The sequence below is a fragment of the Erinaceus europaeus genome, chromosome 13 (genome assembly GCF_950295315.1).
Source record: "Erinaceus europaeus chromosome 13, mEriEur2.1, whole genome shotgun sequence".
Lineage (NCBI taxonomy): Eukaryota > Metazoa > Chordata > Mammalia > Eulipotyphla > Erinaceidae > Erinaceus > Erinaceus europaeus.
In genome coordinates, this window is record NC_080174.1 from 12005526 (window position 1) to 12147789 (window position 142264).

General features: G+C 47.1%; 3 protein-coding genes and 2 long non-coding RNA genes across 12 annotated transcripts in view; 3 read left to right on the forward strand and 2 right to left on the reverse strand.

The window, feature by feature from the left end:
- Nucleotides 1–41213, forward strand: part of RMND1 (required for meiotic nuclear division 1 homolog) — a 630052-nt gene extending 588839 nt beyond the window's left edge. Inside the window, exons 3-13 of one of the 2 annotated variants that reach the window (XM_007516629.3) lie at nt 4686–5160; nt 12742–12850; nt 18007–18082; nt 19483–19522; nt 24317–24417; nt 25667–25773; nt 27663–27727; nt 30249–30325; nt 31928–32048; nt 40094–40210; nt 41029–41213. In XM_007516629.3, the coding sequence (XP_007516691.1) occupies nt 4696–5160; nt 12742–12850; nt 18007–18082; nt 19483–19522; nt 24317–24417; nt 25667–25773; nt 27663–27727; nt 30249–30325; nt 31928–32048; nt 40094–40210; nt 41029–41070 (1320 nt within the window). In that variant the 5' untranslated portion in view covers nt 4686–4695 and the 3' untranslated portion in view covers nt 41071–41213. The remainder of the gene's footprint in view (nt 1–4685; nt 5161–12741; nt 12851–18006; nt 18083–19482; nt 19523–24316; nt 24418–25666; nt 25774–27662; nt 27728–30248; nt 30326–31927; nt 32049–40093; nt 40211–41028) is intronic. The other variant, XM_016185374.2, reaches the window with a different exon arrangement.
- LOC132542662 (uncharacterized) lies at nt 37055–39406 on the forward strand. The gene is made up of 2 exons (XR_009553630.1): nt 37055–38755; nt 39074–39406. It is a non-coding gene; the product is annotated as an uncharacterized LOC132542662 (long non-coding RNA).
- Nucleotides 41214–46497: 5284 nt separating the features above from the next.
- Nucleotides 46498–49031, reverse strand: LOC132542663 (uncharacterized). Its single transcript, XR_009553631.1, has 2 exons — nt 48556–49031; nt 46498–48154 (listed from the first exon to the last, which is right to left on the reverse strand). It is a non-coding gene; the product is annotated as an uncharacterized LOC132542663 (long non-coding RNA).
- Nucleotides 49032–55206: 6175 nt separating this feature from the next.
- Nucleotides 55207–108719, forward strand: ZBTB2 (zinc finger and BTB domain containing 2). Of its 5 annotated transcripts, none has more exons than XM_060205325.1 (4): nt 55217–55315; nt 74610–74690; nt 90305–90491; nt 105717–108719. In XM_060205325.1, exons 3-4 carry the CDS (start codon nt 90319–90321, stop codon nt 107167–107169), a joined length of 1626 nt encoding a protein of 541 aa, XP_060061308.1. In that variant the 5' UTR covers nt 55217–55315; nt 74610–74690; nt 90305–90318; the 3' UTR covers nt 107170–108719. The 5 variants fall into 5 exon arrangements, with proteins under 5 accessions (XP_060061307.1, XP_060061308.1, XP_060061309.1 ...); XM_060205323.1 differs by lacking the exon at nt 55217–55315 and adding an exon at nt 55399–55904; XM_060205324.1 differs by lacking the exon at nt 74610–74690 and having other exon boundaries at nt 55207–55315.
- An 11719-nt stretch (nt 108720–120438) lies between these two features.
- The window catches only part of AKAP12 (A-kinase anchoring protein 12), a 100639-nt gene continuing 78813 nt past the window's right edge, over nt 120439–142264 (reverse strand). Inside the window, exons 1-3 of one of the 3 annotated variants that reach the window (XM_060205319.1) lie at nt 137498–137655; nt 123253–127933; nt 120439–121451 (exon numbers count right to left, since the gene is read on the reverse strand). In XM_060205319.1, the coding sequence (XP_060061302.1) occupies nt 123273–127933; nt 137498–137522 (4686 nt within the window). In that variant the 5' untranslated portion in view covers nt 137523–137655 and the 3' untranslated portion in view covers nt 120439–121451; nt 123253–123272. Of the gene's footprint in view, nt 121452–123252; nt 127934–129359; nt 129425–137497; nt 137656–142264 lie in introns of those variants that run through there. The other 2 variants (XM_060205320.1, XM_007516618.3) reach the window with 2 other exon arrangements.

Consider the following 142264-nt stretch of genomic DNA (forward strand, 5'->3'; position numbering starts at 1 on the left):
CGGGGCTGAGCAGTGTTCTGTTATTTCTGTCTGTCTGTCTGTCATTTGAGAGGAGACTATGGGAACGGACACAGAGGTGGGCAGCAGGGTGATGGACGTTCTCTCCTGATTGTTTATGTTGTCAGGGAGAAAGGAATGGACGTTGCTACTACTGAGAGTGAAACTGGAGAAGAGTGTAGCAGGGAAATACAGTTGCATGAAATGGCCAGGGTCCTGAAGTGAGACCAGAGAGCTTGATTGGTTGATTGGTAGGTTGGTTACTCAGTCTTCTTCTTCTTCTTCTTCTTCTTCTTCTTCTTCTTCTTCTTCTTCTTCTTCTTCTTCTTCTTCTTCTAGCGTTTGCCCTTCTTCCGTAGCCAGTCAACAGCGTCAGGTTGAAAGCTGTCAGCAGCTGCTTGTTGCTGGCTTTGAAAGTGACTGGGATCTATGTGGATTCAGTCTGCTAGGAAGGATCGTCAGTTTCCCCAAGGACTGGGGACTCACGGGATGCACCACGGGAAGTTACTCGGTTATTTGCTGCCACATTCAGCTGCAGGGGTTCAGGCACAAATTGGTTGGATTACATTTAACCCTCAGCGGGTTTGCAGGAGACAGCGGAGGTACAAGGGACTTGAGGCATCGGGAGCAGAGAGATTAGAATGATGGTCTATGGAATGTAAACTAAGTTTTTCAGGGGAGAAAAAAATCTGCCACCCCAAAGCATGTCTTTGTTTCCTTTCTTCTTTTTTAACCAGAGCACTACTCAGCTCTGACTTATGGTGGTACCAGAGACCGAACCTGAGACTTTGGAGCCTCGGGCACGAGGGTCTCTTTGCATTAACCATTACGCTATCTACCCTGACTCCCCAAAGTATGTCTTTAGCAGAAGGTTAATTTCATGGGGAGAGGCTTGAAGGCAGAAGGAAGGTTCATTGGAAGGAGGGACTTATCAGGCCTCCCTGGGAAGATGTAAACCTTGGGAAAGACAGAACTTAAATCTACATGTCTTGTCTTAGCCAAACTTCCCATCCCCCAACACACACACTTTTAGTAGTAAGTGAGTAACCTTATGAACTGACCTGCCCTTTTCAGCTTCCCAAAGTCCTTTGCATGAGAAAAGCTATTTAAAGATGACTGCTAGGACCATTTGGGGGAGTTTCCCAGGTTTTCTGTGTCTCTCTCTGGTCGAACAGGAGGTGTGCAGTGCCACTAGTAAATATTCCCTTCATTTTCCTCCTCCCAAGCCTGCCTTATGCTGACTTGTTGATCTGTCTGGCCTCTGACTAATCATTGGGATCCAAAATGGTTTCTTTTGAGACCCAGCGGCTGCAGAGAAAGTGCAGTGGGGAGCCAAAAAGTATGCTGGGTGCATGAATGCAAGGGTGGAGAATTGGTGGAATTGGGTAATAGAAGTGACCTTGAGAGACTAGAGGCGGTGTTTGGGGAGTAGAGTCCTTGAAATTGAGGGTGAGGGTACAGTTCCAAAGAGGTTGTGTAAGGAGTCTAAGCCAGCACTGTCCAATAGGAGTGCGACACAAGTGTTAATAGCACCCAAGTCTGGTTTAAAAAGTGAAAAATAGACACTGGAACTTACTTTAGCTTGTTACAACTAAAAATAGGATTTCGGCAAGTAACCAGTATAAAAGTTACCAATACTTTCCTCCTCTTTTTTTTTTTTTAAATTACTGATATTTTCCACTTTTTTTTCCTTTGGTAAGCATGAACACTAAGTGCCCAAGCAGGTTTGTTTATGAGTAGTTTAGTATAGATTTACAAAGTTATAAGCCAACAGGTATGGTTTCCACCACTAGAGTCCTGGTGCCCTCTTCCCTCCCATTGGAAACTGCCGTGTTTCCCCAAGGTCGCTGATACTGGCTAACTTTATAACTATCTATTTGTATCTAGATCTCTGTGGTTCTGCCTTCACTTCCTTTCTCAACCACACCTCCACCTATTATTACTTCCAAGTGACCTTCCTTTTTGCCTCTTCTCTCTCAGATAAGAGAAACAGCGCCTGGCTTCCTCTGGTGTTTTCCAGATTCACTTCCCTTTCAGTGATGGTATAAAAACAAAATTCCTGGTGATCAACACTTCAGATCCTGGCCAAACAGGGTTTTCTTTTTGTTTGTTTGTTCTTTGGTTTAAAGTTTATTGAACACTTGCCCCTTTGTGCCCCAGCAGTTGTCCTCCAAGACCACAGGAACAGCTGAGTAGGAAAGAAGAGCTCTTTTCCAACTTAACAACAGCCTAAGTGGGGGAGCACGTTTAAACTGCAGAGGCTACAGAGAAAGCTTAAGAAAGGAGATGAGGGTGTCTGGCTCTATGCTGAGTCAGTTAGGATGACTCAGCAGTCGACACATTTAAGAATTCTGCAGGGGGACAATGTGTGTTTATGTGGATGGGTGTGCACAGTGGAGGGACATACAGTAATGACACGGCGCATGGACAGATAATGGCAGTGGAGCATCCTGGGAGCGAGTATGGTGACAGGAAGGGCTCCTTGCACAGACTTAACTAACCCTTTCTGTCTGCCTGCCTGTGTTCGGGGGCCCATTGTTAACACAAAGCTGTTGGTGTCTAAAGGCACTGCCTGGCTGAGTCCCAGCCAAAAGAAGTTAACAACGCAGCTTCCTCCAGGGGGGGCTTACCACAACCTCCAAAACAACACGTCCAGTTTGTGTGGGATTTGTTTGCCTTGCTTTGCTTTACTTCCCTAATCCTAGAGAGTTGTCTCTGTTTTGTGAAGGGAAAGGAGGTGGCTGCAGAGATAGCTAGCGTTATTTTTATTATTATTTTCATAGAGATAGATTTGCAGTTTTGACTGTGTGATCACACTTTTTTTTAAAGGTTGATTTGTTAATGAAAGAGAATTAGAGCTTCACTCTGATTGCAATGCCAGGGATCAAACTTGGGACCTCATGCTCGAAAGTCCAACACCTTATCCTTTTGTTCTATCTCCCTAACCAGTTTGGTCGTACATTTAAAAGCTAAGCTTCTGCAGTTCTATAAAAGCTCTAAAAGGTCATTTTATGTTCTGGCCACTGTTTGTTTAGTTTTTTTTTTTTTTTTTCTATTCCCCATCTACTGTGCTTGCTTTGGTTGGCCTCCCCTGAAGTTAAATCCTACCCAGCAGCAAAACAGTTTTGTGTACTTGTGCTTATGGTGTTTGATTTGCTGAGCCCTCTGCCCATTGGAACCCAAGTTAACATGTCACCACTGTGACTGAGCCCCACCCACTCCTCCCCCTTCATGCTGCCATCTGCCCATCTCCAGCCCCTGGCTCTGGTTTAACGCCACCTTATTCTGTCTGCCCCCCCTAGACTGTGAATTCTGAGGCCTTAGAATCATACCTGTAGCTCTCTCTACCACCTAATGTATGTGTGCTTTCCCCTCCTTTTTCTAGAATTGGTATTGTTGCTTGTTTAATGTAGGTATACTTTTTAAACTTTTTTGCTTTTTAAAATATTTATTTCCTTTTGTTGCCCTTGTTTTATTGTTGTTGATATTGATGTCCCACTGCACTACCGCCCAAGAAATTTTTTTAATATTTATTTATTTATTCTCTTTTGTTGCCCTTGTTGTTTTATTGTTGTAGTTATTATTGTTGTTGTTATTGATGTTGTCGTTGTTGGACAGGACAGAGAGAAATGGAGAGAGGACGGGAAGATAGAGAGGGGGAAAGAAAGACAGACACCTGCAGACCTGCTTCACCGCTTATAAAAGCGACTCCCCTGCAGGTGGGGAGCCGGGGGCTCGAACCAGGATCCTTACGCTGGTCCTTGCACTTTGCACCACCTGTGCTTAACCTGCTGTGTTACCACCCGACTCCCTAAAGAGAAATCTTTTATTTTAATTTAATTTAATTTATTTATTTATTATTGGATAGAGACAGAGAGAAATTGAGAGGGGTAGGGGTGATAGAGAGGGAGAAAAACAGAGAGACCCCTGCAGCCCTGCATCACCACTTGTGAAGCTTTCCCTCTGCAGGTGGGGACTAGGGGCTTGAACCTGGGTCCTTGCACACTGTAATGTGTGCGCTTAACCAGGTGCAACACCATCTGTCCCCTCTATCTTTCTCATTAATAAGTAAAATCTAAAAAAAAAAAAAGGAGGGGGAGTCGGGCTGTAGTGCAGCGGGCTAAGCGCAGGTGGCGCAAAGCACAAGGACCAGCATAAGGATCCCGGTTCGAACCCCGGCTCCCCACCTGCAGGGGAGTCGCTACACAGGCAGTGAAGCAGGTCTGCAGGTGTCTATCTTTCTCTCCTCCTCTCTGTCTTCCCCTCCCTCTCTCCATTTCTCTCTGTCCTATCCAACAACGACGACAACAATAATAACTACAACAATAAAACAACAAGGGCAACAAAAGGAAATAAATAAAATAAATTTTTTTTAAATTTTATTTAAAAAAAAGGAACAAAGTCTTGCATAACCATTATGCTATCTTCCTAGGTCATACATTTTTCAATTTAATTAATTAATTTTGGATGGACAGAGAAATTAAGAGGGAAGGGGGACATAGAGGGACAACCTGCAGCACTGTCTCACCACTCAGGAAGCCCCCCCCCCCTGAAACACCACTGCAGGCAGGGAGCAGGGGCGTGAACCTGGGTCCTTGTGCACTGTAACAGGTGCATCCCACCAGGTTCTCCGCCCCTGGAAATGTATATTTTTATAAACAACCCAGAATTCTGTTTGCCTTCTCCAGGAATGTGGCCATGCCCCCCAGACTTCTCCGAGCCCTGGCAGCCTCCCACTACATGTTATCAAAAGCTTGTCACCACCAAAGACTTGTTCACCGTGCAGCAAAGCCACTGCAGGAAGTTAAGGCCACCACATGCAGCTCCTGGAGGAGAAGTCGGAGCCTGGACCCGCTCGTCCCTGCTCCAGCCACCAACTGGAATAAGTGGCCCATCCTACAGACCAGCCGGATGAAACCAAGCCAGGAGGAGAGGGTACCTTTTCCCACCAGCATCTCTGTGGGTACTCACGGGGCACTGCCGCAGGGACCAAGTCTGCCCAGTTCCCGGTGGCTTCTGAAAGCTCTGAGGCGGCACTACACATCCCCATCCACAGAGATAGTGGCTCCGAAACAAGACTTACCACACACCAAGAGACCACTGAAAGCCTCCCGGACCAGGCAGCCTTCCAGGACCAACCTCCCTGTTCTGTCTGTGAGCGAGGTAAGAGCCAGAGCTGGTGGGGGGTTCGGGTCTCAAGTAACCGACAGGCTCGAAGCCCGAGTGACTCGAGCCTGTCTGCTCCACATTTTCCTTACCAAGATCGTTGCATCCCAAAGGCAGTCACAACCTGAGTCAAGAACTTGTAAGAGCCAGGGATATGGCGTAGTCACAACCTGAGTCAAGAACTTGTAAGAGCCAGGGATATGGCGTAGTGGGTATGGAAAGACTCTTGTCTGAGACTTTGAGGTCTCAGATACACACACACACACACACACACACACACACACACACACACACACACACACACACACACACACACGGGGCCAGGCAGTGCTACACCTGATTGAGCACACAGGTTACCATGCAGAAGGTCCAGGGTTCAAGCCCCCATCCCCACCTGCAAGGGGGAAGCTTTATGATCAGTGAAGTAGTCCTGCAGGTGTCTCTGTCTCTTGATTTCTCTCTTGTTTCTACCAAATAAATAAATAAATAGAGATTTTAAAACTAGTGCAGACTAGAGAAATAGCATAGTGTTATGCAAAAGATGTTCATGCCTGAGGCTCAGAAGTCCCAAGTTCAATCCCCAACTCTACCATAAGCCAGAGCTGAGCATTGTTAGTTAAAAATTACTAGTATGTAGGGCAGGAGAAGAGCTTACTTCGTAGAATGAACACTTCATATGCCTAAGGTCCTGGATTCAAGTGCCTACACCAGATCAGAGTACCGGGGAGACTCTATAGATGATGGAGGGGTACTTCAGCCCCTCTCTCTTTTTCCTTCTTTTCTCTCTCCCCCCACCACCAAATAAAGAATGAACAGATCAATCTGGGGAGGCTGCTCAGCCATGGTGTCACACCTGAACAATACCCGCTATGTTCACTCAGTACCTAAGGAAAAGCATGTTTCCCCCAGTAATACAGAAAGCAACATAGTGTTATCCACTCACTCTCTTCAGGAATAAAATCAGAATTAAAATGGACTGGTTTTGTTTGCTTACAATAAGCATCTGGGGGAGTTGAGAAGTAGTGCAGTGGGTTAAGCGCAGGTGGCACAAAGCTCAAGGACTGGCGTTAAGGATCCCGGTTCAAGCCCCCGGCTCCCCACCTGCAAGGGAGTCGCTTCACAAGCAGTGAAGCACGTCTGCAGGTGTCTGTCTTTCCCCCTCTCTGTCTTCCCCTCCTCTCTCCATTCCTCTCCATCCTAATAACAGTGACAACATCAATAAGAACAACAATAATAACTATAACAACAATAATAACTATAACAACAATAAAAAACAGCAAGGGCAACAAAAGGGAAAATAAATATAAAAAATTAAAAATAAATAAATAAGCAGCCAACCAGTATTTACTGAACTTAAATGGGATCATGGTAGCCAGGTGGTGGTACACCTGGTTGAGCACACATGTGGTACACCTGGTTGAGCACACATGTTACCATGTGTAAGGACCTGGGTTCAAGCCCTCTGTCCCTATCTGCAGGGGGTAGCTTCACAAGCAGTGAAACAGCACTACAAGAGTGTCTCTCTCTCTCTCTCTCCCTCTTCCCTCCCAATTTCTCTTTGTCTCTATCCAATAAACAAATAAATAAAATACTAAAAGAAAAGGAAAAACTAGATCATGTATAAAGTTAAATAAAACTAAATAATAAAATAAATAAAACAGATTTCTCTCTTTATTTGATAGAATAGAGAAATTGAGAGGGGAGGCAAAGACAGAGAGGGAGAGCTCCAAGAGGCACCTGCAGACCTGCTTCACCACTGGTGAAGCTTCCCCCATGCAGGTGGGGACTGGGGGCTGGGACCTGGGTAATGCGTGCACTCAGCCAGGTGCACCACCACCTGGTCCCAATAAAAATAGGTCTCTGTCCTCATCTGCTGGGACGCATTTTCTATAGCCATAAAAATAAAATACATACTGAAATGTGGTAATTTTGCTGGCCTTGTTGTGAATGTTTTAAAGTGTAAAAGTCTAAATTTAGATGAACCCAGTCATTATTTTAAGTTATCTTTGCATATTTAAGAACAAATTGTCGACACCCTGAAAATTGCATCATAGATCAAAATGACTAACGATGAGCAAGTAATGATTCACTATAAAGATCCAGAAAGGGGCCAAGGAGAGAGCATAATGCTTCTACAAAGACTCTCATAGGGGGCTGGGCGGTAGCGCAGCGGGTTAAGCACACATGGCGCAAAGCACAAGGATCAGCATAAGTTTCCCGGTTCGAGCCCCTGGCTCCCCACCTGTAGGGGGGTCGCTTCACAAGCATTGAAGCAGGTCTGCAGGTGTCTATCTTTCTGTCTTCCCCTCCTTTCTCAATTTCTTTCTATCCTATCTAACAGCAATAACAATAACAACTACAACAAGGGCAACAAAATGGGAAAAATAGCCTCTAAGAGCAGTGGATTCGTAGTGCTGGCATCAGTGATAACCCTGGATGCAAAAAAAAATTTTTTTTTTAAAAAGGCTCTTATATGAGGTCAAGGCTCCAGGGTCTCAGGTTCAATCCCGAGCAAAACCATAAGTCAGAGCTGAGCAGTGCTCTGGTAAAAGAAGAAAAGAAAGATAGAAAGAAAAAAAGGAAGAAAGGAAAGAAATAGAGCTTAAAAAAAAATCCAAAAAAGGTGGGGGGTAGTTTAGCTGGCAGAGTGCTAGACTTGCATGCCTAAGACTTTAGGTCTGACTAAGGGTACCACATGTACCAGAATACTGCTCTGCTTGCCTGTGTGTCTCTGTCTCTCTGTCTCTCTCTCTCTGTCTCGTAAAACTACCTCATAGGAAATAAATAGCAAGGAAGCTTTTTTTCCCCCCAGTCATCCAGAAAAAGACATTTATGAAAATAAAAGCTTCTCACAGAGTAGCATTTTTAATTAATTAGGGGAAACAGTGCAGAGAAGGGACATTCTCCATGGTTCTCTTCCCTTTCCCAACTGGATTTCAAAACAGTCTTGAAATTGAACAGCCAAGGAGGGAAAAGCAAAACAACAGAGATCTAAAATGTTGAGTTGACTTTGTGAGTTATTATATTAACAGAAGCCAAGGGCTGGTGAGATAGTTCAAGCCTGGGAAGGTACCGCTTAGCCATGCACAAGACCCAGGTTCTAACCCAGCCACCACCGCAGGAAGCTTCATGCTATTGAGTCTTCCTCTCTTTCCTTCTGTCTCTGCCCCTCTATCGGGTAGGAGGGGGGATCCACTAGGAGCAGTGAAACCCCAGGAGTGACACCTCCCCCCCCCAAAAAAATAAATAAATAAATACAGTACAGTCATAACTTAAATACGCACCCCCACGATCTTCAGGGAGGATTATACATGAGTGAGCCAGACATGCAAAGTGACTGGCTCGAGCTTGGAGCCAAACTTAATAGGACACCACGAAAGAAGAAACAGCGGCAGTCCAGAAACTCTGCAGAGAGGGTCTCTGGAATGGTGGAGTAAAAACAGATGGTGTGTAAAAATGGGCTTCTCATCCAACAGTGTGGAAGGCAGGATCTGTTTTCTCATAGAAATCGTGATTGAGCGCTCTGCAGTGGCCTATCTTCAAGAGTAACAGAAAATGGTAAAACTGGCAGGAGACTAGGGGGTGTGGGGATGTAGAAAGGACTGTAAGGGCGAGAGAACCAGCACACAGCACTCTCCCCACCACCCCCAACAGAGGAAAACCCCTGGGGCGCAGCGAGTTAAGCGCACATGGCGCAAAACTCAAGGACTGGAGTAAGGATCCTGGTTCGAGTTCCTGGCTCCCCACCTGCAGGGGAGTCGCTTCACAGGCAGTGAAGCAGGTCTGCAGGGGTCTGTCTTTCTCTCCCCCTGTCTATCTTCCCGTCCTCTATCCATTTCTCTCTGTCCTATCCAATAACAACAATAATAACTACAACAATAAAACAACAAGGGCAACAAAAGGCAATAAATAAATAAATATTTTTTAAAAATCTTTCCCTCAGCAGGTGGGGACCAGGAGCTCAAACCTAGGTCCTTGTGCATTGTAACATGTGTGCTCAACCAGGTGTACTGCCACCTGGCCCCAGTATTAGCTGTTTTGGTTCAGATTTTTTTTAACTTTGTTTATTTGATAAAACAGAGACAAATTGAGGGAAAGGGGAGTAGGGAGAGAAAGAGACCTGAAGCACTGTTTCACCAACTGGGAAGCTTCCCCCTACAGGTGAGGACTGGGGGACTGAACTTGGGTCCTTGCACATGACAATACATGCCCTTAACCAGGTACACCATCAGCTGCTCCCCCCCCGAGTATTTTTTTATTTCTTTCTTTTAAAGTTGAATACACATTCTTTTCTTTTTTTAAAAGTATTTGTTTATTTTATTTTGTGAGAGAGATGCAGAGAGAAACACCAGAGCACTGCTCAGCTCCGGCTCATGGTGGTGCAGGGGATTGAACCTGGGACTTTGGAGCCTCATGTATGAGAGTCTCTTTGCATAACCATTACGCTATCTACCCTCGTCCTATTTATTTCTTTTTTAGAGAAGGAAAGATATAGAGACCATGGCACTGAAGCTTCATTTCCTCAACCCTTAGCTAATGTAATTCAGTAAGATTGGTTCTTAGAACGGCTAGCTTGCGGCTCTGACCCTGACAGCAAGCCTCAGCCCTTGCCAGCCCCGCGATGGGACGCTCCCCCACTGAACTTGCTCCTGACCCCCTCCTCATCTCTCTGGCCTCCTTTCTCCAGTCCAGGTCGTCCCACTGTAGCCCACACTGAGCACGTCAGCTGGAATGGTTCCCAGAGCAGTTAGACATCCAGCCCAGCACGCTGAGGTGTTGCCTAGCAATTCAGTGACTCGCCAGGTCTGTAGAGTAGAATCTGCCTGCCACACCCTCCCCTGAAGCCCCTGAACAGGTTTCCCTTCTTCCAGCCAGTGTAATCGCCAATCCTGTCAACTCATTTTAGTTCCTGGAGCCTGAGAAGATCAGCTAGTGCTAGCAGCTCTGGGCCTGAAGTCCGTACACCACAACAGCCATCTGCTTGCTTCTGTCTGTCTGCCAGCCAGTGTATTCTCTTCATGCTTTCACCTGCCAACTGTGGGAACTGGATCTTCAGGAACCTGCAGAGCCCACCTATTCATTCTCACAGTTACTGACACTTGGTCTGGCCTTTGCCTCCAGGGTTATTGCTGGGTTATCGCTGCACCATGAATCCAAATCCGAATCCACTGCTCTTGGTGGCCGTTTTTTCTGCCTTTTGTTTTGTTTTTGGATAGGACAGCGAGAAATTGAGAGGGGAGGGGAGGGGGAAGGAGAAGATAGGGAGAAAGACACCTGCAGACCCGCCTCACCACTTGTGAAGCGACTCCCCTGCAGGTGGGGAGCCGGGGGCTCGACCCGGCATCCTTGTGCGGCTCCTTGTGCTTCGTACTATGTGCCTTAACCCGGTGTGCTACCGTCCAGCCCCTGACTTTGTCTGACTTTTAACTTTTTCCTACTTGGATTAAAATCACTTTGCTGCACATGGTTGAGGAGATGGTAGAGTACTGGGCTGACATGCCTCAGGTTCCTGGTTCGATCCCCAGGACCACATCTGTCGGAGTGAGGGCACAGGCTTCCTGCTCTCTTTGCTCTTCCTGCCCCGTCCCTCACCCACCCCCCTTTTTGTTTTCTTTTTCATTTTCTTTTAGTTAGAGATGCAGAGGAGGCAGAGAGCCAAAGAGAAGGTTAAAGAGACACAGTACATAACTGCCTTCAGTGTAGCAGGAGGCTGGACTTGAACCTGGGTCACGGACTTACCAAAGCAGCTCACTATCCAAGTGAGCTGTCTGTTTGGTTCAACTTCCCAGTCTCTTTTTTTTGGCCTCCAGGGTTATTGCTGGGCTTGGTGCCTGCACCACGAATCCACTGCTCCTGGAGGCTATTTTTTTCCCCTTTTTTAGTTGCCCTTGTTGTTATTTTTTTTATCATTTTTGTGTGTTTATTTTTATTATTATTGTTATTGATTTCATTGTTGTTGGATAGGACAGAGAGAAATGGAGAGAGGAGGAGAAGACAGAGAGGACGAGAGAAAGATCGACACCTGCAGACCTGCTTCACCACCTGTGAAGCAACTCCCTGCAGGTGGGGAGCCGGAGGTTTGAACCGGGATCCTTACACTGGTCCTTGCACTTAGCACCATGTGTGCTTAACCTGCTTCACTACTGCCCGACCCCCAACTTCCCAGTCTCTTATCTAAGGTGAAACTCCCTTCCTTGCAAACATAATAGGGAGAATAAATCTTTAAAAAAGGTCTTTTTAAGGATATTATTTTGCTGAATATTGGGCATTTTACGGTCTTCATTTTTAATCATTTTTCTTAGTGGTTTAATAACGGATCCTAAGATTTCAGGGGTACAGTTCCACATCACACCTGTCACCTAAGTGCTGTGCCCCCCCCCCCCCATGACCACCAGCATTGTCATCAAGTGTGAGAAACAGTTTGGCTACTTTTATTATTGTTGTTGCTTTCATTTTATGTGCTGCTTTTTTTTCTCTTCTAGTCTGTGTTTAACCTGGGACTTGCTACCCCTTCTCTGCTCTTTCATCTCTACGCCTGTTTATTGTGAGACCCCATGCATGCTCTCATGGACTAAGTTAAAATGTACCTCTCTAGGGGTTGGGCGGTGTGCAGCAGGTTAAGCAACATGGTGCAAAGTACAAGGGCCGGCAAAGGATCCTAGTTTGAGTCCCCTAGCCCCAGCTCCCCACCTGCAAGGGAGTCACTTCACAGGTGGTGAAGCAGGTCTGCAGGTGTCTATTTTCTCTCCCCCCCCCTCTGTCTTCCCCTCCTCTCTCCATTTCTCTCTGTCCTATCCAACAACAACAGCAGCAATGACAACAATAATAATGACAACAAGGGTAACAACAAAATGAGGAAAATGGTCTCCAGGAGCAATGGATTCGTGGTGCAGGCACTGAGCCTTATCGATAACCCTGGAGGCAAAAAAAAAAAAATACCTCTCTAGTGACCTGGGAGGTGGCACAGTAGATAAAGAATTGGACACTCATGCATGAGGTTCTGAATTTGATCCACGCCATTGGGTGCCAGAGTGCCCACTCCCTGATTCTCCTCTCTCCTTCTCTCTTAGAAATCTGTAAGTCTTTAAAAACAAAACAAAACTGGGAGTCCAGCAGTAGCGCAGCAGGTTAAGTGCATGTAGCGTGAAGTGCAAGGACCGATATAAGGATGCTGGTTCAAGCCCCAGCTCCCCACCTGCAGGGGTGTGGTTTCACAGGCGGTGAAGCAGGTCTGCAGGTGTCTGTCTTTCTCTCCCCCTTTCTGTCTTCCTCTCCTCTTCCCACTTCTCTCTGTCCTGTCCAACAACAATGACATTAATAAAAACAAGAATAAAACAACAAGGGCAACAAAAGGGAATAAATAAATTTTTTTTTAAAAAAAAACTTAGGGAAGAATGTATCTCCCTGTCACTTCTTTGTCTCCATCCTTACCGAGTGCCTTGTGGGAACCTCCTCAGTGGTCAGGGAGCTTTTGTGTGCTGGCTTTGCACTCGCCCCTCGCACGTGACAGCAGTCGTCACAGACTCTCCCTGCAGCCTCTTGGTCACTCAACATGGCCTGTGGTTTCTCTCTGAACAGGACTTGATGCACTGCACAGCCTTTGCAACAGCAGATGAATATCACCTGGGGACCCTCTCGCACGATCTGACCTCCCATGGCTATGTTGAAGTCACAAGCTTACCTAGAGGTACTTCTTGAACCTGGGGCCAAGTATGTCGCATTGTATTAGAAATTAAGCCTCCGACAATACTGTCTTAAGTAGGCCTTGTTAAAATTCAGTTTCTATGCAGAGGATTTTTATTATAAAAGGGACATTGACACCCCCCCCATACAAAGAAACACAAAGAAGTCTGCAGAGAATGGAGTTTTCAGGTGATCTAAGAATAATTCTTTTCCTTTACTCTTTCTTCCCCTCTTTGTCTCTGTCTCTGTCTCTCTCCCTCTCTCTCTCTCTCTCTCTTGGTTTCTTTGTAGAGTCCAGGCCTTGTACATGCACATCTTCACTGCTCCTCCCTGACTTTTTCTTTTAATTCTTTTTTATTATCTTTGTTTATTGGATAGAGACAGTGAGAAATCAAGAGGGAGGGGTGATAGAGAGAGAGAGAGACAGAGAGACACCTGCAGCCCTGCTTCACCACTCATAAAGCTTTCCCCCTGCAGGTGGGGACCGGGGGCTTGAACCCAGGTCCTTGCACATTGTAATACATGCGCTCAACCAGGTACACTACCACCTGGCCTCTCGGCTGACTTCCCCCAGTGCTGTGGCACTCCCGTGTGGTGTCAGGGCTCAAACCTGGGATGGCAAAGCACATAGCCTCCCTGGTGAGCCACTTTGCTGGCAGCACCGTTTTGAAAGAGCTATTTCAGCATTACAGAAGAAGAAAAGAAAAAAAAAATTGATGGAAATGTCAAGGGGATGCCCACAAAGAAACATCTACTCACGTGACCCAGTACTTTAATAAAACAACCAAAATTATTTTTTAATGATTAGGATGAACACTTTTTAATACTTCTTTTAAAATATTTTTATTGATTTTTTTTTTTTTTTTATTTTAAGGAGAGAAAGAGACCAGAACACTGCTTAGCTTTGGCTTATGGTGGTGCTTGGGGTTGAACCTGGGACCCTGGAGGCCTCAGGTATGAAAATATCTTTGCATAACCATTATGCTGTCTCTCCATCCCCTTTTATTTATTTCAGAGAAAGAGACAGAGACACCAGAGCACTGCTCATCTCTGGCTTATGGTGGTGCTGGGGATTAAACCTTGAGATTGCAGGGCCTCAGGCAGGAGAATCTGTTGCATAATCAGTGTCCTCTGTCTCCCCAGCCCCAGAATGAATATTTTCGAGAAAAAAAATTAAAATAACACATTAACACTTGTACTATAAACCACTGGCGCTCCTCCCATAAAGTGATATTAAAAAAGATAATTAAAATAAATTTAATGAGAATTTTAAAGTAGTACCAAGAAAGATTCTTTACATTGAAAGAAAAACAAAAAAGTAACTTAGAATACTTCTATGGAAAGTCTTGAATTTATCACAAAGTGATCAAAATAGCAGGTTGAAAAGCTCAGTGCCACGGAGAAGTTTCTTATGAGTCTCTGAGGAACAACCAAAACGGTGTCCTGAGAAGTGCCACAGTGGATAAAGCACTGGCCTCTCAAGCACAAAGTCCCAAGTTTGATCCTTAGCATGGCATCCGCCAGATTAATGCTATCTCCTCTCTCAGGTTAATAAAAAGTAAATGTTAAATAATACAACAGAGTGTCACAGCGCTTTCTCAGACTGTGATCTGAACAGACTGTGTGTACTATTTTATGGCAAAAGCAAACATCATGACATATGAAAACAGAGGTGTGCTCAGGGCCTCCAAGACAAAGAATTTCCCAGAGTTGACTAACCAAAAATTCTCGACAGGGTGACTTGACCTGCACACTTGGGGTCTTGTACCACTCTCAGTCTTCACCGTTTCATCCTGCTGGGGATTTTTGCCCTCTATAGGATATAGCATAGAGGTCACCAGAGCAATGTAGCCTAGGATTAGGTCTCTGTCTGAATTCTTCATTCTTTATCTCTGAACCTCTACTAGGAATTCTGAAGCTCTGAGGAGCCTAAATTAAGATTAAAAGATGGGAGTTGGGCAGTAGCACAGCAGGTTAAACACACGTGACACAAAGTGCAAGGACCAGCGTGAGGATCCCAGTTCGAGTCCCGGCTTCCCACCTGCAGGGGAGTCACTTCACAGGTGGTGAAGCAGGTCTGCAGGTGTCTGTCTTTCTCTCCCCCTCTCTGTCTTCCCTTCTCTCTTCATTTCTCTCTGTCCTATCTAACAACGATGACATCAACAACAACAATAATAACTACAACAGCAATAAGAAAAACAACAAGGGCAACAAAAGGGAATAAATAAATATTTTTAAAAAAGAACTGCAAGGAAAAAAAGATTAAAAGATTATCTCTTAGGTGTGGAGGGTTTGCACACCTGTTTAAGTGTATTGTTACTATGCACAAGGACCAGGGTTCAAGACTCCACTCCCCACCTGGAAAGGGGAAGCTTCACGAGTGGTTAAGCAGTGCTGCAGGTATCTCTGTCTCTGTGTCTCCTCTATCCTCTTCTCAGTTTTTCTCTGTCCTATCAAAGGAAAATCAATAGTTAAAAATACTAAAAAAAATAGTGTCTGAGAAATGAGATGTTGTGTGGTAAGGGGACATTTTAAAAAAATTGTCTCGGGAGTCGGGCTGTAGCTCAGCGGGTTAAGCACAGGTGGCACAAAAGCACAAGAACCGGCATAAGGATCTCGGTTCGAACCCCGGCTCCCCACCTGCAGGGGAGTCGCTTCACAGGTGGTGAAGCAGGTCTGCAGGTGTCTATCTTTCTCTCCTCCTCTCTGTCTTCCCCTCCTCTCTCCATTTCTCTCTGTCCTATCCAGCAACGACAACAACAATAATAACTACAACAATAAAACAACAAGGGCAACAAAAGGGAATAAATAAATAAAATAAATATATTTTTTAAAAATTTTTTAAAAAAAGAAAAAAAATGTCTCTAGGAGCCAAGAGGTAGCTCAGCCCATAGAGCGTGGGCCTACTTACCGCGCATGGAGCCCTAAGTTCCATCCCGACATTGCACGGAAACATGGTGAACAGTGCCAGTGGAGCTCCATGGATGGTTGAGCTGTGCTGTCGTGTCTCTCCTCTCTTGGTCTCTTGCTCATTCTCTCTGATTGAAAAATACGAGGCAGACGACCCAGAAGGCTTCTCAGCGCTACCCACACCTGTGCACAATCTTCAGCCAGAAATTCTTGGCGCCGGGGGTGGCTCACTCAGCAGAGCACACACATTGCTATCCATGAGGACTTGGTCTGAGCTCTTGACCGCATCACAGGGGAGTGACCACAGCGAGAAGTTTCGCAAATGCTGGTGGAGTGTTGCCACGGTGTCTTTCCTTTCTCTGTCTCTCCTCCCCTTTACCACCAAGAATGATCGAGGCATATAGGCATTGAGCCCCAACAATAACTTGGATGGCCAAAAAAAAAAAAGAAACAGAAAAAAAAGATGGGTGCTGGGCGGTAGCACAGCGGGTTAAGCACACACGGCACGAAGGGACCGGCGTAAGGATCCTGGTTCGAACCCCCAGCTCCCCACCTACAGGGGGGTCACTTCACAGGCAGTGAAGCAGGTCTGCAGGTGTCTATCTTTCTCTCCCCCTCTCTGTCTTCCCCTCCTCTCCATTTCTCTCTGTCTTATCTGGCAACAACAACATCAATAACAACAATAATAATAACCACAACAATGATAAAAACAACAAGGGCAACAAAAAGAGGAAAATAAATAAGTAAAATATTTAAAGAAAAGCATACACACACACACACACACACATATATATATATTTTGGTGTATTTACTGATTAGAAATATGCTGCTTATACTTTACGTTATAGGATACTTATACTCAGTGAATATTGCCATGCTGATATGTAAGACAACTATTTGTTGACAAGTATTTGTATAATAGCCTAGATTTCATTAAGACTTTCAAAGTTAAAATATATAGTTAAGGTGAAAGTGCTAGTTCTCATGATGAACACTTGAGGTCAGAGATAGTTTGAAAGGGTCGTTACTTCTGTTTACTTTCTGTTGTCTCACTTTATGCCACAGAAACGTCAGCAGAATGAGGCGTGCTAAGACTATTGAAGGAAGATTACGTTTATGGGTCTCTGGGTCTTACTTCCGGCTTAATTCTCAAGTCTTGAGCAAACTGAAACCAAATGAATTGAAGCTGAGTTGGTTAATGATTAGCCACTGGGGTAATGATTACTGAATAGAAACAGGTGTGGACGGACAGTTTTCAGCAGCACTAATCATAGCACCAGGGGCTCCATTTTGTGAAAGTAATTTTTGTAGGGGCTTTGTATCATATATAAAGCATCATATATCAGATGCTTTCAGAAGCTTTATCTAAAAGTGGATGTGGAGCGTCAGGCGGTGGTGTACCAGGTCAAGCGCATATAGCAAGAAGTGCAAGGACCTGCCTGGTTCGAGCCCCCAGCTTCCCACCTGCAGGGGGGATGCTTCACAGGTGGTGAAGCAGGTCTGCAGGTGTCTGCCTTTCTCTCTCCCTTCCTGTCTTTCCCTCTTCTTTCAGCTTCTCTCTGTCCTATCCAAACCATCAAAAAAAAAAAAAAAAAAAAGGCCACAGGAGCAGTGGATTCGTAGTGCAGGCACTGAGCCCCAGCAATAACTCTGGAGGCAAAAGGAAGAAAGAGAAATGTATGTGGGGCCAGGCAGAGGTGCTCCTAGTCCAGTGCACACGTTGCAGTGCGCAAGGACCCAGGTTCAAGGCCCTGGTCACCATCTACAGGTGGAAAACTTCACAAATGATGAAGGAGGGTTGCAGGTGTCTCTTGTCTCTCTCTCTCTTCCTATCTCCCCCTTCCCTCAGAGTTTCTCTCGGTCTCTATCCAATAATAAGTAAAGAAGAAGAGAGAAAGGAAGGAAGGGAGGAAGGGAGGAAGGAGAAGTGTGTGCTGGGAGCTAAGGAGATGCCATACTGGTTATGCAAATGACTTTCATGATGGAGGCTCTGAGACCCTAGGTTCAAATCCCAGCACCACCATAAGCCAGAGCTGAGCATTGTTCTAATAATCTCTCCATCTCAATCTCTCTCCTTAAAAAAAAAAAAGCAAATAAAATATTTTTTTAAAATAAAGGTAAAAGTGTATGCTATGCTGTAGACAATGATATGTCTGAAAGAATGATTATAATCACATTTTTTAGTGAAAATACTCAGGCAGCTTTTCAACCTTGCAGGATAACTTTCTGCTCATTCACCTTAAATCACAGATGCAGCCAATATTTTGGTGATGGGGGTGGATAATTCTGCGAAAGAAGGCGATCCAGCCACAATGTTCTTCTTCAGGTAGGACTAGAAGGAATCCCTCTTTCTTAAAAGAATCTGTCAGGGGGGCTGGGCGGTAATGCAGCGGGTTAAGTGCAGGTGGCACAAAGCACAAGGACCAGCATAAGGATCCCGGTTCGAGCCCCAGCCTCCCCACCTGCAAGGGGGTTGCTTCACAAGCAGTAAAGCAGGTCTGTAGGTGTCTGTCTTTCTCTCTCCCTCTTTCTCTTTCCCTCCCCTCTTCATTTCTCTGTCCTATCCAGCAACAGTAATGACGACAACGATAAACAACAAGGGCAACAAAAAGGGAAAAAATAGCCTCCACTGTGGAGACAAAAAAAAAAAAAAATCTGTCAGGAACATAGGAATAATGCAGTGCAAGGCCCCAGCAAGAAACCTGGTGATAAGAAAGAAAGAAAGACAGACAGACAGAAAGGGAGAAAGAGAGGAAGGAAGGAAGGAAGGAAGGAAGGAAGGAAGGAAGGAAGGAAGGAAGGAAGGGCTTGTGGATTTGGAGGGTGCAGCTATACCTCCTTCCGTAACAGCGGAGTTATTCAAATTGTGTTGTTGCAGGGCTGGTGAAATAGCTCACTTGGATAGGTTCAAGCCCAGCCTTCACCACACTGAAGGTTTGGTGCTGTGGTATCTTTCATTCCCTCTTTGTCTCTTTCAGAAACAGAATGCTGCAGGTATCTCTCTGTTTCTTTCCTCTATCTCCCCTCCCCCTCTCAATTTCTTTCTCTTCTATCAAATAAGTAAATAAGGGGTAGGGGGCACCAGGAGTGGTGGATTCATCCTGCAGCCACTGAGCCCCAGCAATAACTCTGGTGGCAGTAAAAAGCGAGGGGGGGGGGGGAGTCTCCCATCTTAAGACATGCCTCTCCTAACACTTTGTAGTCTGCTTTCATTTTAATGTTTCTTGCTTTGCAAAATCAATAAATAATAATAATTCAAACTTGGGTCTTTATGCCTTCTTGTTTAATGCTTTATCCACTGCACTACCTCCCTAACTGCCCAAGTTACATTTTTTAAACAGCACTCTGTTGGGGGCCAGGAGGTGAGGACACACTTTACCTTGTGTGAGGACCTGGGTATGAGCTCCCAGCCACATGGGCAAGCTTTACAGGTGGTAGGGTAGTGGTAGGTGACTCTACCTTCTCTCTCTCTCTCTCTCTCTGTGTCTCTCTCTCTCACTCTCTCACGCACACGCACACACACTTCCCCTCTCACCCTCTCTTAAAAGAATCTGCCAGGAATATAGGAATAAATCAGAGCAAGGCCCCAGCAACAAAATCCTGGTGACCAAAAACTAAATCAGTAGCACTCTGCATACATTCTAGAAGTTTCCTCAGCATGGCTTCATGTATGGTTATACAGAATGTCCTGCCTTTCCCTTAGTTGACTCTTTTCTTTTCAACCAGGGAAGGAGCTGCTGTGTTTTGGAACGTGAAAGACAGAACTGTAAGTATACAGGGTGGACATCCGGTTTCCTAAGACTCGTCAACTAGCGCTCAGAGACAGTGAGAAACTAGTCAAACAGGTCACCCACAGTTGATTTTTCTCTGTGTCATGTGACACTTGCTCCAGTAATTTTGGTCTTACAAAGCGCGTCTCCGATGTCTTGACTTCTCTGGGCACACGCTGATAGGTGGAGTCCGTACAAGCCGGCTACACTGCAGACAGGAGGAGGTCATGTTGTCCGTGGAAATCTACACAGGGAATAATACGCTCATTGTCCACTGGGAAGGTGGTTGACTGAGTCTGAATTGTGGTCCAATTTTCTTTTTCTTTTTTCTTTTTTATTATCTTTATTTATTGGATAGAGACAGCCAGAAATCAAGAGGGAAGGGGTGATAGAAAGGGAGAGAGACAGACAACTGCAACACTGCTTCACAACTCGCAAAGCTTTCCCCCTGCAGGAGGGACCGGGGGCTTGAACCTGTGCGCTCAACCAGGTGCACCACCGCCCGGCCCCCTGTGGTCCAATTTTCTAAAACTTGATCACTCACAGGAGATGATGTGTTCAGTCTCCCTCGCAGGGTGTGTTTGTGTCTGTTTCCACCATCACTGGGTTTCACTGCTCCGGGAGACATTTTCAGATGGGCAGACAGAGAGAAGCACAGAAAGACACCACAGCACCAAAACTTCCTTCAGTGGGGGGGGGGGGGGGGTTTGAGCCTGGATCGTGCCCATGGCAGCACGACTCAGGTGAGCTATCTTGCCAACCCAGGGTTTTGTTTGTTTGTTTTTTACGATAACCTCCTTCAGGGCAGTTTCTAATCTGCATCAAACTTTTTTATTTAGCTCAGTTGTTTTTCTTTGTTTCTTCTTAATTTGTTTATTATTGGATAGAGACAGAGAGAAATTGAGAGGGAAAGGAGGTATCGAGAGAGGGGAAAAGACAGACACTTATAGCCCTGATTCACCACTCATGAAGCTTTCCCCCTGCGGTGGAGACCAGGGACTTGAACCTGGGTCCTTGTACACTGTAGTGTATGCGCTTAACCACATGCCCCACTGCCTGGCCCCTAACTCAGTAGTCTGTTTAAAAAATTTTTTTAATCTTTATTTATTTGATAGAGACAGCCAGAAAGTGAGAGGGAGGGGAAGACAGAGAGAGAAGGAGACAGAGAGACACCTGCAGCACTGCTTCACCACTTGTGAAGCTTTCCCCCTGCAGGTGGGGACCAGGGGCTCGAACCTGGGTCCTTGTGCACTGTAACATGTGCACTCAACCAAGTGTGCACCACCCGGCCCCACTAACCAAGTAGTTTTTAATCTAGTGCTTTCTCCAAAGGAAATCATTGAACTTCTGTGTGATTCATGGTCTACAGGAACATTGATCTATACATTATTTACAGAAGCAAAAGGAAGTCTGTTAAGTATCTTTAGAGATAGAATGTATCACAAGTTTTTAAAACTCATGTGGGACAGTTCAGTTGTAATAGTAGGTTGTTAGATGTAGCTATGATAATGTCAGAGCTGGTTAGAAAGCAGGCCGTAACCGGAGTGGGAACTCACCCAGTAGAGTGTGTAACTCACCATGCCTGAGACTACTGGCTTGAGCCCCAGTACCTACCACATGTAAACAGCATGAACAGGGCGGAGGCAGACAGCATCATAGTTTTACAAAGAGAGTCTCAAGCCTAAGGCTCCAAAAGTCCCAGGTTCAGTCCCCATACTTACAAACATCTACGTGCATGCAGGGAAGGGGATTCCCGGAGAAAAAGAAATTCAAATATGGCAACAAATGTAAGTAAAATGTAACACAAACTGGCTATTGAGGTTGGGAAAATTTAACAGCTTGATGATACCTACTGGTTTTCAGGGATGCCGTCCTAAACACTCAGGCAGCTTTAGAATTGGAGTTTAAATTTAGAAAAAGCATTTTTGGAAAGCAGTTAATCCAAGTTGTAAGCCTGCAAGTCTTTGATCTAGCAACTGTTTAAAAAAATCATTCCCAGGCCAGCGGTGGCATAGTGGGTTAAGTGCACATGGCGCGAAGCGCAAGGACTGGCGTAAGAATTGCCATTCGAGCCCCTGGCTCCCCACCTGCAGGGAGGGCACTTCACAAGTGGTGAAGCACATCTGCAGCTGTCTTTCTTTCCCTCTCTCTGTCTTTCCCTCCTCTCTCCATTTCTCTCTGTCCTATCCAGTAAAGAAAAAATGGCCGCCAAGAGAAGTGGATTTGTAGTGCCTGCACCAAGCCCCAGTGATAACACTAGAGGTGAAATAAAATAAAATAATCATTCCCCTGAGGGCTAGAGAATAGATCAGCATGAGAGAGTGCCTGAGGTCACAGGTTGTCCCCAACACCATCTTATGCAGGAGCTGAGCAGTGCTCTGGTCTCTTCTTCTTTATCTTTCATAATAGAGAGATATTTTTTGAAGAATAATCCCAGCTTAAACAGAGTCTAAAAGAAGTCCTTGAAGACCCCTCAGTTACAGAAAAATCATCAAAACCACTAGATAACAAAAACAATTGACTAGCAGAAAGTCAGTGAGCAAGCAGTCTTGAGACTCTTTTTTTTTTTTTTTTAATTTTTTATTTAAGAAAGGGTTAGTGAACAAAAGCATAAGGTAGGAGGGGTACAACTCCACACAATTCCCAACACCCAATCCCCATAACCCACCCCCTCCCATGGTAGCTTTCCCATTCTCTAGCCCTCTGGGAGCATGGACCCAGGGTCGTTGAGGGTTGCAGAAGGTAGAAGGTCTGGCTTCTGTAATTGCTTCCCCGCTGAACATGGGCGTTGACTGGTCGGTCCATACCCCCAGTCTGCCTCTCTCTTTCCCTAGTAGGGTGTGACTCTGGGGAAGCTGAGCTCCAGGACACATTGGTGGGGTCTTCAATCCAGGGAAGCCTAGCCAGCATCCTGGTGGCATCTGGAACCTGGTGATTGAAAAGAGAGTTAACAGTCTTGAGACTCTTGAAGGAGTGAACCCCCGAGCCGAGGTCGTGCAACTTGGCAGGACAGACAGTGGGCCTTTATCACACTCTGCCTGCCTGAAGTCTGCAGGTTCTCCAGAAATGATTTTTTTGTTTTCCCACACAAGCTGGTGGTGCTTCATCCTTCCCATTCAGGAATTCTGCTTCAAATTGAACACTGAAGTGGAAGTAACCACAAGAAGCTTGCTAACTTGACTGGTTTTACAATCCAGAGACAAGGTTCAAGGCCCCTCCACTCCGCTCTTGGCTAAGGCAGATCCTCCTGGAAAGCGAACTCAGAAGAGTCTGACTGTGAGACAAGTAGCCACTTTGCCCAGACTTGGTCAGTGAGAGCTATGCCTTCTCCTTCCAGATGCCAAAGCATGTGTGTAACGTAGCTGGGCAGCCAGGCCTGGTTACGCTGTCAGAACGAATATGTGACTCTTCCTCTTAACGTGGTATGGTTTTGCATATGCAGTGAAATGAGTAAATACATAAATATTTTTTTTTATAAAAGACAAGATTCTGTAACCTGCGGGGTAGCACAGTAGATAAAGGACTGAACTCTCAAGCATGAGGTTCTGAGTTCAATCTCAGCTCTGTATGTGCTAAAGTGGTCTACTTCTCTCTCTCTCTCTTTCTCTCTCATAGATAAATACATCTTAGAGGGGCCAGGTGGTGGCACACTTGGTTGACTGAACGTGTTACAATGTTCATGGACTTAGGTTCAAGCCCTGTTCCCCTCCTTTAGGGAGAAAGCTTCATAAGTGGTGAAGAAGTGTTGCAGGGGTCTCTCTGTCACCCCCCTCCCTCTCAATTTCTGGCTGTCTCTAATAAATCAGTAAAGATAATTAAAAAATTAAAAATACCTTTTTAGAAAAATGCTTTAAAATAAAATGTAGGGTTTGTGTATGAATTCCTAAAGACTTAAACTAATTATGTTTTAAAATAAGCAGCAACATTGCCATGAGGTGTGTTGTGATATTCTGCTAGTGGACGGTAGACATAACCCCCACCCACCCCCACCCCCAGGGTAGGACAGTTAAATAAAAGTATCTTTGTGAAGGATAATAGCACTGGCGGGGCTGGGCGGTGGCACCTGGTTGAGCGCACATGGTACAATGTGCCAGGACTCTGGTTTGAGCCCCCAGTCCCCACCTGCAGGTGAAGCAGGGCTACAGGTGTCTCTCTGTCTCTCTCTTCTATTTCTCCCTTCCTCTCAATTTCTTTCTGTCTCTATTAATAAAGATAATTTAAAAAATTTTAAAAGAGAATAGCACTGAATGCGTTCATGTGCATAGCATGACCCCTACCTCATGTCAAAATCAAAACGTTGGTGTAGACATAGGGGAAAAAAAATCCATAGTACTACATACAGAATTTAACAATAGTTCTCTCTGGAGATTAGGAATTCAGGGGATCAGAGAGGGGCTGGTACTTCCTTAGCCCTCTGTGATGTTTAAATATTTGCAAGCACATCACGCGGACAGTTTTGAAAAGGTTTAACGATACAAAGCATGACATTACACGTACATGTACTTTTCTATGGGCTATGGGATTAGATCCTTTTTACTTTCTTCCTTCAGCTCACCGGTGCTTTCAGTTACAAAAACAAGTGAATCTATGGTTTTGATGACTTGAAGATGGGAGTGAATTTGCCTTTTTCTTAAAAGCTAAGCAGCAGAAGTGCCATCAAATGTAGTAAGGCCTGTTGTGGCCATTAGTGTTTCAACTCACTTTTTGTGTGCCAAGAATCAGATAGAGTCTCAGGTAATTCTTCTCTTTTCTTTTCTTTCTTTTTTTTTCTTTTATTTCCCTCCCCCTAGATGAAGCATGTGATGCAAGTTCTAGAAAAGCATGAGATTCAGCCCTACGAAATTGCACTAGTCCACTGGGAAAACGAAGAGCTGAACTACACAAAGACAGAGTAAGCAGCACGGGGAGATAGCATAGTGGCGATACAGACTGCGCGCCTGAGGCACCAAAGGTCTCGGGTTCAATCCTCTCCACCGCCAGAAGCCAGAGCTTCTGCTAGAAAGGAAGGAAGAGGGAAAGAGAGCAGAGTAAGCCGCTGCCTTACCCCGTCTATAAAAGGGAGACCTAAGTAAAGGAGGAAACAAGATGTGTGTGTGTGATATGGACCTGGAGCCTCAGGCATGCACTGTTTCCCCACTCTGAGGCCAGCTTTGTTTCATCCTGACAGACAGAGATGGAGAGTCCTCACAGCACATGCTTCCCGTCATGCTGTGATGCTCCCACGTGCCTCAACTTGAACCTGGGTCTTGCACACAACAAGGCAAATGCCCAACCCAGTTAGCCATCTCTCTGGTCCCTAGTGTTGGCAACTCTGGGGACTAATTGAAAGAAAAAGTTTTGGCGCAGATACGCAGCTAAAACAATATAATGGATGTTGGGAAATGTGACTTTGTTTTTAGCTTCTCAGATCATCCATAATTTAAATCTAGAAGACTGGGGCCAGGGAGACAACATGACAGTCATGCAAAAGACTCTCCTGCCTGAGGCTCAGAGGTCCCAGATTCAATTCTGAATACCACCATAAGCCAAGGCTGAGCAGTGCTCTGATCTGTCTGTCTCTCTATATATATCTTTCTCTCTTTCTCTCTCTTTCATTTAAAAAATAATGTATTAAGAAATAAAATCAAATAGATTGGAGCTGGTGAGATAGCATAATGGTCATACAAAAAGACTTTCACACCTGAGGCACCAAAAGTCTCAGGTTCAATCCCCAGCACCACCATAAACCAAAACAGAGCAGTACTCTCATAATAAATAACTAGTTTTAGCCCAATATGATCAGTTCCCTGGGGAGCTGGATCAGCAAAATCATGAAGCCGGGTGAAGGCCTGGTGTTACAGAAAGGCAGACACAGTCACTGCAGCTTGCCGCAAAGCGGAAGACACCTCTCTGTGGCCTTTCAGATTCGTGACTGAAGATGGGGACCTGGCTCAGCAGGACTTGGGGGTGGGAGGGCCTGGGTTCAATCCCTGTCACTGTCTGTGCCAGAGCTATTCTCCAGTATCCGTCTGTCTGTCTCTCTCTCATAAAATCTTGTTTAAAGAAACTAAAGGTTTAAAGAAATCAGGAGGGTGCTTCGCTGCTATAGTGTCTTTCCCTTTACTTTAAAAAAAAAAATTTATTATTATTCTTTTTCACAGGGGACAGTCCAAACTCCATAGAGGAGAAATCAGGTTAAACTCAGAGCTAGATTTAGACGATGCCATCCTAGAGAAATTTGCTTTCTCAAATGCTCTCTGCCTTTCAGGTAAGTTACTTCTCACCAGAGAATATATTACACCATTTTTATTTCATAGAGAGAAGTCTAAGTAGTGAAAATCTATTTCCAATTATGTCACAGAAGATTTAACAAAGAAAGCCTTAGCATTCTTTTCCAGTGTTGTTTGTTCACTTGTTTCTCCAAAAGAAAAAAAAAATTGACAGTATACAATGTATTATTTGCACAAAAATCACTTGTTTCTTTTTTCTTTGATCTTTATCAGATAGACAGCCAGAAATTGAGAGGGGAGAGGTAAATAGAGAGAGACACCTGCAGCCCTGCTTCACCACTTGCAAAGCTTTCCCCCTGCAGGAAGGGACCAGGGGCTTGAACCCAGGTCCTTGTGCATTGTAACACGCGTGCTTAACCAGGAGCGCCACCACCTGGCCCCAAGTCACTCATTTATTTGTTAAGAAATCTTATGCTCTCAAAACAAAAAATTTTTTCATAGCTTTATTCCTTTTGCTTCCTCTATGTGGTTGTTATGCTTGGCGTCTCTCTAATCCAAGCTGAGGAAACAGCTTTCTGTGGCTGGGCACATGCCTCTGGATATAAGATGTGCTCAGGGGGCCCACAAGTCAGTTCAGTGGATAGAGCACGTGCCTCACCGTGTGTAAGGCCCTGGGTTCGATCCCCAGCACCACACGGGAACACCAGGGCAGCACTCAAGGAACTCCAGGAATGGAGGATCAGAGCTTTGGTGTCTCTGCTCTCTCTCTCTTTTCCCCCTTCTGCTAGCCCCCCTCTAACAATAAAGACCAAAAATGGGCCTGGGAAGCAATTCAGAGGCATCACACACGTGCCAGGCCCCGGCTTCATCCACCAAAGTATCAGGGAGTCGGGCGGTAGCACAGCAGGTTAAGCGCCGGTGGCACAAAGCACAAGGACTCATGTAAGAATCCCAGTTCGAGCCCCCGGCTCCCCACCTGCAGGGGAGTCGCTTCACAGGCAGTGCAGCAGGTCTGCAGGTGTCTGTCTTTCTCTCCCCCTCTCGTCTTCCCCTCCTCCATTTCCCTGTCCTAGCCAACAACGACGACATCAGTAACAACAACAATAATAACAAGGGCCACAAAAGGGAATAAATACTTTAAAAAATTTTTTTCTGAAGTATAGGCTGGGCAGTAGCACACCTAGCTGAGTACACACGTCACCAGGTGCGAGGATCCAGGTTTGAGTCGTGGCTTGTAGGGGGAAAGCTTCAGGAGCAGTGGAGTAGTGCTGCCAGCGTCTCTCTCTGTCTCTTCTTTCTCACTTTTTTCTGTCATATCAGATAACAGAAGAAGGGAACAAAAAAACGTAAAAATGGCCACCAGGAGCAAAGGATTTATCTTGCAGGTGTCAAGCCCCAGCAGTAACCTTGATGACAGTAACAATAATAATAAGTGCTCCGGCAGGTGGATAAATCATTTGGACTCTCAGTTATGAGGTCCTGAGTTCAATCCTCGGCAGCAGATGTTACAGGAGTGATGTGTTTCTTTATCTCTCTCCTCTTACCTTTCTCATTAATAAATAAATAAACTATTAAAAAAACAATAACAGTAATAATTTAAAAAGAAATACAGGGGGCCAGTTGGAGATGCACCTGGTATAATGTGTGAGGACCCGGGTTCAATCCCCTGGTTCCCACCACCTGCAGGGGCAAAGCTTTGCGAATGCTGAAGCAGGGCTGCAGGTGTCTCTCTGTCTCTCTCCCTCGCTATCACCTCTTTCTCTTGATTTCTGATTACCTCTAGCCAATAAATAAAATAAAGGTAATACCAAAATTAAAAAAAAAAAAGAAATGTTTGTAGGAATGACTGGGGGTACTGTGCAGCGTGGCATCTAGTGTAGACATGAAAGCGGAGATTAATTTTCCATTGTTACTTTTCCCTCCCCAGTGAAACTGGCCATTTGGGAAGCATCGTTGGATAAGTTCATTGAGTCTATTCAGTCAATTCCAGAGGTAATTATACCTAATTTTATGATTGTTCCCCAGGATTGAGGTCTGTTGAGAGGGAAAGTACAGATTTTTCTGATGGTTACATATTTAGAATTTTAACAAAGTGATAATAAACACCAGGAAAGTTATATAACAGAGAGAGAAAGAAAGAGATAAAATGAAGACACAGGAATACATTGTTTTATTTTAAAAAAATATAAAACCCATGTTACTTTCCTATAAGAACACAATATTTTAATGTCAATGAACTCTCAACCCAAAAGCACTTTTTTTCTTTAAATCAAAGCACTACTACTGCCCAGGATTGGACCTGGTTCCTTTTGCACACAGACCGTGTGTGCTACTGCCCTGTATTCACAGCTCCTGATAACTTTTATTTATTTCTGTTCATCCGAACCCTGGTCAGCTCAGGCTTATGGTGGTGCAAGGGATCGAACCTGGAACCTTTGTTGTCTCATGCATGAAAGTCTTTTTGCATAACCACTATGCTATCTCCCCCAAATCAAACCTGATTTTTAAAAAATATTTATTTATTTATTCCCTTTTGTTACCCTTGTTTTATTGTTGTAGTTATTATTCGTTATTATTGATGCCGTCATTGTTAGGACAAAGAGAAATGGAAAGAGGAGGGGAAGGCAGAGGGGGGAGAGAAAGATAGACACCTGCAGACCTGCTTCACCACCTGTGATGCGACTCCTTTGCAGGTGGGGAGGTGGGGGCTTGAACCAGGATACTTACGCTGGTCCTTGTGCTTTGCGCCACCTGCGCTTATCCCGCTGCACTACCACCCAACTCCCCCCACACCTAAATTTTTAAATTTATTTTTATACACACACATATATATATACATATATATATATATATACACACACACATATATATATATATATACACACATATATATGTATATATATAAATATAGGGAGGGGGAGAGAGAGAAATGCAGAGGGAAGGGGGAAATTGAGAGACAGACAGACAGACATCTGTGGCACCACTTCACCATCCATGAAGCTTGCACTTGGGAACATGTGCAGTCGGCCTGGTGCTCCATCCCTGGCCCACACCTGAATCTTAAAGACTTTTTTTTTGCTAGAGAATGGAGGTAAGGAGGGAAGAAGCCGTAGCACCAACACTTTCCTCAGTGTGGTGGGGGCCAGACTTGAGCCTGCGCCATGCTCATGATAAGGCACTATCCAGGGGAACTATTTTGCCAGCTCTTTTTGCCTGATTTTTTTTTTAAGTATGTTACTTATTTTATTTTTGAGAGAGATGTAGAGAGAGAAAGACACAGAGTAGCACGAGAGCACTGCACAGCTCTGGCTTACTGCGATGCAGGGGGGGGGGGGGGATTGAACCTGGGACTTCAGAGCCTCAGGCAAGAGTCTCTGTTTTTTTCCTTTTTTTTTTTTTTTTTTTTAAATATTTTACTTATTTTCCCTTTTGCTGCCCTTGTTGTGATTATTGATGTCGTTGTTGTTAGATAGGACAGAAAGAAGTGGAGAGAGTAGGAGAAGACAGAGAAGGGGAGAGAAAGACAGACACCTGCAGACCTGCTTCACTGCCTGTGAAGCGACTCCCCTGCAGGTGGGGAGCCGGGGGCTCGAACCAGGATCCTTACTCCAGTCCTTGTGCTTTGCACCACCTGCGCTTAACCCGCTGCGCTACCACCCGACTCCCCTTTGCCTGAATTTTTAAATGGAAGTGTTTCCTCTCAAAAGGAGATTTTCACCACTTCATTTCATTAAAAAAAGAAAGAGAGAGAGGAAGAAAGAAAAGCACTAAATAATGCAGAAAATAGTGGTAGGAGAAATAGTTATTTCAGTACTTTAAACAGCATTGAAATTCTGTTTACTGATTATTTTTCTATTTCCAGTTATTCTTGGGAAAAGAGGCCCTGACTTTCCAGTAAGAGCACAGGAGTAGGTGTCCCCAAAAAATATTAGTCAGGAGGAAAAAAAAAAAGAACACAAATCTCTACCCAATGAGAAGTCTGAAGTCTCACTGTAGCTGTGTGTGTGTATGTGTCTGTGTGTGTGTGTCTGTGTGGGTGTGTCTGTGTGTGTGTCTGTGTGGGTGTGTGTGGGTGAGTGTGTGTGGGTGTCTGTGTGGGTGTGTGTGTGTCTGTGTGTGTGTCTGTCTGTCTGTGTGGGTCTGTGGGTGTGTGTGTGTCTGTGTGAGTGTGTGTGTGTGTCTGTGTGTGTGTGTGTGTGTTAGTGTGTTCAGCTCTGACTTGCATGGGGTAGGGATGGGGGTTTGAACCTGGGAGTTGAGAGCCTTGGGTATGAAAGTCTGTTGCATAGCTATTATGCTGCCTCTCCCCCACTCTGTAGTTCTATTTGGAAATCTTAGAGTGATAGACTGGGAGACACCAGTGACCTAAGAGAGGCCATTCACATAAGATTAGAGGGATATACTTCAGACTTTTCTTTCTGGTCCTAGTGGAAGAGTGTGTGTGTGTGTGTGTGTGTTTATACATTTTTATATAATATTTTATATTTATATGTGTCTTTTGTTTCCCACATAGTCTTTAAAAGCTGGAAAGAAAGTGAAACTATCTCATGAAGAAATAATGCAGAAAATGGGTGAGCTCTTTGCCCTAAGGTAAAATTCTTTTTTAAGAGCTTCAGGGTTTTTTAAAAAAAATACTTCTTATTTATTTATTATTGGATAGAGACAGAGAGAAATTGAGAGGGGAGGGAGAGATAGAGAGGGAGAGACAGACAGAGAGACACCTGCAGCCCTGCTTTACCACTCGTGAAGCTTTCCCCCTGCAGGTGGGGACCGGAGGCTTGGACCTGCATCCTTGCACACTGTAATGTCTGCACTTAAGCAGGTGCAACATCGCCTGGCCCCCTAAGGTAAAATTCTTAGATTTCCTGTACTCGATAATCGGAACATCCGCAGTATGTGTGCCTTGGGGGGGGTCTCAGCTGTTCCCATTTTCTTTTTGTGAGCAGCCTGGCCTGCTAGAAGCTGCTGGCAGGGCTATTGCAGGAGGCTATTGGGAATTAAAGAAAAAACTCTGTACAAAATCCTCATTACTAAGCTACATTAAACCTCCAGTAGATGTTCTTCAAAGGTAGAAAGATCTGTGGTAGAGCTTAGGTAGTGGTAATTCTCAGGAAGACTTCATCCCTGCATCGTAATGCTAACTAGACTCAATCACTACAGAAAAGCTGTGCAGGGCTGGGTGGTGGTGCAAGGAACCACCAGTTGAGTGCAAGGAACCAGGTTCGAACCCCCAATCCCCACCTGCAGGGGGAGAGCTTTGCAAGTGTTGAAGCAGGGCTGCAGGTGTCTGTCTCCTCCTTGTTCTCAATTTCTGACTATCTTTATCCTGTAAATAAAGATTTAAAAAACTGAAAGAAGGAAGGAAAAGAAAGAAAACCTCTGCACCCTAAGTAGGTGTATATTTGCTTGTCTGGGACTTGTCCTGCACAGGATACAGAAAGACCTGATAGTCACTACCCATGGAGGACAGGAAAGGTGAAGATAGAAAATGGAGCAGTGGTAAAGTTTTGGACTCTCAAGCATGAGGTCCCAAGTTCGATCCCCGGCAGCACATGTGCCAGAGTGATGTCTGGTTCTTTCTCTCTCCTATCTTTCTCATAAATTAATAAAATCTTTTAAAGAAAAGAAAAAGAAAGAAAATGGGGCAGCTTTTATTTACCCTTTTCTTTCTTTACTGTTTGGACCATGTGATCACCTGTTTACCAAAGAAAATGTGCATGTATACTATAAATATTTTAAAGGGGAAAAAGACTAGAACTAGAAAACAAAGCTTTTTTTCTCTATTCTGCATTTAGTTGGAGGTGTTTTAGTTCTTTGATAAGATTTTATTTTTGTTTCTCAGAAGTCAAGGATCATCAAGTTCAAATATTTTTAAATTTATTTTATTATCCTTACTTATCGGATAGAGACAGCCAGAAATTAAGAGAGAAAGGGGAGATAGAGAGTGGGAGAGAAAGAGAGACACTTGCAGCCCTGCTTCACCACTCACAAAGCTTTCTCCCTGCAGGTGGGGACTGGGGGATTGAACCCAGGTCCTTGTGCATTGTAGCATGTGCGTTCAACCAGGTGCACAGCCTTACCCTGCCCTGTTCAAATGATTTTGTAAAGTACGACTAAGTAAGACTTATAACATGATTTTAAATCAAGTTTAAAAAGTAATGCTGTTTCTTTTTTTTTTTTTTTCCTTTTAAGACATAGGATAAATTTGAGTTCAGATTTTTTGATCACTCCTGATTTCTATTGGGACAGAGAAAATCTGGAAGGACTATATGATAAAACCTGTCAGTTCCTGAGCATTAATCGTAGAGTTAAGGTATGTATCTTGCACTTTCATTTAAAAGACTACGTTGCCTATAATGTATATGACTTATATGAAGAGAAATATTTTATTTGTGAAATTTTAAGTCAATATGCAAAGATAACCTTTGCAAAGATAACCTGTCAAAAATCAGTTAAGACTATAGATTTCCTCTTTCCCTTTTTGTCAGTTTTCCACTTAATGAACTAAATAGATATTTCTAATACTTGCTTTTACAGATAAGAGAAAATTGTGAGAGTTTGGAGGCCTTGAGTTCTATTACAGAGTTTCTGTCATGGGGGCCTGGGCAGTACTGCACCAGGTTAAGTGTACATAGTATGAAGTGTAAGGATCCTGGTTTGAGCCCCGTCTCCCCACCTTTAGGGGGGGTCGCTTCACGAAAAGTAAAGCAGGTCTGCTGGTGTCTCTCTTTCTCTCTTCCTTTCCCTTCTGTCCTATCCAAAAAAATAGAAAGTATGGCAAGGGGGCCGGATGGTAGTACAACAGGTTAAGCGCACATGGCATGAAGCGCAAGGACCAGTGTAAGGATCCCTGTTTCAGACCCCGCTCCCCATCTGCAGGGGGGTTGCAGGTCTGCAGGTGTCTTTTTCTTTCCTCCTCTCTGCCTTCCCGTCCTCTCTCAACTTCTCTCTGTCCTAGCCAATAAATAAATAAATTAATAAATAATAAATAATAAATAGCCACAGGAACAGTGGATTCGTAGTGCAGGCACTGAGCCCCAACAATAACCCTGAAGGCAAAAAAAGTTTCACTGATCTGCTCTGGCTTGTGGTACTGGGGTTTGAACCTGGAAGCCTCAGGCATGAAGGTCTCTTTGCATGACCATTATGCTATCTCCCCCGCCCACCAGTATGGGATTCAAACTGTGACAACAAGCAAGAATAGAAGTAACTATCTCAAGGCATCCTGGGAGGGTCTAGGAGGTGCTCAGTGGGCAGAGCACCTGCCTCCCATGAATGAGAACCTGCTCGAGACCATACAGCTGAGCCCAGGCGCTGCCAGGCCAGTTGCTCAATGCCAGTGGGAAACTCAGTGGTGTGACCACTTTGGAGTCTTAACCTGAGCTATGAAAACAGTGCCCCAGCACAGCAGGCTCTCGGTCCTCTACTGCGCACGCCAGGAGGACGCTTGCTGTGTACTGACCCAGTCATGCAGACAAGTGGAAGTCTCAGAACAAAGGCCTGCTGGGACCTGGAGATAACAAACACAACAAGTATCCGACCGCGCGCCAAGGCCTGAGTTCAGATCTCAGCACCGTCACCAGTGGTAGATGCAGATGTAGCGGCAGCATCAGCGGTCAGTGGTAGCGCACTGCGTTAGTATCCCTCCTCTCTTGTTTCTTAAGTAGAGAAATGAAGGGACCAGGCGGTGCACTGGATTAAGCACACATTGTACAAATGGCAAGGACCTGCACGAGGATCCCAGTTCAAGCCCCCAGCTCCCCACTGTAGCTTAGAGAGCAGTAAAGCAGATCTGCAGGTGTCTCTCTTTCTTATTCCCCCTCTATCTTCTCCTCCCCTCTCAGTTTCTCTGCCCTATCAAAAAAAAAAAAAAAAAGGCCTCTAGGAACAGTGGATTCATAGTGCAGGCACCAAGCCCAGCAATAACCCTGCAGGTGACAGAGAGAGAGAGAGAGAGAGAGAGAGAGAGAGAGAGAGATGAACAAGTTGAGCCAGAGAAGCAACTCCAGCCCTGAGATAATTTCCCCTGGTACCACATTAATAAAACCAAGCTATTTTAAGAGCTGGAATTCAAGATTCCTTTAAATTATTGTTATCAGTTGCATATTCCTGCCACATTTTATTGGATTCTATGTTAGGAACTGGGATATGGTCTAGATAAGAGGAGACATAGCAGTGTCTTAGGACAAAATGGGAGTCACAGGAAATTAGAGCTTTCCCCTGTCCTTCCTTTAAAACACAGCAGTGAGAGTGGAGAGAAGATACTTTCCCCTTCCGCGGGTGCTGAACAAACCAGAGGCAGGAGGATGGGGCTCGTGGGCCCCAAGGTCAGGGAAGATGTTCTAGCCCTGTAGGAAGTAAGTACCTTCCAGGCCTGATGGCCACATGGGTTTGAACTCCATTTTCAGGTGGTGGATTTGGACATTTTATTTTATGAAACAACAGAAACCAAATTCCCTTGACAACCAGCAAACTTGCAGGAACCCTGCTCCCAGGCCAATGTGTCAGTCTCGCCAATGCCTGGATCTTATTATAATCACCATCTCCTCGGCTTGATCCCATGTCAACAGCCAGTTGTCCTTAAGTTCATTCTTACCTCACTCGGAGGCATATCTGCTGTCTCATCTGCCCCAGGAGCTAGAAAGCAAACCTCAGAGTTCTCCAGGTGCCTAACTCAAAGTATCTTCTCAGCATCCCAAATGCAGTGAAGATTAGCTGGGTAGCCAGGGGGTAGTGCAGTGGGTAAAGCTCTGAACTTGACAGCATGAGGTCCCAAGCCCAGTCCCTGGCATCATGTGTGCCAAAGTGGTTCTCTCTCTCTGTCTCCTCTCTTATTTTCTTTCTGTCATTGATAAATCCACAAATCTTAAAAATAAAGCGGTCCCAGTTTTTCTGATTCTCAGCTAGGGTCTATTCAGTTTATTGACCTTAGTCTTTAGCTCCCCCCCCCCCTTTTCTTTATTTGGCCATTAGCATTTTCTTTCTTTTTTAAAGATTTTATTTATTAATGAGAAAGAACCAGACATCACTCTGATACATGTGCTGTCAGGGTTTGAACTCAGGACCTCACGCTTGAGAGTCCAGTACCTTATGCTTTACCCGCTGTGCCAGCTTAAGGAGCTTGGTAGTGGTGCACTTGATGAGTGCATGTGTCACCATCCATGAGGACCAGGTTCAAAGCCCCTGGTCCCCACCTGCAGGGAACAAGCTTCCCAAGTAGTAGTGCTACAGGCATCTCTCTCACCCTCTCTGTCTCTATCGTGAAAGAAAAAGAGAAACCGGCCACCAAGAGTGCAGTCTTAGAATCTAAAAAAGGCAGTGGGCAATTATTATTATTATTATTATAACCAAGCTACTTGGGAATTTGGTTTTCTTTGGAAATTCCCAACGTCCACTCTTCAGGGTGCTTGTGACTGTGCTAGAGTGGTCATGTGAGTCCAGGATAACCCCCCAGTTTCGCTTATGTGGTGCCAGGAAAGGAGCCTAGGACCTCAGCCATGCTTGATACCAGAGTGGTCTCCCTAGCCCAGCTTTTTCACTGTGTATCAAGAGAAAGTGAGAACCGAACGCTGCTCCACCCTCCATGGTGCTCCCTGGTTGCTGTGCATGGTGCTGAGAGAGGAGAGACCCCCACAGCCCTGCCCACCCTCCATGAGCTCCCTGGGTGCTGTGCAAGGTGCTGAGAGAGGAGAGACCCCATAGCCCTGCCCACCCTCCATGAGCTCCCTGAGTGCTGTGCATGGTGCTGAGAGAGGAGACACCCCCACAGCCCTGCCTCACCCTCCATGGGGCTCCCTGGGTGCTGTGCATGGTGCTGAGAGAGGAGAGACCCTCACAGCCCTGCCCACCCTCCATGAGCTCCCTGGGTGCTGTGCATGGTGCTGAGAGAGGAGACACCTCACAGCCCTGCCTCACCCTCCATGGGGCTCCCTGGGTGCTGTGCATGGTGCTGAGAGAGAAGACACCTCACAGCCCTGCCTCACCCTCCATGGGGCTCCCTGGGTGCTGTGCATGGTGCTGAGAGAGGAGAGACCCCCACAGCCCTGCCCACCCTCCATGAGCACCCTGGGTGCTGTGCATGGTGCTGAGAGAGGAGACACTCCACACCCCTGCCTCACCCTCCATGGGGCTCCCTGGGTGCTGTGCATGGTGCTGAGAGAGAGACCCCCACAGCTCTGCCCACCCTCCATGAGCTCCCTGGGTGCTGTCCATGGTGCTGAGAGAGGAGACCCCCCCCCCCCCAGCCCTGTCCCATCTATTCCTCTTTGTTTCATAATGAATAAATGAGTCTTGGGGCTAGGCAGTCAGTACAATAGGAAAGGCCAAGGTTCAAGCCCAGCCTTCACCTGCCAAAGGGAAGCTTCCTGAGCAGTGCTGCAGGTGTCTCTCTGCTTCCCTCAACTTCTTTGTATATATACTTTGATTGATTCTAACAGGACAGAAATCAGGAGGGTAGGACATAGGGAGAGACCCAGAGAGACACCTGCAGACCTGCTTTCCCACTCATGAAGCTTCCCCCCTCCAGGTGGGGAGTGGGGGCTTGAACCTTGTGCATGGTAACAGGTGCACTCCACCAGGTGCACCACTGCCCAGCCCCTCTCTGCTTTTCTCTCTCTTCCCTCTTAATTTCTCTGTCTCTATCCAATAAAAAAAAAATCATAAAAAAAATAACAGGGAGTCAGATGGTAGTGCAGCAGGTTAAGTGAAGGTGGTGCGAAGCGCAAGGACCGGTATTAAGGATCCTGGTTCAAGCCCCTGGCAGGGGAGTCGCTTCATAGGTGGTGAAGGACCGGCATTAAGGATCCTGGTTCAAGCCCCTGGCAGGGGAGTCGCTTCATAGGTGGTGAAGGACCGGCATTAAGGATCCTGGTTCAAGCCCCTGGCAGGGGAGTCGCTTCATTGGTGGTGAAGGACCGGCATTAAGGATCCTGGTTCAAGCCCCTGACAGGGGAGTCGCTTCATAGGTGGTAAAGCAGGTCTGCAGGTATCTGGCTTTTTCTCCTTCTCTCAGTCTTCCCCTCCTCTCTCTCTGTCCTAGCCAACAACGATGACAACAATCAACAACAATAACTTAAACAATAAAACAACAAGGGCAACAAAATGGAATATTTTCAAAAATTAAATAATAGTTAAATAAATCTTATATTTATTCCCTTTTTTGTTGTCCTTGTTTTATTGTTGTAGTTATTGTTGTTGTTATTGATGTCGTTGTTGGATAGGACAGAAATGGAGAGAGGGAGTCGGGCGGTGGCGCAGTGGGTTAAGCGCACGTGGCGCAAAGCGCAGGGACCGGCGTAAGAATCCCTGTTCGAACCCCGGCTCCCCACCTGCAGGGGAGTCGCTTCACGGGCGGTGAAGCAGGTCTGCAGGTGTCTATCTTTCTCTCCCCCTCTCTGTCTTCCCCTCCTCTCTCCATTTCTCTCTGTCCTATCCAACAACAAAGCAACGTCAACAATGGCAATAATAACCGCAACGAGGCTGCAACAACTAGGGCAACAAAAAGGGGAAAAATGGCCTCCAGGAGCGGTGGATTCATGGTGCAGGCACCGAGCCCAGCAATAACCCTGGAGGAACAAAAAAAAAAAAAAAGAAATGGAGAGAGATGGGGAAGACAGACACCTGCTTCACTGCCTGTGAAGTGACTCCCCTGCAGATGGGGAGCTGGAGGCTCAAACTGAGTTCTGTACGCCGATCCTTGCGCTTTGTGCCACCTGCGCTTAACCCACTGCACTACCACCCGACTCCCTAAATAAATATTTAATAAGAATAATAAACTTCTCTAAATAATCTCGGAGATGAAAATAATAGTAATATCATTGAGACTGTGAGGTGTGCACACGTGACTGTGATCTAAGAAGCATCTCTTCACAAGGACAAGGTCAGGGTTTGGGAGATGTCCTCCAAAAGTGAGAATGGCCTGGAGACAGTGCCGTGGGCAAAGCACTGGACTTGCAATCTGAGACGCTAGGTGTTTCCTGCCACTGAGCTGCAGTGCTCTGGGCTTTTTTCTCAAAAAATTTATTCAGTTTTTGTTTAGAAGAAGCATCAGATTGTCTAGTTAAGACAATTGGCAAGTTTTGGCAATCTATAAATCTTTGGAAGTGTTGAATAAGCTTACGATGAGGAAGTGGAGAAAGAAAAGGTTCTTGAGTCATGAGTTCAAACCGAAGCAGGGTCAGTATTTAGAAGGGAGAAGCGAGCCTAAGGAGGGGTGTGTTTATGTAAGATCAAGCCACCAGTAAAAATAGGAGCAAGAGGCACGCATGGCTTAGAGGCCACAGAATATCTGACCCACGGTCGGTGAGACCAGTTCCTGAATGTGTATCTGTGACTTGTCTGCAGTCTCTTCTGGGCAAACCTCCCTGCACCTCAGCACACCCCAGGCGACACCCTCTGGGGGAAACCTGACTGACTGTTCTTCAGAATTTGCTTTCGGTGCCCCCAAATTTCCAAAGGAACACAGGGAGACTACGACTGGGTCACTTCCAGAGGTCCCAAGTTGAGGCTCAGAGACTCCATTTTCTTTTGAGCCACTCTCCCCGCTTGTAAGGGAGGTGTCAGAAACAGGACCTCTGCGTTTGTCTTAAGAGCAGTGCCATTATTGGAGTGTGGGAGATACATAATGGTTACGCAAACTGATTCTCGGGCCTGAGACTCCCAGGTGCCAGGTTCAATCAGCCAAAGCTGAGCAGTGCTCTGGGTTTAAAAAAACAGTGCCACCTAGTGGCAGGTGTGTCACACATCTGTTAGTGTCCTGGGACTTGACAGTGGATGGGGCTTCAGTTTTAGATGGTAAAATTTTTCCCCTATAGGTGGGGACTGGGGGCTTGAACCTTGGGTCCTTACACATTGTAATATGTGTGTTCAACCAGGTACGCCACCACCCAGCCCCAGAGTAGGTCATTAGATTATGTCCCAGGATGCTTCACTGCTTGTGAAGTGACTCCCCTGCAAGTGCAGAGCTGGAGGCTCCAAAATGCTTTCTACCAAAATAAAAACTTATTTCTCAAAGTACATAAGGTCCCTGGGGGTCGGGCTGTAGCGCAGCGGGTTAAGCGCAGGTGGCGCAAAGCACAAGGACCGGCATAAGGATCCCGGTTCGAACCCCGGCTCCCCACCTGCAGGGGAGTCACTTCACAGGCGGTGAAGCAGGTCTGCAGGTGTCTGTCTTTCTCTCCCCCTCTCTGTCTTCCCCTCCTCTCTCCATTTCTCTGTCCTATCCAACAACGAAATGACAACAACAATAATAACTACAACAATAAAACAACAAGGGCAACAAAAGGGAATAAATATTTAAAAAATAAAAAACAAAAAAAATTTTAAAAAAAAGTACATAAGGTCCCAAAACTCTCTAATCACAAAAAAAAGTATAGGAGTTATATACAAAAGGATTGTTTGTCATTATCTGTAATTAATCCATGCTAAGAATTCTTGCAAGCATGCCTTCTAAAATCCTTCAGTTTTGGTTGTACTGCATCAATACACTGGATTAAAATTTTTATTTGCGGGGGGGGGGGGCAGAGGACCACTCCATTTTATATTCTGTTTGTGTGTATCTCTGTCTTTATGCTGTGCTGGGGATAGAACTCAGAACCACAGGAATGAGAGATACGCTCCACCACTCAACCACCTCCCTAGGTGCCCGAATTTGCCCTTCTTAACTGATAAAAACCCAACGGCAATGCCAGAAAGATGCCCAGAGTTTGCAATTACATGGCCCAGCCCAGCCCCTGGAACACTGAGGGAAGCCCAGCCCCTTTCTATCCAAAAGCCAGCCTAGGCTTTATCAAAGTCAGCCACCAGGGAGACAGCCAAGGCAGACGCCAGAGACTTAGGGCCTTAAAACGTGTGTGTGTGTGTGTGTGTGTGTGTGTGTGTGTGTGTGTGTGTGTGTGTGTAGACAGCATAATGGTTATGCAAACAGATTCTCATTCCTGAGGCTCTAAAGTCCCAGGTTCAATCCCCTGTGACCAAAGCTGAGCAGTGCTCTGGTGTTTTAATCTCCCTCTGCATCTCTCTCAAAAATAAAATTTTTTTTTAAAAAGTTTGTGTACCTTCTCAACTTTCTAAAGAAATCAGATGTATCCAGATAGATTTGTGAGCCAGGCACACGGGTTGGTTGCCTTTGGGGAAGAGGACTGAAAAGCAAGAAGAGCTCACTGCTCAGAGGTCAGACCTTGAGCAGGCCCCTCCGTGCCTGTTACTTCCAGCTCTGGCAGAAGGTGGTGCTGGGGTTTGGACATGTGACCTCTCGGCTTTCAGGCATGCAGGTCCTGTGCTCCGCTGGGCTGGGCTAGCTCCCCGGCCCATCCTTGCACTGCTGTTTATGTGGAGGACGCTGTGATGTTTCTGGTGCAGGTCATGAACGAGAAACTGCAGCACTGCATGGAGCTCACAGACCTGATGCGGAACCACCTGGCAGAGAAGCGGGCACTGCGCCTGGAGTGGATGATCGTTATCCTCATCACCATAGAGGTGAGGCGCTTTTCCTTGGGAAGCTGACCAAACTCCAGCCCCAGAAACAGAAATGATGGGGTGGGGGCTTGGAGTGAGTGGGTGGCTGGCTGTGTTCTCGTGGTGAAGTCTGCTTCAAACGACTATTTTGTGAATGACTGTTTTGCAAATACAGGGTGTGTGTGTATACATACACACACATATATACAAACATACATATATATTATTTATATATATATATGTATTTTTTTAATGGGACACATACCAGCTTTGGCTTATGGTGGTGCTGAGGATTGAACCTGTAATCTTTGGTGCCTCAGGCGTGGTCCCTAGCCCTCACAGTAATCTTTTTTTAAGCTCCATTTCAGAAGATAGTATACAGAATATGCTTTTTTTCCCACCAGGGTTATTGCTGGGACTTGGTGCCTACGCAGTGTATTCACTCTTCCCAGCCACCCCTCTTTTTAAAAATTTGATAGAGCAGAAGTTGAGGGGGGGGGGAGAAATATCAAAAGGGAGAGAAAAAGGTACCTGCAGCACTGCTTCACCACTTCTGAAGCTTCACTGCAGGTGGGGACCAGGGCCTTCAACCTGGACCCTTGAGTATTGGACTGTGTATACTAATTAGCCAGATGCACCACCAGGCAGGCCCCTCTAGTTGCACCTTTATGATACATTACTGGGTCTGCCCACAACACTCCCCAGGCCTCAGAGAGACAAATGGGAGAGACAAATTTACTCTCCTGTCAGGAATGTCTCTGAATTCCTCACTGCCCTGCAAGTCACTTTTGCTGGTACCAATGGTCTGTTACGGAACTGATAATTCTGTCATCCCCAAGGTAATGTTTGAGCTGGGACGAGTATTTTTCCATATCAAATGAAGGCCAAAGGAGGTGTCACTGCAAGAGATACCGAAGTTCTACAATCAAAACTAAGTGTTCACTTTTTAATTATACTTAGTAGGTATTTCGTAAAACCAAGAACTTGTGATCCTCCACTGCTTGAATAAAGATGAATCACCTAGTATGTGTCTGCAACTCTTTTGACAGTTTAAAAGGAAAATGGTTCAAACTTTTTTTTTTAAAAAAAAGATTTTATTAATTAATGAGAAAGATAGGAGAGAAAAAGACCCAGACATCACTCTGGTACATGTGCTGCCAGGAATCAAACTCAGGACCTCATGCTTAAGAGTCCAAAGCTTTATCACTGCACCACCTCCCGGACCACATGGCTCAAACTTTTAAGCAACCTTGGGTAAGTTTCACCGAGGAGATCTTAGCAGTCTTTGGGCACTGCAGAACCTATGGCCAGGGCATCTCGATCCTGCCTCTGGTCGAAAACCACACAGCAACTGGGGGTGTTGAAATTAACAAAAGGCTTTGGATGGCAAAGATGAGCTTTCTCTACCAGTCACTGGAGCCTGGCTGCTCCATAGCACTTTGGCCTTTTTCCTAAAGTATTTCCCATCTAATAGTGTCAGGTGAGACAGAGAGAGAGAGATGGATGATAGCATAGACAGGAAGAAAGAAGCCCGAGCATTCCTCTGGGGTGTGTCAAAGCTGGAACTTCTTGCATTCAAACCCTCGCACAGCCGCTGCGCTCTTTTCCGAGGTCACTGTGCCTTCTGGTCACCGGTCCTCCCCGCCTAGTCTGTGTTCTTAGTGTATGGCCAGGAAGTGGCTCAGCTGGGAGAGCACAGGACTTGCGGCCAGAGGCTCCTGGCTCCTTCTCTGGTACTGCATGTAGCAGTGACCCCCGACTCCTTCCCCATGAGAAACAGGTCTAGCCTGCACATATTTTGAAGAGATTTTAAGAAGGCTAGGGAATAGTTCACCTGGAAAAGCAAGCATGTATGGTCACCACGGCATCCTGGATTTGAGCCCTGGCACCACACTTGCATCTGGACAGCACAGGGGAAGCTCCTTGGATGGTGGCATGGTGCTTTTATTTCTGAACCAGAGCACTACGCAGCTCTGGCTTACAGTGGTGTAGGGCACTGAACCTTGGATTTGAGCCTCTCCCATGAAAGTCTTTGTACAACAAGTATGCTGTCGCCTCAAGTATGCTGTCGCCTCAGACCTATAGTATCACTTTAAATTTTTTTTTTTTTTTTTTACTTTTTTAACCAGAGCACTGTTCAGCTCTGGCTTATGGTGGTACGGGGGATTGAACCTGAGACTTTAGAGCCTCAGGCACGAGAGTTTGTTTTGTATAACCATTATGCTATCTACCCTCTGCCAATAATTTTTTTTTTAAAGATTTTATTTATGAGAAAGATAGGACAAAGAACCAGACATCACTCTGGCACATGTGCTGCTGGAGATCGAACTCAGGACCTCATGCTTGAGAGTCCAAAGCTTTACCACTGCACCACCTCCTGGACCACACTTTGAAATATTTTATTAAAATAAATCTTGTCACTGACACTATGAACCACCACTCCCAGTGGCTTTTGTTTTTCAATTTTATTTGATGGGACAGAAATTTGGGGGTGGGAAGGATGGAGAAACACCGGTAGACCTGCTTCATCACTTGTGAAGCCGCTTCCCTCCCTCTGCAGGTAGGGAGTAGGAGTCTCAAACCCAGGTCCCTGTACATTGTAACATGCACTCAACCAGGTGCAGCACCACTGAGCCCTGTGTTAACATTTCTTAGAAAGCAAAGTTCCTCCCTTTACCTTAATGTGCACTGCCTCTGGCCCTTCTCCACAAGGCACTACTTGCTAAAAAACACTATATGCTACACATCATAGACAGTTATTTTACACCAAATAGAACCATTACATAGTATTCCACCAAGATACTTAGCTGTTGATACTATGTTTCTGCCCTTACTGGTGACATGGCAGGGGAGCATCCTGGTCTTTCAGGCACACTTGAAGAGGACCTGTGCAGGGGACCTAGACATCTGTTGCCAGGAAGCATGGGCCATGAGCCCAAGCTCAAAACTGTGTGCCAAGTCAAACGGCTTTCATCAAACTGCTGTGCCCTTGTCCATCTGTGATCCCCATGCCAAGCCTGTCCTCTCCCATCTTCTTTCCTAGGTTCTATGGTAGGACCCCCTCACTCATCCTGGATCTTGGTTTGGCTCACTGTATTTTAAAATGTTTAAGTAGGGGGTCTGGCGGTAGCACAGCGGGTTAAGCGCAGGTGGTGCAAAGCGCAAGGACGGACGTGAAGATCCCAGTTCCAGCCCCCTGCTCCCCACCTGCAGGGGAGTTGCTTCACAGGTGGTGAAGCAGGTCTGCAGGTGTCTGTCTTTTTCTCCCTGTCTTCCCTTCCTCTCTCCATTTCTCTGTCCCATCCAACAACAACGACATCAACAACAATAATAACTACAACAATAGAACAACAAGGGCAACCAAAGGGAAAATTTAAAAAGTAAATCTAAAAAAAGTATATGGAACCTTTTTTTCTTTCTAAGCTGGGGAGCCAAACAAAAAGGACACTGATATTAGTCAACAAAGCCTCTTTACTAGCATCACCTTCATGCTTGCCACACCAAAGGTCCCAGTTCGGTCTCCGGCATCAACATTAAGCCAGCCAGTGCTGAGCACGGCACTGCTCTGGTGGGAACAACAAAAAGCCCCTTAAGAAGACACACACACACACACACACACACACACACACACACACACCCACACCATTTCTGCAGCCTGGAAGGTGCCACAGTGGATAAGGTGTTGGACTGTAGAGCATGAGGTTCCCAAGCTTGATCCCCAGCAAAGTGACACTCTGGTTCTAAGAAAAAAATACCTGAGCGGCATTCTCCAGGCCTAGGAGACAGCCCAGAGCAGGGCCCGGGTTTGATCCCCAGACCACACAGGACAGGAGTGGGATGGGAGGCGGCACGCGCATTACACTGGGCAAGGGTTGGGCCTCCGCCTGCTGGGGGAAGTTTCTGAAGTGGTGAAACAGTGTTGCAGGAGTCTCCCCCCCCTTTCAATTTCTCTCTCCAAAATAAAAGTGTTTTGTGTTTTTTTTAAAGTGGGCTGGAAACAGTTTGGTAGCATCCTACATGTGCAAGACCTTGGTTTCTTCTCCCACACCACATAAAAATAAAAATCTTAAAAGGGCAGCATATACAATAAAAATTTTCTAAGTATCAGTGTGTACAATTTGCTGCATGTAATCACACCACTTTTAATTACTAACTAAAATGAATATTTAGCACATCATGACAAACTAAAATTTAATTCCACTTATATAAAAGGTTTCAAAAAGAACAACAACCAAAAAAAAGATAAGCAAGTCCTTTCAGGCATACAAATTTATTACATCAAGATGACATGGAAGTATAACAAATACAATTTTTCCAAGGAGAAAACGCCATATGTATTAACTTTTATTAAATATATCACGGAGAACAACCTCATGGCATAACAGACACAATTTTTAAAAAGTATGAGTGGCACATCAAGATTACACTTTTCCAACTACTTTATAATCTTCAAGTTTTTTTTTTTTTAATCTTTATTTATTTTTTGGATAGAGACAGCCAGAAATTTAGAGGAAGGGGGATAGAGGGAGACAGAGAGACACCTGCAGCCCTGCTTCATCCCTTGTGAAGCTTTCCCCCAGCAGGTGGGGACTGGGGGCTTGAACTTGGGTCCTTGCACACTATAACATGTGCACTCAACCACTTGCGCCACCACCCGGCCCCAGAAGTTGGTTTTTTAAAACAAACTAATTTTTAAAGCTATTTTAGCTGTTACATAGTTTTTCAAAATTAATTCTTTTAGATCAAAAATGACCAAGATTATACCAGAAAGCAGAGCCTAATAAAAAGCACACTGGCCAGTGGCTGAGGTCTCCCCACAGGGGCGTCGTGCACATCAGCCCTGCTGCGCCTCCGGAGAGAGGGTCAGAGCAGCCTTCCTTTGCATTCTTTTTCCACCATCACTTGCTCACTGCTTTGGGTAAATCACTGAACCACTCGGGGCCTCAGCTTCCTCACTGTAAACCGGGTAAACAGTAATACTAGCTCACAAGGTGAAAAGTAAGGAAATTCAGGAATTGCTGCACCAAGAATCAACAGTTCAGTCCAATCCAGCTGGCTACAAGTCTGAATCAAGTCCCCCGGCGGCCCCAGCCCACCCCGCCCTCCCCCCATCAATCTAAAGCTCAGAAGCATCCATCACACAGGAGGTAGATGCTGGGGACTCTGAAGAAGGTGGTTCCTGTAAACACAACACACCATTTCACCTATTTTGCATACAGGCAGCTGGCAACAAGCCCGTTGGATAACCACAGCAGTTAAGCAGTTAGCACACATCCTCACCTGTTTCTGGTTCTCCCTCTTTTTGACAAATCGAAATTACCTTCAACTGTTTGTAGTTGTTGCTCTGCCTATCACTGAGTATGGTCCACAAACCAAACACATTAGCAAAACCCCCATGCCATGATTCTGATCTGCTTCGGGTCTTCCACACATTAATTAAACCAAAACCCCCGAGCTGCAGCTAGGAATCTCTTACAACTCCTCTGCTCACTACCTGGGAGTGCACCCACTGGTTTCTATTTAGCTTTGTCCTGCTCCATTTAATGCACAAGGACTAACCCTCTAGAGCCCGGCTTCCCTCAGCTACATCTCTCCCACCCCACCCCCCAGCTTGTTCCCTGCCTTCACAGACCGACCCTGAGTGAGCTCACTCCAGTGAGGAGTGATGAGGATGAAAAGCAAAGGAACTAATTTCCAAATACAACTCATCCAAAGCTATTTGCCTTTGAGTCTCTCCGCTCTTTCTGAATCACAGTTTTCTTAAAGAAATGGTTCTGGTTACTATTCCAAATTCCTTTTTCTCTAGGGAGTTTTCCCTCACAGAAACGTAACAGAAGTTTTCTAATGGACACATTTTCATCCCTTCTGCACAATCTGAAACACAACAAGGATTGAAATGTTTAAAAACAAACTCACTCACCACCACCTAGACTGTTATAATAAAACCGACTGGGAAACGCACAAGATTGTGAAACCCAGAAAGCAGGCATTCTTTCAGGGATCTGATGTTTTAGAGGTTACGGGGTGTTTGTCTGGATATCATGGTGAAGGAGACAGAAACTGTGCCTTCTGGGAAGCTGCTATTCTAAGGCAGAGGGAAGCAGTTCGTGGGTGGAGTCTATTAGCTTACAGACAGATGGCTGCTAAGGGCGGCTACAGAAAAGCTGCAGCAGTGGCCAGGAGGTGGCGCAGTGGATGAAACAGATTCCCAAGCTTGAGGTCCTGAGCTCAATCCCTGGCAGCACATATACCAGAGTGATGTCTGGTTCTTTCTCCTATCTTTCTCGTTAATAAATAAAATCTAAAAAAAGAAAGGAAATATGCAACAGTGGGGTGGGGGACACACAACTTAGTAAAGAACAGAAAATTCACAAGAGCTCCAGACATCACTGCACTGAAAAGTCAAAAGAAATCCTGTAAAGATAAATTCTGTCTTCAGAGCTGGGGTGCTGCCCGCACGTATTTCACTGGCCAGGGCTCCTCAGACACCACCCATGTGAGCTCCTCCCACATGCCGCCCGGGCTCAGACCTGGGGCAGTGCGCAGGGCAAGGTGCCCACACAATTCCGCTTTCAGGTGCCTGTGAGAGAAATTACTTCTCAGAATACGGTCTTTAAGGACCTCAAGTGCCAGAGAGTAACAAACATGTAATTCTGATCAAATTGAAACCACTAGACTAGTTAAGGACTAAACCACTAGGTTACCATGTTCAAGGTGTTGGTCTTAACTTAAAAAGTCGGGTATGTTTTTGGTTTTTTTTTTTTTTTTAAACTAGGCCACAGCTCAGCTCTGGCTTATACAAGTTTATTTAGGCGTGGGGGACTAGACCTGGGAGCCTCAGGCATGGGACCCTTTTGTATAACCATTACGCTGTCCTCCCCACCCTAATTTGGGTCCAGTTACCTGAGAATTCTTCTTACTCATAAACACCAGCTGCAAGTCAGTTTAAAAATGCCTGTGGATGTCAGAGGCTGCTTCCTACGGGAGCGGGAGTGGGGGGAGTACTGGAGAAACAGCACTTGAGCTTCCTCTAACACCAAAGCACCTCCCCTGTGGTGCCAGGGCTCAGACCTAAGAACATCTCAAAACCATAAAATCTTTTCTAAGGCCCTTTTCAGATTCCAGGCTCTTAGTGCTAAATCAGGGAAGGGCAGGGAAAAGCAACAAGCTCACTCTCCTACCTGCAGACCACACCTATTTAAAAAAAAAATTATTTCCTTTTTGTTGCCCTTGTTTTTATTGTTGTAGTCGTCGTTGTTGGATAGGACAGAGAGAAATGGGGAGGAGGGGAATACAGGGAGGAGAGAAAGATAAGACACCTGCAGATCTGCTTCACCACCTGTGAAGTGAATCCGCTGCAGGTGGGGAGCTGGGGGCTTGAACCGGGATCCCTAGGCCGGTCCGAGGGCTTAACCCGCTGCACTACAGCCCAACTCCCCACATCTATTTTTAATCATAGCACTTTTCAGTTCAGATTTAAAGTGGCCTGGGGGACTGAACCAGAGAGCCCCAGGCAGAAGTCTTTTACATATCCATTGTACTGTCTCCATAGCCCTGCAGACATTTTAAATATTCACCTTTACAACTCAAGATTGGTGGCAACTCTGGTTAACATAAGAATCAGCTACTAAAAACAGGAAGCCCCAACCCCCTCTTCCCAACCAAAGATTAATCATCTTCAAAAAGAAAGGCAGGCGGGTTTTATACTGTCAGAAGTCGCTTTTTTTTTTTTCAGCTGCAGGTGTAAGAACCAAGTCAAACACAACTCTGTTAAGTAGAATTTCAGATTCCTGTCCTTTTTTGTCTGGTTTTGGTTTTTTTGTTTCTGTTCTGAGAAAGTTTAGAGGCTGAGGATGTGTAAAGTGGTAGGGAACCAGACTTCCATGCCCGAGCTCCCAAACCCAATTCCTGGCACCCTACGCACCAGAACTAAGCAGTGCTCCTGTCTGTCTCTAAGGAGTGAAACTACATCTTCAAATATCTTTAGGCCAGGGATATAGCTCAGTGATAGAGGGAATGCTTCTCATGTATGAAGTTCTGAATTGAATCCTGTCTGAGGTCCTAAGCTCAATCTCTAATATATTAAAGAAAGTGGTAAGAGGGGGCAGTTCCTCAGGGGACAGCAGGAGGCGTTAAGTGCTAGAACTAGCCTGTATCTTGTATCTTGTGGGGGGGGGGTTAAATTTATATTGTAAGGACCAGGGAGATAACAGTAGTTATACAAAAAGCTTTCATGCCTGAGGCAGACCCCAGATTCAATCTCCTGACGCCACCTTATGCCAGAGTTGATCAGTGCTCTCAGATACAGGCTAGTTCTAGCACTTTTAACTTTCCTATTTAAATTGAAAAATTTCTTCAAAAATCACTGAAATATCCAAAAATATATAAATGATCTCTCATTTCCTGAGGTGTTCTATCAAGTCCCCTTACATCTATGAGGTTAAGCCAACAAAATAACTCCCTTGGACAGTGGTTTCAGCTCAGCCCCACAGCACTAAAAGAAATAAAAGTGTGAGACAATCACTGATTTCAGTAAAACAAAAGACATGCAAGGGTCGCATAACATGCCCAAAGTTAGAATACAGGATGATTCCAACCCAGACCTGACTCCAAAGCCCAGAGCCTTAACTGCTGGAATATAGTTTGCCCCTCCTCCATTCCATTAATACCAGTTGTTGTTTTGGGTCAGTGAAGTAGCTTATTTAGGTAAGTGCGCTGCTTTGACATGTCTGTGACCCAGGTTCAAGCCTGGCCCCCACTGCACTGAGGGAAGCTCTTCATTCTCATTGTCTCTCTGTATTAAAAAAGAAAAGTTGCTGTCTTCCCTAATGTTAAGTTTCTTCATTCTAAGTCAGCTCCCCACAGATGGGATGAATACATGCAGATAATCAAAACAGGAGTTCTCAGCATGAACGGCACTTTCTGTGCCAAGGAAAGTGCCCAGCAGCAGTGCCTGTGCGGCTAGGGCTCTCTGTGGCTGCAGAAAGCTCATGTGTCTAGTGAGACCACTGTCAACACCGCATATGGCCAGCAGGTACACAGCTGGACAACAAAGCTTGAGAGAAGGAATGCAGGAACCTACATGCCAAGAAAGCAACTTAAGATCACATATACCAAGGAACAGCTTAGTAAGTTTGACAGCAACCCTCCAACAATAAACAACTGAAGACAGATATATATATATATATATATATACTGAAGGTGTGATGCTGACAGTTATCTAACCCCTGCAACACATCACAAAACCAAAGCCCACCTTCTCAGACACTTCACCCTGTCAGGCTAAGCTGAAGCAGTGTGCTCACTTCTGGTACCACCGCAATCTGCACACGTGCAGTGTAGAACACAGTGTAGTAAGTTCATGGCTGCACCCCACACACACTGGACTGAGCACCAAGAACAGATAGTCATTGCCATCTACACCCAAGAGCCTTCTAGAGTATTTCACTTGGGTCTATTAAGGAAAAGCAGTCATCCTCCATCTACAAAGTCAATTCTGCAAGCCTTTGAGCACGTACCAGCCCAACAAGCTTACAGTTGGGATGAGAGGACAAGACACAGGCAGACAGATTAACAGGTGAAAAACTCAGGAGTGAAGCATCACTTCACCATACTGACCACAGCTTTAGGTCAGAAGAGAAACAAGTCTTGGGGATAAAGAGAAACTGGAAAGTAGCTACTACTCAACTCTGAAATAGCAAAAGTGTGAGTCAACTGACTGTACCCCCCAACTGTTACGGGAGGGCTAATGGATTTAAAAATAAAAATTCATGGGAAGTCTTTAAGAAGCACTTAACTTAGCTGCCCCCCCCCCCCCATTTAGCCTGGCATCACTCACTACCAATGTCTGGGTCCTCGTCTAAGGCTGGTCTCAGATCAGTTTCCCTGGACTTCACAGCAGCAAGAAGCGGGGTAGTCTTCTTCACATTCAAATCCTGATTATAACACACTCTTTCAGAACTGAGAAATGTGCTCAGTGGAACAATACAATCTCCTGGTCTGTCTATAGGCAGCATCTGGAAAGTCATCTGAATTCATTTTCTGTGTCTCTGGAACTCCTCTGGGGGAAGGGTTGTGTCTGCAGAAGGAGCCTGCTAGTTTAGAGCCATCCACAGTATCTATAAGCCAAAAAACTGAAGTTACAAGCAAAATTACTATCATGTAGCAACTAGTAAACTGGAAGACTAGAGAACAATAGTTCTACACCATATGTCTAATAAGTAGACATTCTTTCCAACTGCCAACCTTTACTTTCAGCAGACTATTCCTGATGAAAGTCACAGAACCAGTTCAGTTTTCCTACACTGAACAACCTTGGGTCACCTAGACCTTTTCTGAGCCTGCTTTTTCTTACTCAAGATTGAGGAAGGACAGTCCCGGGCAGCATACAGCTCACCGGGTAGGGTGTCTGGTTGGCTGCAGTGCTGCCCGACTCCCCCAATATGTCTATCTGAAACACACTGGCCTAGAGCTGCAAAGTCCCAGAGCACCCCCCACCCACCCAGGCACAAAAACAAACAACAAAAAAGTGACTACTGACAAATGGAGTGAGTGAGCTTTCAGAATAGCTTCTCAGTCAATCCAACTCAACCCTGAGGAGCAGCAATAAAGCTGTGGTGACACACACAGACACACACACACACTGATAAGCATTTGGGAACTCCTCCCACGGAGACTCAGATCTAAGCTCCTCTCCCCACAGTGGAGGCCAGACTTGGTGGAGGCAGTGACAGACAGCACAGCTCCTTATCCTTGTCATCAAGGGTCACCCACCCACTCCGGGTCATCAATCACCACCAACTTGTGAGTACTCTCAAGCCTCTTCTCAATGGAGAGGAGCTGCCAAGTGTAGACAGCGAGCCACCTTGGACACACATCTTCTCGGCCAGCCGGCAAGCCCCTCAACTGCGACCTCAGGGCCCTGCATGACCACACTTAGCCACAGAAACTGTGGGAGACACACCGTCTTTCAAACTGGCCAATGATTCATTTATTCAGTTTGTGACTGGAGAAGTCAATTTAAGACACCACAACCTCCTTAAAAAAATATACAGAACTTAAACTAAAAAGCTTCTGCCCAGGTACAGAAACCATCAGCAACACTAAATATTCACACCTCCTACATCAAAAAAGGGCTGACAACCAAGCTTTCTGAAAAAAATAACAACAGTAAGTAAACAGGGGCAGTAACACACTGGTTAAGTGCACCTGTTCTCATGCGCTAGAGCGCTGTCCCCACCTGCAGGGGGGAAGCGTCACAGGTGGTGAAGCAGGGCTGCAGGTGTCTCCCTCCCTCCCTCCCTCCCCTAACCATTTCTCTGTCTATCCAATGTAGATAATGTATTTTTTAATATAAAAATAAATAACGAGATAATTTTTAAAAATTGGCAAAAAGAGAAAATCTGAACACACTCACCAAAGACAGGGGAATGGTCAACAGGCACAAGCAAAGCGCTGCCACTTATGACCAGAGAAATGCGAGCCGAGACAGCCCCACGAGATGGGGCACCTCACACACCTCACACCGAACCCGTGGAAATGTCACAGCCGGACTACGCCGGTTGGGAGGGGCACGGCACAAAGATGGCAGGCTCCAGGTCCCAGAATACTATCTCTGGCATTGCACGTGCCAGAGGAGCGCTCGGGTTGTCTTCTCAATAAAGTTCTTAAAATGAAATGAAATGAAAGTGCTGGTGAGATGAGGACATGGTCACAGTCAACTGGCCCAGCACCTGTGGAAGAGTGTGGAGACTCCTGAAGGCAGTAAAACCCAGCCAACACTAGGATCCAGCAGCTCCTCGCCTGGTAGCTACACAGACTCATGCACAACCATGTTAGGCGCAGCACTACGTCTAATAGTCAAGACCCAAGGACAGAGAGTTAGTACGGAAGCCAGAGGTCTATACACAGAAGGTCTATATTCAGCTGTAAAAGATGAGGGTTTTGTCTTTTGCTACAACACGGATGGATCCAGAGGGGACTATGCTAAGTGGCATAAGCCCGAAAAAGAACAATACCAGATGATCTCACCCAAAAGTGAGACTTGGAGACAAAGTGCAGGGAACTACAGGGCAAAGCCTTAATATGCCTATGGTCAGTTCCAGCAGATCCCAGAATACTACAAGGGAGGTGGGGAGGTCCAGGGGGCCAGTGCCCTTTTCTCCAAGGAGATGGCACTTTGGTGGCAGCTAAGGTATACTGACAATATTTTGAGGAAATGTGAAATTGTACCCATGACAACAGTAGTCTTGTAGAACATTCTCTCAATAATAAGTATTTAAAATATGCAATTCAGAAAAATTAAAATACACGCTCACGATTCATAAGTACTATTTCCTGAAAACTGTTACAACTTTACATATGTGTCCAATAGGGTCAGAACCTAAAAATACTTTTCTGAGAATCACAGTCTGAGCACTCTGAAGCCACACAGCCATACTAACAAGCTTCAACACCAAGCTCCCTAGAGCACAGGGAATCCTTGAGGGAATAGGATCTCAGTTACAAGCAACTCTCAAATAAATGTTTCTATAAACTTTATAGCCAAACCAATGAAACAAATGGAAGCCGCTCCCAGTGACATCTTTTCTGATTTACATGCTAAGTTTGATGTAAAACACAAAGCTTGGTATCCGCCTAGACTTAGAAGTCTAGCATGTGAAAGCATGTTGTTTCCAAAAATTTAAGATGTTACCCAACAGGATAACTTTTCTTCATAAAATTACGTAGTGAAAAGCTACTTTGGGATCCACCCACATTTATATATTTTTTCCTCTACTGTTCCTGCTTACCAGTGCTGAAGGAAATTCCATTCTCAACCTAACCACGTGTACGTATGTGTACACACACACACACACACGTGTACACACACACAGAGGACACCATTAAATTGCCTTCTGACCACTGTCCAAGTCTCAATGGAACTATCCTCTTCAGAACATAAGTGAATTTGTTTCCATGGCTGTGCCTAACACATCAGAACCTCTAGATACCAGGCCCTTCTTCTGGAGTCCACTCAGATTATATGCTTGCACCCTGATGGTCTCTGAAGCAAAATGTGTGAAATCAGTTCTGAACTCTCAATGGGCCAAATCTATTTCCAAAAGACAAAATATAGAACATAGATGTGAACCAGGTGATTTGACTTGACTGTCCTCTCCTTTGGCTCTGGGCGTCTAGAGCTCTCTCCTCCACAAGCCTTGGCCCATGCTGAGTCCAAGCATGCAGGCTCATGAGAGCAACGCAGGGCAGCCCAGTTCTACATTTAAGGGCAGCAGCTTTTGAACGAGCAGGATGCTCTTGAAAACCTTTTCTCTAGGAATGACAGTCGAGTTTTAGGAAGAGCCCCTGGTTTATGTCCACACAGCTGCAGAAAGTGCTCACTGAACTGCAGAAGAGTTACACTGACTCAGGGTAGATCCCTCTCCAGACAGAGGCCTTCCTGCCCACTGGCTTTCATGGAAACCCCAGCACCTTGTGCCTTTTCCTCTCGTTGCCCCTGACCACCACATCAGACCCTACATGTGAATGCGAAGTCAAGTCCGAAGGAATCAAGAACTCCAGAGCCTCTCCCCAAGATTCTCTCCCCATCGAAAGCACGCTGGTTTGCCCACTGCAGTGGCAGGTCGATGCCAGAGCCGTGCAGGGACTGGAAGGGCAGCTCCGAGGCTGGAGCCCAGTGCCCAGCAGCGCTTGGAGCAAGGTCAGAAGCTGCTTTTGCAGACAAAGTCATTTATGCCGCCCACCAAAGCGTCAGAAAGTTAAGCCAGGTATACACGAAGTCGGCTACTGTTCACTTTTGAGCCCCTGTAAGAGACAAAGCTCCTTACTTTATCCTCCAAGGAGTAGCCCTTCGTCTAACTGGATAAGCAAAAAACCAAAAACGGATCAACAACTAAACTCAGATGTTTTTGGAGGGTCACGTCCTGCACGTTGAATTGTCTGGCTGTGTCAATCAGAGCAAACCAGGCCTCAAAGACAGAACCAGCGGAGCATGTTCTAAAGCCAAAACATGCCTGCAAAACTGTTGCCACATCTCCTGAAGAATCAAGCCATATTCCTTTGTACTTCTTCAAAATTCAAGATTTTGGAGCTGGGGGAGCAAGAAAAACCCACTTCTCAAAGGACTCATACTTTCAAAGACAAAACCATCTCAGAAAAAAATGATCCAAAGCAAAAAAAGAAAAAAAAAAAAAAAAAGGGAGTAAACTTCCTCATTTTAAGCGGCTCCTCTGGGAGTCCAAGCGCCCCGCATGCCGCGCCACCCAGCTGGAAGTGACTCCCCGGGTCCTCGGACCCACCGCACGGCCCGGCCCGCGCTCGCCGCACCTCGTCCACCAGAAACCTCACAGCTGAGGAGACAGACGGCTTTCAAGCTCACGAACATACTTGCTCCGGACTTGGGATCTTTCCCCCCCCCCCTTTTTCTGTTTTGTCTTTGGGAGCACACAGCTCCCTTCGCCCGAGTCCGGTGACTTCGAGAGCGGCGGCCTCGGATCCCCGCTCTCCCGCAAGAGGCGCTTCCCCTCCGTCCACACCGAGCAGAGCACCGGGGCCCGACGGGTGACATCGCCTCCCGGAGGCTCTGCAGCCCCACTTCCCGGGTCTCCGGGTTCCACAAAACCCCGAGGCTGGGCCGGCGGGGAGGAGGCGGCGGGCTGCCGGAGGCCCCGGCCGGCCGCACATGCTTTGCAGAAGTTTGGCTGCAGGCGCGGCGCCGAGCGCGGGTGGGAGCGGCGGCGGCGGCGGCGGCGGCGGAGTCAGGGCTGCAGGCGGCGGCGGCGGCGGAGCAGCAGGAGGCGGAGGCGGGGTGGGGGAGGGGGCGGCAGGGCGGGGGGGGGGCGGAGGGGGCTCTTGCCGCCACTGCTCTCGCCGCCTCTCCCCCCCGGCGGGAGCCGCTCCTCGCCGCCTCTTTGCACTAGTCGCTCCGCTCTCTCGGTCATGTGACCTTAACGTAACCGGACAGGAAAAGCCCCGCCGCCGCCGCCGCCGCCGCGCCGGAGACACCGACCGCGGCGGCAGCAGCAGCAGCAGCGGCAGCAGCACAGGCCGCCGGCCCGCCCGGCGCGAGCGGCCGAGACGCGGCGCCCCTCACGTCCCCCGCCGCCGCGGCGGCCCCGCCGACAGGTAAGCGCGCACCGCCCCCGCCGCCCGGGCCCGCTGCCCACGTGCCGCCCCGCCCCGGCCCGGCGCCCCGGGAAGACCGAGGGGGGCGGGGGGCCACCGGAGCCCGCAAACGGTTCCGGCCGCGACGGTGGCAACAAAGGCGGCGGCGGGCGGACGACCCCCCTCCCCGCTCCCGGGGCTCCGGGCGAAGGCAGGCGGAGGGGCCCCGATCCCCCCTCCCGGGAAGCCGCGGCTCTGGGGCAGCGGCGAGCAGGGACGGCCCGCGGGGCGGGGACGGCCGCGCCTGGCGCCGGGGCTCTGGCCGCCTGACAAAACCATCCCCCGGAGCCAGGCGGCGGCGCGGCGGCGGCGGCGGCTCCATCCGGGGCCTTGCGGGCGGGGGAGGGGACGGAAGCCGAGAGGGCGGGCGGCGGGTCGGAGGAGGAGGGAGGGAGGGAGGGAGGGAAGGAGGAAGGGGAGGGGGGCGACTCGCGTTCCGTTCCCCGCCGCCGGTCCCTCCCTTCCCGCCGCCACCGCGGAGCGCGGAGCCCGGCGGCGGCGGCGGCCTCTGAGCGTCCCGCGCCGGAGCCCCGAGAGGCGGGCCCGTCAGGTGCGTAATCCTCCCGCCGCTGCTTCGGCGGCCAGGCCGCGGGCTGCGGAAGTGGGCTGGGGGGAGGGGAGCGGGGGTGGGTGGGGGAGGGGAGGGATCCGGTCCGACCGGAGCAGGCCCGGCCTCTCTGGCGCGTCTCCCAGCTGCAGCGGCTCCTACAGCTGCTGCCGCTCCCGCTGCGGCTCCGCCTCCCCGCTCGCGGGCGGGGGCGCGCACGCGCGCTTCCGGCCACCCCGGGTCTCGCGCTGTCTCCGGCTCTCGCGCGCGCTCGCCCCCCTCCCCGCCCCCTCCGGCCCCCGCCCCTGGCGCCCGGGGCCGCGGCGCACGGCGTAGGCGTCGGCATTGTGTGGGGCTCCGCGGGACTCGGGGGCGGGCGAGGGAGCGCGCGCGCGCACGCGGGGCCCAGGGCGGCGGAGAGCGTGAGGCGGCGCGGCCCGAGTGCGTCGCCCCTCCCAGGCCCGCGGGGGGGGGGGGGGTGCAGGGGGCGGGGCCGACGGATCGCGACCACGGGGCTCCCCGGCTCCGCCTCCCCGCGCGCGCGGCCCCGCCCTCTGGGGCCTGGGGCCTCGGGCCTCCCGGGTGCCCGCAGCGGGGCCGGTCTGCGGGTGCGGGCGTTCGGAACTTGCGGCCGCCGCAGGACGCCGAGCCCCGGGCGCGGCGCTTGGTGGCTGCCGGGGGACGCGGGTGGGTCCGGCGGCTGAGCCCCGGAGCTGGAGGCGCGGGGGTCGTCCCCGCGGTGCAGCCCCAGCCCCCGAAGCGCCCATTTTCTTTCTTTTTCTTTTAATTTTTTTATATTTATTTATTTTCCCTTTTGTTGCCCTTGTTTTTTTATGGTTGTTGTTGTGGTTCTTATTGATGTTGTTGGATAGGACAGAGAGAAATGGAGAGAGGAGGGGAAGACAGAGAGGGGGAGAGAAAGAGACACCTGCAGACCTGCTTCACCGCCTGTGAAGCGACCCCCCTGCAGGTGGGGAGCCGCGGGCTCGAACCGGGATCCTTATGCCGGTCCTTGCGCTTCGCGCCACGTGCGCTTAACCCGCTGCACTGTCGCCCGACTCCCTTTTGTCTTAACCCCATAACCCCACCGATGGTGCAGAAGGGGCCCGGGGAGCGGGGAGCGGGTGTCGGGTGGCTTTCAGCCGGCGGCGGGGAGGACCTGGAGGACCAGCAGGAACCAGCGACTGCGGCCCGGGGACCCCGCCTGCCCGGCCTGCGCGTGTATGTGGCCTCGCTGACTTAAGCATTTATAAATAAATATATTTAACCAGAGCGCTGCTCGGCTCTGGTTTATGGTGATGCGGAGGGGTTGAACCTTGGGACACTGGAGCCTCATTTATGCGAACCATTATGCTATCTACTCCCGTCCGAGATAATATATATATATACACATATACATATATACATATATATATATATATATATATATATATATATATATATATATATATATATATATGCCAGGTGGTGGCGCACACATTACAATACTCAAGGACCCAGGTTTGAGTCTCCGGTCCCCACCTGCGGGGGGTGAGCTTCACAAGTGGTGAAGCAGTGCTGCAGGGGTCTTTCTGTGTCTCTCCCTATCTCCCCCTTCCGTCTCGATTTCTGACAGTCTCTACCCAATAAATAAAGATAATAAAATAGAATATATATATATATATATATTTTTTTTTTTTAACCGAAGGGAGCACTGCTCAACTCTGGTTTATGGAGGTGCGGGGGGATTGAACCAAGAACCTCAGAGCCTCTGGCATGAAAGTCTTTTTGCATAACCATTACCCCCTCTTTTAAAATATATTTATAGTAGTTATTTTTTAATCTCTATTGGATAGACAGCCAGAAATTGAGAGGAAATGTAGAAACACCTGCAGCCCTGCTGCTTCATCACTCGGGAAGCTTCCCTCCGGCAGGTGGGGACCGAAGGGCTTGAACCCGGGTCCTTGCGCATTGTGACATGTGCGCTTAACCAGGTGCCCCACCACCCTGTCCCCTAATTTTTTTTTCTAAATCTTTATTTATTCCTTTTTGTTGCCCTAGTTGTTTTATTGTACTTACTCTTGTTGTCGTCGTTGTTGGATAGGACAGAGAGAAATGGAGAGAGGAGGGGAAGACAGAGAGGAGGAGAGAAAGACAGACACCTGCAGACCTGCTTCACCGCCTGTGAAGCGACTCCCCTGCAGGTGGGGAGCTGGGGGCTCCAACCGGGATCCTTCTGCGGGTCCTTGTGCTTTGGACCACTTGAGCTTAACCCGCTGCGCTACCACACAACTCCCCCCCTAAAATATTTTTTATGTATTTTATTTTGATGAGATACAGACAGCTCAGTTCTGGCATATGGTGGCGCTGGGAACTGAATCTGAGACCTCAGAGCCTCAGGCAAGAGAGTCTTTTGCAAAACCCCTTGTGCTGTCACCCCAGTTTTTAGGTGTTTTTTTTTTTTTACTGTGACCTCAGGAGTGGGGTTGTCCCGCTGCCCACATGCTGCAGCCAACTCAGCCAACTGCAAGGCTAGCCTTGCAGGGGAAATGAAAGCCTGGAGTTTGTTTTTTTTGTTGGTGTTACTTGGTTTGGGTTTTTTTTTTTTTTTTTTTTTTTTAGAGAAAGCAAGAAATCAAGACCAAGGGGGGGAGGGAAAGAGACACCTACAACATTGCTTCACCACTCCACTCTGGGCTTTCTTCCTGTAGGTGGGGTGGGAAGGTGGGGCCTTGAACCTGGATCCCTGCACACTGTAATGTGTGTGGTTTACCAGGTGTGCTGCCACCTGGTCCCACGGCCTGAAGTTTTATGTGGCCTGAAGATGTCACATCTAGAATCCCTATTTCAAAACTTGTCCCAGAATTACTTGTTAAAGTGGATTTTTTTTTTGTATTTTGTTTGTTTTTTTTTTTTTTTTAGATTTTATTTTTTTATGAGAAAGACAGGAGGAGAGAGAAAGAACCAGACATCACTCTGGTACATGTGCTGCCAGGGATCGAACTCGGGACCTCATGCTTGAGAGTCCAAAGCTTTATCACTGCGCCACCTCCCAGACCACTGTTTTTTGTTTTGTTTTTATTTTTGAGAGTCCACAGCACCAAAGCTTCCTCCAGTGCAGTGGGGGTCAGACTAAAACCTCGATGGTGCAGCAGGGCAATACAACAACGCACTGTCCTAGTGAGCGATTTTACTAACCCTTATTTCCCACCCTAGATATACCTGCTGCACATCCAGAGTGTTTGCAAAGTCTGCTCAAAAGCTTTTTTTTTTTTTAAGTGACAGTTTACCACTGCATTCCTTTAGCCTGGGTGTTACTAATGTTAAGTTGGGGTTTTTTTTTTTTTTTTTTTTGTGTGTGTGTGTGTGTGTGTGTGTGTGTGTGTGTGTGTGTGTTGTCTCCAGGACTGACTTTTCCAGAGAGCTTCCTTCAGTGTGCTGGGGGCCAGGCAGGAACCTGGGTGGTGCACACAGCAAAGCAGCACACTACCGGATGAGCTCTTTTGCCGGCTCCTATGCTTTTATTTTCTAGTCAAAAAACTGGCCTGCTGTTAACAGCTGCCGGCACAGAGCACAAGAAGTGAAACTAACTACTGTCACCTAGTCAAGTGCCCTGGTGCTAAATGTCACCAGTAGTCAGCTGTAGCAGAGCCCCTTCGAGACTTTGTCCAACCCAGCAACAAATTTTAATGCATCCTGGGTGGGTGTGAACAGATGAAAAACTCATCCCAAGCCCTAAAGATTACTTCGGCTTGAGTGGCTCCCCCCCCCCTAAAATTTTGATACAGTTTTACTTGTGATTTAATAGTGGCTTACAAGATTATAAAGATAAGAGGTTCCACAGGGTGCTCAGCACCACACTTGTGTTTCATCCTCACCCCCAAGAAACCCCAACCTTAGTTCCTGTCAAGTCTCAGGGTCAGTCTGGGCGCTCCTTTCGTTTTTCCTTTTCCCCTGGTTCATTTATTTCAGTTGTCTGCATTCCACATATGAGGGAAATTATCCTGTAGTCATCTTTCACCTCCTTGCTTTCTTCACTGACATTACACATGTCTTAAGTCATGGGATAAAAGCTGCCCACTGACTTACTTGATTTTTAATCTCAGAAATTTCCTATTTCCTCTCCCCCCCCCCCCCACCATCACCGAGCTGACTTTTTCAAATAGAAAGACAGACTGAGACACAAGAAAAGAAACCAAAGTACTCAAGCTCCCTAGCACTTCAGGGTCCAGGCTGGAACCCAGGTGGTGGGCTTGATGAGGCAAGACACTTGTCAAGCTTTCTTGCCAGCCTACTCTCAAAGCTTTACATCAACTTCACACTACCATTCAAAGTGTGCACTGTTTTATTTTATTTACTTATTGCCAGAGCACTGCTCGTCTCTGGTTTATGGTGGTGCAGGGAATTGAACCTGGGACTTGAAGCATGAGACTTCTCTTTGCATAACCATTTTGATACCTACCCCTGCCTTTCTTCTTCTTTTTTATTTATTTTAAATTTTATTTTAATGAGAAAAAGATAAAGAAACCAGAGCACCGCTCAGATCTGGTTTATGGTGGTGCTGGGGATTGAACCTAGGAGTTGGGCATGAAAGTTTTAGCATAACGTAATACAAAATATTTTCATGCCCGTGGCTCTGAAATTCCAAATTCAGTCCCTGCAATACCATAAGCTAGACCTGAGAAGTGCTCAGATTAGAGAGAGAGAGAGGGGCAGACCAAGAGACACCAAGACCTGCAGCGCCATTGCTCACGCAGCTTGCTGCCTGTGGCCAAGAGGGACTCAGGCCGGGTGCTTGCACATTATAACGGCCCTCAACCAGGTGCTCCACTGCCAAGGTGTACTTTGTTTTTTTTGTTTGTTTGTTTTTGTTTTCTGCTTCTAGGGTTATTGCTAGGGCTCAGCCCCATGGATCCACTGTCCCTGGAGGCTACTTTTTACCCTTTTGTTGCCCTTGTTTTTTCACTTTTGTGGTTATTATTGTTATTGATGTCATGTTGTTGGATAGGATAGAGAGAAATGGAGAGGAGAGGGGGACAGGAAGAGAGACACCTGCAGACCTGCTTCACCGCCTGTGAAGCGACCAAGTTGCAGATGGGGAGCTGGGGGCTCGAACCGGGAACCGGGATCCTTAAGCAAGCTAGTCCTTGCACTTTGCGCTATGTGCGCTTAACCCTCTGTGCTACCACCCGACCCTTCCCACCCAAAAGATGTTTACTTTTTTTTTAAATTAATTTATTTATTCCTTTTGTTGCCCTTGTTGTTTTGTTGTTGTAGTTATTATTGATGTCATTGTTGTTGGATAGGACAGAGAGAAATGGAGAGAGGAGGGGAAGACAGAGGGGGAGAGAAAGACAGACACCTGCAGACCTGCTTCACCGCCTGTGAAGTGACTCCCCTGCAGGTGGGGAGCCGGGGGCTCGAACCGGGATCCTTCCACTGGTCCTTGTGCTTAGCGCCACCTGTGCTTAACCCGCTGCACTACCGCCCGACTCCCAGATGTTTACTTTTTAAATACAAAGTGAAAAGAAGAAGAAATGTCTTATCCTGCTGGGCTAGCATGAGGGGTGCCTCTTTCTGGGCACGTACTCCCTCCCTGGGTTGGAGAGAACTCAACCAGAGTCAGCCTGGGTTGCTACTCACTTAGCGACTCAGGAACCAAGCATGTGGTAGCGGTGAGGCAATGCAATGTATTTATTGATCACAGAGCCAAGGTTTTTAAAAGGCAGACCCGGAAGTGGCAACTGCTGTGAGGGTTTTAACTGGTGGGATTAATACTACCCTGCAGGCAGGGAGGTTCTTGAGGGTAGAAAGAGGATAGAGCAAAGGAATGGAATGGGTGGGGATCTTTCAGGCAAAACAATGATTATGTAGATAGGCCATAGTATCAGGAGAATGCAGGGTGCTTTGTGAGCCCTGCCAGCTCAACCATATCCTCACAATTTCCGGCCATCTCCCCCTTTCTTTTTATTTAATGGCCATAGTATCAGGAATGCAGGGTGCTTTGTGAGGCTCCTCACAATTTCCCGACATTATCCCCAGCCCTCTCAGAAGATGCATCTGTGAGCACTGCAGGTCCCTGAGCTAGGGTCTGATGTGTGGCAGTGTCTTGGGTCTCTTTTAACCTGTTACTTGGTGCTTCACCCTTAGAGCCACTTTTCTCACCTTTTCTTTCCTCTGGGCAAGCAGTGTGTCCTCTTCAGCTGTCACAGGAGGAACAGGCTGAAGTTTTTAAGAGGCACCTGTTAAACTTGGCCCTGCTTCCTGTGGCCGGCCTCTGAGTCTCCAGACATGACCCAGGGAAGCTCAAAGGGGACTGAGACTTTTTCTCCCTTCCTCCCTTCCTTTCTATTTACTTATTTTACTTTATTGCCACCTGGGTTATCCCTGGGGCTTGGTACCTATAGGATGGATCCACTGTTCCCAGTGGCTTTTTTTTTTTTTTTTTTACTTTGATTTTATAGGACAAAAGGGAATTAAGAGGATTGAGGAGAGAGACAGAGAGACACCTTCAGGACTTCATTCACTCGTGAAGCTTCCCCCCTGCCAGTAAGGAGCAGGGCCTTAAACCCAGGTCCTTGTGCATGGTAACGTGTGCATTTAACCAGGTCCTCCTCTACTTGGCCCCCAGACTTTCCCTTTTTCAATTTTTTTTTTTCCTATTATTCATTACATATTGAGAGAGAGTGGCACGTGTAGAAGATGAGAGGAGAATACAAGGGAAACCAGAATAACACTCTAGCACGTGCGGGGCCAGAGAGAACTGGGACCCTCTGGCATGGAAATCCAGTACTCCGCCAGTGGAGCTGCTTCCCAGCTGCTTTCTCCTCCCTCACCCACTCCTCCTCCTCTTTTTTAATTTAATTCTTAATGATAGACTATGGGGATGGGGTTGGGGGGTCAAGTAGTAGAGTGCACATGTTAGCATGTGAGAGGACTCAGGTTCAAGCCCCCAGTTTTCTCCCTTTCTTTCTTTCTTTCTTTCTTTCTTTCTTTCTTTCTTCTTTAAACCAGAACATGGCTCAGCTCTGGCTTTTGGTGGTGTGGGGGATTGAACCTGGGACTTTGGAGCTTCAGGCAGGAGAGTCTCTTTGCAGAACCATTATGCTGTCTACCCTGTCCCCAATTTTCTTTTTAATTATTATTGTTTTTTATTTAATAATGGTCCACAAATATATTGTATAAGAGAGGTACAATTCCACACAATTCCCACCACCCAGGGTTCCATATCCCATCCCCTCCATTGGAAACTTCCCTATTCTTTATCCTGCTTTGAGAGTATAGACCAAAATTCTTTTTGTTTGTTTGTTTCTTTCTTTATTGGGGAATTAATGTTTTACCAGACCAAAATTCTTTATGGGGTGCAGAAGGTAGAAGGTCTGGCTTCTGCAATTGCTTCTCCGCTGGACAAAGGTATTGGCAAGTTGATCCATACCCCTGGACTTATTAGTGAGGAGTGAGATTGTTTGCCCAGGAAAGTCAGGTTGACATCATGGCAACATCTGCAACTTGGTGGCTGAAAAGCATTAAGATATAAAACAGAGTAAATTGTTTAATAATCAGGAACCTAAAGGTAAGAATAGAGCAAATGAGATTTGAGGTCTCCATTTTGGAAGAAGCTAGGAAGTCTATTTTAGGTATATTCCAAGGGGCCCATGACTTTTCTAATTTTTGCCTGAGCCTGACAGCTAACATGCAGGTGAAAGCCCCCAATTTTCACCTGGGGGACGGAAGTCATGGTACAAATGCCTCTCCTTGCTACCACTCACTCTCTATCAAAGGGAAATAAAAAAAAAAGTCACCAGGAACAATGGAGTAGGTGGCACCAAGCCCCAAGGGTAACCTTAGTGGTAAAAAAGGGGGGGGGGAGGGGCAGGGAACTGATTTTCATACTCAGCACAGAACCCCCACTCCCCAGGTCACAGGCACTTGTGACTTTCTCACCTCAAGAAAACTGGGTGTGCAAAGATTGGAATCCTGAAAACACCTTTTGTTTTTAAAGCATTTATTTATTTATTTATGAAAAGGCAGAGAGTGTTACTTTTTCACTTGAAAGAGGTTTTAGTTCATCTACATTCTGCACCAAGTAGAAGTGGCCCTCAAAATCTACAGGACTGGGGTGGGGGTAGATAGGATAATAGTTATGCCAACAGACTCTCATGCCTGAGGCTCTGAAGTCTCAGGTTCAGTCTCCTGCACCACCATAAGCCAGAGCTGCTCAGTGCAGTGGTTAAAACAACAACAACAACAAAAATCTACAGGATTTCAAAATGTGTATATAGACCTCTCCCTACCCCCACCCCTTGTCACCTCTGATCATCCCCACCCTAATCCCTGAAGTGAGTCTGAACTGTCTGTATGAGGCCCACAGACCCTTGCTGGGTTCTACAAGATCAAGACTGTCTCTAAAAATGCTGATCTGTTACTGGTCATTTTCCCCAAATGGTTAACATTGAAAAGATCTGCATAAACCCAGGCTTACCCAGTGAACTGATGTTTCATAAATGACCAGTGACTAACCTTTAAATTCATGCATGGAGCAGATAGGGAGGTGGTACAGAGGGAAGAGCAAGGGACTTGCAAGGAGCAGATGGATCTCTGGCAGTGCATATGCCAGCATCATGCTCTGGTTCTCTCTCTGTCTCTTCTTTCTCCTCTCTAATAAGTAAGTCTTTTAAAAAATTGTTTTTTTTGGTAGAACAGATGCTTTTTACAATTTCTCAGTTTAGATTATGGTAAATTTCAATAGTTATATTACATGTGTAAGTTCTTTGTTCTCAGTTTTATTTTGTAAGTCAAGAAAACCCTTTTTATAAAAATTAATTTATTGGGGGTCGGACAGTATTGCAGCGGGTTGAGCGCACGTGGTGCAAAGCGCAAGGATTGGCATAAGAATCTAGGTTCAAGCCCCCGGCTCCCCAACTGCAGAGGAGTCACTTCACAGGTGGTGGGGCAGTTCTGCAGGTGTCTATCTTTCTCTCACCCCCCCCCCCATTTTCCCCTCCTCTCTTGATTTCTCTCTATCCTATCCAACAATGAAAAACATCAACAACAACAATAATGACCACAACAAGGCTACAACAACAAGGGCAACGAAAGGGGGAAAAAAAGGCCTCCAGGAGCAGTGGATCCATGGTGCAGGCACTGAGCCCCAGCAATAACCCTGGAGGCAAAAAAAAATTAATTAATTGGGAGTCGGCCAGTAGTGCAGCTGGTTAAGCACAAGTGGCGCAAAGCGCGCAAGGACCAGTGTAAGGATCCCAGTTCCCCACCTGCAGGGGAGTCACTTCACAGGTGGTGAAGCAAGTCTGCAGGTGTCTATCTTTCTCTCCCCCTCTCTGTCTCCCCTCCTTTCTTGATTTCTCTCTGTCCTATCCAACAAGGACAACATCAATAACAACAACAATAATAACTATAACAATAAAAAAACAAGGGCAACAAAAGGAAATAATTTTTTTTAATATTTATTTTATTTATTTATTCCCTTTTGTTGCCCTTGTTGTCTTATTGTTGTAGTTATTATTGTTGTTGTCGTTGTTGGATAGGACAGAGAGAAAGGGAGAGAGGAGGGGAAGACAGAGAGGGGGAGAGAAAGATAGACACCTGCAGACCTGCTTCACCGCCTGTGAAGCGACTCCCCTGCAGGTGGGGAGCCGGGGTTCGAACCGGGATCCTTATGCCGGTCCTTGTGCTTTGCGCCACCTGCGCTTAACCCTCTGCGCTACAGCCCGACTCCCGGAAATAAATATTTTTAAAAATTAATTTATTATTTGCTAGGACAGAGAGGCATTGAGAGGGGAAGGGGGAAATAGAGAAGGACTCCTGTAGCCTCCCCCTTACAAATGGGGACTGGGGGCTTGAACTTGGATCTTTTTTTATTGTTTCTTTTTGTTTTAATTTTTTTTTTTAGTACCTCTATTTACTGGGTAGAGACTATCAGAAATCTAGAGGGAATGGTGAAATAGAGAAACAGAGCATCCCTTCTTTACCGCTCTCAAAGCTTTCCCCCTGCAGGTGGGGGCCTGGTCCTTGTGCATTGTAACCTTGTGCTCAACCAGGTGGGCCACCGCCTGCCATGGTTCTCTTTCTTTCTCCCCCCTCCTACTTATTTTAATTATCATTTATTTATTGGATACAGACAGCCAGAAAAACCGAGGGAAAGGGGCTTGAACACAGGTCTTTGTGCAGTTACAACGTTGTAACTTGCGCTCAACCAGGTGCACCTCCACCAGGCCCCCTGCCCCAGTTCCCTATAGTTTTAAAGTGTTTGTTTAGGAATCCAGACACCACATCTGAGAACCCCTTTCCAAAATGTTACAATGAATTACTCCATTGAGACTGTGAGTTGAAACATATTTTGAGGGTAAGAAAAGGAAAGAGGTAAAAGCAAATACATCTGGAGATTCTTTGTGACATGCAGACCTGTACTTCCAGATGATCATGCTTTCTTCAGAGGCGTTTCATTTATCATATAAGATTGTCTTAGGAGGCAGGTAGGTACTTTGTAGGTGAGTTGATGCAAATTAGGTGGTTTTTTTTTTTTACACCCTGCTGTGCAGTCTTACCTGTTTCCTTAAAGTCAATTATAGTATGATGCATGGAGAATGACCACTTTATTATCAACTCACTACCCAACAAATCTCTGTCCTGCTTTTCCTTGAACACCCAAACTGTCCCCAGACCGCCTCCTTCTGACCTCAACCTCAAACACAAAATCTAATTATAACTAAAATAAATTTTAAAAGACAAATTGTTTGCAAAGGCAAAATAGGTGTCAATAGCTGTGTAAGTCCCTTTCTTTCTCTAATTTCTAAAAGCAACGACTGTAGTACTGGTAAGAAAACTATGCCAAGCTGTCACACAACTGAATAAGACCCATCTAGCTTTGCAGTGCAGCTTAAACATGCACTGAAATCCCAGAGACCACTCTAGTCACATGTACTTTATGGGCCCTTGAATATTAATTATTCATAGTGCTAATTGAAGAAAAACTGTTACTCCTTCCGGGCGAGTGGTCTGAGCTGCTTGAAAGAATCAATCCTACTTGTTGGGAATGCTCTCTCTCTGTTACCAGTGTGTTATCCTGTGCATTACAGCGCTCACTTATGCTTCACTTCAATAAAAGCAAGGACTTGGGAGGACCCTTTTAGTGCCCTTGGAGTGGGAAGTCTAAGTGCAATTTAGTATCTTAGAAGAGCAATTATCTTTTAAAACCCAGTCATCTATTCCCAAAAGCTGGCTTTATAAAGTCTCCCACTCCTACACTCAAAGCAAAGAAGGAACTTGAGTTGTCGAAACAAAATGTGATTTTATTCCATCCCATTTGGCTGCACCCAAAAAGATCAGCCCCAGGGAGTCGGGCAATAGCGCACCAGGTTAAGCACAAGGACTGGTGTATGGATCCCGGTTCAAGCCCCCAGCTCCCCACCTGCAGGGTAGTCGCTTCACAGGCGGTGAAGCAGATCTGCAGGTGTCTATCTTTCTCTCTCCTTCTCTGTCTTCCCGTCCTCTCTCCATTTCTCTCTGTCCTATCCAACAACGACAACATCAGTAACAACAACAATAATAACTACAACAATAAAAAAGGTCAACAAAAGGGAAATAAATATGAAAAAAAAATTTTAAAAAGATCAGCCCCACCTGCTAATGCAATGGCGGCTGGAAGGACTTGTCATCAAGCCGACATTTCGTGGCAGCATGGGAAACCATGGGGGAGAGCACAGCTGAGGCCTTGGATGATATCAACAGCCAGGTTTCTGTTTGGCTTTGGGAACTGGCTTTTGTTGTTTTGTTTGTTTACTTATTTCAGCCTGATATCTTCCAGTCTCTGGATTTTCTTAAGAAGTCGTTGACAAGACTGGGAAGACAGCATGATGGTTCTGCAAAAGACTGTCATACCTGTGGGCCCTGAGTTCGAGTCCCCAGTCCCCACCTGCAGGGAGGAAGCTTCACAGGTGGTGAAGCAGTGCTACAAGTGACTCTGTCTCCTTCTCTATCTTCCCCTTCCTCTCAATTTTTGGCTGTCTCTATCAAATAAAGATTTTTTTAAAAATTAATGTAGTTTAAAAAAATCACAGCAAGTTGAGCACACCCCAGAGGACCTGATCAGTATCCCTGCTCCCCACCTGTGGGGACGGATTCTTGAGCAGTGAAGCAGGTCTACAGGTATCTCTCTCCCTGTCTCTTCTTCCTCCTCTCAGTTTCTCTCTGAGGAAGGGATGGAAGGAGGGATAGAAAGAGAATGGATAGTGGACTCTGAGGCAGGCAGACAGGGCTTCAAGTTCAAAGCCTGTCCTCCCTGGAAGCCGGTGGTTCACCGCTGGGGGGGGGGGAAGACTTTTGAGTCCCCAGCTCCCCACCTGCAGGGGAGTCACTTCACAAGCAGTGAAGCAGGTCTGCAGGTGTCTGTCTTTCTCGCCCCCCTCTGTCTTCCCCTCCTCTCACCATTTCTCTCTGTCCTATCTAACAACAACAACATCAGTAACAACAACAATAAAACAACAAGGGCAACAAAAGGGAATAAACAAATTTTTTTTTTTAAAGAAGAGATTGGATAAATAGCCTCTGGGAAAGAGTGGATTTGTCAGTAGGCACCGAGCCCCAGTGATAACCTTGGTGGTGAAAAGAGAGAAGGAAAGGGAGAGAGCGCTTTAAAAAAAAAAAAAAGAAAGAAAAAGAAAAAAACTTTGGGGTTTGGGCAGTAGGGCAGCAGGTTACACACACATGGCACAAAGCGCAAGGACCGATGTAGGGATCCCAGTTCGAGCCCCCGGCCCCCACCTGCAGGGGAGTCGCTTCACAGGCAGTGAAGCAGGTCTGCAGGTGTCTGTCCTTCTCTCCCCCCTCTCCATTTCTCTCTGTCCTATACAACAACGATGACATCAATAACTACAACAATAAAACAACAAGGACAACAAAAGGGAATAAATAAATATATATGTATTTTTTTTTTTTCCTCCAGGGTTATTGTTGGGCTCTGTGCCTGCACCATGAATCCACCGCTCCTGGAGGCCATTTTTCCCCCTTTTTGTTGCCCTAGTTGTTGCAGCCTCGTTGCGGTTATTATTGCCATTGTTGACGTTGCTTTGTTGTTGGATAGGACAGAGAGAAATGGAGAGAGGAGGGGAAGACAGAGAGAGAGGGGAGAGAAAGACACCTGCAGACCTGCTTCACCGCCCGTGAAGCGACTCCCCTGCAGGTGGGGAGCCGGGGGCTCGAACCGGGATCCTTACGCCGGTCCCTGCGCTTTGCGCCACGTGCGCTTCACCCGCTGCGCCACCGCCTGACTCCCATAAATATTTTTTAAAAGGGGGGGTTGGGTGGTAGCGCAGTGGGTGAAGCGCACGAGGCGCAAAGCACAAGGACCAGCTCTCCACCTGCAGGGGAGTCACTTCACAGGTGGTAAAGCAGGTCTGCAGGTGTCTGTCTATCTGTCTGTCCCCTCTCTGTCTCCCCCTCCTCTCTCCATTTCTCTCTGTCCTATCCAACAACAACAATAAAAATAAGGGCAACAAAAGAGAATAAATAAAAATAAAAAAAAAAACAACTTTGTCATGGGCCTGGCAGTGGCGCATCCTGCTAAGCACACAGGTTACCATGTTCAAGGACTCAGGTTTAAGCTAACCCTGGTCCCCACCTTTGAGGGGAAATATATATCTTTGTCCTCCATATGCATGCATTAAGAAGGCATTCTGTGAAAACCCGTCTTGAAGAATTACCTCACTCCTACCTCTGCTTTTCTTTCTTTTTTTAAAAAAATATTTATATATTTTGCCCTTGTTTTATTGTTGTAGTTATTATTGTTGTTATTATCAATGTCGTCATTGTTGGGTAGGACAGAGAGAAACGGAGAGAGGAGGGGAAGGCAGAGGGGGAGAGAAAAATAAACACCTGCAGACCTGCTTCACAGCTTGTGAAGCGACTCCCCTGCAGGTGGGGAGCTGGGGCCTCGAACCAGGATCATTTAGGTCCTTGAGTTTCTCGCCACATGCGCTTAACTCACTGCACTACCGCCCGACTCCCTCCACTTCTGCTTTTCTTTACTTCATCTGCCCATTCTGATTTAGGAAAGACATGTGTTCCTTTTTTCTTTCTTTCCTCTTCCTCTTCCGCTTCTTCCTCCTCCTCCTTTCTTCTTTCCCCTTAAGTTCCATTTGCAGTGCTCCATGACAAGGCAGGGACTTGGAACTAAGCCTTGGATTTCATGTCTGCTGGTCAGCCTTTGATGACTGCGGTCGAGGAGGATTTTTAGGAATGATCTTTTAAGGCCAGCTGGTTAGTGGAAAGGGCATGAAATTCACACCAGTGCTCAGTTGGCTCCTGTTCCTTTACTGATATATATATATATATATATATATATATATATATATATATATATATATTTTTTTTTTTTTTTTCTTTCACCAAAGCACTGCTCAGCTCTAGATTATGGTTGATGACGGTGCAGGGGTTTGAACCTGAGACTGTGGAGCTTCAGGCATGACTGTCTTTGCATAAGCATTACGCTACCTACCAGCCCCCACTCTGCACCTCTGCTAACAACCAGGGTTTTGCCTGTGCTCCATTCCCCACCCTCACAGTCTATTCAGTCAACACAAGTTAGATGTGGGAGTTACCCGAGAGAGCGCCTTGATTTTTCCCGGCCATCTTCCATGCACCAACAACTGTTACTCTTTTTTTTTTTTTTTTTAAACCAAGCATTGTTCAGCTCTGGCTTATAGTGGTGTGAGGTACTGAACCTGGGACTTCAGAGCCTCAGCCATGAAAGTCTTTTGTATAACCATTATGCTACCACCCCCACCCCCCACTGTTACTCATTTTGTCTTCTGTCTTTTTATTCATTTATTTCTTAACCAGGGCACTGTTCAGTGCTGGTTTATAGCGATGCTGGGGATTGAACCTAGGACCTCAAAGCCTCAGGCATAGAAATCCCCATCAGTGGCATCAAACAGCTGTCCCTTGCCCACCTCCTTACCCCCACTCCCCAGCTTGGTAAGATCTACAGTTCTGGACATCTGATCAGGGAACCCAGCTTCAAGCATCATCTGGGAACTTCCCGTTGATGTCCAGATAAGAGACCAGAATCCTTAACCAGACCCCCCTGGCCTCTTCACCTTCCAGCCACATTGGCCTCTTTCATTTCCTCACTTGTACCGGCTTGCTTCTACCTCAGGGTCCTGTGAAGGCGGAGGGACCAGCCTGCCTGAAACCCCTCATCTTTAAACCCCTCAGCTTCTCACTCATCAAATGACCACATAGCTGGTTTCCCTCACAAAAGCCCCCCCCGACTCCCAGCCCCAAAAGGAGACCCTGCGGCACTGCTTCATCATCTATAATCTTGCTCCGTGCTGGTGGGGCTTGAGGGCTTGAACCTGGGTCCTTTGGTATAGTAACATGTGCACCCAATGTAGTGCACCACCACAAGCCGTCCCCCCGTCACCCGCAGATTTAATTTATTAGCACAAGATAGAGGAGAGAGACCAGACCATCAGTCTGGCACATGGGATGCCAGGAATCAAACGCAGGACCTCATACTTCCAAGTCCAGTGCCATGTTCACTGTGCCACCTCACCTCCCAGGCCTGTTTCTGAAATTTTTCTTCCTTCTGCATTTGAGAGGTGTGTGTTCTGTGTGTCTCCTAATCTAGATGTTTCTGTCAGAGCTGGACACTAGAGCTGTGTGTACTTATGTGACTGCAGCCAGAGCTTGGCTTAATTCTCACACCATTGCATCCAGTGACCTTGGCACCATAGCACTCATGAGACTCATCTTGTCTTTCTATTTTTCTTATTTTCTTTTTCTTATATTTATTTACTCCTTTTAAAAAAATATTTATTTATTATTGGATAGAGACAGAGAGAAATTGAGAGGAGAGAGGAAGAGAGACAGGGAGACACCTGCAGACCTACTTCACCATTAGTGAAGCTTTCCCACTGCAGGTGGGGACCAGGGGCTTGGACCTGGGTCCTCATGCACTGTAGTGTGTGTGTGTGTGTGTGTGCTTAACCAAGCGTGCCACCACCTGGCCCCTATTTATTCCCTTCTGTTGCCCTTGTTTTATTGTTGTAGTTATTGTTGTTGTTATTGATGTCATCGTTGTTGGATAGGACAGAGAGAAATGGAGAGAGGAGGGGAAGACAGGGGGAGAAAAAGATAGACACCTGCAGACCTGCTTCACCACCTGTGAAGCTACTCCCCTGCAGGTGGGGAGCCAGGGGCTTGAACTGGGATCCTTAAGCCAGTCCTTGGGCTTTGCACCACCTGCGCTACCACCCAATTCCCTCTTATTTTATTTTTAACAGAGCACAGCTCAACTTTGGTTTATGGTGGGACTGGGGATTGAACCTAAAACTTGGGAGCCTTGGGCATGAGAGCCTTTTGGCATGACTTTTATGCTATCTCCCCAGCCCCAGATATTTTGTCAGGTGACAACCATTTCTCATCTCTGCTTCTTTAGAGTGAGTCAGTCCTCCATGCAGCCAAGTCATGGAGCTTCTCTAAGTCTGAATGTTTTTTTCTGAAAAAAAGGATCATTAGTCCTTGGCATATGCTTAAAGGGTCATGTGTAACACATGCTGCGGCTGCTGTAACTGCAACTTAAGCAAACGGAAGACAGTTTACAGTAGCAGTGCAGAGGATCCGATGAAGCACACGGAAGCTTCGTATAGACTCTAAGAGCAGGGCGGGCAAAAAGCATAATGGTCATGCAGGGAGACTCTCATACCTGAGGCTCCAAAGGGCCAGATTCAGTCCCCTATACTACCATAAATTCTAAAGAAAAAAAAAAACTCTAAGACCACTCTTCAGAAGTCAAGTAGCAACATATATTGAAATTCAAAAGACCACCTTCTTCAGGTTAACTTTTTTTTTAATTTTTAAAATATTTATTTATTCATTTTCCCTTTTTGTTGCCCTTGTTGTTTTATTGTTGTAATTATTGTTGTCGTTATTGATGTCTTCGTTGTTGGATAGGACAGAGAGAAATGGAGAGAGGAGGGGAAGACAGAGACGGGGAGAGAAAGATAGACACCCGCAGACCTGCTTCACCACCTGTGAAGCAACTCCCCTGCAGGTGGGGAGCCAGGGGCTCGAACCGGGATCCTTACTCCGGTCCTTGCGCTTTGCGCCACCTGCGCTTAACCCGATGTGCTACCGCCTGACTCCCATCAGGTTGACTTTATAAGCTCAATGCAAGACTGAAACGCAAGACTAAGAGACAGTTTTAAACTGAAGAACTTATCCAGAGTCCCAGACACAGTAAATAGGTAAGATTTTTTTTTTCTGGATAATCTGGGATAAATAGGAATTGTACTTTTTTTTTCTTTTAGATTTGATTTATTTATTAATTGGCTAGAGATAGAGAAATAGGTATGGTGAGGGAGAGAAAGAGACACCTGCAGCACTGCTTCACTGCTTATGAAGCTTCCCCCTGCAGGTGGGGACTGGAGGCTTGAACTCAGAGGGTCCTTGCACACTGTAATGCATATGCTTAATCAGACGCACCAACACCCAGCCCCAGAAATTGAACTTTTTACCCAGGTAGTCAGGGACTGAGCTGCTGTATTTGGGACTCAAACACTCTACTCTCCAAACAAAGTCATGAAGCTTGGTAACAAATCGCAGACACTAAACTGAATGCCCAGGTGTTGAATCAAAGGGCAATAAGGCTCAACTCCCATAGCACCAGGCAGACATGGGAGCTGGCACAAGGGCAGCTCCTCCTCGGGCATGAAGAGCCTCCTAAACATGAAGGCTGGAGGAAAATTCTGGAAGGCCAAATCAAGCTAGAGGGCAGTGGGCTGGTGGGTCCAGCAAAGTGCAGGGTCCCAGCAGAAGTCTTCTGAGGAGCAGAGGTCCGAAGGCCCAATTCCAACAGGCTTCTCTCTGCTGCCCTTCCTGAGCTGAAACCAGCCTGCAGGATGCCCGGCCTGTGCCTAGGATGGACTCCTGGGAGCCAGGAGTGACCTGCACATTTCAGAGCCTCCGGGCCAAGATAATGGCCCTTCCACTTGTCTCAGTTCATCCCAGATTGTTCAAAGCAGGGGAACTCCTGATCTTGGTTTTTTGTTTTTCCGTTTATTTCCCCCTTCCCCTTTCTTTTATCAGAGCGTAACTCAGATTTGAAACTTGGGTTTCTCAGTCTGCCGTGGCCTGTCTCTTTCTCTCGTTAAATAAATAAAAATAAAAACATCAGAAAAGAGCCGGCCTGATAGCCCATCTGGGGAGGTATCTGCTTGGCTGTATGTGGTGCCTAGATCTGAACCAGCCTCTGTGGCGGTGGCAGAAGTTTCAGTGAGGTAGCGTCTGTCTCTCTGTCTCTGAAAAGTCAGCCTGGAATAGTAAAGCCCATGGTGACAACAGAAAGGAAGAAAGAAAGGAGAAGGGAAGAGATGAAGAAAGGAAGAGATTGGCACAAGTTAATGTCCAGAAGTTTATTTTTTTACCAGAACTCAACTGCTCAGATCTAGTTTATGGTGGTGCAGGGGACTGAACCTGGAACTTTGGAACATGAGGTGGGAGAGTTTGTTGGCATAACCATTACGCTGTCCCCCCCCCCCTTTATTTTTTAAAGGTTTATGTATGTATTTTTACAAGAGAGAAGCCAGAGCTCTGGCTTGTGGTGGTGCTAGGGGTTGAACCGGGGCCCACGGGGCCCACAGACATGCCCGTCCTGTGCTCTGCTGCTGAGTCCTCTCTCCAGCCCATCTAATTTTTTTCCTTTTCCATTAGAAACAAGTTCATGCCTCTGAATATGACACCCGCTGTCCTTTCTGCCTGTTTGTGCATGGCCCTGCCCCACCCGCAGGCCAGGTATGTGGCCGCTTTTCTATCTTCCCTTACAAAAGAGAGGGAGCCCCACCCCCAGTTTGAGCTGGTTTGGCTCTCTAGTGAGTCCTTGACACCCGGAAGTCTGGAACCCATTAGTTTAGAGGGGCGAAAGGGAGAGTTCTCAGCGCAGAGTAAGCTGAGTCACTGGGACTCTGGAGGCTGCGAGGAATTTGGGTTCCCTCCCCAAGGCAGGCAACGCTGTCAGCAGGACTGGCACCTCCCATTGTCCTGTGATGCACACATCTGCCTGTTCCATGCGAGCTGGTGGGAAGAGGCTGACAGACACAGGGAGAGACAGAGCTGTAGATCAAACCAGCGCCTATATCCAGGGCTTTCATCGCCCTCCTGGAAAAATGGAGGTGCAGGGAAAGGGAGGATGGTGGTTATCTTTTTCCATTCAGATTGAGGGTTTCCTACAGCCCAGGGGAGTGGGCTGCTGACCTGGGTCCAGAAACAGCAGCACAAGGACTCCTCACCCCTCCACCCCCACCCAAAGAAACAAAAATAGACTCAGGGATTGAGGAGACAGCATAGCAATGATGATACAAATAACTTCCATGCCTAAGGCTCTCAGCTGTCCAGGTTCTGTCCCCAGCATCGCCTTTAACCAGAGCTGAGCACTGTTCCTTTAAAAAACAAGGGGCCAGGTGGTGGCGCACCTGGTTGAGCACACATGTTACAGTGTACAAGGACCCAGGTCAATCCCCCAGTCCCCACCTGCAGGAGGAAAGCTTCACAAGCAGTGAAGCAGGGCTGAGGTATCTCTCTGTCTCTCACTCTATCTCCCCTTCCCTCTTGATTTCTGTCTCTATTCAATAAAAGATAATTTTTAAATGCAACAACAACAACAAAACAACAAAACTGTAGCGTGCAGTGACTTGGAAGTCAGAGGAAGCGCTGCTGGGTAGGAAGAAGGTAGGGGACTCAGTGCCTCAGAGAGCATGAGTGTAGTGACTAGCCCAGGGCCCTGATGGACCTGGAAGGGTCCTTGTATTCAGAGTGGGCAGGGGCACTCGAAGGCGACCAGACAGCCCTTGTCAGGAAAAAGCTAGGGGTCCTTCCAAGCAGAGCCAGTCCATGCATGTTCTTGGATGAGCAAAGCCTCATGGAAATTATTATTGGGTGTATTGGAAAAAGGGTGGTCCTGCCAGCAGGGTGGGAGTGGGAGCCTTCCTGGCACCCCTCTCTTCACCCCTCACCCTACTTCCTCAGGCTTATTCACATGTGTGATGGGAGCGGGGTGTGTTTCTCTTCCTGAGAAAGGTTTTCTGTTCTCTAAAATGTGTGTGTGTGTGTGTGTGTGTGTTTTACTGATCTGGGGATTTTTGAACACACACTCATTCCCTCGGATTTTCCCCCATTCTCTTTTTTCTTTTTAGTTAATGTTATTAAATGTTCTTTTTTTATTGAATAGAGACAGAAATCAAGAGGGGAGGGGAAGATAAAGGAGAGAGAATGAGAGACATCTGAACACCTGCTCACCGCCGGGAAGCTTTCCTCCTTGCCTTTTCTTTTTCTTTTCCCCCACTTCTCTGAGATTGCTGTCTATGTGTTCTTCCTTCTGGGCTTGAAAGTTGGCCTTCTAGTGGGCAGGGGAAATAGTACAGCAGTTTACACAACAGATCCTTGTGCCAGACACACTAAAGGTTCCAGGTTCAGTCCCCAGCTCCACCAGAAATCAGAACCAAGAGGTGCTCTGCTTTAAAAAGGATCAGGAGGAGGAGGAGACAGTATAATGGTTATGCAGAGAGGCTCGAAGATCGCAGGTTCATTCCCCTGCACCACCATAAGCCAGAGCTGAGTGGTGCTCTGGTAGGAAGGAAGGAAGGGAGGAAGGGAGGGAGGGAGGGAGGGAGGGAGGGAAGGGGAGGGATAGGGAGGGAGGAAGGAAGGAAGGAAGGTAGGTCTGCAGAGATGCCTCCAATATGCTTCTTAATCTAGTTGCTTTTGAAACTAGATCCTAAAATAACTAGTAGTAGTCCCCATTACCAAAAAAAAAAAAAAAAAACATTTACAAGGTAGTAGTTTATACAACAGACTTTGACATCTGAGACTTCAGTGTCCCGGGTTCAGTCCTCAACACCAGCACAAACCAGAGCTGAGCAGTGCTCTAGTTGAAGGAAAAAAGAGAGAGAGAGAAAGGGTGAGGGAGAGAGCTTAATCATTACACAAACCAGCCTAAGGCTCCAGGGTCCCAGGTTCAATCCCCCACAACACCATAAAGCAGAACTGAGTAGTGCTCTAGTAAAAGCTATGTAAATAAATTTATGGTTTTTATCATGGCCTCCTGGTTATGTTCTGAGTGAAATACTTGGGTAGCCCAGTAGCTAGAGCCCTGGACTGAGATGGATAAAGTCACAAGTTGCATCTCTGGCATCGAATGTGCCAGAGTGGTGCTCTGCTTCTCTCTTCCCTCTTTCACTAATAAATAAATGAGCAAATACATCTGTTTTGTTTTAAAGGAAGGGACAGGGGCAGAGGTAGATAGCATAATGGTTATACAAAAAGACGTTCATGCCTGAGGCTCCAAAGTCCCAGATTCAACTCCCTGCACAACCATAAGCCAGAGCTGAGCAGTACTCTGGTGAGAAAAAAGCAAAGGGGTCAGGTGATGGCTTACTTGGTGGAATGAACATGCTACCATGGGTTCAAGCCTCTGGCACCCACTTGCACAGAAGGAGGCTTTGTGAGCAGTGCTATAGGAGTCTTCTTTTCTCTCTCCTTTTACTTTTTAAATAACCTATTTACTTTGTATAGAGACAGAAATTGAGGGAGGTAGGGAGAGTATAGAGGGGGAGAGAGAGATACCTGCAGCACTTTTCACCATTTGTGAAGCTCCCCCCCTGTAGGTAGGGCCTGGGGCTTGAACCTGGGTCCTTGCATACTGTAATGTATACACTCAACCAGTTGCGCCACTGCCCGGTCCCTCTCTCTTTTTTTTCTGTTTCTCCCTTCCATCATCTCAGTTTCTTTCTGTCTCTGTCCAATAAATGAATAAATAAAAAAAGAAATATTTAAAAAAATAAAATACTGGGGAGTCAGGCGGTAGCACAGTGGATTAAGCGCACATGGCGCAAAGCACAAGGTCCGGCGTAAGGATCCCGGTTCAAGTCCCCAGCTCCCCGCCTGAGGGGGAGTCTCTTCACAGGCGGTGAAGCGGGTCTGCAGGTGTCTGTCTTTCTCTCCGCCTCTCTGCCTTCCCCTCCTCTCTCCATTTTCTCTCTGTCCTATCCAACAATGAAGACAGACAACAAATAATAACTATAACAATAAAACAACAAGGGCAACAAAAAGGGAATAAATAAGTAAATATAAAATAAATAAAATACTGAGGGCCAGGCAGTGGCACATTCAGCTGAGCACACATACATGCAAGGGCCCAGGTTCGAGCCCCTGCTGACCACCTGCAGTGGGGAAGCTTAACAAGCGGTGAAGTAGGCCCACAGGTGTCTCTCCCCTCCTTCTCAATCTCTCTCTGTCCTATACAATAAAATAGGAAGGGAAAAATGGCCGCCACCGAGAGCAGTGGATTCACAGTGCAGGTACCAGTCACCAGCAACAACCCTGGTGGCAATAAACAATAATAAAATACTTAAACTCACCTGCTTGTGGAATGTGAAGGAGCCATATATTTTACTACATAGTTATTGATGTAGAAGTCAATATCGTAAATAAAATAATGATTTTATATAATAATCAAATGACATCAAAACCATAAAATCATATGTCAAAGTTTCTGTAAAACAAAATTGTTCTGTAAAACAAAAACACATTGGTAAGAGAACAAAGCCCAGGCCGGGCTGTGGTGCTCCTGGTAGAGCTCCAGCATCACAGTGTGTAAGGACCTGGGTTCACGCCCCCAGTCCAAACCTACAGGGGGATTCTTCTAAGTGGTGAAAACAATGCTGCAGGTATCTCCCTCTCTTTCTCCCACTCTCGATTTCTCTGTCTCCATCCAAAATAAACAAATAAAGATCTTAAAAAAGAAAACACAGCTGCAGAGACAGCATACTAACATGGCTGGGTGGTGGCGCACCTGGTTGAGCGCACATTACAGTGCGCAAGGACCTAGGTTCGAGTCCCTGTCCTCACCTGCAGGGTGAAAGCTTCACAAGTGGTGAGGCAGTGCTTCAAGTGTCCCTCTGTCTCTCTCCCACTCTATCCCCCCTTCCCTCTTGATTTCTGGCTGTCTCTATTCAGGAAAGAAAGAAAGGAAGGAAATAAAATAATTTTTAAAAAGTGATTAGGACACAATTTTGTTTGTGCCTTTCAGTTTCAGAGAGAGAGGACACTGTCTGTCAAGCTTCCCATGTGCATGGCACCCCCATATGGTGCTGGGGCTTGAACCCAGCTCTTTCCCCATGGTAACATGTGAGCTGTCTCCCGACCCAGGGCAGACTATTATTTTTAATTTTTTGTTTGTTTGGTTTTGCCTGCAGGGTTATCGCTGAGGCTTGGTGCCCCCACTAGGAATCTACTGCTCCTCACAGCCATTTTTTCCATTTTATTGGCTAGGACAGAGAGAAACTGAGGGGGTGGGTAGAGAGGGAGAGAGAGAAAGACAGACACTTGCAGACCGACTTCACTGCCTATGAAGTGTCCTCCCTGCAGGTGGGGAGCGGGGCTCAAACCTGGATCCTTGAGTGGGTCCTTGCACATAGTACTATGTGCACTTAACCTGGTGCGCCACTGCCCGGCCTCCGCAAAGACTTGAACAGGTGATATCCAGGGGCTGAATGGTGGTGCACTAGTTGAGAGCACACATTACCATGCCCAAAGACCCAGGTTCAAGCCCCTGGTCTCCACCCACAGGAAGAAAGCTTCACAAGTGCTGACCAGCTCTCTCTTTCTCTCCCTCCCCCTTTCTTCTTGGTTTTTCTCCATCTTTATCCAAAATTAATCAATTAATTTAGAAAGTGATGTCCACAGGGTATGGGGCTGCGGGATCACGGTCACATCCTGCCAAATTACACTGGCTTACAAGTACACATGCTTACAAGCAATAGTGGGAAACCGAGGTTCTTACTAATATCAAGTAAACTTGCAAGTAAAGTGCTCAAACAGAGCAGGTGAATCCAATTTAAAACACACCTACCAATTCTACAATATGGGGCTCGCTACCTGACTCCTCGGCACCATCGAAGGATAAATAGCGAGTGATGTGCTGACGCTACTGCCCAGGAAGGAGGCAGCTGAGGCTGCTCGCCCTGCGGCACACAGGGAAGCAGCCCGTCACAGCTGGCTTCTGCAGAGTCTGCAGGTGCAGGTTAGAGAGATGGGAAGAGGCTCTTTCTTTCTTTCTCTTTCTTTATTCCTTTTTTATTTATAAAATGGAAACATTGACAACACCATAGGATAAGAGGGGTACATTTCCAGGGGCCAGGTGGTGGCACACCTGGTTGAGCACACATGTTACAATGTGCAAGGACTTTCACCTGCAGGGGGAAAGCTTCACAAGTGGTGAAGCAGTGCTGCAGGTGTCTCTCTCTCTCTCTCTCTCCCTGCCTATATCCCCCTTCCTCCCAATTTCTGGCTGTCTCTATCAAATAAATAAAAGTTAATAAAATTTAAAAAAAAAAAAGAGGGATACATTTCCACACATTGCCCACCCCCAGAGTTTCGTATCCAATCCCCTCTCTTGATAGCTTCCCTATTCTTTATCCCTCTGGGAGTATGGACCCAGGGTCATTATGGGGTGCAGAAGGTGGAAGGTCTGGCTTCTGTAACTGCTTCTCCACTGAACATGGGCATTGGCAAATCGGTCCATACTCCCAGCCTGTCTCTCTCTTTCCCTAGTGGGGCAGGGATCTGCGGAGGCGGGGCTCCAGGACACATGGTGGGGTCCTCTGACCAGGGAAGTCAGGATGGTATCATCTGGAATCTGGTGGCTAAAAAGAAAAAAGAGTTAAGATATAATGCAGAATAAATTGTTAACTAATCATGGGCCTAAAGACATGAATATTGCAGATAAGGATTGAGGTCTCTGTTTTTGAAAAAGCTAGTAGGTCTATTTTAGGTATATTCCAGAGGGCCCATGACTTTAGTAGTTTTTGCCCGAGCCTGACAGCTAATATGCAGGTGGACCCAGGTCTGGGGATATGGTGTCATAGTTGGCTGGCCCATTTCTAAAGACAGCCTGGAAGGCAGTGCAGCTCCAGTTATGTGCAAGTGCAGGTCCCATTAAGAGTGATTTTAGCGGACCAGGCAGTGGTGTCCCTGTGTGATTTTGCATGTTACTACACTCTAGCTTGTTAGCCCCGGCTCCTCACCTGCAGGGGAGGAAGCTTCACCAGCAGCGAAGCAGGTCTGCAGGTGTCTCTGCTTTCCCTCCCTTCTCAATTTCTTGTTGTTGTGCACGGGCCATGGAGAAGAGAGAGAGGAGGGGTCCGGAGTGAAGAGGAAACACAAATCTTTATTTGCGCTGGCACCTCAGAGTTGGGTGCTAGAGAAGCAGGTTGGGCCACATGGAGGTAGCGAAAAATGGCCACCTCACGCAGTAACCTTTCCTGAGTCTGAACACCGGAGTGAAGCGCTGGCAAGAGAACGAGGTGCGGGAGAAGAAAGGCTTTTATAGGAGCAACTTTCCCGAGAATGGGAAGGGGGAGGAGTAACCATAGCACTCCAGGATAGGATAATAACTCTCGTGAGAATGGGAGGGGGGAGGAGTAACCAAAGCACTCCAAATATCACGGGGGATATAGACAATGCCCTGAGGGCACAACATGGCTGAACAGGCACTCTGAGAATGTCCCAACTCTCCCGAGAACTAGCAGTAGCCTGAGGGGACAACATGGCAGATGTGACTGCATCTGCACAATTTCCCAGCATCTCCCCCTTTCCTTTTATCTAATGCCCAGGGCAATAGTGTGTAAAGTCTAATGAACTACTCAGGGTCAGTCTATGAAAAACCAGCAACGTGAAGGGAAGGAAGCTGCTGTAAAATTGTCTAAAGTGTCCTAAGGGTATACCAGCAAGTCTGATAGAAGTCTCAGTCCAAAGTAGGCGACTAGGGGGAGAAATGGCAGGGGATGAAATGCTGCATGAGGAAGGTCAGCCTCTGGAATTCTGCTTTTCTGTAGAGAGTGAGCTGGAACCGCCAAAATGTGACAGGTCAAAGCAGAAGCAGGAAAGGCAGACAGGCAGTAAAAAAGTTCTGTCCTTGGAGTCTGTGAATCAGGTTCTTCAGATCGTGTCAGGTGACATCTAGGGTTTGGGGGGGGTGTGCCACTGTAGTTGTGCCATCTAGTGGGTGATGTCAGGGTGTGCAGGGGTCCAGATGTTTTTTTCCGGGATTCCTGTGGAAGAAACACAATCTTCTTCTCGTGGTTAGCAGGGCATCTGATTTGAATTTTTTATAGAAAAAGAGGTTTGGTGCCTTAACCAACTGAGTATTGGGGGATGTATCTTTCCTATTTATTAATTATTATAAATTCATGGGGAAAAAGAACTTATCTTTTAACAAAGACTCTAAGGTGTAGGGAAGTGGGAACTATCTTATCCTTTTTTTTTTTTTTTGGTATCTTGCCTTTTGTTGCCCTAGTTGTTTTATTGTTGTAATTATATTGTTGTTATTGCTGATATCGTGGTTGTTGGAAAGAGATGGGGAAGACAGGGGGAGAGAAAGACACCTGTAGACCTGCTTCACCACCCTTGAAGTGACTCCCCTGCAGGTGGGGAGCCGGGGGCTCAAACTGGGATCCTCAAGCCAGTTCTTGCACTTAGTGCCACCTGCGCTAAACCCGCTACACCACCGCCCGATTCCCAGGAACTATCTTTTAACATAAACTCTATGGCCATGCCAATAGCAACCTTGAGGGCACATGTGGCTCCCCACAATTTCTTTTTTTTTAATATTTATTTTTATTATTTATTCCCTTTTGTTGCCCTTGTTGTTTTATTATTTTATTGTTGTAGTTATTATTGATGTCGTTGTTGTTGGATAGGACAGAGAGAAATGGAGAGAGGAGGGGAAGACAGAGAGGGGAAGAGAAAGATAAGACACCTGCAGACCTGCTTCACCACCTGTGAAGCGACTCCCCTGCAGGTGGGGAGCCAGGGGCTGGAACCAGGATCCTTATGCCGGTCCTTGCGCTTTGCTCCACATGTGCTTAACCCGCTGCGCTACCACCCAACTCCCCCCTTCTCAATTTCTGTCCTACCAAGTAAAGAGAAAAGAAATGGTCACTGGATGCAGATACCTGAGCCCGGGGGGCTGGGGTGGGGACGCACACACACTGCTTCCAGCTGACTTTTTCATAAAGAAAGAGAGAGAGCTGGACAAAGAGAAAGACACCACAGCACCAACACTTCCTTCAGCCCTTCTTGGGGGGCATATGCATGGCAAAGCAAGCACATCATCCAAGTGAGCTAGCTATCTGGCTGACCGATTTTATTTGATTGTATTTTCATAATAAGGTAGTCAAGGTCTTGACACCCAAATTTGTACCAACTGAAATAACTCTCTAGACATCCTGGATTTTTATTTTGTAACCTGATCTGTCTCTTAAAGTAAGATTCCCATCTCATGTTTCTCTTTCTTTCTTCCTGTTTTTTTTTTTTCCCTTGGAGAGTTGGGCGGTAGCCCAGCGGGTTAAGTGCATGTGGCACAAAGAGCAAGGACCAGTGTAGGGATCCCCAGTTCAAGCCCCCAACTCCTCACCTGCAGGGGAGTCGCTTCACAGGTGGTGAAGCAGATCTGCAGGTGTCTATCTTTTTCTCCCCCTCTCTGTCTTCCCCTCCTCTCTCCATTTCTCTCTGTCCTATCCAACAACGATGACATTAGTACTACTACAACAATGAAACAAAATGGGCAACGAAAGGGAATGAATACATATTTAAAAAAATATATATATATATATATTTCATGAGATAGTTTCACAGGAGAGAGAGATGCCAGTGTGCCACGAAGTCGTTCAAGTTCCAAACTCCACCAGTTGAGTTGTTGCCCTAGAAATATTTTGAGATCATACTTGGTGAATTTCTGGATCTGCCAGGCAAAGAGTAGGAGGCCAGTGCATGCCAGCTGACCTTCTTGCTTTTTTTTTTTTATAAAGACCTTGAGGTCTCCATTTTTTTTTTTTTAATGTGGCGAAACAGGAGCATTTGCGATGCACTCTACAGCCTGTCTACCCCAGTTTGCTTAATTCTGTGTCCTTGGAGAGGGATACAGAAACAGAAAGAGCAAGACACCAAAGCATTCCCACCTGGAGTTACTAGGGTGCTGTGTGTGGTGTTTTGTGGTGGGACCACGCCTCACACATGCAAGTCCTATGCTGTCCCACTGAGCCACCTCCCTGGACAGCCACTACTGACTTGGTCTTTTTTAAGCTGATTGAGAATACATTCCTGCTAGAATTGTGAAGTTAAACATCATTGCTATCTTATTTTCCAAAAATTGACCAATTAGTGTCATCATTTACCTTCTCAGAGCACTGCTCAGCCTGGCTTGTGGTGATGCTGGGGATTGGTGCATCAGGTATGAAAAGCCTTTTTTTTTTTTAATTTATTAATGAGGAAGATAGGAGGGGAGAGAGAGAGAAAGAACCAGACATCACTCTGGTGCATGCTGCCAGGGATTGAACTCAGGACCTCATGCTTTAGAGTCCAATGCTTTATCTACTGCTCCACCTTACGGACCACTGGCATGAAAAGCCCCTTGTGCTTAACCATTATGCTGTCTCCCCAGCTCTGGTGTGTTGTTATTGCCATAATTATGATTTTTTTTCTTTAGGGATTGAACTTGGAGCTTCATGTTTGAGGGTCCAGCACTTTATCTACTCTGCCACCTCCCAGGCCACACCAATATGGTTTTGTAGTTGTTGTTCATGATAACTGTGGATTCACATACAGTTGCAGGAAATAGCACAGAGGGCCTGAGGTGCTTCACCAGGTAGGGTGTGTACCTTGCTAGGCCTGCGGCCCAGATTCAAGCCCCAGCATCACCCACGAGGCTCTTGGGCACTGGTGGAGGCTTCAGTGTTGTGGACTTTTTGAATAAATTGTAAAGTTTCCCCAAATTGGGGCCGGGTGGTGGCACACCTGGTCAAGCACACATATTACAATGCACAAGGACCCAGCTTCAAGCCCCCCCCCCCCAGCCCCTCACCTTTGGGGAAAGCTTTGCAAGTGGTGAAGCAGGAAGTTACCCCAATTCCATAAACAAGAAAAGAACACAGAGAACCCATGTACCCTTCCTCCCCCGCTTGCTGGAATGGAAACATCTGGCTGAACCAAACATCTGGCCGAGACATTTACTCTAGCATCACAATCAGGGTATTGGCACGGGTTCAGCTTTGGTACAAAAGCCTGCTGCCCCACAAGGATATTCCTCGTGTAAGCCCCCCCGCCCCCCTTCAACAAATCTGTTCCCTATTTCCCTAATCCTCAAGAATGTTACATAAACGGGCCCTACTACACGGAACCGTTGGGGGATTGGCTCCTCTCCACGGTTCACCCGCACTGCTGCATGTGTCTGCAGCTCGTTTCTCCTGGCTGAGCAGTTGTCTGTGACAGGGGCAGGCCGCTCGCACCTCCCACACGGAGCCAGTCGATCTCTATTCTGGCTTGTTTGGGGACCGTAGGATTGAGCTGCTGGCTGCGGATATGCGGGCAGGTTTTGTGGGGACACTGCAGGATCCGTGTCCAGGGGTACCAGTGCTAGGTAGTGTGGTTGATGCCGTTTTGTTTTTTTTCTTCCCTTCTCTCCCTTTCCTTCTTTCTTCTTTTCTTTCTTTCTTTCTTTCTTTCTTTCTTTCTTTCTTTCTTTCTTTCTTCCTTTCCATTCCTTTCCTTTCCTTTCCTTTCCTTTCCTTTCCTTTCCTTTCCTTTCCTTTCCTTTCCTTTCCTTTCCTTTCCTTTCCTTCTTTCTGTTTAAGAAGCTGCTGTTTTTCCAGAGAGGCTAGTTGTTCAGCATTCTTGCCAGAATGATGTGCTATTGGCCTTTTCCCTTTCGGCCACCTTGAAAGGTATGTGGTGAAACCTCAGTGCGGCGGCTTTTCAATTTGTTTTTCTCTCGTTGTTCATAGTACACAGCTGTCCGTGTGTTTACTTACCATCCACATATCTTCTTTGGTGGTCTTTCAAGTCTTTTGCCCCCTTTCTTCTTCTTTTTTTTTTTTTTCCTTAAATAAAAATTCACTTTTTTCTTTAAATTTTTTTTTATTATTATCTTTATTTATTGGATAGAGACAGCTAGAAATCAAGACAGTAGGAAGAGAGAGAGAGAGAGAGAGAGAGACCTGCAGCACTGCTTCACCACTTGTAAAGCTTTCCCCCAGGGACCAAGGGGCTCGAACCTGGGTCCTTACATATTATAACAATTTGATAGAACAGAGAGAAATTGGGAGGAGAAGGGGAGATAGGAAGAGAAGAAGCAAGATAAGATAGGCACCCATAACACAGCCTCGCTGAAACTTCCTCCCTGCAAGTGGGGACCAGGGCATTGAACCTGGGTCCTTGGGCAAGGTAATGTGTGTGCTCAACAAGGCACATCACCACTGGCTCCTTTTGCCCAATTTCTAATTTGATTTTTATTTTGGCTGAGATCTGAAAATAACTTCATGTATTCTAAATACGAGTCCTTTGTCAGAGGACTAGTGTGTAAAGATCTTCAAATATTTTTCTGAGCCTATCTTTCACTTGACTTTTTTCATCCTCTTAATAGGATCTTTGGGAGAAAGATCCTGTTTAATTTTAATAAAGTCCAACTTTTTAAGTTTCTCCTTTCATGTGCTGCACTTTTGATGTCAGTTTTAAAAACTACATCTCACTCTAGGCCTCTAAGATATTCTCCCCTCCCTCCCCAAAAGACAGGTTACAGTTTTATGTTTCACATCTTAGGCTATGATCCATTTTAAATTTATTTTTACGTAAGATATTTAGGGCTTAAGCCCCACTCCTTATTCCGCTTCCCTGTAGAGGCTCAGTCGATTGGGCTCCTCAGGAGAATTTCCTCTTCCTCCACTGCATTGCTTTTCTGCCTTCGTCAACAGTCAGCTGTGCACATTTCCACTGGTCTGCTTCTGGGCATTACTATCTGTTCCCCTGATCCCATAGCTGAGTACTGCAATATGTCTGTGTCAACAGTACTGCTAGACGTCACAGACTGAGTCGTCCCATTATTTCCCTAATTGTTACTCTTTTTTTATATTTATTTATTTATTCCCTTTTGTTGCTCTTGTTGTTTTATTGTTGTAGTTATTCTTATTGCCGTCATTGTTGGATAGGACAGAGAGAAATGGAGAGAGGAAGGGAAGACAGGGGGAGAGAAAGATAGACACCTGCAGGTGGGGAGCCGGGGGACTTGAACCGGGATTCTTACGGTGGTCCTTGCACTTTGCACCATGTACGCTTAACCCGCTGCGCTACCGACCAACTCCCCCTAATTGTTATCCTTTACATGTATTTTAAAATATTCTTTCTTTTTTAAATTTTTTAATTAAGTTTTATTTATTTTTTTATTTTCCTTTTTATTGCCCTTGTTTTTTAACATTGTTGTGGTTATTAATGTCATTGTTGTTGGATAGGACAGAGAGAAATGGAGAGAGGAGGGGAAGACAGAGAGGAGGAGAGAAAGACAGACACCTGCAGACCTGCTTCACCGCTTGTGAAGCGACTCCCCTGCAGGTGGGGAGCCGGGGGCTCGAACTGGGATCCTTACGCAGGTCCTGGCGATTTGTGCCACGTGCGCTTAACCCGCTGCGCCACCGCCCGACTCCCTTTAAAATATTCTTGACAAAGCCTGCAGAAAAAGATCTTGCTGGGACTTTTATTTATTTATTTATTATTGGACAGAGACAGAAAAATTGAGCGATAGACGGTGATGGAGAGGGACCAGGTGGTGGCGCACCTGGTTGAGCACACACATTACCGTGTGCAAGGACCCAGGTTCAAGCCCTTGGTCCCCATCTGTAAGAGAGAAGCTTCATAAGTGCTGAAGCAGGGCTGCAGGTGTCTCTCTGTTTCTTTCTCTTTCTCTCTCTCTCTCTCTCTCTCTCTCTCATTCTTCCCCTCCCCTCCATTTTTCTGTCTTAGCCAATAATAAATAAATAATTTTTTTTTTTAAGTGAGGAAGAGAGACACTTGCAGCCCTGCCTCACTACTTGTGAAGCTTTCCCCCTGCAGGTGGGGACCAGGGGCTTGAACTTGTGTCCTTGCTCACTGTGATGTGTGCACTTAGTGCCATCACCTGGCCCCTTGAACATGATATATTTTTTCAAAAGTGGTATTTTGTTGGTTTTTTTTTTGCCTCCAGGGTTATTGCTGGGGCTCAGTGCCCGCACCATGAATCCACTGCTCCTGGAGGCCATGTTTTCCCTTTTGTTATCCTGGTTGTTTTTATCATTGTTGTGGTTATTATTATCGTTGCTACTGATGTCGTCATTGTTGGATAGGACAGAGAGAAAGGGAGAGAGGAGGGGAAGACAGAGAGGGGGAGAGAAAGACAGACACCTGCAGACCTGCTTCACTGCCTGTGAAGCGACTCCCCTGCAGGTGGGGAGCTGGGGGCTTGAACCGGGATCCTTATGCCGGTCCTTGCACTTTGTGCCACGTGCGCTTAACCCGCTGAGCTACTGCCCGACCCCCTAAAAGTGATGTTTTTCTCTTGAACCTTTCTAGCTGGATATCCAGCGTGTTGCTTCACTAATTTAGATCTTTATTTTCTTTTTTAAAATTTTTTATTTATGTATGTATCTTGGATAAAGACAGAGAAATTGAGAGGGGACGGGGAGATAGAGAAGGAGAAAGACAGACACCTGCAGCCCTGCTTCAGTGCTTCCGAAGCTTTCCTTTCCCCCTGCAGGTGGGGACCAGGGACTTGAACCTGGGTCCTTGCACACTGTAAAGTGTGCGCTGTACTAGTTGTGCCACCACCCAGCCCCCTTCTTTGATTTCTTTACTCAACATTTTCTAGTTCTCAACACACTATACAGTCCTACACATTTTGTTAGATTTGTACCCGTGTCGTTTGTTTATTTATTTATTTCAGTCTCCACCAAATCAGCCAATAGATAGAAACACAATTGCTTGTTGGTTTTAGTGTCTATCTTATCTCCTGTGGTGTTACTAAAGTCATTTGTTAATCCTAAAGTTTTCCTAAAGTTTTCACAGACTCCCTGGATTTTGTTTTGTTTTTACAGCAGAGCACTGTTGGGCTCTGGCTTATATGGTGATGTTGGCTCAGGTTTGTTTTGGGTTTTGGGGGGTGGCAGATGAGTTGTTTGTTTGTTTTCACCTGAGCACTGCTCAGCTCTGGCTTATGGCAGTGCTGGGGAATGAGCCTAGGACCTCAGGGCCTCAGACATGAGCAAAGAGACCTTTCGTAACCACTGTGCTATCCCCCAGACCTCCCCTGAAATTTTCTAAGCAACAGTGATTGTCATCTGTAGGTGAGGACAGTTTCCTTCCTTCCTCTCCCACCTACTGGCTTTCTTACAGCCTTTCTCTGTGGCACTAACTAGCTAGCGCTCCCCTTGTGCTGTGTTGCGTCGTGGGAGTGGACACCCTTGGTCCCAGTCTTAGGGAAAGCATGCAGTACACTGTAAAGGACGAAGCCGCCCCCCACCCCCTCACCCCCGAGGGTGGTGGGTTTCTGTCCTTCTGCTTGGCTGCAACACAAGAACTGTCTGGTGAACCAGTTAGATTCAGACCAAGTGGTTTGCTCAGGTGGGAGATCTTAAAATCTCGAGTCACAACATGGTTCATTTAAATAGCCTCTCTCTCCCACCTCCCAGCCAGCTGGCTTGGCAGAACCACTTCTCCAAGCCCTTTTCCCTTTCACAAAAAATAAGGAGACACAACTCCTCCCGCTCCCTTGCTCTGTGACTGTTAGGCATCCAGAGGAATCCAAGGCAATAATGGATGTGTCAGCAGTTGTGCCTCTCTCAGGGAGCAGCCTCCTCCACTCAGGAAGAGCTGGAAAAATACCCCAACCCCAATAATATTTTACCTGTGGCCCTATCCTAGCTTCTTTATTACTTTCTTGAATGTATTTATTATTGACTTGAGACAGGAGAGGAAGATAGAAAGGGAAAGAGACAGAGAGATACCTGTGGCCATACTTCATCACTTGTGAAGCTTTACCCCCTGCAGGTGGGAGCCCGGGGCTTGAACCCGGGTCCTCGTGCTCTGTAATGTATGTGCTTAACCAGGTGACCACCTCCTGACCCCCAACCCCTTTGTTTTTAAAAATATTTTTCAAGTATGCATCTACTTACTTAATTTGGTAGGACAGAGAGAAATTGAGAGAAGGAGAAAGAAAGATACCTGCAGCCCTGCTTCAAGCCGTTTGTGAAGTTTCCTCTCCCTACCGGTCGGGGCTGGAGGTTCGAACCCTGGTCCTTGTGCATGCAACTGGATGCACCACCACCCACTCACCCACTCACCCAAGCTCACCTCCGGGCCCCTCCACTCACCATCTGGACAAACCATAGATTTCCTCAGCTGTGAAATGGGAGCCATGACAGGGTGACAGCAAAGGACAGGACAAGCTCCTTCCGGTCGGTGCCTGTCGGTGAGCTGTCGGTGACTGCGCAGAAGGACACGGAGCTATGTGTGAATCAACCTTGCTTAAAAAACCAAAATTGTTTGCTTTGCAGATTGTGTAAAAAAAATGGATTTGGCCAACCATGGACTTATTCTCCTGCAACAGTTAAACGCTCAGCGAGAGTTTGGTTTCCTGTGTGACTGCACCGTTGCCATCGGCGATGTGTACTTCAAGGCACACAAGTCAGTTCTCGCGTCATTCTCCAATTACTTTAAGATGTTGTTTGTCCATCAGACCAGGTAACTAACTAACTAACTAACATGGTTGATGTCTGTGTGAATGCTGACCAGCCCCTCCCCCTGGCACCTAGAGCTGCCCTTTGCCCTGATGGAGACTGTTGGTCCTGGGCTCCCTGCTCCCCCACTGGGGAACCTCTGGACCACTAACCCATCATGACAACTCCTGCTTTCAACAGCCGTGAGGATCACAGGGCTGGACACCCCCCCAAAACAAACAAACAAACAAAAAGCAGCCCTTCCACTTCCAAACAGCCTCACTGGGTAACCCCTACTCAGATAGGAAAAGCCGAAGACTGGGGTCCCTTATCATTCACCCCCTTTCCAGCCTTGAGCCTCCCCCAACTTGTGTGTGTGCACGTGTGTGTGTGTGTGTGTGTGTGTGTGTGTGTGCGCGCGCGCACGCGCGCACCAGAGCACTGCTTAGCTCTGGCTTATGGTGGTACCTGGGTTTGAACCAGGGACTCAATAGCCTTGGGCAGGACAAGCTTTTGCATCACCACTGTGCTATCTCCCCAGGCCCTGCCTCTCAGTGTGTATTCTAACCTGCAGAGTTTACAGGGACTGCAGTGCAGGTTTAGTTTCGCTGTCTGTCTGCGCTTGGTTTCTGGGTGCTGACTCACCCATCTTGGAGCAAAGACCACCTGGTTATCTTTTTTTTTTTTTTTTTTTTTTTTTTTTTTTTTTTTTTTTTTAGAAAACTTTGATTGGCTCCCACTCTGCCCACACTCTTTCTCCCTTTGTGGCTCTGCTCTTATTTCCTGCTCTCCTCTGAAATCCTGCCTGAGAGGTCGCCCCACCAGCCGTGCACACCACCACCTGCTCTGACCCCCAGCCTCCTCAGCCTCTGGCTCCCAGCCTCCTCAGCCTCTGCTACTGTTCTCTTCAACTCCTCCCAGTTGACCTGCATGTTGATCCCTCTGGGACTCCCTTGCTTTTTCTACCCTCAGACCAGTGCTTATCTTGCCCCTAGATCTGGCTTCTGCTGGAGCTTCCACCCTTGATTTTTCAGTCTCCAGACCTGTCTCCCAGAGCCCCAGTGGCCTGCTCAGCCTGCTAGCCATTGAGAATTGATTTGCCTTTTATTTTTTTTAAATCTCATTTAGCAAGTTAAAACTGCATTGTCTTCTCCCCAAGTTCCGGCCTGTCTGCCTTATTGTTTTTGTTTTCTGCTATTTTAATTACTGAGATACAGAAAGACACACACACACACACACACACACACAGAGAGAGAGAGAGAGAGCACTGCTCAGCTCTGGCTTATGGTGGTGCTGGGAATTGTACCTGGGAGCTCAGAGCCTCAGGCAAGTTGTTTGCATAACCATGCTGTCTGTCTCCCCCTGCCCCATTTTTGTTCTGTTCTTGTGCCCCCCTGGTATTTCCCACACAGCTAGCCCTGATTGTCCTGGGCCTTTGATCAGGAAGTCACCAGAAGGCGCCTCCCGCCTCCCTTTGATCAGAGGCCCAGAGGGTAGCCACCTCTTATCGAAACCAACTGCAGGGCCCTCCCCACCCTCCTGTCAGCCTCTCCTCCCATTGCTTGCAAGCTCTGGGACACCTCCCCCTTTACACCCATTCACTCATTCATTCATTCATTCATTCATTCATTCATTCATTCATTCATTCATTTATTCATTCATTACCTCTTCCTGGAGCACACACCTCACCTCCTAAGCAAGCAAACCCAGATGATCAAAAGCCACCTACCTCTCCCTTGGACTGCTAAGCACTTCCCCTGCCTAAGCCCTTATCCACCCCCCCCCCACTGGCATGATTCCTGAGGGCAGATATTGGACCTCGGGGATACAAACAGGGGCACCATTTCAGTCTGCCACTCATAGCGGCCACTGGAAGTGTTTGGAGGCGCAGGTTGGGAGAGTAGTGGGATTGACGGCCAGTTGAGGCAGCTTTACACTGTGACCCGAGGACTTCGTAGCTCACGGCTATGTAGCCTCAACACCATCAGTTAAATCACCTTCACAGGGCAGAGTGGGGGGACGGTGCTGCACTAGCTGAGCGCACATGCATCACCTTGCCCAGGGACCTGGGTTTGAACCACCACTGCTCCCCATGCGGTGAGGGTGGGGTGTGGGGAGGAGACACTTCAGGAGCAATGAAGCAGGTATCTATCTCTCTCTCTCTCCCCCTCCCTATTACCCCCTTCAATTTCTCTCTGTCCTATAAAATATCTTAAAGAAAAAAAAAAGGCCACCAGGAGCAGTGGATTCATAGTGCTGACACTGAGCCCCAGCGATAACCCTGGAGGCAATTAAAAAAGAAACGACCAGGAGTCAGGCTGTAGCTCAGCGGGTTAAGTGCAGGTGGCACAAAGCACAAGGACCGGCATAAGGATCCCAGTTCGAGCCCTGGCTCCCCACCTGCAGGGGAGTCGCTTCACAGGCGGTGAAGCAGGTCTGCAGGTGTCTATCTTTCTCTCCCCCTCTCTGTCTTCCCCTCCTCTCTCCATTTCTCTCTGTCCTATCCAACGACGACATCAATAACTACAACAATAAAACAACAAGGGCAACAAAAGGGAATAAATAAATAAATATAAAATAAAATTTAAAATTTAAAAAAAGAAAGAAACGACCTTCACTAGGAAAGATTTCGATTTTGCAGAGGAGAAGGATGTCATGGGCCTTTAACTAGATCCGAAATAACTTATCTTCAGTGCAGGGCAGTCAGTGAGTCAGTGAGTGCCTTTCTAAGGAATATATATATATAGGGAGGGGGAGAGAGAGCGAGAGCGAGCCATCAGAGCACTGCTCAGCTCAGCTCTAGTGTATGGTGCTGCTGGGATAAAACCTGGGGCTTCAAGAGTCTTCAGCCCCTGTGCTCTCACCCCAGCCCCTGAAAATAAATAATGGAGTGTGATATAGGTATTGGAAGGAAACCCCAAGTTCAGGGGTCCAGCAGTAGGTAGCACAGCAGGTTAAGTGCACATGGTGTAAAGCACACTGACCAGCATAAGGATCCCGGTTCGAGCTGCCCCTGGCTCCCCAACTGCGGGGGGCAGGGGGGGGGGTTCGCTTCACAGGCAGTGAAGCAGGTCAGCAAGTATCTGTCTTTCTCTCCCCTTCTCTGTCTTTCCATCCTCTCTTGATTTCTCTCTGTCCTATCTGACAATAATAGCAACAATAACAACAACAACGATAAAACAACAAGGGCAACAAAAAAGGGAAAAATGAATCCTCCAGGAGTAGTGGACTCATAGTGCAGGTACCAAGCCCCAGCTTTAACCCCAGAGGCAAAAAAGAAAGAAAGAAAGAAAGAAAGAAAGAAAGAAAGAAAGAAAGAAAGAAAGCCCACGTTTTTTTTTTTTCTCATTAATTAATTGTTTTATTGCCACCAGGGTTATCACTGAGGCTCGGTGCTAGCACTATGAATATACTGCCCCTGATGGCCATTTCTTTTTATTCTTTTGTTCCCCCTACCTTATTTGATAGGACAGAGAGAAATTGAGAGGAAAAGAGAAGGACAGACACCTGCAGACACTGATTGACCATGCAACATGCCTGCTGCAGGTGGGCAGTGGGGGCTCAAACCCGGTCTTTGAGCATGGGGTGTGTGTGCTTCACCTGGTGCACACATTGCCCAGTGGTCCCTAGAGGCCTTGCGAAAACAGGCAAGTCCTGGGGTCAGGCTTCTGGGGCAGCCCCTCCTGTGCAAGGCACTTTAGCCACTCACAGACAAGAGTATATAGATTCTCACACTCGGGTTTATATCTGTAAGCAACCACTAGGGGTCTCTCTCTCCTCTGTCCACCACTCTGGGGTTTAAATCACCTGCGACTACAGACCTGGCGCTCCCAGGAATAGAACTGCCAGAGGGACAGGCCCCCTTGAGCACCACCTCTGACGGCAGCTCCCCCGACTCAGTCTCCCCTTCTGAGGTGGCAGCTGCCTGCTGGTTAGGGTCCAGAGACCGTCCTTAGAATATGGCACTTTGGGAATCAAAGCATGTATTCCAGTAACTTTTCTGACAGTCTGTTGTTCTGATTGTTGTGTTTGATCGCTTAGCTACTGTACATCTCCAGCTATCTTAAATTATAATAATTCAGGTTGTATCATGGTTGTGCACATATAGGAAAAAAGGGGGCTGGGCGGTGGCACACCTGGTCGGGCACACATGTTACAACGCACAAGGACCTGGGTTCAAGCTCCCAGTCCCCACCTGCAAGGGGAAAGCTTTGCAAGTGATGAAGTAGTGTTGCAGGTGTCTCTCTGTCTCTCTCCCTCCTATCTCTCCCATTCCTTCTCAATTTCTGGCTGTCTATCCAATAAAGATAATTAAAAAAAAAAAAGGAAAAACAGTATATCCCCTGTATTTAAAAATTCTTGTTCTCAAAGTGTTTTGTTTTTTTTTTAAATTTGAGATAGAGCGAGACCTGCAGCAATGATTCACTACTAGTGAAGCTTCTCCCCTGCAGGTGGGGACTGAAGGCCTGAACCTGGGTCTTACACATAGTATGTGTGTGTGCTCAACCAGTTACACCACCACCTGCCCCCGCACATGCTTTGGTTTTTTATTTTTTGTTTGTTGTTTGTTTATGATAGTAATAACAACAATAGGTTATTGCTGGGGCTCGGTGCCTACACTACAAATCCACGGTTCCAGAGCCATTTTTTCCCTTTTGTTGTCCTTGTTTTTCCTCATTATTGTTATTATTGTTGTTATTACTATCATTGTTGTTGGGTTGTCCTTCTTGTTTTTCCTCGTTATTGTTATTATTGTTGTTATTACTATCATTGTTGTTGGATAAGATAGAAAGAAGTTGAGAGAGGATGAGAAGACAGGGGGAGAGAAAGACAGACACCAGCAGACCGGCTTCCCCACCTGTGAAGCGACCCCCCTGTAGGTGGGGAGCCAGGGGCTCGAACCGGGATCCTTACGCCGGTCCTTGTGCTTTGCGCCATGTGCGCTTAACCGAGCCTGTTCCCCTAGTGCTTTTTTTTTTTTTTAATTATTATCTTTATTAGATAGAAAACCTGAAATCGAGGGGCAAGGGAGTGGTAGAGAGGGAGAGACAGACACCTACAACACTACTTCACCACTTACTCACAAAGCTTTCCCCCTGCAGGTGGGGAGCGGGGGCTTGAACCTGGGTCCTTGCACATTGTAACATGTGCACTCAACCAAGTGCATCACCACCTGCCCCACCCCAAGTTCTTTAAGCCTAGCTTTTAAGATTCTAGCAAAGGAGTCTCTGACGTCCTAGGTTTGATCCCTGGCTCCACCATAAGCCAGGGCTGATGACTGCTGTGATCAAAGTCTCTCTCTCATTAAACAAATAAGATATTTTTTAAAAGATTCTAACAAAGGGAAAATCAACAATGTAAATGACAATTAAAAAGTGGTCTTTCAGACACCTGCAGATAAGACCGTGCGGGTGTAACCATGTCGTAGAATGTTCTCTCCTTCCAGGAGGAATTGGCAGTGACCAGAGTCTGGCCCATTGAGCTGAGCACTGAACCTGAGAAGAATACAGAGTAGGATCCTAGACCTTTGGAAGTATGAGGTCCCAGGTTGAGTTCTTGGCATCCCATGTGCCAGGCTGGTGCTCTGTTTCTCCCTCCCTCTCACTTCTCCCCCTCCCTATCTTGTGTCAATAAATAAAATCCTTTTTAAAAGCAGCAGCTAAGTGTTTAAGAAGGGCCCCAGGAGCAAACTCAGTCGAGAATGGAGACGACTGAAACATGACAGAGTGAACTTTCACCTTAATGGGGGCACCAGGGAATGAACCCCAGGCCTCGGGCATGCCTGATGCCTCCGGGCTGCCTCCCAGCCCATTAACATTTTACTTAATATCTTTTAATAAGAGAGACAGAGGGAGAGACACAATGAGAGAGACTCACTGTTTAGCTCAGGCTTATATACAGGGGATTGAACCTGGGACCTCAGAACCTCAGACATGAAAATCTTCTGCAGAACCACTTATGTGGCCTCCCCGACTCAGTTTTTATTTTATTTTATTTTATTTTATTTTATTTTATTTTATTTTATTTTATGGAAAGGATAGAGGGAAAAGCAGAGGAGAAATACTACAGTACCATTCTACTATCCATGGAGGTCTTCCTGTATCACTCCATGGCATATCCATGTGGTGCTGGGGCTCGGACCCAGAACTTCACACCTGGGAATCAAATACTGTAATACTATCTTCTACCCCCAAGAACTTTCTTCCAGGGTGGTCATTGGGGCTCAGTGCCTAAGTGACTCCACCACACCCTACAGCCCCCCTTTTTGTGCGTTTTATTTTTCCTTTCCTCTAGAGAATGGTTGAGAAATAGAGAGAAAGAGGAGAGACACCACAGCTCATGAAGCTTCCCTCCCCCACAGGCACTCCCCTGTGGCCTATATCCTCACACATGATAACATGTGGACTCTACCAAGTGAACCACCTACCAGCCCCCTTCCAGGAACCGTGAACCTTTTTATTGTAGGCATCTGTGCGCACAGTGCTCAAGGCCCTATGTTCAAGCCCCCACTCCCCAGCTGAAGGGGATGGAGAGCTTCATAAACGGTGCGGTGAAGCCGTGCTGCAGGTGTCTGTCTGTCTCTACCTCCCCTTTCCCTTTTGATTTCTCTCTTTCTAAGCAAACTAATCAGAGAAAAAGTATTTCTTAAAAAGAAAACATATGGGAGTCGGGCCGTAGCGCAGCGGGTTACGCGCACATGACGCAAAACGCAAGGACTGGCGTAAGGATCCCGGTTCAAGCCCCCAGCTCCCCCACCTGTAGGGGAGTCCCTTCACAGGCGGTGAAGCAGGTCTGCAGGTGTCTGTCTTTCTCTCCCCCCCTCTGTCTTCCCCTCCTCTCAATTTCTCTCTGTCCTATCCAACAACAACGACATCAATAATAACTACAACAATAAAACAAGGGCAACAAAAAGGAATAAATAAATATATATATTTAAAAAAAAATGCTATCAACACCACTCCTTAAAAAAAAATTTAAAAAAAAAAAGAAAACATATGCTTTCGTGAGCAAACCAAGATAAACTGGAGCATCTAGAAGTCTCCCCAGGCTCTGAATGCTGACGCTGGCACTCCCATCTTCCTCTCCCAGGGTTCAGCTCCCTCTCCCCCAGCCCTGCCCATGCTCTGGACTGGGAATTCCAGCTCTGCCTTCTTGGCCCTCGGAGACTACAGGCAAAGGTTGTCTTTCTGTTGTTTTGTCTTTGGTGCTTGGTTTCTTGCAGTGCTGGGGCTTGGCCTGCGTTTCACTTCACTGCTCCTGGGCTGACTTTTCTATTCTTTTGACTTCAGACGGGGGTGGGGGACACAGTATCAGAGCTGCCTTCGGCGCCATGGCCCTACCGGGAGAGCTGTCTTCCAGCCCCAACACAGAAGTTCTTCAGATGTGCTGGGAATGGGGGGGGCTCACTTCTAGAGCACATGCTTGCATCATGAGGCCTCAGGCTCCAGGGACCACAGCATCCCCCCCCAATCAAACTTTCTGAGATTCAGGGTGGGGGAGATAGCATAATGGTTATGCAAACAATCCAATGCCTGAGGCTCCAGATTTCCAGGTTCAATTCCCCACACCACCATAAGCAGGGCTGAGCAGTGCTCCGGTAAAACATAATAATAAAATAAAACTTCCTGAGATTCACAGAAGGGAAAAGAAAATGACATGGCGGGGAGGAGGGGTGGATAGGGCTGGGTCCCTGTGCGAAGATTTTTTTTCTTCTTCTTCTTCATCTGATAGGGTAGAGAGAAATTTAGAGGCAGAGATAAGAGAGGGAAAGAAACAGAGATTTGTTGTACTTGCTTCACCGTTCTTGAAGCCTTCACCCCACCCCCTGCAGGTGGGGAGTGGGGGTTCAAACTTAGGTTCTTTTATGTGGTAACACATGTATTTAACCAGGTGTGCCACTGCCAAGCCCCCTGGAATAACCAAGTTGTTTTTTGTTTGTTTGTTTGTTTTTAACCAGAGCACTGTTCGGCTCCGGCTTATGGTGGTGCAGAGGATTGAACCTGGGACTTTGGAGCCTGAGGCATGAGAGTCTGTTTGCATAACCATTATGCTATCTACCCTCTGCCCAACAACCAAGTTTCTAAAGGGAAAGAACCCTGCTGGGCAGTTAACTTCTCATGAATACTAAAACAAACAAAAATTTTCTCTTGGGATTTTTAAGTCTTTTGAATTTTATTTTATTTTAATCAAAGAGAGAGACCAGAGAGAGTGCTGTTCAGATCTGACTTAAGGCGGTGCTGGGAATTGAACTTGGACCATAGAACCTCCGACAAGAAAGTCTTTCGCATAAACATTCTGCTGTCTGCCCAGCTCCTGATGTGAAGACTTATATCCCAGCCCCCAAGAGCCGCCCTAAAATTATGTCTTCACTTTAGAGCTCTTTGCTTGCACATGATTACAGTGCTTGCCACCCCTGCCTGATTCCCAAAGCTCTGTTTGAAATATTGACGGTCCCCAGAGCAGACAGATATATTCTAGTTGATACAGGGAATGTGGGCACGCCCCCAGTGCTTAAAGGAAACCCACTTGTACTAGCATTCTTTTTCCAAGGTCCATACATGACTGAAAGGGCAATAAAAAAAGGACCCGAAGAAAGATACAGATGATCTGTATGTCTTAAACGGCCGCACAAACCCTTTCCTCTATACTGTCGAAGGGATGCCAGCCCCCACACGTGCTGTTTTACCTTTGGCTTCCCGGCGTTGCAGTCACTGTGACACACACACACACACACACACACACACACACACACACACAGCAATATGGTAATCATTCATCTGTTGCAAACTGCTATTAGAATCACTTCTTTTAATAGAAGAAAATACAACCGGGAGCCAGGTGGTAGCGCAGTGGGTTAAGCGCAGGTGGCACAAAGCACAAGAATCAGTGGAAGGATCCCGGTTCGAGCCCCCAACTCCCCACCTGCAGGGGAGTCGCTTCACGGGCGGTGAAGCAGGTGTGCAGGTATCTATCTTTCTCTCCCCCTCTCTGTCTTCCCCATCTCTCCATTTCTCTTTGTCATATCTAACAATGATGACATCAACCATAACTACAACAATAAAACAAGGGCAATGAAAGGGAATAAATAAATAAATAAATATTTTTTAAAAATATGACCAAGGCCTGTTGTTACTATTTTAGCTTAGTGGACAATTATCTCCTAATAAGACAAACAGCTATAGGAACCAATTAAACAGAGTCTAAGTGTAAGAAATGATACAGTAAGAATCTGAAAGCTTTCAAAGGAGGCGTCTTTGACATTGAAAATAGTATCATCTCTAGAACACACTCACTAGATGGCCATAGCAGATACTCTGTGATATGTAGGCATGTGTGTGTGTATGTAGTTCACTAACTTTTTTTTAACTAGTTTTTTTTTAAAGTTTTTATTACCTTTATTTATTGGAGAGAGACAGCCAGAAATTGAAGGGGAAGGAGGAGATAGAGAGGGAGAGAGACAGAGAGACACCTGCAACCCTGCCTGCTTCACCCCTTGCAAAGCTTTCCCCCTGCAGGTAGGGTCTGGGGGCTCGAACCTGGATCCTTACATTGTAACATGCGCTCAACCAGGTGTGATAATACCTGGCCCCGCTCATTAGCTTCTTGGTTTTTTTTTTTTAAGTTGTTTTTTTAAATATTTATTTATTTTCCCTTTTGTTGCCCTTGTTTTTTTATTGTTGTTGTAGTTATTATTATTGATGTCACCGTTGTTAGGACAGAGTGTAATGGAGAGAGGAGGGGAAGACAGAGAAGGAGAGGGGAAGACAGAGAAGGAGAAAGACAGACACCTGCAGACCTGCTTCACCGCTTGTGAAGTGACTCCCCTGCAGGTGGGGAGCCGGGGCTCAAACCGGGATCCTTAGGCCGGTCCTTGAGCTTTGCACCACCTGCGCTTAACCTGCTGCGCCATCGCCCGCCTCCCCACTCATTAGTTTCCATGATGCATTAGAGTTTTTGTTTTTGTTTTCTGTTGTTGTTGTTGCCTCCAGGGTTATCACTTGGGCTCGGTGCCTGTACTACAAATCCACTGCTCCTGGAGGCCATTTTTTCCCATTTTTTGTTGTCCTTGTTATTATTATCGTTGTTGCTATTGCTCTTGTCTTTGGATAGGACAGAGAAAAATCAAGAGAAGAGGGGGAGACAAAGACAGACAGCTGCAGACCTGCTTCACCACACTTAAGTTCCCCCTGCAGGTGGGGGGCCAAAAGCTCGAACCCTGGTCCTTGCACACTGTAATGTGAGCGCTCAGCCAGGTATGCCACCACCTTGCCGCTCTGGATGGTGTTTCTGCAGTGGTGCAGACACTCCGTAGGTTAGAAAATCAACACTACCAACTACCCTGGGCCCTTCGTAAGTCCTTTTAAAATAAGTCACTTAGCATCGGGGGACTTCCGTTTCCACATTTATCAGACGAGAATAATCAAATCAGCCTCGGCTACATGGGATCGTTCTAATGCTATGGAGAATCTTGATGGCATGATTGCAGAGTGATAATACCAAGATTTGAATCCAAACTCCATGACTTCCTCACCTGAAGAGAGGTGGTGTTGACTCAGCTGAACGTCCATCACTTGTCCATAAAGTGGGAATTAATGGCAATGAAATGGTTTGTGGCTGTAGTGATGGTCGTAACAGAGACAGTGAATGAGCCTTGGGGCTGGCTGGTGACACCACTGGTTGAGTGAGTGCACGCGCATGTTACAGTGAGCATGGACCCAGGTTCAAGTCTCCGTTCCCCACCTGCAGGGGGAAAGCTTGGTAAGTAGTGAAGCAGGTCTGTAGGTGTTTCTGTCTTCCCCCTTCCCTCTTGATTTCTGGCTGTCTCTAGCAAATAAAGATAATAACAATAATAATAACCTTTAAAATAGAACTGCTTAATTAAAAAACAAAAAGATACTGAATGAGCTTTTATTCTCTCACTTCTGTCATCTTGTACTTAGGCGCTTGTTCATAGTGGTCCAGAGAGACTGTTGGACACCCCTCAGAAGACCTCTGGCGGGGGCCTATGTAGCACTAAATGAACACAGTACCCTAGAATTTTGCCTAAAAGCTCTGCCAGGGCAGAAGAAACCACAACAAGATTACAAACCACTTTGTGACTGCTAATCAGTGAATCTTTTCTACAGAGCACACATACCACACAGAGCCTATGGGTTGGGCCAGAGAGACAGTTCAGCTTATCAGAGCATCCGTTGGCCTGCATGAGGTCATAGCGGTGGCAGGTTCAATCCTCAGCACCACCTTATGCCGAGTTGAGCAGTGCTGTGGCACTGGTGTCTTTCTGTGTCAGTGTGTATGTATATTTCTTATTCTCTCTCATAATAAATTAAACCTTTAAAAAAATCAGTCTACGAGCTAAGAGATCACATTTGTTTGACATCAACTTTTCCTTTCTCCCTCCCTGACAACATCATTACTGTACTTCTGTCTGTTCTTAACATAATTAAAGTTACATAGGGTGGTCCAGGAGGTGGTACAGTAGATAAAGCACTGGACTCTCAAGCATGAGGTCCTGAGTTCAATCCCCGGCAGCACATGTACCAGAGTGATGTCTGGTTCTTTCTCCTGTCATTTCTCATGAATCAATCAATAATTTTTTTTAATTTCTTTATTGGGGAAATTTTACATTCAACAGTGAATACAGTAGTTTGTACTGTACAGGCATAACATTTCCCAGTTTTCCATATAACAACACAACCCCCACTAGGTCCTCTGCCATCCTTCTTGGACCTGTATTCTCTCACCCACCCACCCCAGAGTCTTTTACTTTGGTGCAATACACCAATTCCAGTTCAGGTTCTACTTGTGTTTTCTTTTCTGATCTTGTTTTTCAACTTCTGCCTGAGAGTGAGATCATCCCATATTCATCCTTCTGTTTCTGACTTATTTCACTTAACATGAATTTTTCAAGGTCCATCCAAGATCGGCTGAAAATGGTGAAGTCACCATTTTTTATAGCTGAGTAGTATATATATATATATATATATATACCACAACTTGCTCAGCCACTCATCTGTTGTTGGACACCTGGGTTGCTTCCAGGTTTTGGCTATTACAGATTGTGCTGCCAAGAACATATGTGTACACAGATCTTTTTGGATGAGTATGTTGGGTTCCTTAGGATATATCCCCAGGAGAGGAATTGCAGGATCATAGGGTAGGTCCATTTCTAGCCTTCTGAGAGTTCTCCAGACTGTTCTCCACAGAGGTTGGACCAATTAACATTCCCACCAGCAGTGCAGGAGGGTTCCTTTGACCCCACACCCTCTCCAGCATTTGTTGCTGTTACCTTTTCTGATGTATGACATTCTCACAGAAGTGAAATTGTATCTCATTGTTGTCTTTATAAATAAAATTTTTAAAAAAATGTTTAAAAAGAAAAAAAAGTTATGTAGGGTCCAGTCAACTCCCAATTTCCATCTCATGAAACGAACAGTAAGAAACAGGACATGCCACCGCCACCAGAGACAGCAGCTGTCCAGCAAAACATTTCCCTTAATGAAAACTTGTCTTCAAAAGAAGAGATGAATGAAGCTCTGATTCCATCTGTCTTTAAAAGTGCTGATCTGGGGGGGCGGGGGGTTCAGGCAGTAGCGCAGCAGGTTAAGCGCGCATGGTGCAAACAGCAAGGACCGGTGTAAGGATTCCAGTTCGAGCCCGTCTCCCCACCTGCAGGGGAGTCGCTTCACAGGTGGTGGAGCAGGTCTGCAGGTGTCTGTCTTTCTCTCTCACTCCTCTTTCCCTCCTCTCTCCATTTCTCTGTCCTATCCAACAATGTTGACATCAATAACAACAACAATAATAACCACCACAAGGCTAAAACAAGGGCAACAAAAAGGAAAAAAAAATAGCCTCCAGGAACAGTGGTTGTGGTGCAGGCACGGAGTCCCAGCAATAACCCTGGAGGCAAAAAAAAAAAAAAAAAAGACTTTCATGTCTGAGGCTTTGATATCTCAGGTTCAGTCCCCAACAGCACCATCAGCCAGAGTGGAGCATGCTCTGGTCTTTCTCTAAAATAAATTTTTTTTAAAAAGTGCTGGTTTGGGCTGGCAAAATAGTTCTTTAGTGCGCTGCTTTGCTTTTTTTTTTTTTCTCTCTCTTTCTCATTAATAACCAAAGAGAATATTTAAATATTTTTGCAGTCAAGAGAATAGCTCAACTGGTAGAAGGCAGGAAGGACTTTGCCCTGTGGCGCCCAATTCAGATCCCACCAGCTGTCTGTCTCCCTCTGAGAAACAACATATCGTGTGAAATAAATGTGCCTTTGAAAAAGGAAGGTGTGGCCCAGGTGGTGGCACACCTGGTTGAGTACACGTTACAATGCGCAATGACCAGGTTCAAGCACCCTCCCCATCCCCACCTACAGGGCAACAGTTTTGCGAGTGATAAAGCAGATGTCTCTCTCTCTCTCTTCCTCCCTATCTCCCCCTTCCCTCTCCATTTCTGGCCGTCTCTAGCCAATAAAAATAATAGAAGAGATTTTTTAAAAAAAACAAAAAACAAATGAAGATGAGGGCTGGGTGGTGGCACCCCCACTGGACCATCTGTGTTACTATAAGGTCGTTGGCCAAGTGGCACAGTTGTGCAACAGGCAGTGTTAGTTCATTTCTGGCATTGTTGGAGTCATCCGCATCTGTGTCACTACTTTGTCATTTGACGGGTGACAGTTCTAGCTCCATTCTAAAAAAAAAAATGAGTGATTTGGAGATGTTACAGCAAGTTGGAGATGAGAAATCAAACTGCATTTTGGCAATATTTTACTATTTTTCTTCCTTAAAAAAGAAGGAAAGTCTGTGAAATATTGGTAAAGTTGACGGTGCCAAGGCTCCACAAGAACGTCCGTGCCAGTGATAGTTGATGCCGTTCTGTGCTGGTGATCGTGATCCCAACAAATGCTCCTCGAGAGACTGCAGAAACACTGAACACCCGTCATCCCAGCATTCATGACCACCTGAAGAAGTTGGGATGTAAGCAAGCTCAAGGTTGAGGTTCTTCATGAGTTCAAAGAAGTCCATTGGACTGCGTATTATATAGACATCTGAACATGCTCATTAACCATGAGAACAATGAGCCTTTCTTGAAGCAAGTGATAACTGGTGGTGAGAACGTGGATTATTCACAACACTGTCCTCACGTGGTGATCTGCCTCAAATGACATTGCAAGCAGACATTCAGAGGAAGGTTATGCGCTCACTGTGTGGGATTTTTTTTTTTTTTTTTTTTTTTTTTTACCAGAGCACTGCTCAGCTCTGGCTTATGGTGGTGCAGGGGATTGAACCTGGGACTTTGGAGCCTCAGGCTATCTACCCCTGCCAGTGTGTGGGATTTTAAAGGTTTGTGATTTTGATATCCTACCGATGGAGCAGTCAATTCACATGGGTACCGTTGCCAGTTGAACAGTTTGAACAAAGTCCATCGTCATCAGAAACACCCAGAGTTTGTTATGGTAACAGAGTTGTGTTTCCAAACTCTGCTGCGCTGTGTTGCCACACCCACCATGCTCGCCTGCCCTTGTGCCTTCAGACTTGTTTTGCTCTCTTCAAAACTCCTTGAGTAATATAACATTCACTTCACATGTTCAGTTTTTTGTTTTGGTTTGGTTTTTTTTGCCAATAAAGATAGTCCCTTCTATGAATGAGGAATTAGGAAGCTCACTGAAAGATGACCGCAAAAGGTTATGGAGCACAGTGGGCAATATATCATTGATCGATCTTTGTTCTTGATATAAATAAATGACCTTTGAAAACGTAGAACAAAAAACACAAGTCATGACTTTCCTGCCAACCCAGTGTCTACAAGGACCCAGGTTCAAGCTTCTGTCTCCCACCTACCTACAGGGTAAGCTTCACAACTAGTGAAGCAGTGCTGCAGGTGTGTGTGTGTGTGTGTGTGTGTGTCCCTTTCAATTTCTGTCCATCTTTATCCAATAAATAAATACTTGGGGGCCAGGTGGTGGCACAGCTGGTTGAGCACACACATTACAGTGCACCAGGACCCGGATCCAGGCCCCTAGTTCGCATCTTCAGAGGGTGAAGCAGTGCTCCAAGCGTCTGTCTCCCTATCTCCTCCTCCCTCCTCAAATTCTGTCTGTCTCTACCTTAAGCAAATAAGCAATACTTTTTAAAAACAAGACAAGTTAAAAATGTAATTAGAAGAGAAAATAAGATTGCCCTTTATCCGCCCGCCCCTGCCCCAATTGTCGTTTGAGAAAAGCCTCTCACTGACGTCTTGTTTCTCCCCCCCCCCCCAGCGAGTGTGTCCGCCTGAAGCCCAGCGACATCCAGCCCGACATCTTCAGCTACCTCCTGCACCTGATGTACACGGGGAAGATGGCCCCGCAGCTCATCGACCCCGTGCGCCTGGAGCAGGGCATCAAGTTCCTGCACGCCTACCCGCTGATCCAGGAGGCCAGCCTCACCAGCCAGGGCGCCTTCTCCCACCCCGACCAGGTCTTCCCGCTCGCCTCCTCCCTGTACGGCATCCAGATCGCCGACCACCAGCTGCGGCACCCAGGCAAGCTGCCCCCCGCCCCCGGCGAGAAACTGGGGCGCGACCCCCGCCCCCCCGCCGCCGCCTCCTCCCGCATGAGCCAGGAGCCGGCGCCCGAGCCCCCCGCGCCCCTGGCCCAGCTGCCCCCCCACCTGGCTCAGGTCCACCGGACGCACCTGACCCCCTCGGACCCGCTGCAGACCTCGCTGTCCCCGGAGCTGGTGTCCACCCCGGTGCCTGCCCCTGCGCCGCCGCCGCCGCCGCCGCCGCCCCCCGGGGGGGACGAGGCCCACCTGGAGGCGGCGTCCTCGGACGAGCAGCCGGCCTCGGCGGCGCTGAGCATCACGCACGTGAAGCCCAGCATCATGAAGCGCAACGGCAGCTTCCCCAAGTACTACGCGTGCCACCTGTGCGGGCGGCGCTTCACGCTGCGCAGCAGCCTGCGGGAGCACCTGCAGATCCACACCGGGGTGCCCTTCCCGCCCGGCCCGCCAGGGGGCGCCCGCGCCGCGCTGGGCCTGTGTAGCGGCGGCGGCGGCCCGGGGGGCGCATGCGCGGGCCCGGAACTGGGCAAGGACGCGCTGGAGGCGGGGCCGGAGGCGGGCATGGTGAGCGACAGCGAGCTGCAGCACATCTCCGACTCGCCGCTCATCGACGGGCAGCCGCACTCGGACACGCCGCCGCCGTCGGACATCGCGGACATCGACAACCTGGAGCAGGCCGACCAGGAGCGCGAGGTGAAGCGGCGCAAGTACGAGTGCACCATCTGCGGCCGCAAGTTCATCCAGAAGAGCCACTGGCGCGAGCACATGTACATCCACACGGGCAAGCCATTCAAGTGCAGCACGTGCGACAAGAGCTTCTGCCGGGCCAACCAGGCGGCCCGCCACGTGTGCCTCAACCAGAGCATCGACACCTACACCATGGTGGACAAACAGACGCTGGAGCTCTGCACCTTCGAGGAGGGCAGCCAGATGGACAACGTGCTGGCGCCGGCCAGCAAGCCCTACAAGTGCAACCTGTGCGACAAGACCTTCTCCACGCCGCACGAGGTGGTGAAGCACGCCTGCCAGAGCCAGGCGGCGGACGTGTTCGCCCTGGACGAGGGCCGCGCCATGCTGCTGGGCAGCGGGGACTCGGAGGTGACCGAGCCCCACGACCACCCCATGCTGGCCTCCATCAAAAAGGAGCAGGAGACGGTGTTGTTGGACTGACTGGCACTGCCCACCGGGCTTTAATATTTAAAAGGAAAAAAAAAACTTGTCTTTTTTTTTTTTTTTTTTTTTTTTTTTTTTATACAAAGACTCCAGTCCACACACACAAAGGGCCTTCCTCCTCTTTCCCCGACCTTTTCCTCCATTCAGAACTCCAGTTCTTCTCGGCATGACACAGCAGGCCCTCTCCTTGCTCTCTCTCTCTCTCTCTTCCTCTCTCTCACTCTTTCTCTCTCTTCGCCCTCACCCCAACCCCGCCCCAAAGGCGTTTATAAACCTGGAACATACTTACTTGCATTCAGGAGATATCGAAAGAATGGACTGATGGGTCCGGCGTAGGTGTCAACTCAGAATCAATTCTTGAGCCATATCAGGTGATTTTTCAAAAAGCTTCCTTTGGAATGAATGAAGGGTCTGTCACCAAACCACACCACTAGAATGCAATTTGGCAAGCTAGAATTGTGACTTTTTCCCTGAGTAACGAGTCTTCCTTCTCAGAAGAAGAAAATGAATAATAATAACCAGTAGTGTCTGCAAGATACGAGTAGGCTTTGAGATACAGCCGGGCTCTGTACTATGCAAAATCTAGAAGGGGGTTGGGGGAATTGGCAACCCATAAGAACAGTTTTAGTATTTATCTTCCAGGTGTCTTGTTTCAGAATACATCCTTTGAGATTATGTCCAGTCGAGAGAAATCATTCCTTAAAAAGTCTGCTTGAGCAAAAAATTAAACAAGTAAATAAAACACAAAAGAGAGAAAGAGTAATAATGTGATGGCAATCTTAATTTTGGGGGTAAAACATGACAAGCTGTGAGTTTTGTGTGTCCCGCAGAGAAAAATGCGTGAAGACTTGTGATTGATCAAACAGGTGAACAAATTGCACATGCCTTAGCTAACCTCTGGCTCCTCTCAGAGTCAAACAACAACATAATAGACTGTATTTTAGTTTGTGACAAACTTGTGGTTTGTTTCGAAGGTCAGATTTGAAAGCGTGTTCTAGAGATTGTCCTTCTGAGTGCAAATGACTTGCCATTCTAGCAGCTGCCAATGGTAACTCTGTCTTGCCACCAGCCACTATTTTTTTAAGTCAGCTGAACAGAAAGCGAGGGAGGGGCATGGAGCTTACAGGAGAGTTGCAAGCAGAAATCACTTTATTGACAGCATTAACTAAAGCCTCAAAAACGGCAAAGAGAAATCAGGACCAAAAAATAATAATAAAAACCTAGTAGGTGTTTAGGGGGGAATTTTTTTTTTTAAGCTTCATGTTTAGCCTCCGTTCTCTTTAGTACCTAAAATTCCCTCCATTTGGCCTGAAAGTTGTAAAACTGTGTCCATTAATCTTCCTGGAGGCCAATGACAGAATGACCTCCCGAGACAAAACAGGAACCAGAAAGAAGGACCGAAGGGAAGAGGGAAGGATGGTGAATGGATAGCTGTGCTGTACATGTTACAAATGAAAATCCCGTCGTCCTATTTCATGTATAGTTGAGTTCTCAGATTTGTAAGTTTTTATACATACTTTCATTGAATAAACATTTAATTAAATGGGTATGCGATTTATCTGTGTATTCTATTCTCTGCTGCCCACCCCCGTCAAAAACAAAGACAGTATAGGAAAGGAAAAATGGAAGACATCTCTGGAGGAGTCATTTTGTCGCTCAGTGTCCTTGTGTCTGCAGAATTTGGCACAGTCCCCTAACTTGGTCGATATCCATCAAGTTTGTAAAATAAAGCCATTGAGAGTGGTACTGGGTCTTAAGCTTGTGAGGGTCAGAAGAGTAAACGGTGTACTAAGATGTGGTCACCAGGAATGCATCTTTAGAGATAACAAAGTCCTTGGTCCCCACCCGCAGGAGGAAAGCTTCACTAGGGTGAAGTAGGGCTGCTGGTGCCTCTGTCTCTTTCCCTTTCCCTCTTCCCTCTCAATTTCTGTCTATCCAAAAAAAAAAAAAGAGAGAGAGAGAGACTAGATGCTTTTTTTTTTTTTCCTTTTTAACCAGAGCACTGCTCAGCTCTGGCTTATGGTGGTGCAGGGGATTGAACCTGTAAATTTGGAGTCTCAGGCATGAGTCTCTTTGCATAACCATTGTGCTATCTACCTTCTGCCCTGACACTTTTTTAAAGAATGTATTTATTGGATAGAGACAGAAACTGAAAGAGAAAGGAGATATAGAAGGTGTTAGAAATAAATTTACCCATTCACACCAAGAACGGACTCGGGAGACTTTAGAAAGACAGGTCTCGAAACTTTACATCAGGCTCAACCTGACGCTGTTGACTGGCTACAGAAGAAGGGCAAATGCTAGAAGAAGAAGAAAGACAGGAAATGAGACAGTTTATTTGACTCTGCAGAATCAGGGGCTATCCCAAGCCCAAGCCGGGCCTAGCCTGTTGGCTCACAGGCCAGAGACCACAGCCAAGTATTTCTTCCCTCAGGCAGGTTTGAAACCCCTGTTTCTATGGATTGGATACACAGGTTCACAACTGGCTATGAGATGAGGGAGAGGGTGGCTGGTGGGAAAGAGAACTCCCGTGTTTTCTAGGTCAGGGGCCTGATTTGGTCCACTGACCCTCCTCCTATTTGTGTACTTCCCTAGTAGATGGGCATCTAAAATAAGCAGCTCATTGTTCTACAGTGACTGTCAGTAGGTGCCCGGCAGGAACTCCTTTTCCTCAAAGGTGCCTGGGGAGAGGGAGAAGGAAAGGGGTGAAACACTAAGATAACACATGTCCTGGGTAGGGGAGATAGCATAATGGTTATGCAAAGAGACTCTCACGCCTGAGTGCTCCAAAGTCCCATGTTCAATCCCCCACACCACCATAAGCCAGAATTGAACAGTGCTCTGATGTTTCTCTGTGTCTTTCTCAAAAATAAAAATAAATAAAAATTTTTAAAACTCTCCATAATTTAAATAAAATGATTTCTTTTAAATAAATACATACATAACATGTCCTATTAGAATATATATATATATATATTCTGATATATATATATCAGACAGTCGTCACTTACAAACGAGAGGAGAGACACCTGCAGCACTGTTTCATCATTCGTAAGGTTTCTTCCCTGCAAGTGGGACTAGGGGCTTGAACCCTGGTCCTTGCTCATGGTAACACATGCACTCAACCAGGTATGCCACAGCTCAACCCCCTGGAAACTTCTATCTTGTCTCTTTTTTGTTGTTAAGAGGAAATTATTGGGAAAGGACTAAGGGAAGTTTGCTAGCAGATACTAACAGACATCATGGGGGAGGGGAGGGGGTAGTTTCTGAAGAAGAGAAAAGTTAGAAAAAATAGAAATAGAAAAAAGTGTCTTTTTTCACCAAGAGATCTTGAGGTTATCAGGTTAGCTGACCTTCTGAATCATAATGGGTTTTCTTAGTATTTCTTCCTTGTAACTGGTCTTAAACTCTTATTTGTCCTGAAGGCAAAAGACAAGCAGGAAAGGGGAGGGGGTCCTGCTTGTTCTAATTTGCTGTTTCTTGCCAAATAGTTCCTTTAAACAAAGTGTTAGCCCATCAGTGTGTCAGTTTGGTCACATTCTCCTGGAGCAGAATTGAGTTGTTTTTTTTTTTTGCTTTTCCTGCCAAGCACCACATGAATATTTCTAAAATTTGCAGGCCACACAAAATTATCAAAATAGAGCTGGGGAGATAGCATAATGGTTTTGCAAAAGGCACTACTGCCTGAAGCCCTGAGGTTCCAGGTACAATCCCCAGAACCACCGTAAGCCAGAGAGGACAACAGTGCTCTGGTGTGTCCGTCACTCTTTAATAAAGTAAATAAAAAAATTTTTTTTTAAATATTTTATTTATTTTCTCTTTTGTTGTCCTTGTTGTTTTTCGTTGTTGTAGTTATTATTGTTATTGATGTTGTCATTGTTAGATAGGACAGAGAGAAATGGAGAGAGGAGGGGAAGACAGAGAGGGGGAGAGAAAGAAAGACACCTGCAGACCTGCTTCACCGCCTGTGAAGCGACTCCCCTGCAGGTGGGGAGCCGGGGGCTCGAACCGGGATCCTTATGCCGACCTTGTGCTTTGCGCCACCTGCACTTAACCCACTGAGCTACAGCCCGACTCCCAATAAAATATATTTTTAAAGGAAATATGTATATATATATTTTTTAATTATCAAAATAAAGATTCACACTTGGACGGGGGGGGGGTGGGAAGATAGCATAGTGGTTATGCAAACAGAGTCTCAGGCCTGGGGCTCTCAGCTCCCAGGTTCAATCCCCCTGCACTTAGGAGCCAGGCGGTGGCACACATGGTTAAGCATACACATTACAGTGCACAAGAACCCAGGTTCAAACCCCTTATCCCCACCTGCAGGGGAGTCACTTCACAGGTGGTGAAGCACATCTGCAGGTGTCTTTTTCTCTCCCTCTGTCTTCCCCTCATCTCTCCATTCCTCTCTGTCCTATCCAACAACGAACAACATCAACAATAACAACAATAATAACCACAACAAGGCTACAACAACAAGGGCAACAAAAGGGGGAAAAATGGCCTCCAGGAGCAGTGGATTCAGAGTACAGGCACTGAGCCCCAGCAATAACCCTGGAGGCAAAAAAAAAAAAGGCACTTAATATTACTGTGTAAAAAAAAGCTCTTAGATTTGTTGAATTTCCAATTCCACTTGCAGTTGCCTTGATAGGCCCAGACTAAAAGATTTCAAAAGCCATGTACATCCTATAGATGCACGGGGCACCTGGGAGAGAAGAAAGCAGCGTGCAGCAAAGGCTAGAGGGAGTTTACTGGCATAAACAAGTTAACGACTTGTTAGTGACTACCAAGAGAAGGGCCAACAGTAAGGAGTCATCTGCCTCACAGGTGAGACAGAAGGAGACTTGACAGCAAGGAGAGAGCTAACTGCCTGCTGCTGGGTAGGAGGGTGCTGGTTACACACGGCTCAGCTGTGTCTGTGAGAAACAGGGTGAAGGACCTTGTCAGTAGCTGCCCTGAATGAAGTCAGGGGCAGGATTCTGTCCTAGTCAAGTGCCTCCCATTCAAGTTGCCAGGTGTGGAGTCTTACCTTTTGATATTCTGAATGACCAGAAGCTGACTGCTAGTGTTTACATTTGCAAATGTCTTAAGTCTGGGGGTTTTCACTAGCCTACCTCTGAGCTGTCCGCCTGCAAAAGCCTATAATTTTATGCTTCATCAGTTGGGGGACCACCCCCCAACACACACACCACCACCTCCACCCCTCAATGATGCTCTGGTGCTATCTGTCATGTAAATAAATCAAAGAGAGGGAGAGAGAAAAGATAGTTCACTTGGACAGTCACCCCCACCATTCAGGTTTGAACCAGGCCTCTACCATACTAAAAGAAGTTTGATTTTTAAAAAAATACTTATTTATTCCCTTCTGTTTCATTGTTGTAGTTATTATTGTTGTTATTGATGTTGCCATTGTTGGATAGGACAAGGAGAAATGGAGAGAGGAGGGGAAGACAGAGAGGGGGAGAGAGAGATAGACACCTGCAGACCTGCTTCACCGCCTGTGAAGTGACTCCCCTGCAGGTGGGGAGCCAGGGGCTCAAACCAGGGTCCTTCCGCCGGTCCTTGTGCTTTGCATCACCTGTGCTTAACCCACTGTGCTACCGCCTGACTCCCACTAAAAGAAGTTTGAGTGCTATTGTGTCCTGCCTTTTTATGAAGGAAGGAAGGAAGGGAGGGAGGGAGGAAGGAAGGAAGGAAGGAAGGAAGGAAGGAAGGAAGGAAGGAAGGGGAAAAAAGGAAAGAAAAGAGAGTGAGCCTGGAGCAGTTAAGACTCAGTTGTTGTGAGGGAATGAGACCCAAGTGTCTCCCCCATCTGGTTCCTCAGAATAGGTTCTACAAAGAATGGGGAAGTCCATAATCAGACATTTCATGCTTTACTGAAGAAGATGAAGATACACATACAGCCAAGTTTGGATCATCTGGAGGAAATGGCAGCCACTGAATCAAGTCAGCCTTTTTTTTTTTTTTTAAGTATTTATTTATGAGAAAGATAGGAGGAGAGAAAGAACCAGCCATCACTCTGGTACATGTGCTGCTGGGAATCAAACTTAGGACCTCACGCTTGAGAGTCTAGTGCTTTAGCCACTGCACCACCTCCCAGACCACAAGTCGGGCTCTATATCCTACTTGGAAGGAACTTTTCACTGTTCTGTTGGCCCTGCCCTCCAGCTGAGATTTTCTAAGGCCCTGCCTTTTTTTTTTTTAATATTTATTTTATTTATTTATTCCCTTTTGTTGCCCTTGTTGTTTTATTGTTGTAGTTATTATTGTTGTTGTCGTTGTTGGGTAGGACAGAGAGAAATGGAGAGAGGAGGGGAAGACAGAGAGGAGGAGAGAAAGATAGACACCTGCAGACCTGCTTCAACCGCCTGTGAAGCGACTCCCCTGCAGGTGGGGAGCCGGGGTTCGAACCGGGATCCTTATGCCGGTCCTTGTGCTTAGCGCCACCTGCGCTTAACCCGCTGCGCTACAGGCCCTGCCTTCTTTTCCTAAACCACACCTATTCCTACCCCTTAGGAATTGCTTTCTCCTCAGATGCCCTTCCTCTCCCTTCCTCCCAGTGAGGGGGGAAAAAAATCTGAGTGAAAAAAGGTCTGAGTCTCAGGTAAAATCTCTCTCTCTCTTCCTTTCTCCCCTCCTCCCTTTCTTCTTCAGGTAACTTTGTAATCATCCATGTCTTGCCCTAATTTTGCCTCTAACACAGTAACAATAACAAAAAAAAGAGTGTCCCCTCCCCCAAAATGGGACATAACGTGTAAAACATTCCATAAGTTGAAAGCAAATTGAAGGGCAGGCAATTTGAGAAGGGAAATCCTTTCCCCCTATTAATCTACTTATTCTGCCACAGAGGAAATAAAACTTAAATCTATTTCCTGACTAGGAAATACTAATACTAGTACCTCAAACTTTCCTGGGGTGTTGGATAAAAGGGTTGCAGCCACACCTACATTGATTGGATTCTTTTTTTTAGCTAAATGATGATAAATATGACGATGAAGGCATTCAGCACTAGCCTCCCCAAATCCAGTCAACAGAGGCTCTGGACTTTGTCCTATGTCACCCTCACAGAGACAAAGGTCTTTGTCAGATGTTTCTGTTTTCAGTCAAGTTACTCCCCCACACCCAATGCCCCAGGGCCTCCTCTCCCCACTCCTGAGCTCAGGATATATACTCTCATTTCTTTCCCTGAAATTGGAATCCTCATTTTCCATATGTATATTATCATTATTTTTTTAAATCTGAGGGGGGGTTGACTGTTTTTGCTTGTTTTTGTGCCAACACACTACTCAGCTCTGACTTATGGTAATTCTTTATTCTATATCTTCTATATCTTTATTTATTGGATATAGACAGCCAGAAATCAAGAGGGAAGGGGGGATATAGAGGGAGAGAGACAGAGAGACACCTGCAGCTCTGCTTCACCCCTCATAAAGCTTTTCCCCCTGCAGGTGGGGACCAGGGGCTCGAACCCTGGTCCTTGCATATTGTAATACATGCGCTTAACCAGGTGCACCACCACCTGGCCCCATCTCCAACCCTGTTAATTGATTTTTTTTTTTCCTCCTCCAGGGTTATTGCTGGGCTCGGTGCCTGCACCATGAATCCACCGCTCCTGGAGACCATTTTTTCCCCCTTTTGTTGCCCTTGTTGTAGCTTCGTTGTGGTTATTATTGTTGTTAATGTTGTTCGTTGTTGGATAGGACAGAGAGAAATGGAGAGAGGAGGGGAAGACAGAGAGGAGGAGAGAAAGACAGACACCTGCAGACCTGCTTCACCGCCTGTGAAGCGACTCCCCTGCAGGTAGGGAGCCGGGGGCTCGAACCGGGATCCTTACGCCGGTCCCTGCGCTTTGCGCCACATGCGCTTAACCCACTGCGCCACCGCCCGACCCCCTAATTGATTTTTTTAAAAAGAATATCTTTCCAATTATCTAGAAATCCCATTATGGGAAGGTTAAGGCCACAGAGGGCCCTGAACTCCATTTCCACTGAGACCCGGAACTTTTGTGACCAGGAACCTTTAATATATATGTGGTTTTTTTTGCCCTGTCACTGAGAGGGAAGAGAATTTAAAGAACACCCAAGGAAGCCAGACTCTAGTTCCCTTACTAGAAATAGAAGAATTACACCCTGAAGTTGCAGTAGGTATGGGTGTGACTTAGAAAGGAAATGAAGCTGGGGGTGCATAAAAGGAGCCTAATTACTTGGCACTTTTACCTTTTTATTCATGTGTATGTGCTTTGGTTGTTTCTGTATAAAAGGTGAAGAATTCAGCCACCAGGTTCCAGATGACACCATGATGCCAACCCGAGTTCCTTGGGCAGAGGACCCTACCATGTGTCCTGGAGTCCCGCCTCCCCAGATCCCTGCCCCACTAGGGAAAGAGAGAGGCAGACTGGGAGTATGGATCGACCTGTCAAGGCCCATGTTCAGCAGGGAAGCAATTACAGAAGCCAGACCTTCCACCTTCTGCCCCCCATAATGACCCTGGGTCCATACTCCCAGAGGGATAAAGAACAGGGAAGCTATTAAGGGAGGGGGTGGGATATGGAGCTCCAGAGGTGGGCATTGTGTGGAATTGCACCCCTCTTATCCTGTAGTCTTGTCAATTTTATAAATAAAAAAATTTTTTAAAGCTGAAGAAAGCCTGAAAATCATCCTTTTCTCCCCAGTTTTGTGCCGAATTTAAGTATGACGAACCCATGACCATGGTGAGAGGCTCCTTCGTGTCTTTCCCCACAACAAAATAGATTAGAATGGACACTCAAACAGTAATTCAAAGAGACAGATGCACCCCTATGCTCATAGCTGTAGTCACAACAGCCAAAGAGTGGACACAGCCTAAATTTAGCCCATCATCAGATGACTGGATGTAGAAGTTATGGACTATATAGTCCATGAAATACTACTCTGCAATATATATATATATATATAGTGTGTCCTTTGGCATAAAAGGAATGGAACTGGAATCCTTAGCAAAAGCAGATATAGCCTCCTCCAACCGGAGTCCCCATCACACCCTGCGCTTCCCATCACACCCTGCGCTTCCTGTCCTTCAGGTCCCCCAAGGAAGATGTGCTTGTGGGCTAGAAATGCTGCAACAGGCAGAGACAGAGAGAGAGAGAGAGTGGAAATATAGAAGGGGGTTGGGTAGGTATGGACCCAGCACATGTTACTATACATGAAGACCTGGGCTTGAACCCCTGGTTCTCACTGGCAGGGGAAGCTTTACACCCAGTTAAATGCATCTAGTGTCATTCAAGGGGTTTGAGTCCTCACTCGCCACCTGTAGTATGGACCCTTCACAAGAGGTGAAGCAGATTTGCAGGTGTCTCTCTTTCTCTCTCCCTCTCTCTTTCCCTCTCCTCTCACTTTCTTTCTGTCCTATCAAATAAAAATAGAATAACAAATGAAAAGGAAGGAAGGAAGGAAGGAAGGAAGGAAGGAAGGAAAAAGGAAGGAAGGAAGGAAGGAAGGAAGGAAGGAAGGAAGGAAGGAAGAAGGAAGGAAGGCCTCTGGATTCGATTCATAGTGCAGGCACTGAGCCCCAGTGATAACCCTGAAGGCAAAAAAAAAAAAAAAAAAAAATCCCCTGGCAATTGTGGATTCATGCAGGCACTGAGCCCCAGCAATAACTCTAGTACTAAAGAGAAAAAGAGTGGTTGGAATGAACTGAGGAAACAGCAAGAATGCCTGAGCCTTTGAGGTCCCAAGTTCAATCTCCAGCACCACCATCAGCCATAGCTGAGCAGTGTTCTGTTCTCTCATTCAAAGTCTGTCTCTTTCAATAAAAATAAGGGAATAAAAGTTTTGTTGATGTGGATAGGCTAGGGGGATAGGGCGATGGTCGCACAGAGGACTTGCGTGGGAACTGAGCAGAGCTCTGAGTAAAATAATAAAACGATAATAAATAAATAAATAAATAAATAAATAAATGGGAAAGAAATGCAGAAGACACCCAAAATGAGAGTTTCAGATCTCTCTCTCTCTCTTCCTCTCTCCCCTCTCTCAAGTATGTCTGTATAAGCTGTGATTTCATAATTACGGGGAGACTGATGTAATCCGGGATCTATTCAAGGTGACAGCTGTCATCAACCTGCTCCTTCTCCTACCAACACAAATGCATTCAGATGCTCTTTGATTCCCCCCCCTTTTTGTCGCCCTTGTTTTATTGTTGTGGTTATTATTATTGTTATTGATGCTGTTCTTATTGGGTAGAGCACAGAGAAATGGAGAGAGGAGGGGAAGACAGAGAGGGGGAGAGAAACATAAGACACCCGCAGACCTGCTTCACCGCCTGTGTAGCAACTCCCCTGCAGGTGAGGAGCTAGATGCTCTAACCGGGATCCTTACTTACCCCAGTCTCTGTGCTTCACACCACATGCGTTTAACCCACTGTGCTACCGCCGGACCCCTCACTTTGCTTTTTAGTTCAGAAAACACTTTCACAAGGGAGAAATCTAGGGAAAGTCTCAGCTGTACATTCTGAAACGAGGGACCAGCTGTGACCAGGGACCAGGTAAGTGAGCTCAGCTGTTCCAGCACAGTGTATGCCTGAGAATGTTCTAGAAATGTTGTGGGAGCCTGTGTGTTTATCTCTCTGTGTATCCAAGGACATAGACAGACAGACAGACAGACAGACAGATAGATGAAGCTTGGATTCAGTGCCCTGAATTCTTTCATTTATGAGCCCCATCTGTCCAACTGCCAAGTCTGTATTTACCTCTAAAGGTCTCAAAAGCCTTGCAAACCCAGTGTTTCCAAAACAAACACTGTCTCCCTACCCCTGAGCAGGTCAGCATGTGGCTTCATATCTTGGTGGGTGACACCAAAGCTTGCTTGCTTTCATTTATCCCCTTTTGTTGCCTTTTTTTTTTTATTGTTGTAGTTATCGTTACTGATATCATTGTTGGATGAGAGGAGGGGAAGACAGAGAGGGGGAGAGAAAGACAGACACCTGCAGACCTGCTTCACCGCCTGTGAAGTGACTCCCCTGCAAGTGGGGAGCCGGGGGCTCGAACCGGGATCCTTAGGCCGGTCCTTGTGCTTTGTGCCACCTGCACTTAACCTCTTTCTTTCTTCTCCTGTTCTTTTTCTTCCTTTCTTCCTTCCTTCCTTTAGACCAGATTTCCGCTTATCCCACTGGATTTTTTTTTTACTTCAGATAAAGATAGAGAGGCAGAAAGAGAGAGAAGCAGAGAGAGAGCAGTCACCACAGTACTGCTCCACTGTTCAGAGCTCTGATGTCCATGCACGATACTCCTATGTGGTCCCAGGGCCTTGAACCCAGATCTTCATGCATAGTAAAGTGTGTACTCTTTTTATTTATGTATTTATTTAATTTTATTTTCCTTTTTGTTGTTCTTGTTTTATCATTGTTGTGGTTATTACTGTTGTTATTGATGTCATTGTTGTTGGATAGGAGAGAAATCAAGAGAGGAGGGGAAGACAGAGAGGGGGAGAGAAAGACAGACACCTGCAGACCTGCTTCACCGCCTGTGAGGCGACTCCCCTGCAGGTGGGGAGCCGGGGCCTTGAACCAGGATCCTTAGGCCAATCCTTGTGCTTCGCGCCACGTGTGCTTAACCCGCTGTGCTACGGCCTGACCCCCACATTTCTTCTCTTAAATATTTATTTTATTTATTGGATAAAGACAGAAGAATTGAGAGAGAATGAGGAGATAGAAAAAAAGAGAAGCAGATATTGTAATTAAGGCTCTGAAGTGCCAGGTTCAAATCCCAGCACCACCACAAGCCAGAGCTGAACGGTGCTCTGATTAAAGAAAGAAAAAAAAAAAAGTTTAACATTGAAACACAACAGCCATGTTATCAAATATATTTATTCCTCAAGATCATACATTGCTATCCTGAAGTGGTGCAGTGTGTTATATTTTATTGTAGGGAGGTTTGTTGAAGCTACTTCCTAGTCTTTTTTTTTCACCAGAGCACTGATCAGCTCTGGTTTATGGTGGTACACGGGACTGAACCTGGTACTTCGAAGTCTCAGGCATGACAGTCTGTTTGCATATTCTGTCTACCCCTGCCCTACTTTCTAGTATTAACAGCAAATTTCCTTCTTGCTAAGAACATTAGGCCCCAGCAGTCAAAGTTTAAGACCTTAGACTTCTGAAGTACAGTTAGATTAAAAGAGAGAGAGAAAGAGACAGAGACAGACAGAGAGAGAGAGAGGACTCTGGAAAGGAGAAGGGAAGGAGTGAGGAAGGTATGAGGTCCTGGTTCATGATGTGGAGAAGGACCTACACTGGATTGGGGCTAAGAGATTTTTGTTACATTATTTAAAATTTCTAAAAATTTATTTATTATTGGATAAAGACAGAGAAATTGAGAGAGGATAGGCATATAGAGAGGGAGAGAGACAGACACACCTGTAGCTCTGCTTCTCCACTTTCGAAGTTTCCCCCCTGCAGGGGTTGACCTGAGGCTTGAACCTGGGTCCTTGTGCACTGTAGTGTATGTGCTTAACCAGGTGCACCACTGCCTGCCCCCACCTCCTCCACCCCATCTCTCTCTCTTTTTTTCTTTTTTTGTACCAGAGTTTTGGAGCCTCAGACATGGAGTCTGCATAACCATTATGCTATCCACCCTCCACCCTTTATCTCTCTCTCTCACTCACATAAAACAAGCAAAAAATATATATTTTTTAATTCTCATGATTGGGGGTGAGGGTGGATAGCATAATGGCTATGCAAAGAGATTCTCATGCCTAAGGCTTGAAAGTCCAGGTTCAATTCCCTGCCCCCACCACCACAAACCAGAGCTGAGCAGTGCTCTGGTTTAATGACTGGACTGGCAAAATCGCTCAGTGACAGTGTCTCTGCTCTGTCATGTGCACTACACAGGCTTGAGCCCCATTCCCACAGCACTGGAGGAAGCTTCAGTGTTGTGGTGCCTCTCTCTCTCTCTCTCTGAAAAGGTAAACTTGGAGTGCTGAAACCCTGGCAATGAAAACAACAAAATGCCACTTAGTTTTACCACTAAGCTCCCTTAAAATTTCTTTCTTAGAACTAAACTGTTTTTGAAACCCAAAGCATTCAGAACCGGTGAAACAAGCCTTTTCTGGAAGATACCAGCAGATGGCAGCATTGCACAGATTTATTTCTGCACTGACGTCTTCTGGACATCCACTCAACCCTGTGCTAAGTGGTGACATCACATGGTGACAGTCAAAAGTTCTAGCTTCTCTGCTTTTCTAACCCAACAAACACACGCCTCCAACCTTCCAGGTCTCTAAGAAAACCAACAGGTCTAAGTGAAGCAAGTCTTTTATTGAAATCAGATGTCAAACCACAGTTTATCCCAAAGGAACATAATGCAAACTTGTTCTTAAAAGGGTGGGTACAAAGAGCGCACTGGCTTGGTCTAGAGTCTATCAAAATACGGTCTGCAAAGAATGTGGCTGATCTCGCATGGTGTGTGAGTGTGGTCAGGCACAGAAGAGTAGAGATGGATATCTGACACGGTTATTTCTTTGCTTGAGAACAAGAAAGACAATTATTCAATTTGCCACTATAATAATTAGGAGAGGGAGAAAAACAAGTTACTCTGAAACTGAAAAAAACCAACAACAACAACAACAACAAAAACTTTCCCTCCGAGGAACCAGAAAGAAACATTTCACAGTAACAATGGAACATTCTGGATGTTTCCAATTGGGGGTAGGGGTGTATTATTGACTTTTATTTTTAGCTCACCGTGGAGGTAAGTGACCCATTTTAGTATTATACTAAACACTGGTCTGATCATCAGCGACTTTTAAAGACTGGACTTGCACTTCTGGACAGGAATGTTTGATGTAGGAAGCTCTGTGTTCCCAGGTTCTAACTGAGGCTGGTGGCTTCCCAGGGTTGTGTGGTACAAAAGGGACATAAACTACCTTGCGTATTTCCTTAAATGTTGGGGGGGGGGAAATAGACCATCGAGACCAGAGGAGGAGTACTTAAAACATATATATAAATACATAGAGGCAGATAATCCAGTTCGAGAAAGCAGGAAGGTAAAGCCAACTCCAGTTCTAGGTTAGGAACTTGGACCCTTATGTGGAGAACATTCTATGAGAGGGTGGAGGGAAAGCGAGAGGGGTTCTGTTAATGGCTGTCGCTCCTGATGGCGTTTCAGGATTGTCAGGAGTTATTTCTGGACAAGAGCTCCACAGCTGGGTTCTTCGGTTTGCCGAGTTCTGAGGTTGGGGTCTTGAGTCTTAGGAGCAGCAACTGTCATCTTCCGCAAAGCATCTTCTTCACATTCTGGTCCAGGTGAGCTGCAGAGGGAGGGGAAAGTCACAAGTGAGGGGCCTGGGAGGTGGCACAGTGGCTCCAGCACTGGACTTCTGAGCGTGAGGTCCTGAGTTTGATCCCCAGCATCACATACGCCAGAGTGAAGTTCCAGGGCGTCCTCTCTCTTCCCTCCCTCTCTCTCTAACAGACAAACCTTTTAAAAGTCAAAGTGGTAGGGAATCGGGCAGTAGTGCAGCGGGTTAAGCGCAGGTGGCCCAAAGCACAAGGACCGGCATAAGGATCCCGGTTCGAGCCCCCGGCTCCCCACCTGCAGGGGAGTCGCTTCACAGGCGGTGAAGCAGGACTGCAGGTGTCTGTCTCTCTCTCCCCCTCTCTGTCTTCCTCTCCTCTCTCCATTTCTCTGTCCTGTACAACAACAATGACATCAATAACAACAACAATAATAACTACAACAATAAAAAAACAAGGGCAACAGAAGGGAATAAATAAACACTAGAGTTTTTAAAAAAATACTCATATATCTCTGGGAGATAGCTCACTTGGTCGAGTGCACATATTATCATATGCATGAGGGCCCTGGGCACCAGAGCCCACACTGGAACACCTGCACAGAGAAACTGCGTGAATGGTCAGCAGTGCCCTGATGTCTCTCCTTCTCTCTCTCTGACTCTGTCTCTTACTGTCAAAAGAAGAGGAGGAGGAGGAGGAGGAGAGGAAAAAGAAGAGGAGGTAGAAGGTAACGAGAGCCTTGGGGTCCTGCTGCATGATGATGGAAAAGGACCCAAGGTGTGGGGCAGTGTTCTGCAGAGGACTTTCACAGAGACATGAGAGGCCGTGCTTGTGTGTCCACAACTGCACCATAAAAATTAATCCCCCAATGTAAATGGTTAAAAAAGACAGCCCAAAAGCAAAGAAAGAAATAACAAGGAATCCTCCAGGAGGGGTGGACTGTGCAGGAACAGAGCACCAGCAATAATCCTGGTGGGAAAGAAGGAATTAAATTAACTAGTGGATAAAGTGCTGAGTAAGCACGACATACCCTTTAGGCCTCTGTGCCAAATCGATACAAAGGCACACTTGTGTGTGTGCGTGCATGTGCGTGTGGCGTGCACACCCTTTCATTTTCTTCGAAAGCAGTCACATGTGGGTGTGGGTGTGTGTGTACGTATAAAATAAAGTCCTTATGCTCAAGGCACCAGTTAGACTGAATGGCATTTCAATGACAAAGGAAAAAAGAAAGGGAGAAAGAAAGAACAGAGGAAGGAAGAAAGGAAGGAAGTAAGAAAGGGAGGGAGGAAAGGAGGGAGGAAGGGAGGGAGGGAGGAAGGGAGGGAGGGAGGGAGGGAGGGAGGAAGGAAGGGAGGGAGGGAGGGAGGGAGGAAGGAAGGGAGGAAGGAAGGGGAAGATGGGGGAGGGAGAGAGAAAGAGAGAGAAAGAAAGAAATCAGTTCCAGGCCATGGCACACCTGGTTGAGTGCACATGTTATAGTACTCAAGGACCTGGGTTCAAGGCCCTGGTCCCCACCTGCAGGAGGAAAGCTTCACAAGTGGTGAAGCAGGGCTGCAGATGTCTGTCTCTCTCCCTCTCTATCTCCCCTCTCCTCCCTCTCCATTTCTCTCTGTCTCTATCCAACAATAAATATATGAAATTAAAAAAAAAAAAACTTAAAAAGAGAGAGAGAATAGGGAAAAACTGACGATGTTTGACAGTGATTTTCCCACCCAAGGGCCTGCGGGAAATCGTTGTTGGGACCCCTACTTCCGTTATTAATGAATCTGCCAGGAAGTGACATAAAAGAGGTGATCATCCGAGACACACACTTACATTTTTCTCTTGGGAGCCTTTCAGTTCTGGCTCGTCTCCTCTTGCACTTCAGCTGTGAGCTCTTTCTCTGACTCACTGCTCTCCTCTTTTCCTTCTAAAAATTTTCCCTCCTGACTGCCTTCCTTCTCTGTCAGTTTCGGTCCATTGGTATCTGGGGACTCTTTGGTGAAGCTTCCTGAAGTCTCAGAATCTGCCAGAGCTGGCTTTGGGTTCTCAGAGCAATCAACAACCTCATCCTTTCTATCTCTGGGGGATTCCAAGAGTGACTTCTCTCCTCCCGAACCACCATCGACAGCAGCGTCTTCTGGCACTGACTCTGTTCTAGCTGCTTCTCCAGCCTCTTCAACCGGCCGATCTTCCACGCCCCAACTCTTCACCCCCTCGCCAAGGGCCGTCTTTTCTGAAGCGTCGCTCTCCTCTTTGGACACGTCTGAAGCGATCAGTTCCTTGGTGGCTGCCGGAGCGTGTGTCTCTTCCTCCATTTCAGTCTTCGGGGCTGTTTCTTTGTCGCTGGCCAGCGGTCCGGACTCCTGGGGGACCTTTGGAGCGGTCCCTTCTCCACTCACTAACCCCTCCACAACGGTCTGGATGACACTCTCCACAAGCTTACTGCTCTCGGCCTCAATGGGCGAGCCCTCATCTCCAGTCTTTCTCGTTTCATTCGCCTGGATGATTTCCTGGCCCACAGCCTTCTGGGCACTTCCATCACACTGCCTCGGGGTTTTATCTCCTTCTGACTCAGGGCGGATGCCTTGTTCGGCGGGTACTGCTGCTGCCAGGGACTCAGTCTCTGCGGCCACAGCCCTCTCCTCTGGCGGAACTGTACTGTCTTCGATTCTTTCGGCCACTTTTTCGGTCTGGACTAAAGGTGCGCCTACAGATGCGAGAAGTTCAGGTGCTCCTAAACGCCCAACCGTTTCCCCTCCGTCCTTCTCTTCTGTGCCTGCAGCTGGGGGCATTTCAGAGCTCTGAAGTGCGGTGCCTGCTGTTTCCTCTTGAGCCAGAGATGGGCTTTCTTCCAAACTGAGGCCTCCCTTCGTGCCGTCGGTGAAGCTCAGTTTTGCCTGGCTGGGTTTTCTGGATTCAGCGAGAGCTGGGGGCTGCCCTGGTTCTGCCTCGCTCCTGGCCCTTTCTGCTTTAGCTTCTGCCACCCCTCTCTCCATGGGGGCCACCACTGGCTCAGGGCGACACAGGGCAGCACCTTCACCCTCGGCTTCTTCAGCAGTTTGGTCTCTCAGGGCAGCTGCAGGCAGTGTTTTCTGCCCGACCCCATCTGTAGATCCTGTGTGTTCTCCGGCTGCTGGGACGTCTTGGGTTTTGTCATCGGCACCTGGGCCACTTCCTAGAACCACCTCCGTTTTTGAGAGGGCCTTTCCATCCGGATGCTCAAGAGCCTCTTCTGGCTTTGAACAGTCTTTATCTTCCCCTGGGGACTGTGGGCTGGAAGGTGCCGGGGGTGTCTCACTTGAAGCAGGAGCTGTCTCTCCTTCGGGAACCTTCGACTCTGAGGCAGAAGTGACGGTCTCATCATCTCTGGGGGTGTCTGTGACCCTGTCTTGCTGAAGTGCACCGACAGCCTCAAACTCCGTTACTGGGGTGCTCTCATTGGTCTCGCTGTCTGTGAGGGTCTCGGATGAGTCGGGGGCAGTGGTGCCTTGTTCCAGAACCATCTCTGACTTGGCCCCAGCTGTGTCTTCATCAGCTGGGTGGGAGGTTCGAAGCCCAGTGGACTCCCCAGGCTCAGTGTCAGAAGGAAGGACTATCCCCTGGCTTTCCGGGGGGGCTCGTAGCCCCTCTTGTTCCTCCTCTTGTGCTGGCTGGCCCCACTCTGCTTCCTCTGCCCCTTCTGGTCTTTTCGATGCTGTGTCTCCTGGCCCCCGGGGCAGGGACTCACCACTGACTTTCTCCACCACAGCCTGGAGGACGGCCTGCGTGTGCCTCTCCAGCGTGGCCTGGTCCACTGGGCCACCCTCGGCCTCCTGAACCGGTGTGGCCTCCTCCGTGGTGGCCGGGGACTCGGTCAGCTGGGAAACAGCCGACACCATGTCCATGGTCTCTTCTGCGCCCGAGGCCCCAGTGGTCTCGACAGCCGTCACGGCCTCAGAGGTGACCTCCACCTCGCTGGCCAGCGTGTCCCGGCTGGCGTCCCTGCTCTCGGGCAGGGTGGCGCTGGGACACGCCTCTGTGGTGACCTCGCCCCCTTCGGCAACCTGCTCCGGGGCAGGTGTGGCTGCTTCCTCGTCTTCTTGCTCCAGGGGTCCCGTCACCGAGGTGGAGATCCAGGAGGGTGACCTTTCCTCCATGTCAGTGACAACCTTGGCACCATCGATGACGGCCACCCTGACGGTGTGCACCAGGCTCTGGCTCAACTCCTCGGACACGTGCACGGCCCCCGAGGGCGCAGGCCTCTCCTCCTCGCTCTGGGCGGCCTCCTGCGCCTCCACCTTCTCCCTCTCCACAGCGTCAAACTCAGACAGGGGGACCACGGCGGGGACATCTGAGTCCTCCTCGGGGACATCCCGGGGGCTTCCCACAGAGGCCTGTTCTGGCTTCCCCTCGTGTCGCTTCTTCTTGCGTCCAGGAATCAGTTTCTTGATAGAGACCCAAGCCTCCTCTCTGCCTCCACTGGCTTCCGCATCTGGGGCCAGAGTTTCGATCCCAGAGCCCGGGGCGGGTTCCTCGTGCTTTTCTTCCAACTTGGACTTGGATTTCTTCCTGGGGGTGACCAGACGCTTAAAAGACTCCCAGGTGGAGACACCCTCCCCATCGGAGGGGCTCCCCGCCTGCTCGGAGGAGGGACTGCCCGGCCCGGCGTCCAGTTCTTGGGGACCCGCAGCAGCCGGGACTTCTGCTCCAGCCTCCTTGTCTTTCCCTGCCGAGTCATCTGTTTTCTGGACGTCCCCTGTGGTGGCTTTGGGCCCCTCGTCCTCGTCGGAGGAAGAGGCTTTCCTGGCCCTCTTCTTGGATGATCCCACGCAGATCAAGGCCTCCCAGGACACCGACGTGTCCACCCTGCGCTTGGGCTCCTCGGCGGCCCCTCGGGCCTCGTCGTGCAGCTCTGAGGTGGCGCTCTCCGCCGAGGACAGGGTGGCACTCTTTACCCTGTCCAGCTCCTCCTCCCTGTCGCTGTCCGAGGGCCTCCTCAGACGCTTCTTGGGCGTCACCATCTTCTTGAAGGAGGCCCAGGGGGTAATTCCTTCTCGCTTTTTCTCCCCCTCCGACGGGGGCCCCTCCTGGGCCTCGGGGTCTGGGGGCCCTTCCACCGCACCCTTCTCCGGAGAGGTGGGCTCCTCGGGCTCCTCGGGGGATGAGGCGGAGCTGTCACCTTGCTGCTCTTCGGGGCTGTCGGGGGACTCGGGGGTCGGCTGGTGCTCCCCGGCCTCCTCCTCTGCTCCTCCTCCTCCTCCTCCCTTGCCTTTCTGCTTCTTGGCCGAGAGCTTCTTCAGGCCCGAGCTGGTGAACAGCTTCTTCAAGGGGCTGCCTTGCGCCTTGGTCCTCTCCTGCGACGACAGCATCTCGGCTTCGCTGAGGACGCCTTCTGGGGGGACAGGGGGGCCTCCTCCTTCATCGGGGCTGAGCTCAGGGGGGGAGGAGCGGTCCCCTCCGGAGCCACTGGCTTCTTGTATCTTCTCTTCCTCCTGCTTCTCCTCTTTTTCAGCATGTTCTGCATCCTGGGGCCTCTCGTCTGTTCTGTCCTGCAGCTGGGCTGCCTCCTCCCCGTCCTGGCTCTGCTCAACGGTGCTCACGTGGATGTCCGCCACAACCTCCACCTTCTCGTCAAACACCTCGGTGGCTAAGGGGGCCACTTTTTCTTGGGGAGCCCCCTCCTCAGGCTCATCTATAGGCAGCTCTACCTTCTCATACTCGGCTGATAACCTGGCCTCGTTGACACCCCCTGGGGCCGCCGGGGGAGCCGGGGGTTCCCCGGCTGCTGGTTTCTGGGGTGCATCTCCCCCTTTTTCATCTTCCTGCTGCTCCACCCTTTTGGCTTCCGGCTCCTTTTTCTTCTCAGAAGTTTCCAGATCTTCCTCCTTGGGCTTCCTGAAGCTGGTCTTCTTGCGCCAGCCCGCCCAGCCCTGGGTGAAGAATTTCTTGAAAGGCGAGGCTGTTTCACTGGCCTGCGGGCTGGTGGGGGACTCGAGAGACTTGGGGGGCTCCTTCTCTGGCTTCTCTTCACCCTCATCTCTGCCTCCCTCAGCCGGCTGGGTGGGCTCCGCGGGGAGGGACGTATCCACGCTCGTCTGTTCCTGGGGCGGCATCTCCTCTTCTTCCGGCTTCTCTGTGGACTGCTTGAGTTCCTCTTCTTTGGATGTTGCCTCCAAGCCCCCCGGGGTGGGCTCCGGGTGGTCCCCGGCCCCTTGGGAACCCTCTGCTGCGGCCTCGATATCGTCTTTCTTGACGGTGAGCAGCTGGACGGCATCGGACTTGTCGTTCTTGTCCCTCTTCACCGTGAATTTCAGGCCCACAAACTTGAAGACCTTCTTAAAGCCCACGTCGCTGTTCTGGGACTCGGGGGGCTGCGTCAGCCCCTCCAGGTTGCCTTCGGAGGGGGTGACCTGCTCCAAGATCTCTGACATCTCCTCTGGCCCTTCCTTCATGGGGTCCTGGGTCACCGGTGAGTTAGTGGCCATGTCCTTCACTGAGTCTCTCTCACTCACATCTTCAGAGCCTCTCTGTCCAACTATCAGAGGAAAAAAGAGGGGGAAGGAGAAAGAAAAGGGTTACAATTCCAATCAATCAGATCTTCTTTTACCTCTAACATTTATTTATTTATTTGATGTAGTTCTCAAAAACCTTCAACAAAGATACTTCTTTTTAAAAAATTTTTAAACTTTTGTTTCCCCCCTTTTTGTTGCCCTTGTTGTTTTATTGTTGTAGTTATTATTGCTGTTGTTATTGATCTCGTCATTGTTGGCTAGGACAGAGGGAACTCGAGAGAGGAGGAGAAGACAGAGAGGAGGAGAGAAAGACAGACACCTGCAGACCTGCTTCACCGCCTGTGAAGCAACCCCCCTGCAGCAGGGGAGCCGGGGGCTCGAGCCTTGAACCCATATCCTTAAGCATGGTAATGAGTGCACATTACCATGTGCCTGGCCTCAACAATCAAATATTCTTTTAAAAAATATTTCATTTATTTATCAATAAGAAAGATAGGAGGCAAGAAAGAACCAGACATCGTTCTGGTACACGTGCTACCAGGGAGTGAACTCAGGACCTTATGCTTGAGAGTCCAGTGTTTTATCCACTGCACCACAACAATCAAATATTCTTTTTTAAAAGTTTTTTAAAAATATTTATTTATTTATTCTCTTTTGTTGCCCTTGTTTTTTTTTACTGTTGTAGTTATTATTGTTGTTGTCATTGTTGGATAGGACAGAGAGAAACAGAGAGAGGAGGGGAAGACAGAGGAGGAAAGATAGACACCTGCAGACCTGCTTCACCGCTTGTGAGGTGACTCCCCTGCAGGTGGGGAGCCAGGGCCTTGAACTGGGATCCTTACGATGGTCCTTGCACTTTGAGCCATGTGTGCTTAACCCGCTGCACTACCGCCCGACTCCCAACAATCAAATGTTCTTAAAAAGAATGCTGAACAAAATAGTTTCTCTAGGGGCATATGTTACAATGAGTAAGGACCCAGGTTCGAGTCTCCGGTCCCCACCTGCAGGGAGAAAGCTTTGCAAGTGGTGAAGCAGTGCTGCAGGTGTCTCTCTGTCTCTCTCCCTGTCACTCTCTTCCCTCTTGATTTCTGGCTGTCTCTATCCAATAAATAAAGATATTAAACAACAAACAAAAACTAAACCAAATACTTTCTCTAATGGTGAGCAGTTTTAGGATAGCTAAAAGCACTTGCTCCCCCTGTCCCAGGAGGGCAGACCTCCACCTTGGGGACCTGGAACAAGGTCAGGTGACAGGCACAAGGTTGCAGGTGCAGCAGGATGGCTGTCCAGGGCGCCTGCCTGGTCCCTTCCCTGTCTCTTCATGCACTTCCAGTGTGCCCCAAGGCCAAGGATGGCGGAAGGAGGGGCTCCCAGCCCCAGCTGACCCCAAAGGTCCCTAGACCCCAAGCTGCTCTACCCGAATCAGCCACCAGGGGGCGAGTTACTCACAGCAAAGGTTACTCCACCAGGGCATGGCGTGGGCCCGACAGAGGCCAGGGAGGCCGGACCTTCTTCCCCCTGCTGCCCCATCGCTGGATGGGGGACTGAGGGGCAGGGTGGGCCGCGCCGCTGACGAGAGCGCCCCCTAGCGGTCACCACGCGCGTCACAGAGGACGGACAGCCTCAAAGTCTGCAAGGACAAGTGGGGGCCCCACCTCCTCGCCCCGCCATTTGTCCACCCAATGGGGTCCCTCTCCAAACCCCTGGGCTTTGTGTCACCAGGGTTACTCGCGCCTTATTATTATTTTTTTTAGTAGAAAGTAAGAGACAGAGATAGAGAGATACGAGATAGAGATAGACACCTGCAGCCCTGTTCTGTAAGTTTCCGCCCTACAAGTGAAGGGGTCAGGGGCTTGAACCCGCATCTCTGTACATAGTTAAGTGTGTGCCCTGCCAGCGGTGCCACCATCTGGCCCCAGCTGTGTTTGGTATTAAAACCTTTAAAGAGGGTGGGGGAGAGAGTACAGCGGTTATGCAAACAGATTCTCATGCCTGAGGCTCTAAGGTATCAGGTTCAGTTGTCTGCACCATCATAAGCCTGAGCTCAGCAACAGAGACTCTGTCCACAACCAGACTTGCACGCATTTCATTAACGAAATAACCTACTAGGGAGCTAGCACCTGGTGCAAGGACAGGGGTTCAAATCCCCCTTCCCCACCTGCAGGGAGGGAGCTTCACAAGGGGTGGCGCAGGGCTGCAGGTGTCTCTTGATCTCTCTCCTCTACGTCCCCCTTCCAGTTTTTGTCCCTATCCAACAAATAAATAGATAAAAAATGAACCCCTTAAATGACTTCAAAATATCCTCTGTCTTTACTTGACATCTCCTCTCTACTGATTATCTGACTTAGATTTGGCTGACTGGGAAGGAAAAGGGGAAAAAAAGAAACTTTTTTTTTTCATTTTTTACTTTCTAAACATCACTTCCTTGGTACCCCAGAAGTTTTTCTGGTTTGGGGGTCTTTCGAATACAAGGTGCAATTTACAATCATGTGGCACTTGGAACTATCCAGCCACTCCTAAGAACATTATTATTTTTTTAAAAGATTAAAAAAAATTAATTATCTTTATTTACTGGATAGAGACAGCCAGAAATTGAGAAGGTAGGGGGAGATAGAGAGGGAGAAAGAGAGACACCTGCAGCACTGCTTCACCACTCACAAAGCTTTCCCCCTGTAGGTGGGGACTGGAGGCTCAAACCCAGGTCCTTGCTCATTGTAACTTGCATGCTCAACCTGGTGTGCCACCATGCAGCCCCTAAGCATATTATTTTTATCTAATTTTTATTATTAATGCTATGTTACAAGATGTGAAATGTGTAGCTCCACATCACACCCATCCCCAAAGTTCTGTATCCCTCCCTCCCAGAGATAACCGCCAACAAGTCTTACAAATAGTTTGTTTCTGTTCTGTTTGGCTTTTTTTTTATTGGCAAGTTCATGTAAATCAGATCTCTAGATTCACTATTATTATTTTAAATAATATTTAATTATTATTATTAAATAATATTTAAATATTGTTTTAAATATTATTATTTTAAATACACACTATTATTATTATTTTAAATATGCAGTATCTCCTGCAGCTTGGTGCCTGAACCACAAGTCCACTGCGCCTGGTGACCTTTTTTTTTTTTTTTCTTTTTCCTTTTACTTGCTAGGACAAAGAAAAATTGAAAGGGGCAGAAGAGAAAAAGTGATGCTCAGGCAGCAATGTCTTTTGAGGTTAAAAAACAACAAAGCAGCAGAGCGTAGAGTATGAATGACCTTTCTATGGGGAATCCACACAAAAATCACATCTTTTTAAAAAATATTTATTTATTCCCTTTTGTTGCCCTTGTTATTTTACTGTTGTAGTTATTACTGTTGCTGTTATCGATGTCATCATTGTTGGATAGGACAGAGAGAAATGGAGAGAGGAGGGGAAGACAGAGAGGGGGAGAGAAAGACAGACACCTGCAGACCTGCTTCACTGCTTGTGAAGTGACTCCCCTGCAGGTGGGGAGCCGGGGGCTCGAACCGAGATCCTTGCGATTTTCACCACCTGCGCTTAACCCGCTGCGCTACCACCTGACTCCCCCAAATCACATCTTTTATGACATCTCAGGGAGCCCAAACAGAAATCATCTCAGGTCTGGAAAGGCTACTCTGGAAATGTGAGGAGTTGTCAGTTTTCCTCATTTGTATTTATCTCCATAGAAACATCCAAGCGATCCCCACTGATCAAAGCGGTCCCTAGAGACCAATGATGTGCTTGGCCGCAAAGCATTTTTCTGGTGAAAATACTGTAACCTCTTCACTGCCCTTCCCCCCATATTTCCCACATTTCAAGGGACCCATGAACCCCAAAGATTAAGTTCACTATGGGGGATGCTACACTCCACAGGAACACCCTGCCCCCAGTTACTTCACAGCAATAGCCAGAGCCCCGCAAACTGCAGAGTCAGTTAAAGAGAGTGCAGTGGGGGGGGGGGGGGCACAGAATATGCCAGCAGGAAGTCCCAGGTTCGATCCCTGGCACCAACAATATTCAGAGCTGAGTGATACTTTGCTCCAAACGCAAACACACACACACACACACACACACACACACACACACACACCAAATAAGACTAATGCAGCAGGAGAAATATCTTAGCTGGGAAAGCAAAGGATTTGTATGCCTGAGGCTCCTAGTTTAATTCCTGAAACCAGCTTGGATTACACCAGAGTGATACTCTAGCTTCTCTCTCTTTCTCTTATGAAATATTTACTTTATTCCTTTATCTAAGAGAGAGAGCAAGAGAACTAGAACAGGATTTAGTCACATGCAATACCAACCTCAAGCCTAGAGTCTAATGCTTTATCCAGTGAGCCCTCTCTCACTCTCTCCTGTGAAATGCATTCCTATAAAAAAATAAAAACAACCACTAGGGAGATAGCATCATGGTTCTGCAAAAGACTTTCATGCCTGAGGCTCTCAGGTCCCAGGTTCAACTCCTGGCAGCACCAGCATCCAGATCTGAGCAGTACTCTGGTTAAAAGTTAAATTAGAGAGAGAGAGAGAGAGGAGAGTGTTACCAGCAAGGTCTCCTTTCTTTCCTAATTATTCCAAATACGTAGAGACATTAAGAGATCAAAGCCTAAATTGTTTTCTTTTCCCTTCAAAGTAGGAAAGAAACAAAGGCCTTTGAGCAAACACGTCATTATTATATGTTTCAAGATCTTCATGCTTTTATCCCAAGTCAGAGCTCGAGTTTCAATGACCCAAAGACCATCATCTTTTTGAGAAACAGTGAGACGTTGCTCACTGAGGGTTCCACAGCCAGCCCGCCCGCTCTGTGCCCCAGTCCCATCAGCACTGCTGGTGGCAGCATCTGGAACTGGTTAACTCTCCCCCACCATCTGCAGCAGTGGTCCTGGAACGAAGCCAGGAATTCTCTGCATTCTAAATCCACCCCTTCTATCCTACACACCCAACTCCCCCTGTCCAAGGGCTCATTAACCACAAAACCTCTAAGGAGAGATCTTTAGGCAGGATTAGAATCCAGAGAAACACAACCCGTCCAGGAACAAACAGGTCCCTGACACAGATGTCCAATATGTAGGCACTGCACAAACCAGCTTTAATATTTTATTTATTTATTGGATAGAGACAGAGAGTAATGAGAGGGAAAGGGGAGGTAGAGAGAGGGAAGAGACAGAGAGACACCTAACAACACTGCTTCACAGCTCATGAAGCATCTGCCTGCAGGTGGGTGGGGGACTGGGGGCTTGAACTGGGTCTGCCACCACCGGACTCTCACGCAGTCTTACCATTCTGTCTACAGTGAGAAATCACTTTTTAAATTGTTATTGATTTTATTTTTGTTCTTTAAGTAAGGGACTTCACAGCTTTCTTACTGGATCATGAAGAGAAATTTAGTCTTCGTGATCAAAATGGGGCTGAGGAAAATGAAAATTCAACCCTGCGTAGTTCTACCAAAACAAAACAAACAAACAAAACACCAGTCCTCTTTGCTTCCCATTAGTTGCTGAATTTAAACACCCTCCTCAAAAGAGAACCAGAACAGCTTCCTTCCTCTCTATGTACATGAGCAGAGCTGGAATTGCAAGAGAAACCTTTTCTATTCAATGACCTTGATGCCAATTCTAAATGCATTCACTGCTTTTCAAGCATCTAAAGGACCCAAGACTGTTGAATGTGGCTGAGGAGACAGTTCAACTGACAGAGACTCCTTGCACCAGTTCAATCCCTAGACTGACCTGCACACATTGATTTCTGTCTGTCTGTCTCTCACATAAAGACATTTTATCTCATGAAATAAATACAGCCAATCCAGAAAGAGAGAGATAACATAATGGCTATGCAAAAAGACTCTAAAGCCGGAGGCTTCAAAGTCCCAGGTTCAATCCCTTGCACCACCATATAAGCCAGATTCTGAGTGGTGAAGTAGTGCTGCAGGTCTCTCTCTTTGTGTCTCCCTCTTAATCTCCCCATTCCTCTCTCATTTTCTCTCTGTCCTACCAGATGGAGAAAAAAAGAGATAAAGAAAGAAAGAAAGGAAGGAAGGAAGGAAGGAAGGAAGAAAGAAATGTATTAGGGCCCACGCCAGCTCACCTAGACAGTGCATCAGGCATCAGCTTAGTTTAGTCAAGCCTATGACCCAGGTTCCAGCCAGGGCCCCACTGCAGCAGGGGAAGCTTTGGTGCTCTAACCTCTCTCTCTCTCTCTCTGCCTCTCTTTCCATCTGGAAAATGAATAGTGAAACCCCAGGGAGGACAAACAATTACTGGCTGTAAGCCTTCCTTGGCAGGATAACTTAGAGAGGAAAGAAAAAGAAAAAAAAAAGGGGGGGGGGAGGAAGCAACTGAAACTTCCTTTTCTTCTTTTTTAGTGTTTATTTCCTTATTCCCTTTTGTTGCCCTTGTTTTATTGCTGTAGTTATTATTGATGTCGTCATTGTTGGATAGGAGAGAGAGAAATGGAGAGAGGAGGGGAAGACAGAGAGGAGGAGAGAAAGATAGACACCTGCAGACCTGCTTCACCACTTGTGAAGCGACTCCCCTGCAGGTGGGGAGCCGGGGGCTCAAACCGGGATCCTTACGCCGGTCCTTGTGCTTTGCGCCATGTGCGCTTAGCCCACTGCGCCACCGCTCAACTCCCTAAATTCCCTTTTCTGATTTACTTCTTCCACTACAAAATGTTTATCTGCTGCACAGTATGTAGATTTCAGGTTTTCTGTGCACGTTCTTCCCAGCCCATGCCACAATGCAAGTCCGACTCAGAGCAACAAGCACCACCTGAGGGAGCTTTAAAAAACTGACTCCTTCCAGCTGTTGCCATCCATGCGCCATTCCACCGGGGTAGCCCAAACCAATTCTGCAAGCCCCTTAAATACCACATTTATTAACACAGTTTCTGCTAAGGGAGACCAACTTCCTGGTCCATATGAAATTTGGCATGGAATACACGAATTCAATTGTGACTATAGTGAACAGCATATTGTACACAAGACACCCCAGGAAAAAAATACCGTGATCACAGAAACTCTACCCCCACCCCCAGCTCCGAACCTCCACAAATCATACTCTCAGCTAACTTGTATCTGGATGGGCAATTTGTACCTCTCAGTCGCAGGAAGATCAACCATCTGGGGGGTAGAGAGTTAGGAAACCACACCAAAAGAGGATTCTGCGGTTTGAACCTTTACATGTCATATTGTCTTGTCTAACAATAGTCTCTCAGAGTCCTGGAAGCGTTGGTGCTAGGTAACACGGTAGAAAGGTTGGCCCAGATAACTTGGGGGAAGGAATGTTCAGGAAATCTCAAAGTAAACAAGCTAATCTATAGGAAGTAGGAGATATTTTTAGTTTTGCTAAACTTTCACATTCACTTGAAATTCCCAAGGAAAGACAAAGCTTTGCAGAAGCACTAACACACACACACACACACACACACACACACACACACACACACAGACCTAGACATCCAATGCTGCACGTCTAAGACTAATTAATTGCATTGAAACAGAACCAATAAGTCTGGTATTTTACTTGTTCAGATTTTAATCTTTACTTGGTGGCAAATACCAGGTAGGTATCTCCTACAAGTTACACGTGTAAGACTTGCTAACTGGAGCTTGGGAATACTCACAGAGAGACTTCTAGAAAGCAAACTTCAAGAACATATATTGTCACTGTTCCCTGATGAAGTCCTGTAGCCGGCTAGTCACTGATTTTACAGTAACTATGACTTATAACAATGAGTCTAACACATGTGGGTGTGAGACTTCATGCACCCAGATTTAATAGTACTGTAAATTAATTACTATAAAGAAGTAAATTAATTACTATAATTAATTTACTATAAAACTAGGAAAAATGAAAGCTTCCCCTTCCCCATCCCCTTAATTTCTATAATTTCTACTTTTTTTTTTTTTTTTTTTTTTACCAGAGCACTGCTAAGTTTTGGCTTATGGTGGTGCAAGGGATTGAACCTAGAACTATGGAGCCTCAGGCATGAAAGTCTCTTTGAATTATGCTACCCCCACTCACTCTATTCTCCCTACCCTTTGTTTCTATACAAGTAAAAAAAGAAAACGTTGAGTTTTCTTGGTTCTTGCTGTTGAGTTCATTACTACTATTAAAAACACAGAGAGAGGGAGTCGACGGTAGCACAGTGGGCTAAGCGTACGTGGGCAAAGTGCAAGGTCAGGCGTAAAGATCCAGGTTCAATCCACTGGCTCCCCACTTGCAGGGGAGTCGTTTCACAGTCAGTGAAGCAGGTCTGTAGGTGTCTTATCTTTCTCTCCCCCTCTCTGTCTTCCCCTCCTCTCTCCATTTCTCTCTGTCCTATCCAACAATGACAACATCAGTAACAACAACAATAACTACAACAATAAAAAAATAAAAACAAAACAAGGGCAACCATTTTTACAGAGAAAAAAAAAAGGGCAACAAAAAGGGAAAATAAATAAATAAATATTTAAAAAACACACACAGAGAGAAACTGGGGAGATAGCATAGGGTTTATGTAAAAAGACTTTTGTGTCTGAGGCACCAAAGGTTCTAGGTTCAAACTGTAGTACTACCAGAAGCCAGAGTTTAGCAGTCTGTATAACAAAATGCACACACACACACACACTTACTCACACTCACTCACACCGCAACTAGTGCTCAAGGACTCAGTGTTTTTTATAAACCACCTGAATGCTGGGGAAATAGATCAGCCAATTAGAGCATCTACTCCCAAACCTGAGGCCCCAGAGGCCACAGGTTCAAATCCTGGCACTGCTTTATGCTCTAGCTGAGCAATGCTCTGGTTCTCTCTCCTTCTCTCATAATAAATGAACAAATTTTTCAAAATATTTAAACATTTTTTTATTATCTTTATTTATTGGGTAGAGACAGCCAGAAATCTAGAGGGGATGGGGGGGGGTTGGTAGGAGAGAGACAGAGAGAAACACCTGCAGCCCTGGCCCACCACTACAGGTGGGGACCCGGGGCTTGAACTGAGGTCCTTGTGTACTGTAACATGTGCGCTCAACCAGGTGCTCCATCACCCGGCCCCCAAAATATTTTTTAGAAAGATTAGAAAGATTTTTTTTTTTTGAGTTTCCTTGAATACTAGCTAGGGCTAGTGAGGTGTCTCAAGTTCAACCCCCAGCACCACTGTACGCCTAAGTGATATTCTGGTTTTCTCTCTGATGAAACCAACGAAACCATAAAAAACATAGATGGTGACTCAGAGAGACAACACAGTGGTTTGCTACCAGACTTTTGACACCTGAAATCCTAGAGGTTTCAGATTCCATCCCCAGCGCCACCACAAGCCAGAGCACGAGCAGTGGGCTCTGTTCACTGTCTAATTACAGTTTAAAAAAAAGTTTTTTTTTTTAAATGCAAAATGCTACAAGCAATAGTACCAAAAAGTTGCCTTGATCAAATGTTTTCGACCCAAGGGCACCGTGAAGAGAAATAAATACCCATCAGGACAACCAGCCACACCTCACACCCGTCCTAAGGCTAGTTGGAGGGAGGTTGGAACCCATGTGCATAAATCCTTCACCTGCCAGATGGGAAGAAGAGAAAAGCTGAGCTGGGCCTCACCTGTGATTGTCATGACCCCCAACATCGTGAAGCTCTCGGAGGCCCCCGGGAGGCTGAGAAGAGCGGGTCCCCGCCCGCTCGTGGCCGCGGGTCCTGCCCAGCCCGCGCAGCCTGGCCGCGATGCCCGAGCAGCCGGAGGGACAGACGGGAGGGGCCGCCTCTGCCCGCCGAGTTATAGGGGCGCCCCGCCCCCTCCCGCCGGGTGGGGCCTGGAGGGCTCTGGCCCCGCCCCCTCCCGGGACTGGCCACGCCCCCTCCCCGCACAGCCCCGGGTCTGGCTCTGGTCAGCCCGGCTCCGCAGAGACACCCCGGGAGGGTGTGGAAGTTGCTGGGATGCATAAACCCTGGAGTCAGCAGGATTTTATCTAAACCGTTACTTCATCGCTGGCCCTGATTAACTGCTGCATCTCAGCTTCTAGGCTCACTTATGAGGAACTAGACACCCAGATATTGAATCCCGCTTTTTTTTTTTTTTTAAATGCTGTGGGTTGCCTCCTAACTCCTTTAAAGACTGACGAGATGCAAAGTATATTTCACCTTTTTCACTAGTGACAGCACTTTCTGATTTTTTTTTTTTTAATTTTCACCATCTGTTTGAGAAACACACACACACACACACATACACACACACGCACACACACATACACAAATCATTCCTGAGCCCTGGTTGGGGAGGGGACTCCCCAAGACTTGCCTGTATAAGGTCCCACGTTCAATCTCTGGCACAACAGTGAGTGCAGTTGTACTCCGGTCTCTCTCAACAAACAAATAGACGTTTTTTAAAAAAGACAAAACACTGTACCTTCAACGCTTGATCAAGACAAACTTTTTAAAAAGCTACCCCCCCCCCATGCATGCACACACAAACACAAGATGTAAAGCTTGGCTACTTCTGCTTTTCATTTCCTTTTAAAAGTACACACACACACACACACATACACAGAAAAAGAGAGAGATGGGGGCCAGGCAGTGGTGCACGCGGTCGAGCACATGTGGTAAAATGTGTAAGGACCCATGTTAGAACTCCTGTTCCCCACCTGCAGGGGGAAGGCTTCACGATTGGTGAAGCAGGACTTCAGGTCTCTCTCTCTCTCTCTCTCTCTCTTTCCTCTCTACCTCCTCCCTTCTCAATTTCTCTTTCTCTATCCAATAATAAATAAATAAAAATGTTTAAAAGAGAGAGAGTCACAGAGAGACCACAGCATGTTAAACGTTGTTCTGGGGACTGAAACTGGGACCTCAGGACCTAAGGCATGAAAGTCTTTTTTAAAAAAATATTTATTTATTTATTTATTCCTTTTTGTTGCCCTTGTTGTTTTCTTGTTGTAGTTATTGTTGCTGTTATTGATGTCATCATTGTTGGATATGACAGAGAGAAATGGAAAGAGGAGGGGAAAACTGAGAGGGGGAGAGAAAGATAGACACCTGCAGACCTGCTTCACCACCTGTGAAACGACTCCCCTGCAGGTGGGGAGCAGGGGGCTCGAACCCGGATCCGTAAGCCGGTCCTTGTGCTTTGCTCCACGTTCGCTTAACCCGCTGTGCTACCGCCCGACTCCCATGAAAGTTTTTTTTTGTGTGTGTGTAACTGTTATGCTATCTCCCCCAGCCCTGGTTTTGCTTTTTATCATCAAAATGAGCTAAACCCCAAGCTTTGTATCCAACCAGCAGATACAAAGGCTTCTCGAACACACAGCCCAATGGCACAGAAATCAGTCAGGAGCTATGTGAAAAACCCAGACAATTCCAGGCAGCCCAGAATTCCTTTTTCTTGCTGGACTTAAGAATGGTTCCATATGAAGACAGAGAGTAAGCGATAAAAGAACACTCAAGTTCTGATGCATGTTGACATAGTCTTCTGTATGTTATAATTGGGGGGGGGAGTCTTTCTAGGTCTCCTGGGCTTAAATCTTTCTTTTCATCTCTTTCCTATTTATGGTTTCATGCTTTGTCGACCTGACCTATGTATAAGAACTCTTTCCCTTAAGCAAACAAAAGGTTTCACTGTTGCTCTTTTCTCCGGACTCTGATGAAAATCTTGTTCACTGTTGTTTCAGGGCAAGGAGGAGGGCTGGAGTCAGGGCTGGTGGTGGTTGTGGGGGGGGAGGGGGGGGAGAAGAAGAAAAGGGATGGGGGTAGGGAGAATAGAAAGATCAGGAAAACAAAACTGAGCCCCAGCTGGTTGGTTGGCAGTAATGACCTCCTATGGCCACCAGGGGGCGCGACAAACCATCTTCATCCCCACAGAGTCAAGTTAGGGCTAGGACAGCTTAACACTGCTTCCCCACCCACTCTAGCCTGGTGTGCTCCGTCTGTGCAGCCTCTGCTGGTGGCACTACTGTCTGGATTAAATGTGGGCTATAGCCCTCCCAGACGACGAGGTCCCCAAGATCCCAGCCACCTGTGGGCTTGAAATTCTGCAGCTATTCTCCATGAATGCCTGTCTCCTGGTGCCACGTCTCATCATACAGGTTCAGGTTAAAGGTGTGTGTCTTTGCATGTACAAACTAATGTATTTACTGTCGAATGTAAAACAATAATTCCCCAATAAAGAAATTAAAAAAAAAAAAAGGTGTGTGTCCCTTGCGTGGGACCTAGTCTGACTACCACCAGCCACATCTTAGGCAGAACTCCATCCCTGAGCTGGAGAGGAAGAAATGCCATTGGCTACATTTTATGTTCCCCACCAGGGCTATGTCTGGGGCTCAGTGCCTGCACCATTCCCAGTGGTATTGATATTATTATTATTATTATTATTATTCAGAGCATTGCTTAGCTCTGGCTTATGGTGGAGCAGGGGATTGAACCTAGGACTTTGGAGCCTCAGGCATGGGAGACTGTTTGCATAACCATTATGCTATCTACCCCTGCCCGGCCTTTTTTCAAATAAAGAGTGAGAGAAAGGAAAACCAGAAAGATGGGAGGGCATCTGCAGCATTGCTTCACTGCTCCGACAGCTTTCCCCCAGCAGGTGGGGGGTTTGGGGCTTGAACCCCCATCTTCGGCGTGGTAATGTTGAGGAACAGGAGGTACCTGGAGGCACCATCCAGGAAATGGGAGTGGTGACAGGTGTGGCTTGGAAAGGTGGAGGCGGGACTTGGGTGTTACAAGCTGGACCTGTGGGCGTGGCCACTCCTTGTCTGCCCAGGTCAACAGTGGCTCTCAGAGGCTTCTCTCCCTCTGTCTTACTCTCTCTGTTATAGGTTACCATGTGAGTAAGCTGCTTTTCAGTTTCTCTCTCTCTCTCTCTCTCTCTCTCTGGCTCTCGGCCCTAGGTGAGCGCCCCATCAACATTTGAGTAAGAGAGCTGCTCTGGGGCCTTCTCCTTCCCCCCTCTCTCTGTCTTTCTCTCTCTCTCTCTCTCTCTCAATTCTCTCGGCCTAACATGTGAATGTTCTCAGTTTTCCCAAATAAAGTTTAAAATTCCTGAAAAATGTGCTCTCTCCTCAGTTCTTCTTTTTTAAATCTTTGTTTTGAATAGAGACAGAGAAATCGTGAGGGGAGGGAGAGACAGAGGGAGAGCGACACAGGGACACCTGCAGCACCGCTTCACCACTCGTGTAGCTTTCCCCCTGCAGGTGGGGACCAGGGACTTGAACTCGGGTCTTGGCACATTGTAATGTGTGCACTCAACCTGGTGCGCCATCACCCGGCCCCTCTCTCTCCTCAGTTCTTTGTTGAGATAATGTGTGCCAAACTTTTTAAATATCGGGAAACAAGCGCCAATACAGTACTATCACTGCCTGGCCCCCACTAGTTACAAAAAAGTCTCAGGAGTCGGGCGGTAGCGCCGCGCAGCAGGTTAAGCGTGGGCGGCGCAAAGCGCAAGGACCGGTGTAAGGATCCCGGTTCGAGCCCCCAGCTCCCCACCTGCAGGGCAGTCGCTTCACAGGCAGTGAAGCAGATCTGCAGGTGTCTACCTTTCTCTCCCCTCTCTGTCTTCCCTTCCTCTCTCCATTTCTCTCTGTCCTAACCAACAACAACGACATCAATAATAACAACAATAATAACTACAGCAATAAAACAACAAAGGCAACAAAAGGGAATTAAAAAAATAAAGTCTCAAGGGGCTGAGCTGTGGTGCACCTGATTGAGCGCATACATTAGCATGTGCAAAGATCTGGGTTCGAACCTCTAGTCTCCACCTGCAGTGGGGGAGGTTTCATGAGTGCTGAAGCAGTGCTGCCAGGTGTTCCCCACCTCTCTCAATTTCTCTCTTTCGTATTAAATAAAAGAAAACTAAATAAAATTGAATGAAAAAACCAACAACAAACCACAACTCTAAGGCTCAAAACAACAACGACAAAGGGGAAATGAATGAATGGCGATTCCTTTTTCCCAAGTAGTCAGTTTTCTCTTTCTAGGACACCAGTTCGGACAGCAGCTGGCCCCCAGTTGAGATTCTTTGGGAGGGGAGCTGTGGTTTCTGGGGCCGAGAGCAGCCTTTGATCTGCACTGCACAGTGTAGCCTGGGGACTCTTGAAGTGTGGCGCCAGGGGCAGGGGCCTGGCCGGACTGGCCCCTCAACTCCTGTGGTCCTGGGTTTTCAAAGAAATATCCCAGAAAGGCAGGAAGGATAAAAGCGGACCTGAAGATCAGCCCAAGGGCGGTGGACAATGAGGACTGACTTTTCATTGTTCTCACTTCCCTTCCTGGGCCTGTTAGTTCCTATTAAAATGGTCAGAGCTTTAGAGAGTTGCTCCACCCCCTTGGCAAGATTAAGGCTTCTGAAGGTCGCCCATAGCAGAAATGGGTGTTGGCAGCGAT

What these genes read in the sequence shown, in the direction of transcription:
- ZBTB2 (XM_060205324.1), top strand. Translation starts at nt 90,319, where the DNA reads ATGGATTTGGCCAACCATGGACTTATTCTCCTGCAACAGTTAAACGCT. An exon ending in TTGTTTGTCCATCAGACCAG is followed by an intron (nt 90,492 to 105,716) that starts GTAACTAACTAA and finishes CCCCCCCCCCAG; the next exon opens with CGAGTGTGTCCGCCTGAAGC.